Source organism: Melozone crissalis, unplaced genomic scaffold (assembly GCF_028551555.1).
Source record: "Melozone crissalis strain CALT ecotype California unplaced genomic scaffold, PUWL_Pcris_2 ptg000019l_1, whole genome shotgun sequence".
NCBI classification, from domain to species: Eukaryota; Metazoa; Chordata; class Aves; order Passeriformes; family Passerellidae; genus Melozone; species Melozone crissalis.
The window spans coordinates 20,547,330-20,667,663 of record NW_026535797.1 but is presented as its reverse complement, the minus strand read 5'-3'; the positions used below and the strand labels follow the sequence as shown (position 1 = coordinate 20,667,663).

The following is a 120,334-nucleotide window of genomic DNA, read 5'->3' as shown; positions in this document are numbered from 1 at the left end:
CTGCCAATGCTTCTGGCCACAGTGATGTTCTCTTTCTCACACAACCACAATGTGCCCTTCTGCCATGCAAAGTTCTCTCAGAGCATCCATGTGGCATAGTGCAGCCACCAGCAACACTGAGCGAGCTCTCAGCTCCTGGAACCAGTGCACATGCATTAGCCTTATCCAAAGCACTAATGCTGTGAAGGTGGAATGTCTCAGCCCTCCGTGTATGTCAGCACAGGGAAAGGTCTGCACAGACCTGCTCTCCCTGCCCAGAGCTCCCCAGACAGACCTACAGCAATTTCTGTGAGCTCAGAGGGACTGCTGCACCTACCTGAGACACATGAGGAGCCAACCTCAGTGGGTTTTCATCCCCTTGAAGCAAGGCTGCCACCAAGACCACACTAGCAAGTTTAAACTAGCTCCAGCATACAGACACAGCACTGAAATCACTTACAGAATTGCCTGCTATAAAAAACTGTACTCAAATAATCAGCAGGGGATACAGCCTCCCCTGGCAAACTGCATTCAGTTGTTTACCAAAGTTTAAAGATCCATCAGAAAGAGAAGACACACAGAGACAGTCAGCATATTATCAGACACCTAGACAGTTTGGATTGAAGAGAGAGAGAGAAGCCACAGTCTTAGGAAAGGAACTATCTCTAGAATAATGCATAACAGAGAATATAAAGCCAGGCCTCTTATTTCCTCTCATGGCTGAGAACACAAAGACAGATGGTACTTAATGAAAACAAAAGGCAATTAATTCAGGAACCATAAAAAGAAATTATGTGCTATGGAGAATTAAATTATAATGGCTCTCATTACCAGAAAATACTGGGATTGAAAGCTTAAATTAAAATAAAAAAAAATTAAACATTTATATGGAAGATGAAGGGTGGTTACATTAAATAGTTTTTAAAAGTTAGAGATATAAACTCTTACTTTAGGAAAAAAAAGAACGACAAAAGAATAGCGCACAGTGTTTGTACAGCACCGGGAGGATCAAGTATTCGTACTTCCATTTTTAATGATGATAATAGTAATGCAAGTAATTAATTTAAATGGGTCAAGAACAAAATTGCCCAGAAGGAAAGGTTGTTAAAACTTGTTCAGCACAACTCACACATACTATCCTTTGAAACATCTGCTGCTGTCCAACATTACAAAATACAGTCCTAGGGTGACTGAGTGCTGTTTATCCAACCAGGCAGTTCCAGTAAGCCTCAGTGGCAAAGCACATGAGTTTGGTTTGGACCACAGTCCCAGGTTAAAGGGTGAAGAGCAACAGCTGTATCCTGAAACAGGCCAGGTCAATGTAGGAGAGTACTGACAGGCTTGCCTACAGCACAAGTAAGGTATAAAAGCAGGCAAAGGAGATTGGATACTTCCTTCCCTCCTCCTGGTTCATGCAGGACTCAAAGGGTGTTAATTACAAGGATTCTCACAGCTTTCATAGTGACAAAATCTAGGAGAAACTTTAACTAGAACATGGGAATTTCAGAAGACAATGCCAGGCTCACATCTCACTTGTGTTACATGGTAATTTATGCTAACTCCTGAATGGCCACTTGCTAAGTAAGCTAAGGGAAATCACCTCACAGTGTCATCCTTTGGGTGTTTCTATGCCTGTTGGGGTTACTGAAAGATCAAACCAGGTTAAACTAGAGATGTGACAGCACCCAAGACACAGAAACTCCATCTGAGCTGCTGTATCATGCTGGCTCAGGGGAAGCTGAAGGTAAAAGTCAAATCCCTCCATGTTTCCCAGACAGGTACTGCTCCTGCCAGCATAGAACTTGGCATTTAATCCCCCACAAGATGAAAGGTCTGTGAACAATTGCCCTTGGTCCTCTTGGCATTTTAATGCCTGGGAGATAAGGAGCAGTCTGCAGCTTGCCTTTTAGAGACTCTGCCAGGAGCCATAGGATAACACAGCCCACGTGGAGCCAAGCACAGTGCTGCCAAGGAACCAAGTCTGGCATTTTAAACAGGGTTATCAGCACAAAGCTGTGCTGAAGACATTCAGCACCTCAAGAAGAGGCACAAACAGATCAGGTTTGTCTCAAAGGCCAGTTCGCAGGGGTCCTGACATTGCATGTTTTAAAGATTCTGACAATTCTTCATTAAAATAAAGTTTGCAAGCAGGATTTTAGAACAGTCCATTGCAACACTGCTAGTCCAACTATCCTATAATACCTGGAAAAGGTAAATGAAATGGTTTAGTTTAGCCTTCATACACAAAAATCAGCCACCTAGTCAGGTCAGCACCACTACATTAAGCTAATTTGTAGAAGAAAAATTAAAACTTTAGGCAAACAGTACTTCTCGAACCCAGGGCAATTTCTGGGATTCTGTCACCACATGCCCTGTAATATGACATTGCTAATACACAGACTGTGCTCTGCCTTCTGTTCTTGCATTGGTAATACCCAGATACTGAACACCTCAATGCCCTGAGTGCAGACCTTCCAGACAGAAGGTCAGTGCTTGACCCAGTTACTGCCTACCCAACACATGCACATCTGGCACAAGTTCCACATGTCCCATCCTATATTAATCCTCCACATTCAAGCCCTTGGTTATACATCAAAGCTTTTTGCTCCTCTTGCTGCACAGACCTGTCTCCTCTCTGCCTTATCTGTACACAGTGAGAAGATGCTGCACTGCACAGCTCTTAAGGCACTTAGCCCTTCTGTCTACTTATATTTTTTTATTACTCAAGAATAATATATTAAATTTAAAAAGTGCTTAAGGCATAAGAGGGAACTCTGTTCATTTGTTTGGATGAGACAGAAGGAAGAAATTGTAATATTCAATAACCCCTGCTTTCTCTCAGCATTGTATCTGTTCAGGCTGAGAACTACAGCTTGATGATAGTGCTTGCATACCCTCAAGTTAACCCAGTTTACTCCCACTGAGAGGAATGAAAGGACAAAGAGTGCAAAGAAGAGAAAAAAGGAAGCATGACCCAGAGGTTTCAAGAATAGGACACACTTCAAAGTGGGAAGCTGCTTTGCAGCACACTTACTGTTTTTCACAAGGAATGAGTAATTTGCTTGAGGTGTATCTATACCTCAGGAGTAATTCCATGTTTCATGGAAAACTGTGAACACAGAAATACTAGACTAGCAGCACAAACAAAGGGCAGCTAATAACTATGATGAATAGGGGACGATGTAGGAAGTTCCCACAGTGCTATTAAATCATGATTCAATGCCTGAATGTTTGAGATTAACATCACATTTGGATTTAAGAAAAATGATATGTCTATTCAGCCACTTCAGGTCAGTCTTTTAAGTTCTCCATAGTAATCATGAGGGCAAGAAAGCTCCTGCCTCTCACACCGACAACTGATTCTAGAAGATACTACTTAGGGGAAACAAAAAAAAGCCCAACCACACACACAAACTACTATAGCAAAAAAGCAGCAATAAAACCACAGCATCTGGCAGGTGGAAATGTGTGACAAAGGATTACAGCAGGAGGGACAAGCATCTCTTAGCCTAGGCAGACACTTGAAAGGGATCCTATGGGAGCAGACCTACTATTCAGAAGAGAAAAGGTTCCCCCTAGAGACATATCAGGGAAGCTAAAAAACCCAACTGTTGGCCTGTTCCTCAACTCGGGTCAAATCTTCTGATTCCTGGAACTGAAAAGAGCTGTTATGAAAAAAAAAAATCTGAAGATTTCCACTATGCCAACATGTGGTGCTGTCTTCCAAGCATCTCGCCTCTCCTTGCAGCGTGTTCCAACAGTCCAAACATACAACCATGAATAGATTTGCAGCAATAGGTATCTCTCTACTTCTACCATTTCTGTGTGCCAGGGCAAAGGAATAAGTGTGATTGCATTAAAGGATTCAGATATTTAAAGCAACGTATACTGATCATTGTGACCACTGTGCACCTGCTTTCTCTGCTTACAGATTACAGACTAAAGTGAAACCAAAGACTTTAAAGAATCAGTCATAACTGTTTTCCTTCCAGTTCTACATTAAAATCTTTTGCCAGTGTCCAATGTCAAAATAAATCTCCATCAGTCACAGACCAGAAGCCACAGCCTTCTGCTGCTGCAGAGCAAAAGGACCATGTGCTGAAATTCCAAGAGCTCAGTCATTTTCATTTTAGCTTGGTCACTTTCTTGATCCAGGGTACGAATTTGCTGACCTTTGTGTACACACCGGGCGAATCCTTCCGACCACAGCCATACCCCCAGGAAGTGATGCCCAAGATGATCCAGCGTCCATTTGATCTCTGACACATGAGTGGCCCTCCACTGTCACCCTGACAGCTGTCCACCCGTTTGTCTTCAGAGAGGTTCCCAGCACAAATCATGCGGTTGGTGAACTTCCGCCCGTAACGGGCCTCACAGTCTTCCCGTGGGAGAAGGGGCACCACCCCCTGCAGCAGGGTTCTGGAATAGGACTTCCCTGGAATAAAACAGACCAGCCAGACTGATTCACATACAGGCAACAGCAGTGACCTGGTGCAACAGCGCTCCCTACAAAACCAGACACTTCTACATTTCACGTCAAGTCTGGCGCACAGAAATAGGCTGAGCTCAGCATCTCTGAAACCACGAGAACTTCTGAAAACAGTGATGCCAAGCCAGACCACAAAAAAAGAACTGTAAGATCAAAGATGTGGGGAAGAGGATTGTAGAAAAAGGTTAGATCAAAGGATGAGTCTTACTCCTGATTCTGTCAACAAGTAACTTGAACCTTGTTGAATTTATCTCACCTCTCCAAGTCTCAATTTCCCCCTCAGTAAAGCAAGGACAGTGTTTTCTCAAGAAAATAAATGCAGTAGTATCTGTTAAGTGCTCAATCCTCAGAGAAGTTTTAGAAGATGTTTCAGAGGTATTCAAATATTATTCAAAGGGAATTCCCTTTGTCTTTGGCCAGACTTGAGTCTATTTGATCACATCTCTTTATTAGCCCAGGGTTGCTGATAATATAAGGCTAATGTGCTATATTAGAGTATGACCTTTCTGTGCCCAAGGTTTATGTAAGTTCACAAGGTAGTAGGTAACTGCTCCCCATTGAAAAAGCTGGGTTTGGTGCGTGGGAAGGATTCTAGCCACTAAGCTCCAGTAGAGCTTAAGGTAGTTACATGGCTAAGTTGCTCCTTGATCCACCCCAAATATCCTGAAGTGACACGTGCAACTGGCACAACTGGACTCCAAAGGCAAATATGTACTTGCAGTTAAAAAGCTGTGGCAATAGCTAGGGAAACAGCTGAGAAGGGCAAGTCCAAAATCAACAGATGAGCTCCTGGGGCTTTTGGCAGGAAATCTTTCTAAACATATGGCTTTTCTCCAGTCATAGCAGCCCCAGAAAGGCCTCCATGCTCCCTTTTACCTAGAAAGCTTCACAGCAATATGCTCAAAGAGGACAGGTCCAGGCTGTCTTGAACCCAGGGCAGAAACCAGACTCAGAGTCCATCTGTCCTTGCAGAAATACACAGGCAGATTAAGCAAGGTAGTCCAAGAAAGATTTCTCACTGAGGGCTCCTTCTACCTCTAAGTCCTCACTTCACTATGACAGTACCATGAAGAAGGCAGGTCATGGAAACATGGAGGCCTCTCACGGGCTTGGTATAGCAGCTCTGCACAGGCTGCTCCCTTAGGGGCCTACTGTGGGCAAATACATGTATAGAAATGGGAAGAAAGAGAGGACTGTGGCCAGATGGCAGCATTGGTCTCTCCCACAGCTTCAGAGGGATGCTGTGGAAACCAAAGCTTTCATCAATATTGAGCAGACTCAATAAGCCTCAAAATCAGATGAAAACACAATAGCACAAAACCCCACTCATCTTCCTATTCCTTAGCACCATGCACTGGCACAGACAATGGGAGCAGCGAGAACATAGCCTTGAATTGACATAAATTAATGGCCCATGTAGGCTTCTGAAGGCAGACTTCCTCACCTCTCTTGCCTCTCAAAGCCCCACCACTCACCTGTGTCTCCCCAGCCAGAGATGATGCAGGCTTGCCTGTTGATGTCAGACCTTTCTCTCCTGTCAGGCAGGCAGACGGGCAGAACGTGGTGATTGAAGGAGAGACAGTGCCCTTCTCTGCCCCGCATCCGGACCAGGGCTATGTCATTGTCATTGCTGCCAGCCCAGTAGTTCCTGTGCAGGACAATCCGCTCCACGGGCAGCTCCCTCTCAAACTCATCCTTCACACCTGTGTGGTAATCGCCCACACGCAGGAGGTAGCGCCGCACATCAACACCAAACCTGGTGAAATTCAGACTCAAGATCTCAATAGTCCTGCTAAGAGGAAAGCAGACTCACACAAGTCTCAGTTGCTATGAGACTGAACCACCTTCTCATACCACAGTGGTAAAACAGTTCCAGCTGCAGCAATGTTGGACCTCTTTAGCAGATATGATCATGCCAGCTGTTGCAGATTTGGTGTCCCAAATCACTATCTACCAGGCACAGGACTTTTGCTTCTATAAAAATGATTATTATAGTTGCAACAGACTTGCGAACTGACCTATTCACAGTTCCTTAAAGCACTTTAAATATCAAAATGCTGGTTCCCTTTACGCTGTAAAGCCTCAGAGTTAAGAGGCCAGCTGTAAGCAGTGAAGGAAAAAGCAAGTCTATATTGAGTTATCCCCATAAGCACTCCAAGATCACACACATCATAACTTGAAGACGTTACTTAAGAAACTATGCTCATGTAGTTCCACTGGGCTAGGAGGATAAACTTGCATGAGGTTATCTTGTCCATCACTGAGTATCCCTTGGGGCTCCCTGCTCCCAAACACACCTTTTGAAGCAGTGGGCTGCAGTCACCACCCAGCAGCTGCTGATCAGCGTTGCTCCACACAGCAGACGAGTATCTCGACGAAAACCCTTCAGCCGCAGTGAGGCCTGCCATGGCCAACTGCCTCTGAAGGAGAAACAGGAATAAGCAGTCTCACACACATGGGAGCCATTTTCCTCTTTTCCCATCCACTCTGTCTCATCTGGGCTCAGCTGGCTTGCATTCTGCCCTAGATACTGGTTCAAACCAAGTTCAAAAATCACCAGTGAAAATGCATTAATATAGTCAGCATCTCCCAGGCTATTTCCAGAGCCTGAAGGAAAGCTGGAACCAGTCTGACTCAGCATTTACAGGGTAGTACCTCAGAGACTTGTTTCCACCTATGATCCTCTTCTTGCGACGGTGAAGCAGGCGCATTCCACACACTCCAGACTCTGGACCTGCATGGCAAAGTCACAGCAGTTGGATAGGGACCTTCACCTTAGAGTGTCAGCATTGCTGTCACAGAGCCCAATACCATTCAGCTTCTCTGAGGGCATTAATCGCCAAGGTTGTGGATTAATGGACTGTGGACTGTGTTGTGCATATGGAATTAATAGAACATTTGATCCCATAGGTTTCCTTAATTTCACCAGAGGTGCTTACCTGAAGTCTCTATGGTCTCATGCCAAGAGTGGGACCTATACTTATACTTCCTCAGTACTCTAAACCCCTAAGATTGCTTATGATTGCTGTTCTAAGGAAGAGTATGGTGACTTGGCTGTGAGGAAATTGTGCAGGCTCAAAGGCCTGACATGGGTGGAGCTCCTCAAACTAATTTGGAACACTCTGTGCTGCTAAGAAGATACACTGAAAACAAGAAAAACGTAGGAGGTGCAGGACAGGACATGCTTATTTTGTAGGTGAAGTTTCAGCCAAAGACAAGAATGACAGGGAAAAACCACAAAAGCATGCAGAGATCCTACAATCAGAACTCCAGATTTCTGCATAGAAGAAATGGGAATATCACCTGTTCTCTTGAAATCTTGGACCTTTTCTTCCACATAGTCACAGATCACCCCAGCATCCTCACTGTGCCAGCAGCTTTGAATTCTGGTGTCAGGCGTGGCACATTGCCCCAGGCTGTCCTCCATGCCACTGCATTCTATGTTGTCCAGATGGATAGGCCCATGGCCTTCGCCAAAATAAGCCATTGCCCTGGCTTTTGCTGTCCCACTGCAATTAGAGAGAGGGTGGCTAATCTGCAGTGGGCAGGAGCCTAGTGAACCTGAGTCACCAGTGCATTTTAAGTGGAGTAATATTTATGTGTCACTCCACACACCAACAGCAGTAGAGGGAGAAGAGCAACCTACTCCCTTCAAGCATATCTGGGTGTGCCAAAACTAAAACTAAGCCCCCAGAAACAAGTCCAGAAGTGTTCCTGAGAACTGTTTCTGTCTGTAAGATGCCTGTACCACAGCTCTTACCTGAATCCCAGCTGCCTGCAAACCACTGCAGCATCTCTGTCTGTCCAGTCATCATCACAGACACTACCCCATTGCCCATTCAGCAGGACCTCAACCCGGCCCTCCTTGGTGCTTTCTCCATCCACCAGCCGCACAGGAGGCCCTGAAGCAGAAAACACATGAGCTGCTGCAAGCAAAATAACCAGAGGGGTCAGGTTTCCAAAACTTGGGTTCTACAGAAAAAGATGAATCCCAGACATCAGTAAGCTTAAAACTAAAAGGAAAAAAAAGGGAGGAAAAATAAAGAAAATAAAGAAGTGTGTCTATATGAAGACATTTTACCTCTGTGCTGAATCAGAACACTATATACATACTAATTTATTTAATACATACTGGAAATCATCAGTGGATCATACTCTGAAAGCTGGGTAAAGAGGAGAATAAGAACAGAAAGAAAGTTATTAATCCTAAGGCAAGAGTTAGACAAGCTTAAACATGCCTTGGAAAAAAAAAATCAATTGAATTGTAAAACTATTACATGATTCTAAGCAAGAGAAGAGTTCTACATCCAGGAAAAGCAAAAATGTTGGATGCCAAACAAATGTCTAACAAACTGGAAAGTCTCCTGAAGTAAGGAAAGGGGAGAGTATCAGGCATTATATAAATGAGGAAATTATGCTAACTTGAAATACTTTCACAATTTTAATTAGAAGCGTGCCATCCACACAAGGGAGTGCAAACAGTGTGGCTCTAATGTAACCACACCTAAGTTTCCTAAAAGGTCTAGTTAAAGGGTTCCCTTGAGCAATGGCCCACTAAGGCAGCCACTGTCCCTCAGCCCCTGAGGTTTGTTTCAGAGACTGCCAATACAACTCTCTCCAGTTTCCATTTACTGCTGGTCTGACAGGAGGTCTGGTGGAGCCACAGATTTGTGGCTCTGCCCCAATTCAGCCAGGGCTCATTCCTCCTCAAAAAGCAGACCCCTTATTGAAACAGCACAGGGGAAAACTCCCACATGTGCCAGAGCTTACAAGGGAACAGACCAGAAAGTGAAACTTTCCCACTGTTCAGGGCAAGAGCAAGGTGAGTTACCCAGGCTGCCATCCATGACCGTGTTGCTTTCTGGGGAACAGCGGACTCCCAGATCCTCAGCATGGGAGCAGTCATGCTGCCCCCAGTTGCTGTGGGGACAGTCCAGGAGAGTCAGCTCTGTCCCCACACATGCCACATCATCCAGTAAGATGAAGCCTTGGCCAGCACCATACTCTCCTTCAGAGGCCAGGGCAGCAGGACCACTAGAGGAAGGAAACAGAAAATTGTCATTGAAAAAAATTAACATTGAAACTCTAAATGCCACAGAAGGACCCAAGCTCAGATCCAAAGAGAACTCCCCTGCTTAACTATGGTACCAGTGGCCTTCTGACCTAAACCACTCAGTGGACACACAGGATGGCAACCAAGCACCCTCATGTCTTGCCAGCTTCAGTTTTCAGGGAGGCCTCCCCAGACCAGTCAATTTTCTAGTGTTTGGTCAAAGGCATGTTCAAAGGCACAGAGGGCCAGCAGAGGCTGCTTTGCAGTCATAGCAGATACATCAGTTTGAGGAGGGGCTGGCAGAGGAGGCATCAAAAATGTCAACATTTAAGTAATTCTATTTCTTTTTAGAGGAAACAGCTACCTGGAATTGAACTGCAGAAGACTGCAAACTTAGGCACTAAAAGAGATGACAAACATAGTATGTAGCTGAACTCAAATGGAAGAATTTAGTCTTTCTTTCATCTATGAAGTTGAAATTTTAGAAGGAGATCCTAATCATGTTTAAAAAAGCCACATAACCCCATTTTAGTAGCTCAAAGGCAAGAGTATCCTGATTTTAAATCTTTCCCAACTCCAACCTGAAGGGACAACATCTCAGCAATGGGCTGAAAATCCCTATTACTACTCTTTTTTGCCCTGATGGTCTTTGTTCAGCTACTGAAGGTGATACATTTGGAGCAGATAGGTGATATCCTTTTACTGACAAAGTAGAAGTGACACCTGCAAATTTAAGGAATGTTAAAGAAAATTCTCTGATTTTGCTGAGGGATTCATAAGGACAGTATTAAGCCTGTTATCTGCTTTCAAAACAAGCTGTGGCAAGAGATAATAGATTTGTTTTTGCCCCTTGGAAAGGATGCGGATACCTAGTAATCTTTCCTTAATAAGTTGTATAATGGTAATAAGCCTTCTAACAAAAACACCATTGAAGGATTAAGATCCAGCCTATCCCAGTCAATGGTGATGGAATCTAATCCTGGAAATTAGGAAGCACAGACACCACACAGTCTCAGTCCCACCTGAAGCCCAGCTGCCTGCAGACCACCTGGGCAGCGAGGTCTGTCCAGCCATCATCGCACACTGTGCCCCAGTCTCCATTGTAGTAAACTTCCACCCTGCCTTCGCTGGGGCTGCGGCCGCCGGCCAGCCGGAGCGTGCCCTCTGCAGGGGGTGCGAGAAGGAAAGGGCAGCACTCAGTAGGGGAGAAAAGAAACAGCCTGTGCACCATGCTAGGTCTCTGTACCACCCATGAGGGAAAGAAACAAAAGAGACAGATGTCTGTGGGTACTCAAAATACAAACATTCATTGCTTCCAAACATACTCATCTGCCAGGGGAGGATTCACTTCAGCCTTTCCACACTACCTGACCAAAACTGTGGGAATACCTCTGAGTCTGCCTCTGATCTACTCTCTGCCTCCACATCCAGCAGCCCTTTTGGGAGCCATATATGGAAGCTGTGCAGGCTCCTGAACCAGGGGTTACCTGCTGAGCAAGCCGAGTAATGTGGGGATGAGACCAACCGCATCTGACTGGCAGAGCTGTACATCTGTACCTGTGAAAGGGTCACAGGAGACCCCAGCGTCTTCAATGTGGTCACAGTTTTGCTGTCCCCAGTCACTCTTCTTGCACTGATCAAGGGAGAGTTCATTTCCTGAGCACTGCACTTCATCCAGCAGGATTGGGCCAGATCCCTGCCCATAGTGAGCCCATGACAAGGCTTTTGGGGTCCCACTGTAAACATTACAGATATGTATGCTCAATAAGGAATGCCACAGTCTTGTGTCCTCAGATTCTGCCTTGCACAGGGACTCTCGTATGCTAGGTCACTGTCATCCCATAGATCATCTGTATTTTTGACACAGTGGAATTGACAACTGTTAATTGAAATATGTTATTGGAAAGTTTGTAATGAGCCCTTCCAGCAAATAACAAAAATGTTACTACAACACGAACAGTCCAGACTTCTGCAGACAATAATGTACCACCAGTCTCAGTTACAATCTCATAACAGGCAAAACTCCTAAAGATTGAGGGACCTCAAATCAGAACAATCTATTTTAAATATGCCTGTACTGAAGTGATTTTCAAGAATGCTCCGTATACAACAGCTCCCATGTTAAGCATTGAATGGCATACAGAAGAATTAGGTGGTCTCTCTTGCTTTCCTGTCTGAAGAGGATAAGGGTAGCCAGTGAAACTAGAGGCGTTTAAACTTAACCAAGTAAGCAACCGCAGTTCACATAAGGAAATCACCACGACAAGTTGTCATTGGAGCCAACAAGATTTGTATTAGGATATATGCAAAAATGTTGAACAGGGGTAAACACAAAAATTCTGAGACAGGAATGTACTTTTTTTTTTTTTTTTACACAGCACAAACCCATAAAATTGACAAGAATGGGGTACAAAATCCCTTTATAGGATGATCAATCCAGAATTATGTTTCCTAAGGTTTCTGTGTATTTTCTATAGGAAGGGCTGGTAGTACAGTGAAGGGATATGCTCTCTGTTCTTCATTCTGCCTACTTCTATTACTACTCCATGACATACAGCAAGGAAATTACCTGAGTCCCAGCTGTCTACAGACTACTTCAGCATCCCGGTCGTCCCACTGATCATCACAGATGGTTCCCCACTTGCCATCATGGTAAACCTCCACTCGCCCTTCAAAGCTCTCCTTCCCCCCAACTATACGAAGTGGGGCACCTACACCTGTGCTTCAAGGAACGGAGAGAGAGCACAACAGAACAAGACAGAGACAAAGCACATCCAGCAGTTTAGGGTGTAGAACCATCCTCTAGCCAGAGGAGCTCTCCTGATGCTCTCTTACCACATCCTCCCCTCCAGACCCCCCCAAGTACCCGTGATTGCAGGCCCCAGGGTGGGATACTGCTGGTCCAGAGATGTCTCTTTAATTGGCTGCTGTGGAGACCAGGAGTTCTCTGCCTGCAGACAAAAACCTGGCTTGATAAAAAGGGGATGTGGTCATAAGCATCAGCCATCTTTGGGAGATTGAGATCTTTCCCTGGAGATTTACCTTCTGGAGGAACACAAGTTACCACGGCACTCCCCTGGTTACAAGCTCCCGACAGAGCTTCCTGATAGCCACACTGCAGCAGGGCTTCCTCATCTCCATGGCAGTTTGCTGACTGCAGGTGCAGGGGAACAGGCCACGGTCCAGAATGACTCTTCTTGCCAGCTGTGCCGATCTCACTGGTACAGAGGATGCAACAGAGCAATGAAATGCCACAACACAGCTTGAGTTACAAGTTCCTGCTGTTGTTGTGACTCTCCAGGCCAGTTGTGGCATTTCACATCCTGGTGTGCCCAGTTAATTGGAAGTGCATAAAGGGGTGACCTACAGTCTAATGGGAAAGCACAATCAAGCACACAGCACTTCCCAACCCCTTTATGTGCCCACCTACTGCAGAGGAGTTGGTGTAGTCAGAAATGGCACTCTCATTTGAGAGCAATGAACAAACCCATCAACAGACTCAAACACCAAACTAACTAAATCACCTTCCCTCTCTGGACCTTATCTCCTTGCTGTTTAGAACTTTGAATGTCCAAATCCCAGATACCCAAAGAGTGTTCGTACTCCTAAAATTTCTGTTAGATCACTATAGTAACTCCAGCTGATGATCATAAAAAGGGGAAGTGATCTCATAGCTCACTTTTCACAGCCTGGAGCATGAAGCAGAGACTATTGTTTCAAAAACTTCTTGCAAATGATGATTGGGTTGGGGGTAGCCACAGAAAGAAAACAGTAAAAAAGGACCCTGGTAAGTGGAAAATTAGACCACAAAACAAACTCCTTTCTGCCAGCCAGAGGGACTGTAACCACAGAGGCTGCTCTTTCACAAGCCACACGAGCATGTACCTCTCACAACCAGACTAAGGTTCCCACCTGAGACCTAGTTGCCTGCAGACAACACTGGCATCCCAGTCAGTCCAGTGGTCAGCACAGATGATACCCCAGAGTCCATTGAAGTACAGCTCCACACTACTGTCTTCAGCCAACCGCACAGCACCTTCCAAAGAGAAAAAAAACAACCAAAAATCAGCTGCTATCTGCTGATAGAAGTTTCAGACCAGCAAGTCTTGGACTTGCATGTAGCTGAGCTGAACTGCATTTGGCTTCTTTCATCCCTGTTTTACCTGTGCTGGCACTAAAGTGATGTGCATGAAAGAGTGTGGGGTGGGGCACCTTCCCAGTCCCAGCAATGGCTGATTGGGAGGATGGTTGGTGTTTTCAAATCCATGGTAATACCAGCAGGAAATTTGGCTTCTGCAAAAGCTCCTGGATTCTCCTTCTGTGAATGGGGATGATTTTACATGCTGTCTTGAAAGGGTGTGTGAAAATCTATCTAATTACTTCTGACACTCCACTATCTATTTCCATCAACCACTTCACCTGCATGACTGTTGCTACAGTGAGACGTTTAATAACAGCAGATGAATCCTCTTTAATTTCTCTAAGAAAAGGAAGTGCCAGTGTAAATACTCTTTCAATTCCCACCCCACCAAAAATTTTACCACTGTTTAGAAGGCACATTTCCTCACTCAGTTTTAGTACTTGCAAAGGACACACCTGTCTGCAGCACCTCAGTACAGGCACACAGCACCACTACACTTATATTCTTCTCTTTAATGAAGCCATCTTTGAAAGAACATCCACTGGCAAGGAAAATGACTGTCAATTCATTTATTAAACTGGTGTTTCAACTGTTTTGCAAAATGCAGGAAAAGCAAGGAAGGTCAGAAAACAGGACATTTTCAAGAATGCTGCACAGCAGCCAATGCATTGAGAGAGCTCAGCTCCTTGCTTGCCTCAAAGTAAACAGTAGTCCTTCTGCCAGCACTGAGGAAGTTTAACACAAGCCTAGGACCTGCCTTGTCACAGAAGATTTTATATTGAAGAAGTAGTTTATATTTGAACTGTTACACTTAGGTGAGGAATGCTCTGATATGGACCCTAAAGGAGAAGAAGTGGGTTGTTTTCTACATAACTGAAACTGTTTTCAAAGTGGCATAAGTTAGCAGTAGAAAAAAAAGAAGTCTCTTTGTATAAGAATAAAACATCTATACAAGGCATTACAGCTACAGCAGCTTAAATCCACCCCCTACGATATACACACGTTCTTCTCCCACACAGGCTAGCCTCTAGTATTAATTATCTCAACAATTCAAACTGCCTTTGTACTGTGCTTTTTCCACAGGGTGTTCCACCTGCCACTTGCAAGTCTGTGCAGCACACACTGCTGGCTTGAGCCCCGAGGCAGCAGAGCCCTTACCTTGGTTACAGTCACAGTTGGCCCAGCCGATGGCCCCCGACACAAGCCTGTAGAAGCACCAGGGCGTCGTTCCCCCGTCTGGGTTCCTGCAGAAGTTGTGGTCCCCCAGGCCACGGTCTGGGTACTGCTGGACATAGTCAGGGAATTCTGCCCAGTTGAGACACTCTGCCCCGGCCTCGGTGACCGCCAGTGAGCCGTTGTAGTAGCCAAGAGGTCCCACAGGACACACGCTGGGTGCTGGGCACAGGAAGGGAGGGGGTTACCATCACCATCACACGCTGAAGCTCAGACAACACGGGAGACACCAGCTGGTTATGAGAAATACCCCTGGTGTTTGCAGCCTCAGCTGCTGCTTGCTTGATTCAAACTCTATCACTCTCCAAGGTGCTGCTCAAAGAATATTCATAATACTCACTGTCTAAACTGCAAACTGATCTGAAGCAATGAACTGCCCAGACAGACCTTTGAATAGTGTTAACTTAGGGCCCAAACATAACAATTTGAACTGGTTCCCATTACTGTACATGCAATACATGTCCTCACTTTGGAGCAGAACTGCACAAAGCAGGAAGGTGGGAAATGTATTTCATAGCATGTAGTTTCCCTATACACATGAGCAGATCACCTTGCTTATCTGGACTTGGCTAATATATTCAAATTTATTTTGTGGGAAGTGCAGGTGCCAATGTTTCAGTGCCCATGTGAAATATCCTGTGTAAAAACACCCAATAATTAATTTATTGTGGTCCTTAAAAAAGGAGAAAACTCTCAATTCATGGCACTGAAATAACAAAGTGGGGAAAAAACCACCCAGGTTTTGTGGGCTTTATAGAGTCCATAACATGGGAAGAGTAGACTGAGAAAGGGACATTTGCAGCTCTACTCACTAAGCAAACAGAAAGAAGCCAACACTTTCAGAAAACCCTTCTGCACCTGGGGCAAAGAGCAAGGGTACAAAGTAATGTTGCATCATGTCATTTGCCCTCTAGCCCCTGCCAGGCCCAGAGGGGCTAAGCGACAGCTGAAGGTTAAATGCAAGGTACAAAAATGAGAAGCAGTTGGAAGTCAGTGTCTGGAAAGCAAATCATATGTGTGGCATCAACTGGGATGGTGTCTGAGAGGGTGTCTGAGAATTCAGTAGCTGTTAGAGCAGAAAAAAGGTAAGCATGCAAAAAAGACCAAGGCAAAGAAAGAGATTAAAGAAAAGAACGTGTAGGAGGAGCAGGGAGCTGCAAAAGCATTCGACATGAAGGAACAGAAGGAGTCTGGCCACGTTGGTGAAGGAGATAAACAGGCATTGGGACAAGAGAAAAGATTGAAGAAGTGATGAAAAGAAAGGAAGAAGGCCAGGTAGCAGTGGTTCATCGTGCCTATGGTCTCAGATCACCACTGCAGGAAAGAATCTGCCCAATGACTGAATTAATAACTTCTTGTTCTTACCTGCACTGTGCAAATGGTTTTGGTTGGGCTTGGATCCCAGGAAAGCCTGAGAAAAGAAACAGAGCAAAAGCAGAGAGATGATTATCCAATGAAATAAACATGGGCATGTCCTAAAAGCAGCTCAGCTTTAGGCAAACACACCCTAGTCACCAGCCTCTTCCCTGGTCTCCCCATTGCTCCTCTTCAAATACAACCATAGCTCTTGTCCACTAACAACAAAATGAATAATTACTGGCCTGCAGAGATTTACTCTTGATCTAAGCACTACATTACTGGGCTCTGCTTGTTTTTTTTCAACAGAGTTGGAAGTCTGAATGATATGCCTATGGAAAGGAAATCTAGAAGAAAATCATTATTATCAGTAAGAAAAATAATAACTACTAATCCTCTCACTGTTTATAGGGCAAGTCATCTACAGCTATAGTAGCAGATATTTATTTACTTGAGTGACAGGATGATGCCCCCAGAATACCTGTTAAAATGGTAATAAACATCCATGTATAAAGTAGGAAACATCCAAGGAAGAAAATCCAAGGCCTTTTGAGGATTTTGTTTTTAATACTTGAAAATATGATATGGACTATGCTGTTATTATCTAAATGGGGTTAAAGTTAAGACGAAAAAATACGAAACAAAGTCCTCAGAATTCTAGTGTCCTGTCTGGCCCCACAACTGCATTTCCTCTTATAGGCATTGTGGTTGCAATGTGACTATAGGCTGAGAGATAGAGATCTCCACTCAACATCACTACATAGTGTGCAAGCAAGTGCAAGACCTTCACAGACTCAGAGTGAAAAGAAGAAATGGTACATGCTTCTGCTAGCTTCTTGTAGTTTAATTAGTTTCTAAACATTGTAAGTGAACATTTCTAATACTTTTATAGAAAGAAAGAGTTATAATTCACAGAGCAGAGATGTGCAGCTAAAGGATAGCTAAAAGATACTAGCTATTGGTAATGGTTGTGGTTTTCTTCAAAATGCAGTAATTTTGCCTCTCTCAGCTTCACCTCTTCCTGGAAAATAGGAAAAGTTATATTTGGAATTAAACCAAATCCACTTCTGGAATAAGCAGAAGTAATTCCCACAGAAATCTGACAAGAACAACACCTATTCATGTCAGATATAATTTTCAAATCAAGCTTAGGAATATGATCCAGAAGGTGCTGACAACCATGGCCAAGCTCCAGCATCACTTCCCAGAAGTCAGAATGGGACACTGCATATGGAAGATGAATTCCTGACATGGTTCAGTAGTAGCAGATCAGATCTCAGGTTCATATGCACAAAGGGATGCACAGATAAACTCTTTTCCAGCAAAAAATTCATCTATTTGCATGTATCAGGCTGTTGCAAGACTACATATGGTTTCTGGACCAACAACACTGAAGGACTCACCTGACGATCTCAAAGCTCTTTGCAGAGAGTAGAAAGTGAGCTAAGCTGTACTTTTGTGACTGCACCACAATCCAGGTCCCTCAATCCCTAGCTATTAGTGCACACCTGCACACGCATGTAAGCCTGCCAGTGATATAAATATGAGAGACTGAACCTGCTCTTCTTGGACCATAAACAAAAGTATTTCAGTCCAAGTAATAAGCTTCCCTTCTAATGAAAAGTTAGTTGCTGCCAGTTTCTGTAGCAGCTTCTAAAACACTCCAACACTGACCATCGCCAATTAAATTCAGTGTAAACAGCCTATGCTGCAGGCATTGTCCCAGGTCTGTGCAGCTATAAATCATCTGTCCACAAGCAAGAGAGACAATCAGCAAAGAACAGAAATAAAGGATCTTTCCTGCCAGGGTCACTGCAGTGCATGAGAAACACTGGAAACCCAAGCCAAAGCATCTGCAAGCCCTTGTGTATTCTGCTTTCCCGGTTTATTTCTTTTTCTGGATTTATATGCACAATGAAACAAATCTCTCCCCAAGCCCCCAGTCCTTCCCAGAGACCACAACTGCCTAAATGCTCTAGAAAACATTTTCAAGTAATAACAAGATCCACTTACAGGGAGGATATTAAAAGAGCCATGTGACTTCTTACAAGCAGATAGAAAAATAACCTTTTCTTACCTCCACACATCTGAGACAGGATAGCAGACTTGAGAGCTCTACCAGGAGCCCCAGTATTTTGGAGATTTCCATCCCTCGTGTACAAAGTGAGCAGAAGGTTCTTCAAGCATCACATTCTGGTTCAGCGGCCAGGGTCTGCTTTCCCACGCTAGCCGCTCCGCACCGGAGGGAGCGGGGTGCCTTTTCCATTGCTACGCAGGGAAAGGGATGTGAGGAAAGGGATCAAAGTTCCCCGCAGCATCTTGGAATTTCACTTTCCCGTTCTTCTCCTCATCTCTTCTCATTGATTCTTCTCTTCAGAAAGGGGAAGAAGAGAGGAGAGAAATAAGGGAACAGACCATGTCCCCGAATTTCTCTGGCACATTCGGAGGCGAGCACAAGCGCTGGGGCACAGCCCTTAGCCTCTCCTCGCCCCGCTGTCCCCTCCTCTCCGCAGCCTCCCCCGTGCTCCAGGTACGCGCTGCTCGCAGGGCCAGCCTCCGCCTCCCCGCCCCTTGTGCCCAGCGGCGGGGCCGGCCGCCGCTCCTCTCCTCTCCTGCAACGTCCTTCCCCAGCCGCCTTTTCTCCTCTTCCCAAGGCACAGAGGCTGCAGCACGGCGAGGAGCTGGGGCTGCGTCCTATTGCAAAGCCCCCAGCAACAGCTGGGAAAGGCAACGGCGTGTGCGCGTACATTTGCCAGAGATTAGACTCCTTGGAAGGAATCTGGACTTTATCCCCCCCACCGCTGCCTCCTCGATTAGCAGCTTGCAGCTTCCCGAGGTCAGCTCTCCTCAGATTTGAACCCAGGTAAATGAGACCCAGAAAACTCTATGTCAAGCAGCTTCCAGATCTCCCCCAGAAAACCCACAGGTGGCACAGCCCTCTCCAGCGTGCTCCCAATTTTCAGCCCTCTATCTTGCCATCGTGGGTATTGCCACCAGAGAACTTTGCCATCGAGTGTCTCCTTGACCTTGAGCTATATTTTCCCTCAATTGCCTAGAATGCTTTCCAGAGGGTTAATCATTATGGTATTACTGTGAACAATCCTATCCCACGGGGGTTTTTAGTATTTTCAGCTTGCTGGTCCTTCATATGAATTAGGGTTCAAGGCTACAAGCTTTAAACACTATTAAATCTAAGAAAGCAGTTGGGTCTTTGAAGCTATTCAGTCTTGGAAATACTTTTTTTACGCATTCCTGGTGCTGCTTCTCTGCTCAGATCCAGCTGTAATGTAACGTAATGGGCATTTCTTATATTCTGATTTTGGAGCAATGAATTCGTGGTGTTCTACAGCATGAAACATGAAGGTCACCTTTAGGAATGAGCTCACTTCTGGCCAAGCCTGCTGAATAGCACTTCCAAAGACACCTTCAGCATAAAAACAAGGAACAGGCTGCTAAAAATCTACTGACTTGACAAAAAGCCTCCTTTTTTTCTTCCTTCACTTTTGCCCATTACTCACTTCATGTGACAGTTCTGTGTTGCCTCATCCTCAGTCACACATCAAAGGCAAGGAAATTTCCCTCCATGCTGGATCTTTTACAGGAGCCACTAATGAGAAAAAGAAGCTGTTTCTGGAGTGGATTTGGCCAAGAATTACACTCAGTTAATCAGGAGCAAATCTCCTATATCCTCATAGTCAGGGAGGCAGACGATCAGGGCAGCAGGGGATGGAAATAGCTTAGATGCTGCATCACACTATAACTCTCAGGCAGCAGTAACACAAAGGAGCTGCACAAAATAAAAAATATGGGACTGTGTTGGAATTTAGAAACACTTATTCCACTGAACACACAAGGAAAGGACATACTGGAAACAGGAACAGAAATTCTATTAGCATTCAGAGAAAACTAGCTCCTTACTAGAGGTTGTTGATGCTCATTCAGAACTCCATCCCATGAGACACTCCCTGTTCAGGCCTCTGACACACAGGGTTTCACACCTCAAGCAGAAGTCTGCACTGGATTTTTCTCATGGTACCTTCTAAGTTGCCTCCCTGTCAAGGCAAAGTTTTCCTAAATAAAGTGATTTAATAGATAAAGTAATTTTAAAGGAAATACAGAGCAGTACACCAAAAGCAATAGAAGTCCAAGTCTGTATTCAATTTCTGGAAGAATGATGACCTGGGAAGACACAGTGGGTTTTACAGTTGTCTCCTCTCTGGCAGGTACTGTTTTGGAACTATTTCCTTCTTACCAAGACTCCCCTTGTTTTTCTCGTAATGACATTCCTTGAGAGAGGTGGATCTCAAATTCTCAAAAGCTTCTCATGACTACTCTCCATGGTGGAGAGGAAGACCTAAAAGGGAATTATACCAATATAACTACTGCAGTTTAGATCAGTAATGTATCTACAGGTAAGGTAAAACATCCTGAACTTTCTTGTATGGGCAAATTTGAAGTAGTTGTAAATATCTAAATCTGCTAACAGTAGTCACCTTTTCACCATGACATATGCATAGTTCTATTACAGGAAGTCTGTGATTCCCTATAGAGTCTGTCTTGATTTTGCCAGATTTTCCTGTATTGACCCTTCTCAACAAGAAATGTCATCTTCTAAAATGTCCCTGGCTCTCTGAAATTACAACCTATTTCTCCTGAACTAGCAGGACAACTGTTCATCAGGACCAGCTGAAATATTAATGCTACATCCACAGTGAAAGCCTAAAAGGAGTAGTTAACAGCAATCACACCCAGAGCTGGTATAGTAGTCAAGCTATAAGGTACAGGAATAAGACCAAGGAATTCCAGCAGATCTGCTTAAGTCCTTGTAAATCCGACTTAGGAGGGTAGAACAGCTAGTCAGCTTTTGTTTAATTCTTTCCTCACCACGCAATCACATACAGGTCTCTGTAGCAATGTTCTTAACCAGTGTGCTCCACACCAGAACAGTTTTCCTCACCCCCCAGCAACAGCACCATGGGATGGTACAAACCCAACAACTCAGAACAGTGTTGGTCCCTGTGGGTACCACACACGAACCATTAATGGAGTGATCCTCAATACCAGCATGTTACAGAATGCATTCAAACACCTAATATAAGCCTAGTGGTGAGATACAGGAAAATGGCCAGCAGCTGAAATTGCAAAGGACAATCAGTAACTGGAGGGTTTTTGGTTACAACAAAAGAAGCAAAAGAATTGCTCAAGTACTTTTAAAGGAAGCAATGTAAAACCTGGGTGCACCTGAAAAGCACTGCTGCTTATAGTAGACACATAAAAGGTTAGACAAAACCCCAAACAACTGAATTTGTGAAGCTCACCATGAAGCAGTATAATACAAAAATAGCTGTTAAGATTAGTGGGAGCAGTGCAAAATTTCAAAAGTAAAAATAGAAAAAGGTATTAAGTGTCTCTGTTACAGCCTCTTATGTAAGACTGTTCCTCACAGACACTAGAATTTGGTACATTCAGCACAGGTGCTATCTTAAGAGATGCCTAACACTTTTATTCCAAGTTTTAATATGAAGAAAAATAATCAAGAGAGGTAAATCAGTTTCTCACTCCCAATCTAGTTTATATCCTTCAGAAATGAAGGAACAGCAAGTAGCATTCTTTTTCACAATGTCTTCTGGACAGAAAATGCAAAATGCCACAGAACCAGTGTTTTCCCAAACTCAGATGTGGATACTGTGTTCTTACTGACTCCAAGTCCTCTAAAAATACCCAATTATGTCATAATAGCAACAAAAGAATAAGCTACCCTGGATTATCCACTAATGAGCTGCTGTAATTAACCACTAAGCAAATGTTGCTTCAGTAACTTGAAAGCCTTCACCTGACCAAAATTTTTGTGATGCAAGTATCAGCCTGGGGCTCCAGAGGACTCAGCTCCAGAAACTCCACAGCCACCCATGGGTAATCACACAGTCTGTGTGTGCCTGACTCTCCTCTTATTCTGCTTCTTCTACATGCCCCAAAGAATTACTGATATAAATGGTTATACCATTAGTTCTCCACGACACTGCATCTCCCCCACCAATGAGGTACTGTTCCCAAGAACCTGCCTGGAGTTTTGTGGTACTGCAGTGGAAACTGCCCCTCCCCACTCCCCCCCAATCAAAACTAAAAATGAATTACATTATTTCAATTATCACTCCATGCTTTAACTTTCTCTACCCCTTTTAGTTTATTTTACCAAAAAACAATGAAACATTTTGTTGTAGATTATGAGCTGCCCAAGTCAAACACCAGTCTTGCTTTATTACAGTACAGACAAACTCATGTGGCACCATACCTGTCCCACCTGCAAATCAGAGGGTCTAAATCACAAACTTCCATGTTAAAGTTATATTTGATACTTACCATTGTTTTATGTATGAACAAGGTATTTTGCTGGAGATTTTTTCTAGATTTTACAGCAGGGGAAATTTTAAAAATTTCAAGAGGCACCAGATTGTTTATACACACATGTGAGAGTATGAGCCATCATACCATCAATTACTACCATCATTACTAATTCTAACTTGGCTCAGTGTTTGAGCCCACTTTTTGATAGCAGCTCCAGAGCTGGGCAAGAGGCTTGCACATGAAGAAGTCATGCCCTGTTAGGAAATGCATTTACATGACTGCCTAGAAGGTTTTATTTAACAGTGAGTACCTGAGTAGGCAAGCTGAACAACACACTGCAGAAATCCCAACACTGCAAGACCCAAGAGTCTCATGAACAAAATCAGCTGATACTCAAGATGGGTGGTTTTTGCTCTGGAATCAAAACCAGGGTCAAGACCCACGCATCACCTGACATCAAAAAATCACTCGATTTGACTTTCCTTTTTTTTTTACCAAGACCCCAACTTTAATTGCTTGTCCACAGTCTCTTTCATAAAGTACATTATACATAACGTGTGATCTGAGGAAACCTCTTCAGGAGCTTGTTCACTTTGCTTGAAGGCAAATTTCCCCTGGATGACAGGGTGTCCTCACTTTGATTCCTGCGCTCTTTCTGAAAGAGAAGAAAACTCCTCAAAATATTTACAGCAGTTTATTTGCAGAGTTGATGCTCATTCCCAGAGACTACTACTAATTGTACAGGGGTGTTTCTTTCAGGAAAATGCTGTTTCTTTAAGGAACACTTACCATAGCACTTGGTTAAATAATTACAAGCTGATGACCTTTAAATAATGCAATTAATGACTGACATCTTGTGAAGATTATATCCTTCCATATTCTTAGTTAACGATGATATAAACTTCTGGTAACAGCCCAGATTTTTTCTTTTTAGTTTCTGTTATTTTTTCATCTTTGATTCTTTGCCATCTAGCAAATAAATTGTGGATAATTTTTCACTTATGCGGTCAAACAGCAACAATAAATAACTATTTAAATGGTGACACTGTTATTGAAGGAAAATGGAAACCTGAAACCAGTTTAAGGACAAGTTTAGTACATATACTTACCTTTAGTCTCTTTTGAAAATTATTTTATTTCAAGCTTGTCATAAAGTATTATTATAATATGTCAATATATATTATATAATCAGAAACCCCTAATTTTCAAGCAGTATGAAACTTATTTTTCAAAAATGTCTGGCCTTTAAAGTCAGAAACAGGTTGGAAAAGACCTCCAAGATCATTCAGTCCAACCTCTAACCAATGGCCACCCTGCCAACTATACCATGGCACTGACTGATACATCCAGTCATTTCCTGAATGCCAGCAGGGACGGTGACTCCACCACCACCCAGGCCAGCCTTTTCCAATGCTTCAGCACCCTTTTACTGAAAAAGTTCTTCCTGATGTCCCTGGCACAGCTCAGGGCTATGTCCTCTTGTCACATCATCAGTTGCCTGGGAAAAGAGGCTGACCCCTGTCTGGTAATTGTAAAGAGCAGTAACATCTCCCTTGAGCCTCTTCTCCAGACTAAACAACCCCAGCTACCTCAGCCCATCCTTGTAGAAGCCTCTCGATCCTTCACCAGTTTCATTGCACTTAGTTGCTCAAATGGGTCACAATCAAATCCTCCAGAGAACATTATTCTTACTGGCACACAAAAAATGACTGGAGGCTTCCTCCTTTCCTACCACTAGCCTTTAAGAACATAAAAGAGGCCTTAATTACTTCTGCCTTGGCCACGCAGTCATAGAACGTCCTGATCTCCTCGGCACAAGGCGCGTCGTTGAAGTCATTCTGTTTCCAGCACGCCATCATTACTGACATCTCCGTAATGCACGTTGCCTCTGAAGGGAAAGACACAACCAGAAACCTCAGATGTTTGGGATTTCATGCTAACAACCTCCACAGTGCATACATCTCCAAAGAAGTTTAAGACGGGGTAGAGGCAGGTGAGAAAATGCATAACTCAAGATCCCAGCTTTGCTTTGGGCAGACAAGTTGTTGCTCCCAGAAAGCAAAGCGCTGCAGCCATCCAGCATCTGACTGCATTTTTAACGTGTCTGACTCACGTACGACACAAACTCGAGATTGCAGTGTGAGGAAGCGATCCTTCCCAAAGAACCCACGCGGAATTCCATGGCCCACACCGGCTCCTCCCCTCTTGCCCTGAGGAGCGCAAGGCGCCGCCGAGCTCTGCCAGCAGCGCGGCCCCTCCCGGGGCACAGCTCACCGGCAGCTCACCTGTCGACTGCTCCCGGCGGTTCGCCACCTTGTCGGCCAGCGCCAGTGCCCGGGGCGGGCGGAGCGTCGGGGGCCGCTTCTTGTTCCGCCACTGCCCCGACGCCCAGCGCGTCACCCAGGCGGGGTAGGCGGGCGCCGCCATGTCCGCGCGCGGGCGCCCTGAGGGCGGTGCCGGGCGCGGGAAGCCCGGCCCGCCCCATCCTGCCCGTCAGGCCGAGGATAGGCCATGGCAATGGAGTAACTCCCCTCAGCTTCCGCACTGGGCGGGGGCAGTGCGACACTGCCCCCACAACCTCCTACCAACAGCTAACTCCTTCTGCGGCAAAAATAACAAAGGAAGGAGCAAACACTCTCAGCCAGAGTAGCAGAAATCATGATTGTCTCAAGTAATTCAGACGGAATTAAAGGAATCACAGAATGGGCGAGGCTGGAAAGGATCACAGTGGGTCATCTGTGCTCAAGCAGGGTCCCAGAGCACATTGCACGGGATTGCATCCAGACACTCACAGAGTATCTCCAACGAGGGAGACTCCCCAGCCTCTCTGGGCTGTTCCAGTGCTCGGTCACCTGCAGAGTGAAGTTGTTATTCATGTTCAGATGGAACGTCCTGTGCATCACTTCCTGCCCGTCACCTCTTGTCCTGGTGCACAGCGCCATAGAGAACAGCCTGGATCCCTCCATCCCTTTGGCACGCTCCCCTCAGATACTGTGGACATGGCTGAGGTCCCTCTCACCTGTCTCTTCTCAAGTTCTTCTGCAACTGTATAGAAACTCTTCTTGGTGCTCCAAACTCTCACCATTCAGCTCCCAGCCCCTCATTTCTCTCCGTTACATTACAGCTGGATCTCCCCTGCACGGTTCCTACTGTTCCTTCGAAGAAGACACTGAAACTGCTGCTTCCAAAATTGTAGCATCGTTCCCACAGCTTCATACTCTGATGGAAAAAACTGTTCCCAGAAGTTTCTTCCCAGATCCTGGAAGTCCCCAACTGATCTGACAGGTTCTGGAGTGCTCATGTCCCCAGCCAAGAAAGGCAGGCAATACAGAAGGCACAGGAGCATCCCAAGGGCTGGGATACAAACAAGTCTCTGCACAGCAGGAGGGACAAGGTAGATGCACAAAACTGAGGAGGTAGATGCTTAGATGCTGAACACTGGGGACACAAAGCACTCAGATCCTTGTCTTGTGCAGTTCCTGAATATGCCATTTTACCACTGTATCTGGAACTGCTGGAGTCCTCTGACCATATACAGAAGACTACATCAAAAATGCTTTTCTTTGCATTTTTGTTTTCCCACAGGACACTGATTTGGATTAAAATATACTCAACCTCCTAGACAAAGCCCAAAGCACACCCCTTTGCCTAGTCAAGGAAGTTAGAGACTTTGGAAATTCCATTAACTTGAGCTAAACATCACTAGACCTATACCACATTATTCTCAAGATGGTCACTAGAATTTAGTGCATCTGCTGACAATAAATCCTGGTATATCCAATTCTATAATTATTTTTGTGTTACTTGTAAAATAGTACATACTTAGAGTCCAAATTAAAGAGTATGAGAAGGCATGTTCAAGTAAGCAAATTATTTTTTTTAGCTCTCTTCTGGTATTGCATTTTCATCTCTTAAGGTCAAACACTTTCTGGAAATTCTGAAACATTTTGGTAAGCAGGATGTTTCTGTATTCCCATTTTTTTTCTGAAAAAAAAGGAAACAAGCTATCCTTTGAGCTTGACTACCAGTAGAGAAGAAACAGGCTGACACCTTCAAATTAGGCCAGAGAGCTTGCACTGTACAACTCTGAAGAACAGAGACTTTGAAAATCCCAGACAGGAACATGAAATACATTTCAGTAATCCCATTCATGTAAGGTTCAGCTATTCTTGGTTTTGCCTCTTCTAGCTACCCTTCCTGCCTTACTGCTAGCTACCCACCTTCCCCTGCTGCATTTGCCTCCTGCAATGTCTAACTAGATGGGCAAGAAACAGTAACAAGGAAAGACAAAAGTACTGTGATTGAAGAGAAGCTGAACTGCACTCCCTGTAAATCAGCCTCCCTTTTCCCAAATTACATTAGCTAATGGTGGCAGCACCTTCAAGTCCTTTCACCTTCAAAAGCTGATCTCTCATTTAAGTAATTCCAAGAAAAATGAGGTGAGGTAGGAGAGGAGGGGAGGCTGAGAAAGAGAAAGGCAAACTACACAAGGAGAATTGTAATAGCTTCCTGTAAGTTACTGCTGTCTGCATTAGAACTAATTTTTTGGCATCAGTCCCATACTGGAGCCTCAGCAGAAGAGATTCCCAAGCAGACAGAATAAGGTACATGATGGTGTCTGCACACACCATGCAGAGATGTCTGAAGCAGGACACCATTTTATTATTAAAGATTAATTTTTAATATTACACATGAATTTTAAGGAAGAATGCAGAACTACAAAAAGGCTGTGTTATTGAATAGCCAAATGCCTCTACAGCCTGTATTTTGTATAGCTGATAACGCCAAGTCACTAATGGATGGGACAGAAGTGATGACTTTATAGGGACAGTCAGAAACTGAATTCCCTCAACAGTGAACCCCAGAGATGTTTTACTGTGAATCTTGAATGTACAACTATAAAAACCATGTAAAACTTTTGCTAATTAGCATTTACAACTTTTTTTTTTCTTGTATTGACACATTTAAAGCTGAATCCTAGCTTGCGTTTCAGCTGGTCAAAACCAAAATAAAACACAGACCTTAAAATATTAATACTAGATTTGAAAAGAATATATATCACAACTGAATAAGGGCCACATATGATGCTACAGTAAATGCTATGCCACAGTTAAAAACAATGCTAGCAATGCTGTGATAAAATACACCCTTTAAAATGAGACTGCTATCTTAAATATCTCTTTAAGAGATGAGAAATTACACCATGTATTCTTCACTTTCTGGTGTAGTTATGTGAAATGTCCAGATACAACCTAAAAATCAGTTAGGGGACGAGGCTAAGAAATCCACTGTATTGGCAAAAAAGAATAGAGTTGATATCCATGTCTTTTTGACTGCCTGGATCCAGCTTTCAGGTAAATTCCACTATATTCACACAAATGTACCCTGAATGTACCATACCAGTCCATAATGCCCTCACCAACCACACTTTATTCTCATCTGTCTCACCCTGACCTCCTTAAACCAATTTAATTAGAGATGCCTTAAAATTTAAAGCACTTCCACTTGAACTTTAGCAGTGAAAGTAACCAGTTTGCTGAGATTCCAGGTGGTTCAGACTTCACTCCTGCCTGCTGAGCTATTGTGTTTGGAAAGTATTAGCACAATATATTCATGCACTCACAACTAGACATGTCACACCCCATCCCAACTCCCACAACAACCCTTATCCTGTGCTATCTCAAATAGATCAGCTGCCCTGCATTTTCCTGTCAACCTGAGTAGTTCTGAGCTGCCATCCCTAATTCCCAGGATCTAGGAAACTCAGCCCATTTCCACTGCAAATTACCTGTGCCTCCTTATTTGCTCAAAGATGCCACAAAGTATTATCATCTGCTCTGATCCCCAGTACCATCTCTAGCTGAGACACTTGCACATTAAATGGGTCTTTTCTGCAGTAAAAATGTATTTAACAGCACACAAATGAAGATGCTAGTGGTGTCAGAGTTCTGGAACAAATCCAGTAGCTCCACTCCTCTCTATCCTTCCTAATCCCTCTGCAGGGCCATATATCTCTCCCTGCCAGCTCTGAGACAATGGACCATAAAGAGAAGTACAGTTTGTTAGAGCCTGACGCGGGCTTTGGCTCAGTTGGTCGTATCACTAAAAGGATTTTATCTCTGATTAATGTCAACCTGTCAGGTCTCTGGTCTCTAGGCAGAATGAAGGAACCTGGCACCCTGTATGTTTCCAATTAATACAACTTCCCAGAAGGTGCCTGGAGATCCATCAATAACTTTAATTAAATACAGCCAAATAGATGACAACTAATGATTAAGGGAGTGGCTCACTTGGGACTATGGCTGAAGAGTGTGTACGGCAGGACAGTAAGCAAGGCAGATGGCTGCTTGTCTAACACAGCAATGCCTGCTAAAACTCTGATGTCCCTGATGGCTGAGTTTCAACTCAATTTATCCTGTTCCCAGTCCTTTAGAAGTTTTTCTTCCCCACAACTTAAAGCTTCCCTCAGTCAAAATGCAAGAGGGGCATTTCTGCTGTTTCTCCAGCTGCTGCTGCACTTTGCAGACCATTTCCAGAGAAAGCAGCTCATTCTCTTTTCCCTCTAAACATACACATTCACTGCTGCTTGGATCTCATTCTACTTACCATTAGAGAGGACCCAGAGATCTTTCCGTTTGAAAACTACTACAGTGACTGAAATAAGAAAAGCCAACTCTTTCTGAACTCCTTTTGAGTTCTAGAAATCATAATGTTAGCTATCAAATCAATATTCTTCAGTGAGGTTATATGCTTCCTACAAATTGCAGTCCTTGCTAAAGGACAGAAAACGCAGACTACTAGTTCAGTAAATTAAATAATCAACTTCTAACTGAAAAAATAGGCAACATGTGGTACCAGAGTTTTGGCAGAAGAATGAGAACTGTGGCTTGCCCAATCAATTCAATGCCTTGGACTGCTAGATTTTTAACCTTCAGTCAGTTATTTGTTTCTTGTCTCTCACCTCTCAGAGGGCATACATTTATTCTAGCTTGTCAAGTCAATTCTGAGACACAGCATCAATAGAATTTACTGGTGTTTCATGTGAGCAGTAATGAGGAGATATTTTTAGAACAGTAATGCTAGTGAATAAAGCTATCCTGACAGCCTTGAAAGCCTCCCTCTAGTTACACAGTAAACAGGCACAATGCATGATAAGCAATGAAGACACTCACCCTAGTCTGCAGGATCCTGCCAAAGTGTTTACATGGGTAAATATCTTCAATATTTGCTATCTTTGATAAATTCCTTATTAGGATCAGTTTTTATGAATATGGGTACCTGCACTGTAAGAACTGTTGAATTGTTGAACCTGCACTGTTGAATCTATCATGTTCAGTCTGAGTATCACGTAGCCTTCCAGGAGACACAATATGAGTGATGACATTCAGCCACCATCTTGCTGGTCTGGATTTAAAGCAGTGAGAAATCCAGTTAGCCAAGAACAGAAATCAGAAAACTTTTCTCAAAATAATAATGCTGTAGTGACCTTCCTCCTTGTCTGCATTCACACACTTGCATTAGCAGAAAGACAACTAGGAGGGTAAATTGAATTCACTCTGGCCACGACTGGCAGTACACATTGGCACTAGACAGCAATCCTTTCAAATGCATTATTAAGTAAATTAACGGCAAACTCTTCAAGGGTATGACACCCAGCTTCTCCTCCTGTCTCCTCCAAATAACAGGAGAGAATGAAAGCAAAGCCATGGCAAAATGTTTACTCAACATTTTGTAGTCCTTGCTGTGCAGAGCAGTAGATGCTGTGAAGGTCAGTCAGCAGCACTGAACACAACTGCAACCACAACTCTTTATCCAGCTGGGCAGGATTCCCACCTCTCCTGTCCCTGCAGTTTGCCTGGCAGCTACACAAACTATTCAAACCATGCACTGAATAAATATTCCTTAATTCTTACACACCATACATAAAAAGTGAAATAAATTTACTATATTAATAGAGGCCACAGACACATGGTTTATAAATCATGGAAGTACTGTGACATAGAGGAGATGATCTATGCTAGTATGATCTATGACTACAGAAAAAAACACTGCAGATACAAAAGAAACAAGGCTTGGGTGAGCTTCACAGCTAAGAGTGGTAGCTAATACTCATTACCTTTTGAGAAGTTCACCACCTCTAAGACTGTAAAAAACAGTTAAACCTAGGAAGACACTAAAAACTCAGAAAAGAAAGCTATCAAGTGACTTGTGACTCAACTACAAACTGGAAGTTGTACTTTGAAAACCAGACAAAACCCATAGAATATCTGTAATCAATTTACTTTCAGATCTGTACTCTTTCCATACACACTTTAAGAAGATAGATGGCAATCAGAAATACTCATGCTTGGCAACAGTCATCAAGCTCAAAGCAACAGCCTTCTGTAGTACAGACACAGAGCAAAGCAATAAAGAAAGCCTGCAGGACCAACAAAATAACCTTGTTGGCTGTTGATTGTAATATACTGAGTACATGAAGTATATAGTCGTGAAGGAATACTATTGTGAAATAGCTAATGAACAAATCAGGGCCCCAAGGAAGTTTTTACCTACTTTGCTAGCTACTATTCAGCTTGCATCACCATATCTTCAATGCTACTGTTAGTTGAGAAACATGGTCATGTTTCTGAGCAGGAAGACAAAATGGGGCTTTGGACGTCACTCAGCAAGGACTAAGCAGGTGCTGATGCACATACTTATACTGGTACTTCCTCCTGTTACTCCTGTAAGGACAGTGCATTCAATGTAGCATGTCTAATTTTGGCAACAGTAGATACATTATATTATAGACCTGGAAATTACTATAAATGCTGCACTTCTGAAAAATCTACTTCAATTACAGGATAAAAGAGTAAAAGTAGCATGTGCTAGTACCTGGTTCTTATTTTTTATGTTTAGTACAAAAAGCAAGATCACAATTTCTCCTGGCTAGTCCACCAAACATTTGAACAAGAAACTGTTTTGAGATATTAAGAGAACGCAGTTAAAGAAGACTGAATTATTTTCTATACAGAAACATGAAGTGATGCAACTGAAGGCATTACTTCAAACAATTTACCTAAATATCATTAACTTGATTAGCAGAAGTCAATATTCAGAACTAAAGCAGCCTTAATTTGTTTTATCTTAATTTACTTCTCCAGCAAGTGGCCTCTTCAATCCTGAATACACATCTGTAATTTTTAATCTGATTTGAGCAATCCCGTTTAACGATTATTCTCCTAGGTATTCATGTCTCCCGAATAACTGAAAAAAAGGAACTTAAACCGATAAATACATTCTAGCTGAAGAATCGCTTGTTACTGTTATTAGAGAAGAGAGATAAAAAACCATTCTTCTCCTAAAAACAATTAGGTGAGAACAATGTACACTGTATGCATTTTCTACATTTATAAAAATCCAGTGATAGTCATGGGTCTGAAGTCTTTGCTGTCAAGGTGCCCTGATTTTAACATGGCAATATTTTTCTGTCACCTGAGAGGCAAACATGGAGATGATCATTACTTATACTGGTATTATACCTGTAATCCCATATCTATGACATTATAAAGGAGAATTTGAGTGGAAAGAAAAAGATATTAAGTGAAGCACACAGCACTAAGCAATAGACAGTGATGTAATTAGGAAGAGAATGTAGAGTCACTGCTGTTCCTAACTTTTACTGACAGACATCAAACTTCCCATAGCAATTGCAAAAACTGTCTTACAAAATCAATTTACACAACAGACTGTAGACTTTCATTACCAACAAACTGTCTTAAGCTCAGATAAACTCCGGCTCTTTAGTCAGTAGTTAACTTCTGAAGGAGGGGAAACGAAAAAAAGAAAATAGCATTATACCATCACAGACATCACTAGAGTGTGGCCATATTTGCCTGTGCATTTAAACCTTTGACCCTGAATTAATTAGTTTCCCTCCACTGCAAGATCAATTATTTCAGAAAGATACCCACTCTGGCAGGGAACAGTGGAGTTTATTTATATCTGTAAGCAATACAGGCTATGCAGCAAGGAAGATCAGTCCACAAGTTGTCACTCAGGAACTCTGGTCACAGACCAGGATCACAATGTGTTAGGGTCGGCAGAGATACAAAACCACCTCAGTGCACCTGGCTCTGATCACCCATTTCAGCATACAAAGACTTCACGACTTGTATCCAAACTGCAGAGACCACTGCAAAGGCACCATTGTGAAAATGTATTTGTCTTGGCAGAAAGCTGCACATACTCAAAAGGAAATAATCCAAGGCCACTGAATTGCTAGCATTAAGGAGATAACAGTAAATGGAGATTACAGATTTCAGATTTGATGGAAACTTAAAAGAACCAAAGTACAGAATTTTATTTTGTTCTACACAATACCAGGTAATACACTTTCTGGTGTGAAATACTTGGTTGAAAGTTGCAGCTTAAATAATTTGTTCTCCCATCCCATTGCACATATGACCTGCTAAGTCATCAAAAGAGGAAAATTAGGCAGAGAGTTAAGTGACCTCCCCACAGTTATTCAGTTAGCTTGAGAAGGAGCACTATCTGAGGCTTGGGGAGAAGAGACTTTATTGCAGCAATTTCATAAGGCACGATTGCTCTTCACAGATGTGTCTTTTTTAATTCCTTCACTGGAAAAGCCATTTGTTAATAGCAACTAAAAGTACATCTTAATGAAGAGAATATGTGATTGATAAAATACTTAAAAAAACAACTAATATTCTGAAGACTTTAAAAAATCCCTGAAATATCTTAGGGCACTTGAGTAAGAGCCTGAAATCATGTAAGACACAATATATGTACAGCAAATGCAAAAGAAGAGTAAATTCCTCTTTTGCCCCACATGTTGACACCTGCAAACCAGGAGTGGCTTCACACCACAGAGCTGAAACTCAAACCAAAGCAGTAACTAACATTTCCACTGCTGAAATCCAATCATAACAGAAACTCACTTTGTGCAAATTGTCTCTGTGAGAGTTTTTTTGGTTTTGGTTTTTCAAGGCAAACATTTGAAGAGAATAAGAATTCAGAGTCTCAACTTTCAATGCAATTTTCAAATCAAGCTCTTACAAAGATGGGTCAGTGTTGCCTTGTCCTCTTCAGAAAAATCTCATGCATGTAGTCCCAAAATCTTCCCTGATGAGACTCATTGCGATGAATCATAGCAGTGAGGGCCTCACCCTGATCAAGGCTTTGCCAATAATCCTGCAGCCACATTTCTTTCCAACTGAAACAAAAGGAGAGACATCATCACAAATAATTAAAAGCCCCAAATCAGTCTGCAGCTGTAATAGCACTGAAACCATGTTTTTCTTTCCCTTAAGATGAAAACAGGCCCAGAGATGGTCACAACAAAGTATGTTGTTAGTGTGCCACTGTGCTTTAAGTCATTTAAAGAGACTTGCTTTGAAAATTCTCTGTAGCAAATATAAGTTCACTGTTAGCTTTACAATATTCTAGAAGTATCAGTATATACTATCACTACCATGTTAACCACAGAGACTAAATTACTAATTGCAGAGAATAAAAACTTCTATTAAAATAAAATCTATCACAGAGTACTTATATTATTTTGAGAGTAGATTGTAGTGACTGACCACAACCTGACACATACAACTGCCTGTTCTACAGCTTTCTTCCTTAAGCTTACTTGGGAGTGAAACCCAGCAGTCCAAATACAAGTGAAGCTGCAAGCATAAGGATTGAGAAACGACATCCCCACACATACAGCTGAAGGTGTAATAGTGCTCCAGCTACATACACCTACACAGAGAGAGATTCTGATTGTAGCAGCATTCTGACAATTCAGCATATTTATCAACCCTAAAACCAAATTACGTCTGGGAATAAAGATTACAGAGCATGTAAATGCGTAGAGTAACCTTACTGTAACTGGGTATATGCTCTAACATAAACTCCTTTGTTGTCCTCTGAGTTCAGAAGGCTCCAGAACCAAAGTCACAATGTGTTTATAGTCAGACCTTGCACGGTGCATACAGTCTAGCACTTGTATCCCCACTACATCTGTGTCATTTTTTCACAATAATGTTTTTCTAAACTAACAAAACACTCCACAGACTGGCTCAGTAGGCATTCATCTAAATTGATCACACTGTTAAATAACATTACTGTCAAACTCAGACAAAAATATGGGTATGCTTAACTAATGTTTTGATGGCAATTTTATGCTATTATTACACCAGTTAGAATTATAAGTAGTCATGTTCCATTTTGCAAATAAAAATGGGTAAAGCTTAGATGCTTATCAGATAGCAACTACTGTATTTAACAGGAGATGCCCACGATCATGCCTTGGGAACTATGGACACATATCTTTATAAAGTAAATAGCAGTGAATGTAAAAGCTTCCCCTGAACAATTTTTCCAGACACATCTCATGCCTACAGATGAGGAGAGTAACAGTGAGACACGGAATCTTCCCTGGGATGAAACTGTAGCTTGAATTATGGACCAGCTGTTCAAAACTCCCTGCTGATGAGCTCTGTGAAGAATGATGGAAGCACCTGGGCCTGCACGTGGGACCGGCAGCAACTCCGTGTGTGCCTCCACAGGTACTTCTCTACTGCCACCTGATGCTCAAACAGAAAACCTATGGAGCCGGACCTCCTATGAACTCTCCAGAGAAGGGCGATGCACAGCACACTACAAAGAAAAAAGCCATTTCGCCGCCGAGACTGAGAAAAGGCTTTACCATAAAAAAGCTCCTGTAAATCAGTCAACCAACAGAAAACAAGGGACAAGAAGCTAGCTGCTCTATCTGTTTTCTGTCCTGCACAATCCCTCTTCTAAATAAGTGGCATCCTCGAACACAGCCAGTGTTTTGTTGCACAGAACAGCATTAAGTATTGTGGGTGAGCCTAATTTCTGCTCTGAAGTCTACAGGAGTCAACCGGGCCTGCAGTGAACATTGGCAACCCCACTGTAACGCAGTACTTTGTAGAGTTACAGAGCTGCTTTTGTCTGAGGGCTGCCAAGTGCTTTACCATCACTGTACTGAAAAACATCCCTCCCTCAAGCAAAGAGGCCAAGATAGACAAAGGATAACCCCACTGCCTGAGGTAACAGCACATTTTAACAGAATATCCTGAGTGTCACACTCCACTTTAACTGCTAGCACCACTGTCCAAGCCTCTCGTTCAGCCTCAGCATGACACAGTATTAGCAGTACGCCCTACACCACCCACAAGACTTAATACAAAATGTAACTGGAGAAGTAACAAGAGCTCCTTTAAGTACAAAGAGTTATTAAAGTTACAGCTCCTGTTGAAGCTTTTTCTCTCTTCAAAAAGCATAATATTGGCACGTTACCTGTCTCCACCAGAGAGGTCTTCAACACTTCCAAACCCAGGGGTTGGCATAGGACATCCCATGTGCTTGAACTGAGCTATATGAGGTCTGGGAGCTGGAATTTTTCCATGAGACTTCTTGTGTTCCTGCTCCTCTTTGACCCGGGTGTTCTCCTTGTCACAGATGAAACACTCGAAGCCATTCAAGTAATTGGGCAGAGTCATGTCATTCACACCCCACTCCCGCTTCTCCAAGCTCTCTAGCAAGAACTGGTTTTTGATTCCACCAGCATTTTTATACTCTAAATACTTCAAATATTCCTCTCCATTCTTGTCCAGGAAATCCAGATACTTTGCCAGCTCTTGGGGGCTGTCAAAATCATCTATAAGAATGATGGAGAGGTTGTTTGGCATCCAGTCCCGCACAGCTGGGGAGCCTCGATACACTGGGACAGCACCCAAGTGCATGGGACGCCACAGCTTCTCTGTCATGTAGTCATCACATATGGCATTCTCCAAGGCCAGATGGAACTTGTACCTGGCAATAAAAGTCATAAATTCAGAATCTTCTGTAGTGGCTGTAGAAGTGTCTCTCAGTCGCTCACTGGGGAGCTCACGGTTGTGCAGGCATTTACCATAGGAGTCAACCTAAAATAACAAACAGCATCTTTACAAAGTGATTTGTTCCCCTGGAACTTGTTTTCAGACCTTGTGGTTCTTGTAAAATTCCTAACTTGGATCAGTTCGTATGTTAATTTAGCTTCATTTTCACTCCAAGGTCTTCCTCTTGAGACTATTCCTAGAGTCCAAGTTCTACAAGCTTTAGAGAAAACCAAGTGCTGAGTTCCAAAAGCAACATTAGCCACACTACAGACTGAGGGGCAAGGGGGGCACGCAGATGCCACCCAAAAATGTATTTCTGGACAAAACAGAAACCAGCAAGTAAAGAATAGCATTTGACTCTATGTCAATTTAAAGACTCTCTTTCTACTTAAGAGACATAGTGCTCTTCCAAACAGTTATTACACAGAGTTCCAGCCAGTCTCAGCAAGCTGACAGAATTTTTCAATTGTTAGACTGAGAAAAACTGATACAAAGAGCTAAAAGAATACTGTCTAAAAATACAAGAGAGCATGCTTGAGCTGGAACCTGCACCATACTTTGAGAAGACAGTAATTTTAAAAAAATTATTTTGCTTTTGCTTCACTACTCAGTACATGATGACCTGACCTTACACAGTAACTGAATCATGACCAATAGAAACAACAGAAACCACTAGAAAAAAAGTCTCTGGCAAAGTCTAAAAACCAATTTTTTTTTTAATCAATCTAATATCCTTCACACTTTTTAAGAGAAAAAATGCAGTTTTTCCTGCTTGGAAGAACCATTACTTTACTTTATGAAGCTACTCACCATCAGCTATACCATAGCAGTACAAGCCATCATAGAAACAATTTGGTCCTACCACAACACAGGTATGGAGCAGATTCTCACAACAGAGCAACCTGCCTTTTAATTTCACTCCTGTACTTTCAAACGGGAGCGAGATTGTAAAGGGACAGCCTTCCTGTATGCTAACTTCAAAACCCAGAGATTTCAGCAACTTCTGGCACTTGATCCACAAGACCGAACTTATTCAGGCTTTGCCCAGCTTGTGACTGATCCCGAGTGCGGCCAACTCCACATCTAACATCTGCATCAGGCCTACCTACTGGCATGCGGTGTAGTCTAGATCACGCTTTGGGAAGGAATACAACTAGTTTTTCTGTCCAGCTTGTAGTCAGCATGCATCCCGTTATGATTCGCGTCATGGCTAAAAACAAGGACAAACAAACCCCATTAAAACGAGGCGGTAGAGGGGAGCAGCCAGGTGTTCCCAGCTCCGAGAGCAGCCCCACGCCACAGCTTCCCCGTGCACTCAGCCCACCTACCTGGATGTACTTCATGAGCTCCCGCACGTAGCGGTCCCGGTCCGAGGGCACATCGCAGTGCGACTGCATGTACAGCACGGGGCCGTAGCCCTTCCGCCGCCACGCGTCCTTCTCGGCCAGGGGCACGGCCAGGGCCCGCAGGTACGCGGTGCCGGGCAGCCACTGCAGCGTGAGCGGGTAGTCGGACTCCCGGCGGAAGGTGGCCGTGTAGTTGAAGAGCCGGATGCCGGGCGAGTGCGAGAGCACGTAGTTGTTCATGGGCGACTCCTCGTGGAAGAGCGCCCAGGTCTGGTGGGGCAGGCGGGGCAGCGGCGCCTCGTACGCCCTGAAGTCGGTGCCGTAGAAGATGAGCGCCTTGGTGCGGCGGTGCCGGGCCACCCGCCGGCTCCGGGTGACGAGGCAGGAGCCGCGGGGGCAGTCGATACGTTCCGTGTCGCCGGGGAAGTGCGGGAACAGGCTCCCGCTCCACCACAGCAGGATGGGCAGCGCCTTGTTGCTCCGCGTGTCGTTGTTGCCGGGCCCGCGGTACGACGCGGCGGCGACGAAGGCCGCGCCCGGCGGGACGGCGTCCTGCGCCCACCCGTCCGCCCCGCACGGCTCGGCCGGCTCCTCCGCGGCCAGAGCCACTGCCGCGCTCCAGGCCAGCCCCAGCGTCACCCACAGCCCCGCGGGCCCCCACCCCGGCCCGGCGCCCCCCATGGCCGGCCCGCCAGCCCCGGGCCCGCCCCAGGAAGCGGCGCTGGGCCCGCCCCCGGTGGTGCCGTCACGGGGCGGGGAAAGGCCGGAGGGGGGCCGGACGGGAGCGGCACCGCCTTCCCCGCCCCTCTCAGCTCCGACTGTCAGCGCGCCTTTCAAGTGGCTCGGAGGGGCAGCGCCAGCCCTGCTGCAGCGGCCCGACGCGGTGACCTATTGGCAGCTCCCTCCCAACCCCACTGTACAATGGCTGAAGCTGCCGTGAGCCTCTCTGCATCCATCTGCGCTAACACCGGCCCCGCAGTACCTGCAGCTGACAGGGATAAAGCCGAGCTGTTCCCCGAAGGCACAGCATGCCGCGACTGAACACACCTGCAGAGAGGGCTCCTGGACCAAGCAAGGGGGCAGCTGTTACAAGAAAGAGCCCCTCAGCTCCTGTTGGAGACCATAAAGGGAAGGAACAGGAAACAACTTTTACTAACAGAAATCTTATGTTAAGGTTTTTGGGGTTTGTGGTTGTTGGTTTTTTGTTTGTTTGTTTTTTAATATCTACAGGTAATTTTAAAGCTCCCTTGACAGCTCCTTTTCTATACAAACCTTGAATAATTCCTACAGTATTAAAATATTCTGTAAATGGGAAAGTGGTTTGTGCTACTATGTAAATCCAACAGACATATTCTAGAATTACAACTCAGTTGCTTATTTACATAATTGCTAAAAGCTTCACATTAACTTCTTAAGATACAATATAATATTCATGAATTATCAGTTATAATACAGGACATTAGTTAGTATGAACACAAGGCAAAGAAATATTTTCAGCTATGTTACAAACAAGTTAAAGAGGGAATAGTTTTTCTTTCCTTTGAAAAGTTAGGTGTAGACACTGCTTAGGCCTGCTCCAACAGCACCACAGTGTCCTCCACCTGGGCCTGGAGAGAAGGTAACAGACATGGGCTCTCCACAGCAATTTCCACAAGCATCAGAATGTGCTGCACAATTTACTCCACACAATTAATGTACAAGATCCACAAGGGCCGTCATTATCACACCAGTTCTGTGGCAGATTCTGGACATAATGTACATTCTATAGGAGAGGAATGTCAAAAATATTCGACAGCAAATTTAGTATTATTGGATATTTAGCAAAGATTCAAAGATTGTCTTGTGCTTTCATACAGATTTGTTATAAGGCTATCCGCAAACTGTACAACAGCAATATTCATGGGTACAGTCAAGATAACACTGCCAGTTCACGCTGAACTTTTATTTTTGCAATTAGCAACACTCCCAGCAAAAAAAACCACAACCCAACCCAAAAAAAAAAACCAAAAAAAACCCCCAAACCCAAACCAAAAAAAACCCCCCAAAAAAAAAAAAAAAATCCTAACCAATTCACCCAGGTACCTTTAATTCTGAAATATGAGCTCTTTTAAGACTGCTGAAGTCATTAATTTGACATTGTCACAAGGTAAGGGCAATATTTCCTTAAGTAGACCAAAAAACCCTCCACCCAGTCAATGACTCAAGCTGTGTCAGCAAAAAAAGGGAATTTCTTTGTGAAATGGAAGTTCAGACAGGGCAGAAAGTCAAAAACTAATCAGCTAAATAAAGGAATACTGAGATTAAACAGTACCTTTTGTCTGTTGACTCTTGTTGAATTTCTTATCATTCAGTGCGAATAATAACAATGACAAAAAAAGAAAGACTGAACTTGGTTAGCAAAGATTGGATTGTAAAGGATCAATGAGCTAGACTTCAGCCCTTCCCATTTCCCCCCTCCCCGCAAAATACAGGGTTTGGAAAAATAAGCAGTGTTTATTTACTAACAATGACATAAAATACATCTTAATATATTTTTATTTCTTTACAAATTAAAAGATGCATTGGAAAAACAAGTGAAGAAAATGAAAGGTTCATTCATGATTTCATTTCCACCCCCACACCCCCCAATATTAATACTAGAAATTAGTATTTGTGGAAGTCTGTGGTTGCTGTGCATTATATTCCTGGGAAGTTCTTTTTTCCCCCTCTGATTAAAAATCCTCTAGATTTTTTGGTTGGAGGCAGTATGTGGAGTAAAAAGTCAGCCACATTCATACAAAACCGCTGAAAGTTCTGTCAACTACATCTTGAAAGAGTTTCTACATTACAATTTTCATGTTCCCCTTTCTGTGTAGTGATGGGAGGGAAGACAAACTAGCAGCATTAGAAGAGAAATGGATTTATATACATGCTACAGGATATGGAACTAAAACCACAGCCAGATATTTTTCTGATCTTAACAAGGACTTTCCTATGAAATATCAAGCCCAGATAACATGTTCTCTAATCCATCCACATTCTTCCTTTCACTTTTAGTGCTATTGGTAGCTTAAACTCCTGGGTACTGGAAGAACACCTGTTAAGTGTTCAAGTTAAAATATACAAGCCCCCTTTCAAAAGTAAATAAACAAAGCCCTTAGAATTCTGAATTTGATTACACTAGCTCCCTCTTCACAGGAGTCTTCTCATCCACCCCTGCAAAATGGAGCAGCAGAGCAGCCAAAGCAGATGGATTAATCTGAGGTATTTTAGTTTAACAAACAGGCTTATAAAAGGTTTTGTGCAAGCTGATCAGTAGACAGAATGTGGAGGGTATAAACATCCAGTAATGAAACACTTTGCTATGGCCCAGGTGCTGTCAATAGCCGAAATCAGGTACTTGCAATACCTATTACAGTAGTCTAAATCTTAAGGTTTTGTATCCCCTTCCTTGTGTTCCAGGGTACAAAGCACTCTCAAATTCATGTCAGTATAAATCAAATTCCTGCTTGTTGGCTATGATTCACAAAAATATGGTTGAAAATGGCCACTTCCTTATCATTCAGTTCCTACACAGTCCCTCGTCACCTTGTTAAAGGTATTTTCTGCTTAAGGTTAAGAAGCTTTTGTTCCCACCACCATCTGACAGACAGGTAAACTCTGCAGGAGAGGTCATGGAACATGGATTGAGTAGGACAATACGGAGCCGTGCAATGAGAAGGAAAGGAGTCACCACACATGTCAACAGGAAGTACCATCTCTACCCCTACACTGCTCAGAAGCTGTTGATTTTTGCCCACTTAACTACTGATTACTCCATTACAGTTCTGCACAGCAACTTATAGTACGGGGAAGATTGTGGAGAGAAGTTTGCCCTGCTGCCTCCTGGCTTACCACTCATTTCATGTTTCATGGCTTTCTGGTTTGGACAGCCACATGATACATCTGTGCTCTGACAGATCATGTTTCCCTCTTTAAAGGAGACACAAAATGTTTGGCTGCTCCAGCTCCCATCACCTGACCTGCCTCTTGCCCTCCCCACCTGTGCATCCTCTTCACACTTGGAGCATGCACACACACCCACACAAATGCACAGCAGCTACCAGAAGTTTTGAAGAGTTATCGCTTTTCACCCAATGTTGAATCATGTACAGTGAACTGAAAAAAACCCTACATTCATTACAACAGGATTAGCGAGCATGGGGTGGGGTGGGGGGTGAACTCCTGCCAAGCACAGGAAACAATTTAGATGCAAATAAAAGACCTGGTATCAAAGGCCTTTTTCTTTTTTTAGCCCTCACCAGGAAAATATTTCATCTCTCATATGGGATTGGGAAAGGTTGAAAGGATTTCTGCTAATGCAATGTGTATTAAAAATTATGGAATTGTACAGATTTCTATGTTGTCCTTTTTGAGGGCGCTGGGCCTTCTGATCAGGTCATTAGTGGAGACTGAAATGTCACTGCTGAGTTCTAGCACCACTCACTCCTCTAGCTCAGTAGCTGCCGAATCTCCTTGTGCATGTGACACAGGAAGTCCACATATGAAGCCCCCCCACTCAGACTCTTGTCCTCCACTAGAAAGTGTTTGAACAGCATTTCCAGCTTATCTTCTTGCTTCACAATTATCAACTACAAGAAACCAAACAAAACAAGAACAAAACCAATAGTGAGTAGCTATTAGAATACATCTTCATGGGGAAAATGGAGCAAAAAGCTAAATGCTGAAAACTCCAAACACAGCCAGCCAGAATCACAGCATATATGGCTTATGTGCTTTGACTTCTGTAACTTAGCTGGGTTAAGCCTCAATGCTTTCTAAACAGAAGGAAAATACCATCTATGTAGTTCATATAGTAGTGTATTGTAATAGGTCTGAAAAAAGGAAGTTTTAGAACTATGGTAAGCACAAAACACCAAAACTAGTGAAATTTGTTTTCAGATTCTTGAAAACTTCAAATAACATTTATGAGATTGGGAAGAGTAAGTTCAGGACTGCAGCATCACCAGGCATCACCTGACTCTACTAAGAGAGAAGGGGATTTAAAGCTGTAAATGGGGGACATTTTTACCTTCATGTAGCGGGATCTCTGCCCTTGAAGCATATCAACAACAGACCGCACTTTCTTTGAAAAGGGGTTTTCCAAGACTGGCAGGGTACTCTGGAATGAAAGATATCCAATCCCCATTAGTCTTGGGAAATAGAGCAATGTTAAACAGAAGTCAGCAGTTTTGGCATACTGCAAAAGGGTAGAGAAATATCTACCCCATTAGCATACAATCTCTTGAACTTCGACTACTTAGAAAAGAATACGACATGAAATCAGAATTAGACATCAATTATTTATTCCATTTAGATATCAACTGTTCTCTTCACTGTTAATGATATGACTTGTCAAATAAACCTAGGCAAAAGCATGCCTGACATGCCCATACTATCAATATTTCACACATCTGTGCTTCTCTCATTTCTATTAATGAAAATGAAATGCTATTTTTTTCTGCTGGCTTTCTCATAGTTTTAAGTATTGGGTGACTATCACAGACTCTAGCTCCCACACTGCCATCCAGCTCACCAAGGCATTGCTAATTTGACTGAAGGATGACACTCCAAAGAGGTTCTGGATCAGGCTTTGCTGCACGTTGACTCCCACCCACACAAAGATGTTCAGCCCATTCTCCAGCAGGTAGATGTCGCCCTTGGAGAGACGTTCCTCGGAGTTCCGAATGGCTGCTGGCAAGGAATCACTGTCAACATCTGCTTTGGTCTGTTTTACAGGGAAATAAAAATTAAAGTAAAATAAAAGTTATAAAAAAAGAACATTTTAGGAAGTCTTGAAAATTGCTGCCACAAAGACACCAATGATTTTCTCATTTCTAGGACTCTCAAGAAGTAGTCAATCTTGTGACTGAAGTAGAATTTTCCTTAGTTTTCTTACTCAAAGTGACTTAGAAGCAATTCAGAGACTTGGTCAGCAAAAGAGAACACAAGGCTTTTGTGGAAAGACTCAAGTTCAAATATCACCCCCTGGAGTAGGAATGGAATCAGTTTTTAGTGTTATTCCAGCAACTATGGTAATGAAAAGTCAGAACAGTATGTGGAGTTACCTTGCAATAATGAAAATTACTACACAAAGTTGTAAGCCTTAGGACTTTTAAAAAAGACTATGAAAGGGTCAAAAGTGTCTTATCTGTCACGAGTCATATGCTTACAGCTCAGGAAAAAAGCATCCCCCAAGAAATTCACAAGGTGCAGTAATGCTGAGCAAAATGAAGTGAAATATCCCAGACAGCAGATCCCCAAATACTTCTCAAATCACTTTCCCTTGCTAAAATATAAATGCCATTCCTTAAGATGAGTCAGTGAGACAACAGCAAGCCTCAAGTGCTAAGCAGATCTTGAATTACTCACCAGGGGCAAAAGCCTGGGATAAAAGAAAACATTAGTTTCAGCCACGTCCATGGATGTCACTAACTGACGGATGTAGGCACGGTCATCCGTTGTGACCTCTGGGCCGGGCTGCAGAACGTCACTCTTCAACACACAGTTCAAGTACACAGGAAGCAGCTTCATGCATTCGGGGAGGATGAGCTAAAAGTCACAAGCAGACAGAAGCTGGTCAGCTGTCTTGCCGAATAAGCTTATGTTTGACAAAAAGAGACTTGCATGAAGCAACAAAGTGTGGTACAGCCATGAGGAGTGAAAGTTGATAGTCTACTTATATCATGGACTGCAAAAGAAACATAAAACCTTTCCCCGAGGCAGGCAGTGCTCCCTGCGCTCCAGACAGATGTCCAAGAAGCCATTCTCAACTATAGCTTTACTTGTAGTAGTGTATCTAGTTTCCTGAGTCTCCTCTTTGCAAATTCCTGCTGAGGAAAGGAATTGACTTTTTTTGAGCAGGCTAAGTAAGAAGAAGCTGGACATCACTTTTTAATTTCCAAGCCTGAGATTCAAGTGAAAGCACTGGAGTTTACCTGGCCAGCAGAAGAGGGACTAGCACAGTTCTTTCGATAGCAGGCTAGGATCTGGGCACACTGGTTGATCAGTGCATCTCGTACAGTCTTCACTGGACTACTCAGGACTCCACGATATGCTGCCCAGAGAGAGGAGAGACAGACTGCTGTCAAGTGATTGTTTAAGAACACCAAAACCCCAACACTACTTCCACAAAGGAAATCTGAACAACTATTGTTTATGGAAGCCTTTATTCTTCCCGCTTCAAACTTGTAGGAAAATGATGATATATTCGTATTGAGAACCTGAAGAAGCTCATTTACTCCCTTTTACTACATAATCTTGAACTCTCTGTCTCCTAATACTTAAAATATACTACAATAATTGAAAGTATGGGGTTCTATAAAAACTCCTTTTATAGACTGACCATCTTCCATTAATGGTCTGAAAACTGACCGTTTCCTTCATTTTAATGTTAATAAACATACACAACTCTCAATCTCTGTTGGATTTCTAGGCTTTTACTGCAAGCTAGAAAGGGTAAATAGGGTACAGTGCATAAGTGTATGACATTTAACTCATATCTATGAACAAGGGCCATCATTTCTTGTGAAAGCAAAATTCTGCAACAATTAAGGAATGAACCAGAACAGCCCAAAAACAAATGTAAGGACAAATTCAGACAGCTGGCAATACAAACTGTTATTAAAAACATTTGGAAAATAATTTGTATGAAGAATAAGCCTACACTCTCAAGAATAAGCCTACACTCTCTATCTGTACCTCTCGTCCTAAGCAGCAATACAATCATCACAGCTTTATGCTCTTTCCCATAACTGACTGAAGTATCAGAACTGGCACCTGACATGTGAAGCAGGAGGAATACACAGGTGTCACTGGGTGACAAAACAGGCATTTTAGCAGTAGTTAAAGGCTACAATTCCTGTTTCCATATTTACCCTTACCATACTTAGCCAAGTAGTTGATGAGGGTGTCAGTCTCACAGTTCCGATAGAGGTCAGCAAGCTGCGTGCAGCAGTTTAGGGAGAGATTGTGAATGCGGAGCCGTCGCTGTCCTGCACAACTTGTATACAGCAGAGCACACTGCAGGAGACAAAAATGCCAGGAGACACAGAAATGAGGTCCTGCTACAATAAGAAGGGCAGGGTTAGAATATACTTTATTAAAAGCTAGGATGCAGATGCAAAAACAAATAAGGTAACTACATAAAAGACTTGGACAATAAGCTAGAGGTACATGCTAAGAATCAGGGTAAATGAAAGGTAACAAGCAGCAATTTTAGCAGCTGTATTAAGGGACCTGGTCTTAGAAGACAGGACTGTGGTTTGAAGCAGTCTAGGTCATCCTCAGAACAAGTATGCTGGAAACATATGGTAAGATGCACAAAGCAAGAACAAGAAATTCCTTGAAGAAGTGTCTAATAATTCAGTTCAATTACCAACTCCCTTCTTTTACAAAGCCTCCCCCCTCACCTGAAGCAGTGCACCACTATCTTCACTCAATTTATCATCATGCTTGAATTCCACTGTTATTGTTTTATCACAGTCCAGACCTGCCATCTCTACATCAGTTGTGTTGCTCATATAGAAAGCTCCAAAAAAGTCCGTTGCTCTAATACCTAAAAGAGGGAAAAACCCAACATGAACCACCATTTTCAACAGAATACCAACACAGTCAGCCTTTTGACTCTGACACCAAGTTATCCTATTTCAGCAGGGATCTTTGCAGTCTCAAAAAAAGTCTTAGAATTCCAAAGCTTTAGCAGAGCTTTTGGATAGCCTAGTCACTATGTGTTTTAAACTCCAGGAAGATTTCTTTCTTCCCATGAGACATGCTTGAAGTGGCCAATTCATTAAGATTCCTCCCTGCTAACACCCACCTGTGCTTGTGCGCACTCTCATTACGGCATCAAATCCCACTTCTTTCTGCACATCCCTTCTCAAGTCATTCAGGAATCTGTACTGGTCTGTCTCCAGCTAGAAGGCAAGCAATAACTGAAGTTTCACACTTTCAAAAATCACACCAGCTTCATAAACCATAAAGTAATTTAAAACCAGATACTACCTCCTGTGGTCTTACTTTAAAAGTCACTGATACCAGGCTCAGTGACCTGCTAATAAAATATTGTGCTAAGAGGTAACAGCCTAGCTCTTCCTGTTGGGTTTTGTTATTAACAGAGATGTTTGTATAAAGACACAAAGCAACCAAATAATTTTGCTGATTATTTTGAAATTTAAGCAGCCATTTACTTCCAAAGAAGTACTTCTTCACTATGGTTTCCACTATAAAGAAAATAACTCTCAGCTAAACAATAATTCTTACTTTTTTTTAGTAAGAATTTCTTACTAATTCTTACTGGATCAGACAGCAGTCTGAGTCAATGTCACTCCTACCTGGAAATAGGCATACTTATAAATGGAGCCTCCTGTCTGGTAAGGTACCACACCCAGCGTGGCCACATCCAAATACTGGTTTGGAAACAGGAATAGATCCACACAGCAGCCCTGGGCCACACAGTCCTTGGCCAAGTTGTTGTAAAAGCTTGTCTGTGGTTGAAACAAAGTCTAAGAAAGGAAATCAGAGATGACATCAGAAGTTTGTCCAGGAAAAGGAAAGTGAGACCCAGTTTATAATCCCAGTTCAATACTCTAATACTTTAAATCTTTCTTCAGGGAAAGTAGAATCATCTAAGTTCTCCCTGACTCTGCCTTTGAAGAACTGTTAATTATTATGAAAATGACTACACATTTTGCTTTAATTGTAAATTCAGCACATTTACTTTAACGCAGATTTTGGTATTTTACCCTGTGTAATAATCTAGAGCTAACTCTTCTTGCTCTCAGACTAGAGCTGTCCTTATGATGTCAAGTCTCCATAGCCCTGCTTGGGAACAGAAGATAAAAGTGGAATGTTAAATGATATTAGCTGGGACAGTTACAGACTGTGCTATCCTTGTAATTTTTTTAATACTGTTTCAGTTATTTTAGTCCATAAAAAGCATAACACACACCCTTATGTAAAGATTATGCAAACCATTATTACCTTCTCCTTATCTGTGTTGATCAGTTTCCTATCATCCCTGTTCTTTAACTTCCCTGGAGCCTCTGCAATGGGCAGAGAGGTGTGGAAAATGAAGAGCTTGCCAGCACACTCAGCTGCCTGCAGGAAAGTGAGTGCAACAACAGAGGTCAGAAACATTAACAAAAATTATAAGGGAAGCTGTGATTCAAGAACAAACATTCAAGCAAACCTCATCACTCTTTTAATGTCAGGGTGATTCTACCAGACACACAGGCACACTGTCACTTGGTTATGTGACTGGTGTCCAACAGCGGGAGCACAAATTACTGGTCAGTTACAGAAGAGCAAGTTTGAGTTCTATTGGATTTGTGCTAATTCCACAGTAGGGAGAAAGGAACTTTCTCTGAGGATACAGAGTAAAACAGGACCCAGATACAAAAGGTTTTGTGCAAACATGTTGCATTGTCTAATTCCCCGATTTGCAGTTACTGGATTTGTGGAAAAAAGTCACAGCAACGGCAAAGAATTTTGTAATCTGAGCTTCAACAGATCAGTAATTTTAAATCAACACCCTATGCCAACACTAGCTAATGTCTAATAAGTTATTTTCTCTGACACATGCGGTATGTAAAAAGTCAATTAGCAATTTTTACTATTTCTTGATTGAACAATTGAAACAAAAACTGAGTTTAAGAGAGACTTTAAAGGATCATTCACCCTGTACTCAGCACAGGTGAGGCTACACCTTGACATTTTGAGCCCTTCATTACAAGGACACTGAGATGGTGTAGCATGTTCAGAGAAGGGTGGTGGAGCTGGTTAAGGGTCTGGAACACAGTTTTTGCTTGAGGAGTGAGTAAGAGAAGTCAGGCTGTCCAGCCTGGACAAAAGGGAGGCTCAGGGGAGATCATCTTCCTCTCTACAACTACCTGAAAGAAGATTGTAGTCAGGTGGGACTCAGCCTCTTCTCCCATGTAATATGAGACAGGACAAGAGGAAATGGCTTTAAGTTGCAGCAGGGGAGTTTTAGATTAGACATTGGGAAAAACTTCTTAATGGAAATGGTTGTCAAGCCCTGGAACAGGCTGCCCAGGGAAGTGGTGGAGTTAGCATCCCTGGAGGTATCTGAAAGATGTGTAGAAGTGTCACTCAGGAACATGGTTTAGTGGAGGACTTAGCAGTACTGGGTTAAAGGTTGGGCTTATCATAAATGTCTCTTCCAACTAAAATGATTCGCTGACGGATGTGACAGATAAATAGAGCTGTGTCACCAGTTTGGGGTGAGGTCATACAGGAATCAATTTGATCACTAGATACAAATCAGAGTTAAACCATGCATGTAATTCTGTCTGGATGAAGTACTAGAATGGAGGAACTTTAGGAAAAGTTTGCTTGTTTAGCACATTGCTGCAGGCAACTTCGACAGATGATATTCTCTCCTTTTATTTAAGATTCTACCAGAGTACAGGATTAAAAAGACACCAAACTATGGAACACCTCCATGAGGCTTAACAGACTTCAGCAGCTGGTTTTTAATGCTAGAGGGCTTTTTTTTCTGTAGGTTCTATGAACTGCTTAAAGCAAAACCCAGACAGACAACTGACAATAAGCCATGTTCTTGCACTTTGAAACAAATTAGTTAAAAAAGAATTGGGTAAAGAACATATAGATAGCTGCACAAATCAGAAGGTTCATGCACTTCAAGAATGAGCCAAGTACTCCCTACACGTAGTGCATCTACTACAAGGACCTTACAAAATCTCTAGAATTGTCTTATTATTGTGTGCTAGCAGAATATGAACTTCAGAGTACTTGGCTGTCATAAAAATAATTTGTCATAAAAATGCATTTACTAACCTTCAGTGCCTCCAGCCCTGCTTGAATCACAGGTGCAAACACAGTTTCTGTTTCTCTCGTGTCTGCAAACATTTCTGGAATCTGATCCAGCAAACTAGAAAAGAACAAGAAAAAAAAAAAGAGCAATTCAAGATCCTATTTAATAAGAAAAGTCACACAGCTGTAGTTGATCATTTTTACAATTGAGGTGGTTTAAACAGAAGTCCCTAACACGTTTGTAAATTTGTGTAACTTTTACAGTATTTGGCATCTCATCTGTGGGAAAAATGCTGCATTGTTCTCCATTGGCTTCTCTCATCTATATCCTCAGTGTCTTCTGTATAGCCTCAACTGATGCCAATTCCACAGCTCTTCTATGTTTTTTATCTTTTAATATATTCCTGTATGTATATGTATACTTACTATACATAGGTAAGTAAATTCTTAGGAAATACTAGTGACATTTGGCCTCTGTTTGCAAAGCATCTTGTGTACTACTCAAAGATTAATAGGTGTAATCCATAGTTTTGTATTTAGGCTTGTTTAATGCATTAAAAAGGCTAGAAATTTTCTCTAAAAACATGCAATTCCAGGTCTATTTCCCAAAATGTTAGCTACACACCATAGATTAAATACAGTTCAAGTACCGTAGTAAACAGTTTGTGAAAACTCTGCTAACTTCTTTCTTTCCTTTCAGATTTTACCTTCTCTATTCCACTTTTTTTCCCTCTACAGAACCAAAACTGGACACCCCTGTTGTCTCAGTTTGCAGTTATTTAAGCAGTTGAATTAAAGACAGTGATTCAGTATTCTTACAGTTTTAGTCTGCATCATCCTGGCTGTGTTGTGTTGTGGTTTTATTTTAGGTGGGGTTTTTCTTGGCCTGGATTTTGTTCGGTTTTCCTTTTTTTTCTCCCCAGAAATGCCCTTCTGCACTAAATCTCCTAATATACACTTTCTGCCAAGCTGGACTATGAGCCAAATAATCCCTTAGCCCTTCAATTTCCCCATCCTACTGCATCAGCTTAATGTCAAAGAGTAAGTTAAAGTACATGGAGTGACTTGACATGACAATTCAGCACATAACATTTGAATTTACCAAACAAGTATTTTACTACACACATTGTAAATCAATTGATACTACCTGGAAATAACTGTCCTGGACTCATTCACATTCACCAGAAAACCATCAAGGAGTGGCACAAACATATCTGCCACATCTGAGACCACCATCATTTGTGGCTGTGCCAGTGAGCTCTTCACGTTGTAGAAGTGTAAAACTTTGTTGTAGGTGACAAAGCCGACTCGAATGGCCGATTCCTCCATGTTCCCTTCCCTGTAAGAGATATACTTGCCTTCACATCCAAGAAGATAGACAAACCATTACATATAACCAACACATTAAGGGAAAAATAAAAGGAAGTAGAATGTATTTTCACCAAGAAGGGTTTCAAAAAAGATGTTGTGCTTGGCCTTTTTCTGAAGAAAAGCTTGACAGGATTATCAAGTAATTTTTAAACTTCTAGCATTTTTTAAAGAGAAAAAATAACAGCATCCCCCATTTGCATTGACTACAGTAGTTTACAATACACCTACCTGGGCAGATAATCTAGGAGTGACTTTAATTCTTCACATATTAGCCTCACTAAGCCACTCTTCACAGCATTGTAAGACACATCAATCATAAAAATGAAAGCAGGTGGACTAGGAAACTTGTTATTCTGTGGAAGAGAGGGAAGAAATCACACTATTGCCATGTAATGCAACTCATGTAACAGCTCCATAATACAGACAAATCAATGCTGGTCAAAACTTAGTTGCTTTCATGTACCTCTGTAACCACGAGCAGCAGTTGTTTCTTAAACTCTCTCACCTATCCTTTTCCAACTAACAGACATATTATCATACTATGTTTGAAATGGACTGGTATTAAATGCCCTGGACTGACTTTACCATTGACCAGAGAAAAACAGTTACAACTAAGTAATCCATTTATATGACTAAGCTAGATTGGAAAAGTAGACAGGGAAGATTTCTGCCAGTTCTCAAAACTTTGGACTCTGACCAGACATGTCATAGGTGATTCCATGAATATAAAGTAAAATATTTTCTTCTCCAAGGATTACAATCTTTTCCTTCTTAAAAATCAGGCTTTCTTTGGGAATGAAAAACTTCTTTTAGTCAGTAGTTTTCTGAAGTCTATAGGTCACACTGAAACATGTACTCAAAACAAAAGCAAAACATAAGAACTTTGAAAAAAGCTGTGAAGATCACATCTTGATTGATTTGAAGTTCTTCTTATGCTGTTAGAAAATAACTGGACTTTCGCTTAACTCAAAGTAAAGCAGAGGCATTAGAAGGCAACCAGTATCAACTCACAACATTTAGGCATCTATTTTCTCAGCGTAATATTTCAGGAGAGATATAAGTTGCTTTAATAAATATCTTGCACATAGTTTCCCTAGTCCTTAGGAGGCAATTATTTCAGTCTTTATTTAAAAGCAACTCAGCTATGAAATATACATTTCCACACTTTTCTTCTGCTTCTAATCACTACAGCTGGATTTGAAATTGAAGATCAATAGGTAAGGTCTGCCTTGTGGAACAGGTGGCACATTGTATAGTTACTAATGTACTTGCATTGAACCTCTCCTACAATTCCCTTTTCTGCCAAGGTCTACTGCACAAGAATCCCTTCTGCAGAATTCCTAAGGTAAGTGCAGCTATGGCTGCTTATATAGCTCCAGAAAAAAAAAATACAGAGAGAGCTATTAAATTATATTATGCCATGTGTGATTGGGACCTCCACTGGTTTTGTAAATAAGCAAACAAGCATATAATTTTTCACAATAAAGTGGGCTGGATTAATGCTGTTAATTATCTCTGCCAGCTAGAAATCATCCCGAGATAATTAATATCTTTCTTATTTCAAGAAAATAGTCTTTTTACTTTAAAAGGAAAATAAAAAGAGCAATGAAAACATACTACTGTACCTTGCAATAGTCAACTGTTGCTAGAAACTCGTATGAGCCCAGTGATAACTCAGGTCGGTCATAGAAATCTACTCGCTTTCCAGTATGATCCAAATGTTGGAAGTAGTGAGGTGGAACTGGGAAAGGAAAAATCCTTAAACTCAGTGATATGCCCATAATAAACATTGTAACTAGAGAGCCAACATGACAACAACTGTTTCAAACAAAACTCCAGGAAAGTGAACTAGCACTCTGGGCTAGCACACAAGTACTAAAAATATTAATACAATTTAAGAATATCATTAAAGCAAAACAATACAAACTTATTCCAGTTTGTCTCATGCATCAGACAGCACACAGTATAGTCACTGTTATACTTTTCTTGAATCTCCTTTCCATTTCATATCAGAAACATCACTACAATACAGTTTAAGGATTATTCTGAAGGATCTAGTCCAAAGGAAAAATATAACCACCCCATATAAGTAGTAACAAATTACTTAAAAGAGAGTTTGAGGCAAACTACAGGCTACAGCATTACTGACTCAAGTCAGGCTTACTAAAACACTGAGCTCCTTATTTTGCTATATAAGTTAGTTTTTCCTTCCCTTCCTGTGCTGCACAAGAGTGAAGCCTCCAGCCACTTTTGCGTGCAGAGACTCCCATAATCTTTTTATCAGAATAGACAAAGTCCTTCTTATAGTGGATTAAGGAGGAGCAGAAGTGCAACCACATGCCCAGAACCCAATACTTTTGTGCTGGTACAAAGCATAAGAAAATAAAATGGGAGTTAAGCTAAAATTTTGCCTACAAAACTCAGCTGTAGAAACAAAGCATTTTCCTTGTGCCCCAAGAACTACCATGACAGACACTCCCTCCTGCAGAACTGCTCGGGTGACAAAATTTATTCCAACTATAGCTGAGCTGTCTATATAATCCTATATAGCTGTCTATACAGCCCCAGGGGAGATTAAAATGAGATTACCTGGAATTGACCACATTTAAACTATTCTAAACATTTCAAGTTTCAAAAGTTCAAAAGAAAACAAAGTGATATCATTAAGATTACATATGAGCTTTTATCACTCTTGTCTCCAAGTAAACATCTCATACAAGTTAATTTGGTACTTGCAAAGAAGAAATTCCTCATGGTATTTGCAGAGAAAACAAAAATTGTTATTAAGTTTTAGGTACAACTACATTGTGTTTTCACAATATTGCTTTCATCAGCAGTGTCTCAGCATCCCTCCCTTTTCTGCCTCTGCTCAATTGTTACAGGTACAGCCCTTCATACAGCTGCTGAGTGAGCAGGACAGGGAGTGTATGCAGGCAGAAAATCACCAGACAAAATTGGTTTTTAAAGCTGACCATTTCTAATCCCCATTTTGGTTAGTACAAACAGTTGTACAGCATAACTGAGGTGGTAAGAATAGTCCATTAAAAGCCATCAGTGCTACCAAATGGAACATTGAAAACATCATCATAAGATTTCTTGTACCTTACTTTCCTCTGTGCCTTCAAAACAAATGTACAAATGTCATGCTATGAGCAGCTCATTGTGACTTATGCTTAAAAGGAAGCATGTTTTGTACTAATTTAGAAAAGCAACTAATATTATCTGGCCTGTACTGAACATTCTTATTCAGCTGTAGCAGATTTAACTGCAATCTCATCTCAAAGGAGTGTTAGTGAGACAAAAAAAGGCTTTGTGAGAAAAAAAATAATCCTAACACATGCTAGACCTATATCTCAGCCTGTTAAAAAACACTGTACTTTTGAAATACCCTAAGAAAATACAATAGACTTTTAAACCACCACACATCATGCTACAAATACCTCATATTAAAAATTTGCTACAATACTACAACACATAAACACCTTTTCAAGCACAATTTCAGAACTGAACACTGAACATGCCTTCCAAAAATTTTTTACAAGACTAGACACATACTAAATCACAGTATTCATTATAAATGATCATAACATGATCAAGACTTATTTGCTTGCATCTTGTTCAAAGACCTTTCCAGTAGAGCCCAGAGAGGCATTTCCAGAAGAAACCTTACCCTCAGTGACACAGCTGCAGAAACAACACTGGAACCTCCTTCCACCTTCGATGAATTGCATAAAAGGGCACATGTAAGCTTTGCACCTATTGCATCGGACAGGACCGGATTCTCCGTGGTCTACCAAATAAGGAAGGGTCTGTGGAAGCAAGGGAAAAAAACATGAAAAGAAAGGTCTCATGCTGATGAGAAAGTTTTAAGCTTTGCATTGTGTGGTCATTGCTATACAGTGCATAGGATTTAGCATTTGGCAGCTGTGGGAGAGAGTGTAGGGGATGTGGGAAGCCTGAACAAGTATTTAAGTGCTTTTCAATTCAAGCCCTAGCACAGCAGTATTCTGAGGGCTAGAGTCATTAATGGGCTATCCCACCTAGCTATGTAAAGCTTCAGCTCTGTTTACAGTGTTGTAGCTCTGAACAGCTGAGTCTTCATCTGTTGGAAGGGCCCCTCCACAGTGAGTTTGCCTTTGCCATTAAGAACTTCTAAATACTAGAAGCTGATTGGTCTCCAGGGCAATTTTCCAATTGTAGCCTTTTTTTTTTCCTGGACACTACAAGTGTTTGTTCAAAGTTTGTTCAAACAACTATTATTTGTAAAGTGTCTCTAAAAATGTGTAACTCTACAAGCTTCCAAGTTATCAACTAAGATCTTCTTCCCCTATTGTGGTCCTTTTAAACTCCAGCCACAGGTCAGTTTTATCATAAAGCAGTTTTTTAAATTCAAACCATAGTTTAGTGACACAAATGAAATGCAACAGGAGAAAAGCACCCTTAAAAGACCAGAGGAAATTGCTTTCCTCAGCAGATGCTACACTTAGGTTTAACAGGGCACAGAACACTGCAGACCTATGTATTCAAATTTAACAACCCTCTTTGTCTTCATGTCACTGCTCCAAGCAGGCTAACACTACACAATAGCCAGAGTATTCAGCCTACTTTAAAAAATGCCAAACTCTGTAAAAGTCTCCGAGCTTTCACATTTTCAGCAACCAAACACGAGTGGATAAAAGGCTCAACAGCCACACATTACACCTAGAAGGAAATAAATGCTGAGAGATAAAGGGCATGCTGAGAAATGCAAGTGCAGCTCAGCAGTGCTCAGTACTTAGTGTTGTTCTGTCACCCCACACAGTGTTGTGCATATACATGCATATAAGACAGCCAAACCAGTGCTGTTCCATACATTCCCATCCAATTTCACAACCTGGCATTCTAGAAAAGACTTAATACCTATGATTAGCAACTATTTAAAGACTTTAGACTAAGAAAGAAATGGAGATCAGCTGGAAGTGTACGCCTCTGCAGGCACCCTAGTATTTTGGTCACTTAGTCACAGTGCTTGACAGCTTCTGCAAAAAAGCTGAAATTACCATGGCAGTCAAAATACTAAATGTTTGGAACATAAGATTCTTCTGCTTTACAGAAGGAGAAGCTTCTGCTATCACACACCTGTTGGAGAATCAATGTTTACCTGGACTTTTCACCTCAATATGCTTCTAAACAAATGTGTTGAATGCTGACAGCTGAGCGTGCCCATGGCACACGTGACCCCAGCACGGCTCTCACCTCCTCCGGCGGCAGAGTAGCCAGCGGCTTTATGACGGCAGCCAGGGGAACTTGGGATTGTTTGGCCATGTCAGATGTGCAGGGAATATTGTAAGATGTGCATCTGATGTAGCGGGGGCTGGCATTACCTGGGGAACAAATAAAAAAGCCCCACAAATTTCAGTACAAATTCAGTTCATATTCAAGAACAGAAACAAAGATACCTTAAGTTGTGTTGTTAAGCCACACACACTATGAGCTTAGCTAAATATTGTTTTAATCTATGGAAAGCTTGAATTTCCAATAAAATACCTCTTCATTATTAACTATATATAATAAAAGATCTTAAAACAAATGAACCTATGAATGAACAAATGAACCCTGTCAACCTAAAGCTATAAAAAAGCATTTCTGTTTCATATATTCACAGACTAAAACATAATGTAGACAGAAAACTCTACTCAAACATTTCTACTGTTTTGTTTTGTAATTTAGACTGAAGAGTAAAATACTTGATTATAGAATCAGATTCTGAAGTTTTTTCTGAAACTTCAAAGCTCAAAAGAAGTTTCAGCAATTAAAAGATTAAATATCTTTTCTCTACAGAGCCCTCAGACCTATTTACATCCCTCTCCAGTTTAAAAAATACAGTTGCCAGTCCAATTCTAATGATGTTGCTAGTAGATTTCAGTTCTAAAATGTTTTTTATAAAGCTCTACAGTAGAGGCCTCATTTGCTGCTTTCTGGTATCTCTGCTAATGCTGGTCCTACGTATCTGCCTTGGAAAACATTTTTTACCTGCAAATTGGTTACTAGCTACCAAACAATCAGGAGAATCTAAACTGAGACCAAATCAACACAGGACTTGAAACTAAGCTTCTGTTGGTAAAACACACATTTCCTTTAAAGACACCGTTTTGTCATTGACTCTGTGTTTCATTTGTTTGTTCAGGAAAATAAAAATAGTTTACCTTGATCCTTGACCAAGAAATTTGTAGTAACAAGAGGTGGGACCTGCCCTCTCACTCCAGTGACAAATGGTTCTGACCCACGGTTATTTCTGTCATCTTCAATCACTTGAATCTGTGATGGAAAATATCATGTTATTTTGTGGAAGCTTGGTTTTAAAGTAAAATAAGTAGAATAAAAAATCTCTAAGGCAGTAAAAAGGGGACCTGAGGCAAACACTACTATCTCTAAAAATAGAAGAGCAAGTAAATTTTGTCAAGCAGTCACCTCTCAGTTTGATTTCAAATAGTACTTATTGACTAACGATAAATTACAAGCTGCAAATAGTATTTTTCCCCAAGTATTATTCTTAGTAGCAGCATATCTTGTGTTTTAAAGTCTGACCTGAACTCATAAAAGCCAAACTCAGACCAAGAAAGGAATTTTTTTTAGGTATTCCCCTGTACAGTTCTAGTAAAGTAAGAATTAGAAGCTTCTGTAATCCTCAAGCTGAAGTCTATAGGTAACCTGGCCTTTTCTTTCCATTATGGTCCCACTGTTTCCATAGTATGCCTTTATTTCTAACCACTGTAACTCTGGCCTAAAGACAGATGGCTTGCAAGGTGGAAGTCTTCATTACTTTGTGGTGCTCAAGGGTTTGTGATTTGAATTCTGCAAATGTGGAAAGTGAAATTTCAATAGACTTGTCAATGAATCAAACTTCAAAGCCTGTAAAAATCTTAAATTTCTTGGTATTTCAAATTCCACACAAGTTCAAATTTGCTTAAGATAACAGAAATGTATTAAATAGTTTGCCGTAACAAAAATATTCACTGACCTTTGTAGCTGTACACAGCTCAAACTACATTTCCTTGGCGGTGACTGAATGAAAGAATTAAAGCTAGCAATCATTCTTCTGCTCTTATTTTGCCATCAAATACACCTGCCTTTGCCTAGAGCAAATTCTCAGATTCAGAAGTTTGTATGGCAGAACTTCCATCCTCTCACTACAGATTGCAAGCAGAGAGCCTCCCATAGCTTCAGTGACTACTCTAGAATAAATGCAGTCCCATTACAAAAGTCTACAGGCTGACTGATGGTGATCTCACCACTGGTACCTGTTAAATTATCAACTTTGACTACATGAGGAAGCAGTGACACAGGGTAACAAAAACCAAAAGTTTTTTTTTTTTGTCTTCCAATCCAAAAGGTAGCTGCTTTTTTCTTTCTTTAGATAAGATTGTCCAACATAAACATTAAATTTTCAAATTCAAAATTCAATGGTTATGCATGAGCACAGATAATGAGAGAATGTTTATAGCTCCCCACGCCTCATACTAGAAGATTTGTATCAGAAATTAACATTAAAAAAACTCCAGTTTATCTGCAATTTTAGAACTCCAGAGCACTGGCCCAGTACTGGTATATCAGCAAGAAGAGTAATCAAATTCTGATCAAAACACAGTAGAAAACATGGCTACAACAGCTCATGCTGTGTGCATACTGACATGAGACACATGTCGTATGGGCAACTACACAACTGGCTTACACTGAAAATGCCAGCTGGAATCTGGTGGAGGCAATAGCCTAAAGCTCAAAGTGAAGGGGAGACATTCTTCATGATCTGTTTCTGAAACACTGCTTTCTATTGCCTCACCATTCATCACAGTAGATTTTAAAAGCCTCATGTGGTGTAATGTTACTCATTTTGATAAGGCAAGCAGAAGACAGCAAGGAAAGGGTAAAAGATTAATGATGGAGGGTTAGCAAGGTGAAGTTCAGGTTTCAGGCATGCACAGATGGTCACCAACACACAGTCTACAATTGACATATATACAGCACTTACTGGACTAGGAATTGCATCTGGGTCTATTCTGTGCCTGGGTTTCTGCTGGGGTGGCAGCTCATTAAGTTGCTTTTTTTTAATAAGAAATAAAGAGTATAAAAAAAAGAGAGAATAATAAACCAAAAAGTAACAGCGTTACTTCTCTCTACCCAAACTTGCAGCACTGGAATTAGCTAGATTTAGATACTGGTTCATGCAACAGGACATCAGCTTCTGCAGCATACACTGATCCCAAAACCAGTCTTGCCAGGATATTGGGCTTGGCTCTGAACACCTTGCTAATGAAGGCAGTGGCTCACCTGCTAATTTTGGTTAGAAACTGAGGATTTATGCTTTAAGAACATGCTAACATGAAGGCAACTGACACAAGCCATTTGAGATTTCATTTAGTGGAAGAGAGGCACACAAGCAATTAAAGACTTATATTCTATGAAAAAAATCCAGTAGTAAGCTTTACATAAACCTGGAATCTAAATAGGTAATCTTTTTTTATATAGAAGTATCTTCTGAATAACATCAGTTCTGATCTAAATCAAGAATACATTATTTCACAGTTTTGAAACAGCATCAAGAGCAGTGGAAGGAACAGCACTGTAGACTAGTGGCAACAATACCACCAGTCTTAATACTACTCAACGTTGGTAACCATTACATATAACTGCTTATCCTGTCTCAGAACCTCCACTCTGAAAGACAATCCCAGTTTGAGAAGCTGTCCATATTTGACTGATGTAGCATCATGACTTCATGACCCAAAAAAAACACAAACCAGCTTTTTGACAGATTATAGGAAAAGCACTACAATCACCTCCTACTAACCATACTTTAAACATGGATCACACAGTTCACAGACTGTCACCTCAAAACCCAAAATTAGTTCACCTTGGAAAGTCATTATGTAAGAATCCAGAAATGGAGAAACATGTTTAATCAAAGCCCTCAAAAGATATCACAGTACAAAAAAGACCTGAGGAATCAGAGCAGTGATTTCCATATGCAGTGCCATTCTTTAGTCACCAAGAAAAATACTGCCTCTGGGCTTATTCATCACAGAAGACTGAAGGTGGGTAGGAGAGAGAAACACAAGCAGGAAAACAAACTGATGTTCCTTGGAATGAGAAACCTGCTTTCAGCTTTGCTCTTTGTCAGTTGTCCTATGCAAAGACACTACAGAAGATGACACAGGTAAGAACAAGTAAGCTTACAGGGCTAGGAATGGAATCTGGATCCAAGCGTTTTGGTGGAGGTGGTGGTCCAGGGGGACTTCCATAATTTGGTGCCCCTGGATAGGCTCCTCCATAGTTTGGCTGGGGACCCCTCATCTGTCCAAAGGAACCTTAGCAAGAAAAGAACGTAAAAATCAAACAGTGCCTTAATACTAGGCATTTCTTCATTTGGCACTTCCATTTCCTGCCACTATTAAATAAAAAAATCCTCAAGAAAATTAAAGTCAGGTGCTTTTCAGTTAACTATGATTAAACATATTTATCACAGTGTTTCAGCTTAGACTGGTACATCTCTATCAACAATCCAACAAACTGATAGATACAGTCCACAAAACCAGACTCAAAGAAACAGAGGCTTTTAGTCTGAACTCTATCAGCTCCACCTCAGCCCAAACCAGCACACTACTGTAAGTAGTTTTAGAGTTTGTAATTGTTGATTATAACGCACATTAAGATCATGTACTATGAATATTTACCTGCAGAACTGTCTAATGGAAAGTGCACACAGAACAGCCAAATAAGTGAGTGGATGACCCCTAATTCTTCAAATTAACGATATGCAAGGAGTTCCCTTGGGCGGTTTTGGCTTGTTTGAAACTACAGTAATAGGCTACAGTGTGATTTTCTCTTTTGTTTTGTAACTACCTGAAGCTATTTCCTATTACTTTACACCATTCCAATCACTTACAGAGTAAGAGCATGATTTAACCCATTAGTATTTTTACAGTTCATAGGAATTTTAACAGATATTTTTAAGTAATTTACCCGTCCAGCTGCGCAAAGCTGCATGGGGGATGGAATTCTCAGTGCTAACATTTGCACATGATTACTTTATCCCAGCTATCTCTAAGTGTTATTGATTAAAAAGCAGCCAAAACTGGTTTTAATTTAGAAAGCTTAACTGGTCTTTTAAAATGTGCAAGCTTCTACAAGGGAGAAAAATACGATTATGCAAATTAAAGGAGAAAACATAGCAACTCCTTTTTCAACGTTTAACAACTCCTTTCACACACACTGCATATGCACAGTGGCCACAAATTTTAAAAATATAAAATAAGGATTTTCTGTATTTCCAATGTCTATTTTTGAACAGGTGAAGTTGCATACAACAAATTGGAGTCCATAATAAAATTCTGATCACAAATTCTGATAGTATTATGGCACTAATTGCTAAACACCTTTTTGGCCAAGTAAGCTAGAATTTTTTTAGTTATATTAATCTGGTTAAAACCTGTATTATAAAACCTGATTAAAACCTGTATTATAAAATTTTATTCTATAAAATTATATACAATGACACACAATATTATCTCAGACATTAGCACAGGGAAACAAGAGGAGAGTTTTAATGTGAAGCCAGGAGCCCATAAGTGACAATGTGGAATCTAGTTCTCAGTTTGCACCATACAGAGAATACTTAACTTAAAATTCCTATACTAGGAATACTCACCATTCTGCTGCATTTGGTATCCTGGCTGAGGAGGATGAGTGGGAGGAGGTGGTCCATGAAGACCACTCATGGGAGGCCCAGGGTGCAGCCCCGCCATAGCTGATGGAGGTGGTGGTGAGGAAACATGATTAGGCTGGGAGGATGGTGGTCCAGCAAGTGTCTGCCCAGGCAGTGGTGGGCCTGGCATGGCAGGTGGCCTTGGAGCACCTGTGGTAGGAGGGTAAGAGGAAGGTCCAACCCCTGTAGAAGGAGGAGGTGGGGTAAAACCAGGAACTTGAGCAGGCAGGCGCTGAGTTGGTATTGTCTGACCAGGAAACGGAGGCTGGGCCACAGGAAGAGCCTGGGACACACTGGGAGGAGGGGGTCCTTGGCTCGCACTGTAGGGTGTGTAGAGACCAGATCCCGTCGCACCAACGCTTCCTGAGACTGGAGGAACCGATGCTGGGGGACCGGGTAAGAAAAAAAAAAAGATACAATATAATTTTCTTCTATACACAAGACAATTAAGATGCAAGAAAAACCCATTTGCTCCAGATCACCTGAGTAAATCTACCACTTTCTCATCTTCAGATGAACTTAGTACTGGCAGAGATCAATCCTAAATGACCATTCTCCTAGATTGATTAGAAAGCTGAAAGTCTTTCAGTGGATCTGAAACTCAATAGTTCTTTCATTGCTTTCTCTCTCAAAGTCTGAGCTACTTATTTTACATAATCAGAATATATTTCAGGATTCAGGGCCAGAAAAAAAAGGACAAAGCCAGGAATATGCAAAACATGAACCACCACAAGTCTATCCATAGATTTTCTGAACTAAGTTTCTGTCTTAAACCCCACACTCAGTGGGAGCCTGTAGATCAAGAATGGTTTTGAGCTTTGTGGTTTTAATAGCATGAAACTAGGACCATTTGTATGCAGCACTGTACTATTTTTGAGAATAATTTTTGACAAATGTGCTACCAAAAGGCCAAGGAAATATGTATCCCCTACCTACTCCTAGTTTTCCTATAAAATCTGTCTTACAAGATGCTTGTTATAAAGTACTTTAGCAAAACAATTTTTAAATAGTCAAACCAGTTTACACATAATAAAACCAAAACTCTAGTCATCAATTTAAAAAGTCCCCTAATCTACAGCAATGAGACTGTAGAACTAATACTATAAAACAAAAAATATCTAAATTCAGTTTCTACTGTTTAAGTGAGTGCCTTCTTGACTTCTAGCAGAGCCCTATACACAATCATTCAGAGTATTTTCAGCCCTTTGTGATTTGCATTTACAGGGCCCTTTTTCCCTTTTTTTTTTGACTGGTCTGTCATACAACAGTGGCAAGACATGTAGAATTTCCAACAGGTGATTCAGGGGTAGACTCTTCAGTGTTTCACAAGATTCACCCAGTTGAGAACCAATGCTATTACTCTCCTTTGTTATCCAAGTCCAGCAGTGTCAGCACTGTTCCCTGAAATAGTCTCAGTCCTGTTTTCCCCATTATGACCTTATTAGTTAAGAAAACTACTGCTTACTATGGCAGACATCAACACCCAGAGAATTCCCACAACCATATGGTAATGAATCACTGACAAGAAATATCTTTTATGAAATTACTAGCAAAAATGAAAATCAATGGCACACTTCAGTAGCCAGGAAACCTTACCATAGCCCAGTCCAGCTGGGGGAGGAGCAGAGGCTGCAGTAGAGCCAATTGTCATCCCTGCCATGTGATTCCTGAGCTGCTGCACGCTGCCTGGGGGGGGCCCATATTGCTGGAACGTGGATATCTGGCTGACAGGCGTGGGTGCTGAGCCTGGCAGGAACGGCTGAGAAGCAGGTGGCCTGAGAGGAAAGATGACAAACTGAGTGATTCCTCATTATAGAAGAAGTTACAATTCCCTGTGCCTTTTAAAATTGTTCTAGCACATAAACACTATCTGGGGCTCAGATATTTACATGAAACACTGTAGCTCAGTTCTGCCAAAAAAATTACATGTTCTGCCTGCATCTGAATCCCTTTCTCGAAACAAATAAATCTATTCGCTCTTAAAGTACAAATTCTGTATTTTTATTAATTCCATTTCAGTTTACACAACAAATCAGAAACACTGCATAGAGTCTATATGGTGAGCAACAGTAAGGCCTGCACAGCTATGTAAAAACGTTGTGCCACTCAAAACATTTGAACTCTCCAAGACTACTGCCACTTTCACCACAGAGGTAATGGCAGTATCTTTCTGGAAAAGATGTTGAAGAGCCTTAGATGATAGTAACTCAGGAATCCATAAGGGACAGAAGAGGGCCTAGAATCAATACCAAGAAATTATTCAATAAAGACTGACAGAAGCTCCAGAGATCATTTCACACTGCCGAGGAACAAATACTACAGTTGGGTGGATGCAACTGATTTTTTTTAGGGGAAAACCAAAACCACAAAGAACGTCTTAGGAGGAGAAGAGGTTTTCATCATTGACATCTGCTCACATCCTTTCACAAATTTTTCATCTCCAGATATACTCACTGTCTGATGAATATCCTTGTGGCAAAACATTGCTTCAAAACAATAACAAGGAAAAAAGTCAATGTCCTACAAAACTCCGAAGTACTTAGTTTGATTTAGATCTATAAAGTCTAGACCTAGCATGAGTATGCCAAGGTGGGATTTTGTTATAATTCACTCTTCTCATATGCACCTCTGCATTGGGGCTGCTGAGGCTGGAATTCCATTCTGCACATCTCCATGTTCAAACTGACTGTATGCCACGTGGCCAGAAGGATGAGATGCTCCAGAGGCTGGAGGAGGAGCTCCAGATGTTGGTGGGGCTCTTAACGAACCTACAAACATAAAGAAAAAATATTAAAATATCACAAATTATAGAAACAAGGGCTTGAACCAACTACCATGAAAAATTCAAGTGCAGAATTGCTATAACAATAGTCCATGAGCAACAAATAATTTATGCACAAATACTTTTAGCCAGTGTCACTAGTTACCATCTCCACACAGATCAAGCAGAAAATATGTGCTGTGGATGGTTTTCAAAAGACAACTTCATCTTTTATGAAGAAAAAAACATTATCTCATCAGTAAGGTACTGAATCCTTTCCCCTCCAAGTCCAATTATTTTTATCTAAATCAAGAGTATTCAGTGGAATCTAATATCCATTACAAGTCAGTTTTCTCTGCCTCAAAGGTAAGCAGGCTATGCAAGCAGATTCCATTTTCAAAATCTACAAGGCTTACTGCATTTATATATAGCATAATGGGGGCCACCACAGACCATTCTTTCCAGCCTCTCAAGCTTGGAGGCTAACACAAATACTTTCCCATCTTTCAGACTGAGCTGGTTCAGTCACAGCCCAAATATATTTGCCTCAGAAACCAGTCTTTGCACAGACCACAAAATGTTGGATACAGTACCAGCAGACCAACTGCAGTTTTTACTTCCAAAAAAGAGCATATAAACATCCCTTTTAATAAAACTATATTAACAATGCTGGCAATTAGAACAATTGACCATGCCTGTTAACCACCAGGGAACCTATTTCACATATAGGGTATCATTAAGCACAGATGACTAAAAGTGCCCTGTGAGACCAGGCCCACACATACACATTCTTGTGTCACTCTGACAGTGACTGGCATGGCAAGTTTCAAAGGGATTCTGAAACCTTCTTGTGAGGAATCATTACAAAATAGGAAATAAGGGGAGCCATTTCTCAATTCTACAGTACCATATATACCCTAAAGCATAAGGCTTTAACTCATATATTCTATCTTATCTACTACATCCAATTCTTAGCAAACCTGGGAATGAAGGAGTTAACTAGACCTTGTATGAATAACTGATAATTTTTCTTGGGTTTCTTTATTTATTACTAAACATCCTACTGTTCTTCATTTTGAGACAGGATTTAATTACTCCTAGAGACATTTATTATTTTTAAATACTTTTATCTCATTAATCTCTTATTTTCTAAACTACTGTTACAGTACTTTCATCTCACAGCTCCTCTGGCTAAGCAGTTCCTGATCTCCAACTATTTGTATGTTATTTCTTTTGAATTTCTTTTGTGACACCTCTCATCTATTTTCCAATGCATTCCTTTGATAGTACATGTGAACTGTTTGGTCTTCTTATCTTTTGTCTTTGAAGGCATATTTAATCCAATTTCCGGAGGGACCCTACACACTTTTCTAATATACATTAACTTAAATTCCCCCACCCTCAAATTTAACAAGCATACCATTTGACAAATATGTGCTTCAGAAAAAGCTTTGTAAGTATTTTTTTCTAGTTCTCATCATAAATATACTTCTATCACACCTACTACAGACTGCTCAAACAGTCACTGAAAAAGAAATCACCAGAACAGGTATAGGTATCTAGTGGTTTATTAGTCTAAGATTCATTGTTCTTGACAAATCCTCAACATCTTTGTGATGTTCTTACTTGTTACAGCAAAATGGGAAATGCCTGTGATTTTCCTCAAAGCCCTGAGCCTATAGGGTTGTCTTTTGACACCCTTCTAAACAAATCAACACCTCCAGAAATAGCTCTTCCAAAATACCACTAGTTTGATAAAAGGAGAAGTACAATATGGTCTCTTGCAGCATTTCTTACATTTTGATTGCTAGTTGCAAAAAGATATTTCCTTCTTCAAATCACAGCTTTTGGAAAAATAACTATTCCTAACATATACCTTGGATTCAAAGTACAGCCAAGGAAGTTAAAGACTTGTTTTTTTCCCCTAAATGAGAGCACAAGTTACACAAATCTCCTGGTAGTTTGCAGAGATTTTTCCCTTCTTTGCAATGCCATCATTTCAAACCTCACCTTCCTTCTCAAGGGTGAGACTGAATTCTTTTAAACTAAGAATTGCACCTGACAAAACCTGAATGGGTCAATTCAGGTTTTAAAATTAGACTTCAGAAAACATTAGTCACAAGTTTTATCTATGAATCTGCATGCATAAGGGATTTCTACTAGGGTTATTTCTTCATTCCTATTTATGCTTCTGGAATGCTGCCTACAAATAGATTGGGAAATGGCCCATCTACCTCTGCCTAAACAATCAGGTACCCAGCCTTTGAGATAAATATCCATATTAAATGGGAACTTGGCACAGAAAAAGCAACACAGACAAACACTCCCACAGAAAGGACACCATTTACCTATAAAATTAGGTGCAAGAGAAGTGTCAGAGTTGAGAGATACAGGAGAGCCCTTTGAAGGAAACCCCAAGGAAGGAAAGTAACCTGGAAAGACAGAATAGACCAGTAAATGAAGCCTGAGAGAAAGCACTGAGAGACGGCCTTTCCAATGCTAAGAACAGTCTGCAGTCCAGAAAATATCTCATACACAAAATTAATGTCATCTACCACCTTGTTCTTTAAGCTATACTCCCTCTCTTCTACCATGCATAACATATTACAAATGCAGTCTTTACATATTACAAGTGTTAATATTTTCATAAAGCAAGCCTATATATAACAATCTACAGCCTAATGATTACTGGTATTCAGATATTTGTGTTTGCACTTTCAACTGCATGACCTCATCTGAAGGAAACCAATAGACTGACTAAAGGACTGGGGCAAAATTGTCCTGCTTCTTTCAATATTCTCATAGCAAGAAGCAGCTACTTTCAGCTAGCATCACAGCACTCCACTTCTGGTCCTCAAAAAGACTATCATCACTGCCATAGCATTCCCATGATTCCACTTAGTTAGTCAGGGTTTGTCACATAAATCAGTAGCAAAACTCCCTGACTAAGGATGGTACCAACTCCTAACATTTCTCCACTCAGTCCCCCAGGCAATTTTACTGTTATTTTAAAAATAAATCCCTAAGACAACTACTTTGAAATTATAGAATAACACTGACAGTTTTCCCTTTACCCCTCAGTATTTCCTAAATTTTTGCCTCTGAAATTAATTCTCTCTCCTCTCTATTGTACAGCAACAATAGGTCTTGCCACAAAGACTTGCAGTAAACATAATGCGTTGGAGGTGGTGGTGGAAAGGATAACTGTCACTATTTTCACTGTAACCTGTCTGCTGTCTCTGATAATGACAGACATTCGTTTGACTCCTTCTTCCACAAGGATTTCATACTCAGCAGCCACTGACAGGTCAACCTCTGGCTGTTGTGTAAGGCTCTGAATTTTACATTTCTTTTTTCTAAAGATAGGAATCCTAAACAGCAGGTCCAAAATGCACAGTCTGACAACTGAGATTTCCTTAATACAGCCTGCTAAGTCCAGGAATGATGGTTGCAGAAAAAAAGATGGAAAAAAAATCCACATAAACTGTGGATGGCCTTTGCCTAATAATAACAATAAAGTACATGAGATACTACTGGAGTAGTGCAATACAGTTTTGTTGTTCAAATGAGACCACCTTGTTGCCCTCAGTGTCATACCACCTTTCAATCAATACTGGCACAAAATCTGCATTTTTAATCTGCACAGGTTTATATGAATGTTATCAAGGTATCTAGGTATGTCCTTACTGAGCTGTCCCAAAATGAAAAAAGGCAAACCATAAATAATCTAGAAGAAAAAAGTTAATTCCCTTAAAAAGCAATGCTTTTCAGGCTTGTGAAATCTGAAAATTCTTAAAGTATCTGATAGAAGATGCTCATCAGTTTCTTTTCACAAACACTAATCATTCTTCACATTGGTTAAAGCTAAAGCCTCTTTTTATAAATAGCTGCGCTGATGCAACTTTTCCAAATCTACGGCAGTTTTTGTTCTTCTTGAATCTCCTTCTCTCCCTCACTAAAGCAGGTCCAATCACTGGACAGAAAACAGGATTTAGTTGCTGGCTACAGCGAGCAGACAGAGCTCTCAGTGGCTGAGCCCTGCCTCTGCTCTCCCAGGAAGCAAAGTTCCCTTCCTCCACTCAGAGATGATTTTCATTACTTTCACAGGAATTCAAACCCCTTGTGAAACTAGTTCAAAACTCTTTGATTAAAAGTGCTGTTAGAAGAGATTTATTGAGAGCATGGAGGAAGAGGATTAAGGAAAGAAAAGGAAGATGGAGCACCTGAATAACCTATTCTTTACCACACCACACTTAACTCTTTTACTATGCTACTCTACTAACTCTAGACAAAAATCCAACAGTGCAATTATTCAGCACCCAAATTTCAGTCCCTCACTTCTGTTAGTTTCAAGACAATTAGAGGCACTTCAATTGTTCTATCCTTCTCACTGAGTCTGAGTCAAAATTTGAGAAGTTGCAAAAGATTGAAGATGTACTTGCAGGGGGGAAAAGAGACAATTAACATGACCAGCACAGTCCTAATCACCTTAGAACACCCATGTGAAACCGAAACAAATATTTTAATGTTGTGCTTATTTTAGCAAAACTGAATTAATTCTTGTGATCTGAAAAGGCAGACACACTTGTATTCAAAGCAATAGTATTTTCTCCTCTACATTCCAAATGTTAAAGTCACTATTGATCTCCCAAAGCAATCAACATAATTGAAAACCAAGACTCACAAAGTTCTTTATTACAGTCAGACTTTCTTTTGATAAAAGGAAAACAAAAGTTGAATTACTTTTTTTTTAAAGAAAAATAACAAGGGATAGGATCCTGCAGAATCAGTGAAATTCTAGAATACATTAACTTACCCCATGCCCACAAACTTTATATCGAATTTAAAGGCATTAGAGAAAATAGCTTGAAATACTCTTTTTACGTAGAGTTGTATGTCAGTCTTTCAGGATAGAGTGCAGATATTTCTATATAATAATGTAAGGCAGCCTCAATTATAAATCTGTTACAGTCCCTGACTGCTGCCTCCCAACATAACCTCACCAGGAAGACTCCTTTAGTCAGGTGTTTCAATAACATAGGGACATGGACATAAAGAAAAAAAGCAGGCTGTTTCTCAACCTGTTAATTTTATGACCTACCAAAAGAGTAAACCCCACTAAACTGGACAAGAAACAGCACAATAACCTCAGAATATGGGATGATGTGATTTTTAGCATCATGCAAATTACATAGAGAAAAAAAGATAATCACTACCACAAAAAACCCCCAAAGTCTTACAACAGGATATTGTATACAGCAACAGGACATCGTGTAAGCACACAGCAAAACCTGCAAGCACCCGTAATTGACAGGTTATCAATGAGCAAGTGTTGCCCGAGCAGTACCTTGTGGAGGGACTGGCTGCTGGTATCCTGGCACCGGCCCATTATAGGCTCCGTACTGCGACTGAGGAGCCCCTGGCAGTGACTGTCCCCCGTAGGCAGGCTGCTGGAATCCCTGATAGCCAGGCTGAGGTTGCCCGTAAGGAGGCCCCGTGTGAGCTTGCTGGTTTACACTCATTGTATTCACATCCCCAACCTAACCTCACCTGCAAAAAGGGGGGGAAAAACGACTTTAAGCAGATATAAAACCAAACTGGTCAGCTTCCCTACTGTTTTCAAATAAGTGAGAGATGTTAAGATACTTGGGAAGCTAAAACATTAATAACTTACTCTTGCACAGCAAGTCAATAAATGCTTTACAAGAGCTATTTAAAACAGTACTTTCAGAAACTATGTTTTCTAGTCAGCATTTCATACTAGTTAGACCTGTGATCATCACCTTAGATAGAAATACCATCATTTGCCATTCCATTGCAGATTATTATCAAGCTTCCGAGAAACCTTTCAAACTACTTCCACCTCACAGAGTCAGACCAACAGAAAACACATTTCATTATATAGATGATCCCTTAACATAACACTTCAATAACACTGAACAAGTTCAGCTGTCACCTCTGTGTTAGTTTCCTCGATCATGTTTCCTCATTACAAGCAGCAAGCTTCACCATCCACAAAGGCAGCTGCCTGAAGTGTTTGATGGACTTTAGAACAGGACCAGCATAGGGGGCTATGGCCTTTTTTTAGCAATAGATGATTTAAAGTCCTTGCTATATACATATGTTTCAGAAAACAAAGATATTCCAAAAGCAAAATTTTCACCTAGGAAAGGTGTTAAAAATGGAAAATAATTACAGGCAAAGATAGCACTAAAGGAGTTTTACCAAAGTGTAACACCTGAAACAGAATGTCAGAGACAGGAGAAACATTTCTTAGCAAACTTTTGCAAGAAATCTTGCTTAACAGATTCCCAACTCCCCTAATTAACTCTATAAAGATACTGACTAACTTTATAACAAGAAAAGCAAAACTGTTATTGTAAGACCCCAAACCAAAGAGGCAATTCTTACAACAGGAAGCGGGCACATGACCCACAGTGCCTTTGACTTGTGGAGAATCAAGAAGATTACTTCAGGGGCAGGAGATTCCCTCATGGTGTGTTTCTCATAAGAATACTTTGCATCACCTGTACTTCTTGGACACTTCATGTCACTGTTAGCCTCTTCAGCTGAGACTACCTACACTAACACTAAAGAAACATGTTTAGGGCAATTAAATTCTTCACTAAAAACCATCAGTTTATATAAAAATGCAAAGCAAAAATAACATAAATAACTAATGTTGCCCTTACATTTTTCTCCAAACTCTATGATGAACTTGTGCATTAAAGATACAAAGTAAATCTTAACACAGAGGAGACAGAGGTGCAGCAGCCACCAGAAGCAAAGCCTGACCAGGAATCTGTAGCTTAACTCAATCAGGTGTAAAAGCCCCAAGCTGGTTTGCCTACACTCTGATTAGCATATGCCAAACAATGCTAAAATTACTTCTTCACATTACCAAAAATATGATGCTGAAGAATTATTTCAGCAACTGACACCACAGTTGTACAGCAAAGCCATTGGAAGAACTACAGCTCTGTAAGAATCATCCACATGAAGAAATTCTTTCATACATACCATAAAGGGAAAATACATATATCATAATAGAGAGATTTAATTACTTACAAAAGAAAGCTAGCACAAAACATAAACACTACATTTAACCTCCTACAGCTAGTAAACATGACAAATGTCAATGCTAAGATTACTAACATTTACTCTGAAATTAGATTTTAAACTTTTATGAAAGGAAATAAATGAAGTTTTACATTGTTATTCTCCAAAGTGTATAAAGGCAAAGATAGGGCTTTTGTTTAGAAAAAGATCTCCTCAATATTTACAGGTAATTTGCTCTTGAAAGTTAACATGCAATTTGCAACATCTTACAAGAGCATGACAATTTTTCATCAGCCTGCAGTGGTTTAAAACATGATTACTCTCTTACTGTCATGTTTATAACGTGTAATCTCTAAAAACTCTGGCTTCCCACACTACCTTTGACTTAGTTCTGCAGAACAGTCTAACCTGAGCAGCCATGTGGGCAGGAAGTCTGGACTTTGGGACCTGCTCCCTTCCCGAGCTCCCTGAAAGGTTAACCTCTTACTGCCCAGGCAGGCATCAGTGTGACCACACTGCAATGACAGCCCTACCCTCAGCCACCTCCTGTTCTGTACAAACAGCACAGCAAGAGAGTCCCTCCTGCAAAGGGGGCAGTACCGGCAAGGAAGAACACAAGGAGAGGACTCCTCTACCTGCACATCTTGGAACACCTGGGCAGGGCTTTCTGACAAGGAAGGAGGGCTGTGATCTCCTCTTCCTGTCCCTGCTTATTGGATTGGATGAGAAACCTGGCTTCCAGTCACTGCTCCTGCAAACAGGTCTCTCCTCCAGAAGAGCTGCTGAGTAGCAGTATTCCACAGGATAGCTCCTGAGCTACAACCACTAAGACACTTTTCACAAGTAAGAGCTACAGAAATCCCTGAACAGATCTAATGTTTGAACTAGGAATTACTACAGAGCAGAAGATGAATCTTTCATGCTTTTTCTCCTGTTTTTCTAAAGCACAATAGGATAAGAACTCAAACTTGTCCCTTGTAAACCACTTGTGACTTACTGCTGTGAGTGCATACTCAGCAATCTCACTTGATGATCTTTTACTATTCCCTTTTCAGCCTTCCCTCCCTCATGTGAATATCAGTACCTCCTGCCTGAGCAGGTGCTATCTGTAGCTTGTTGCTCTCTCCTCAATACCAAATCTGAGAGGTAAGCTGATTTAATGCACATCTTAGAGAAAAAAAAGAGTTTTGAGATAATCTCCTACACTTTTGTAGCTACACAAACAAGATGGTTCTAATTCAGTGTCTCAACTGAAAAACAGATAGAGCTTTAGCTAGCCCATGTGCCAGCCAGCACAGGCTCACCTCCACCACAGCATGAGCTATTGCTTTCTCTGCACTGGCAGAGGGTCAAGGAGGCGGACTTAGGAACCAGTCCAGTGCTGAAGCTGTGGACAAGGCTGCTTCTTTGTTTTGGTGCCCAACTTGCTCTGAACATAAGGTTTGTGGCACACTTGCTCATCACTGATGTGAAGTACCATAAGGCAGGAGCAAGAGTATTTGCCTCTAAGAAGGTGGAAGACAGTTGCCACTGAGTCTGTTTTCCCTCTTCCCCAGTACAAGTTATTTGTACCAAACATTCATTTTGTTTTCACTCAAAAAACATCTCTGTGTAAATTAGAACCTGGTCACTCGAAGAGATATGGAGAAAGGGATAATTTTATGCTGTCTTACGACATGAAGGGTGGCTGGGGTAGGGAGAATGACAGAAATAACACATATACCAGATAGAGAGAAATGGAGATAAGAGGCCATTTTACTGGATAAGAATGCTGAGGATATTCCTTTGCACGTAGCAACACATTACCAAAACTAAGCCAAACATAACACTGACACATGGTGTTGGACACCATTTACTACTCAGCAGTTACAATACAAAGCTCAAATAAGCAGGACTGATGCTAGTGAAAAAAAACCTATGACAAGTGGTCATTACCATAAACAACAATTTTCCTGCAAAGCAGGAAGCAGTCACTCTATACCATTTTCTATTCCTCTGTATAAAGGCAGCTGAGCACGACGTTTTGGTCAACACAGTTGCAAAGCCACAATTACATGAAAAGGCTGCTGTACAAGACAGACAAGCAGTGAGGATCAGTAATGAACTGATGGGAGGAAAATTACCAGGAATAATGTAGGAGGTGCTGAATATCTAAATTTTTACAATAGCTTCAAGATTACTTAGTATCCAAACAAATCAGACCACAGTGACTTTTTATAACATGCTTTTAAAAAAACTAGTGATTCATATGAACTTGTTTCAATGAGCAAATCTCCCAAATCACTGAAAACTTCATATTCATCATTTTTATAGTCTGCATTCATTGTTAACTCCCTTTTGAAAGTGAAAAGCTTGATCTCATCAGTTCTTGTTCACTTTCTAAAGGAAAGGCATACAGCAAAATTACTTTCTTTGAAAAAGAAATTTTTTTTTTACTGGTCCCAGAGAAAGAAAAAGCCTGTTTATTTCAACTTCTGAGGGGACTGATACCTTAAAAAAAAAAAAAACAAACACCCAAACCTACAACAACAACAACAAAAAAAATACATAACCCAAGTCAACCACATGGCCATGAAGGAAATATTTAACTTAACACAAAAATCAAAACTATTTCCAAAAGATGGGATAGGAGAGCACCAGTAATTCAGAGGACTGCCTACACTACTTTTAATGTTTCTGCTCTGTAACTTTCTGGCAGCAGCAAGGTTTTGCTATTCTTACAAAGACCCAGACTCTGGAGCTAACAGCACTCTTCAGAATGGGAAATGTCCTTGTTTTTGTTTCATTGACAGCTTGACTACATCTTCTACAAGCACTCATGGAACACTTGGTTCTTTTCAGATATAAAAAATTACTGGGTGGGGTTTTTTTTCTGTAGAAAATCTCGGAAAAGAAACTCATGTCCTAGAAGTCAGAAAGTGCCAACCAATCTGTAAGCTGGCAGGCCATTGTAACAAATGCCTCCCACACATTTGTCCAAGTCAACCCAAAAGGCAATACTGGAATCCACTCCAATCTGGCTGTACTGTGTGGCACTCTCTCTTCCTTCTTTTGCAGATTCTCAACTTGTTACACCACAGGTAACATCTTCTTCATCTATGCATTTTGAATTACTGCCAGAAACATTTGTTTTAACAGTTCACAAAAAGTATAAGACACAGTTTTCAAAGTGAATCTAAGGTATGATCACTTTCATACTACTCTAAAGAAGGCCACATTAAACCCAGTTTTGTAAGGCTGATTCATTATCCTGGGCAAGGTACAATACAGCACACAAGTTACAAGAGTGGAAGTGATTAAAAACTGAATACAAAAAACCCAGCTTAGTCTTGACCTAACCTTAAAACTACCAATACTTCCAACCCCTGCCATCACCACCGGATTTCTACCTCAAGAACACTTTATACTTCGCTGACTCAAGTCTCCTGGTGGGACTGATTCACATCTCTATCACTGTAATAAAGCCCTAGGAAAAGAATTGAAAAACGCTCTGCTATGAGCATGGCTTCCAAAGAGCAACCCCAGGGAGGCAAAAGTCACTGACAATACAGCATCAACAAAACCACAGCAAAGGATCTCTCTGCTTCCTAGCTACCCTCACATACACGTGTACAGATGTTACAAGGAGTGAAGTAATCTGAATCATTTCTGTGAATCTTGCACAAGCATAATGGATCAGAAAAAGCTACATGAGCAGTTTCAAATTTAGGGAAGAGGCCAGAAGGAAGAAAGGGAATACACAGTTTTCTTCACATACACTGGCCACCTCCGTGCTTTGACTTGCTCTACACAAATACACATTACACAATTTCCATCACTTGTAAGAAACAAAAAAGGTGACAATTAGCTTTTCCTAATACCTACTTCCAGTTTATACTGTCTTTTAGTGCTTTCTATGTTAACAATGAATCCTGCTAGACATATAAAACAAGCTCTATCTTCACAATTTATCCCTAGCACACCTTTTCAAACCTAAAGAACAAGAAACATCCACCTCTCTTCTGCAGAGACCTTGCTGTTGATTACTGTTGGTGACTCTGTACCTTGCCCTTCTTTAGCCAACCATCAATTCTTCCTTTGGTTTTTGACCCTCCTTCTGATAATAAGTGTTACAGGAAGATAACACAGTCCTACCACAGCAGGAAAAAACATCCAAAGAACTACAAGCACCAAACCACCAATCAAAAAAATAATCTTTTAAATAGCTGTTCATTGCTATAAGTCAGCTTTCAACCATGAAATTAAAACCTGGAGTGAACGTCACAGCATATTAAGAAGCAATTATATATTCTTTATATTGATGTCCTCTTCATACTCTGTCTACAACAGTAAAAGAATCCTGAATTGCACAGCTTCAAGCCAAAAAGGGTAGGTCCATTAGCATAAACCTGTTCCACATGAAAATGGATAGAAATATTTATGTTTTCACAGAGTGTATATATGTGATTGAAAGTAAGTCTCCCCTAAAGAGGAAAGCCTGGAAGTTTTTGGCTACATATATTTCTATCTGTCCCTTAACTGGAACACCTACTCTAGGAGAACATTGTGGGAAAGAGAAAAACAATGTTAAAGCCAAAGTTCCCTAAACTGACTCACGAAAACTTCACATTAATAAAAAACAAAGACTTTAATACAAAATCAATAGTCATCTCCCATTTTTACACTGTTTGTAAAAAACAACAAAAAAGAATTTGCATGTTATGCCTCAGATAGTGATTTCTGTCCAACATTCCTCACAACATTTGGTAAAGTCGACTACATAATAATCCTGTAACAGAAATGGATCCAGAAATATTTTTAAGGAATTATCACATTAATAGCTAACAATCAACTGAGTACCAAACTGGAAAAAAGAAATCTGTATTTTCAATGACAATATAAACATTACTTCCTGTGGATAACTTCTGACATAGGTGTAAGCAATTCTTTTACGTCTCAACAACTACTTTCTACTAGCCAGTAAGTTTAAAAAGAACTTCAACTACAGCCCAGTTTGGATGCTTTTGCAGCCCTTCTCAGAGATCACTACATCCCAAAAAAACCTCACCAAACAAACTTAAGGAAACTAAGCTTCACCATACTCCATCAAAAGCATTTCTCAGAAAGACTGAAAGCAAATTCCAACAACAGAAAACACATTTAAAGCCCCATCTACATGGAAAGCAAGAGTCCCATCTTGCATAACCACCTTTTCAAGACTACACTTGTATTTCGATCATGCCATCTCCACAACCACACGACCATTAAATTTTACTACCAAATCCACCCAATCTCAGTCGCCAGATCTGCGCCAGGAATGACCATCCTTTGCAAAGCTCGAATGAATGAAAGCTTGAACAGCCCAGCACAAACGCCAGGGGAAGGATCCGCGGATTACAGGAGATTAGAGAGGTTGCAGAAGGGGGTATCTGACTCGCGGCGCACCCCGACCAAAAAGCAGCACTCGGTTCTCCGTGCCGGACCGACGGCCCGACTCGCAGCCGCGGGGTGTCGCCGCACCGCACCGGGACACCGACGGGTCTCCCGGGCAGCCCAGGCACTGGAAGTGCAGGCCCCGCCGGCAGCCGGCCCGGCTCCGCAGGCCGCCGGCACCGGCCGGGCCGCGGGCGATGCGGACACTCCCGGCGGGCGCATTCCGGCGAGCCCTGGGGCTCTGCAGAGCCTCCCGTGGCGCGCAGCACGGCGGGCCCGACGCGTCACCCGACCGGGAGCCACCGGGCCTCGGCGGAGGAGGAAGCGGCAGCGGCGGCAGCGCCTCGGCTCCGGGCCGCGGCCGGGCCGCCGGGCGCGGTGCCGGGCTCAATGCCGCCCACCCGCTCGCTCGCCCGCAGCGGGCACCGCACGGCCCCGCCGGTGGGCCCGGCCACCCGGAGCCCCCTCGGGCCTCACTCACCACCGCTGCCGCCACTGCCGGGCCCACTTCCGGCTCCCGCCCCGCCGCTCCCCGCCTGCCGCTCCCCGCCTGCCGCTGCCACGTCCGCGCTCCGCCCGCCGGGGCCCGGATGCGGCGCAGGCGCTGGGAGGCCCCGGCCCCTGACGTCCTGGCTGGGCGGGCGGTGACTGCAGCTGCGGGGAGGGCCGCGGGGCGCTTGTCGCGCGGCCCGAAGCAGAGCTGCCCGCACGGGCGCTGAGGCGTGAGCGGGGCTCGGCCGAACGCTGCTGAGCCGCGGGCACCACTGACCACGGTGCCCTTGGCCGCCTGTCCCGCCAGCGGCCTGTGAAAGACCGCGACAGGGGAGCAACCAGGGCCAGTTCTGCACCACCAAGGTGCAGGGAGTTGTTCGCTCCATGCCAACAGCAGCAGTGATCGTCCCTCCGTACTCGGCACTGCTGAGGCCACACCTCAAGTACTGCCTTCAGCAGGCCCTACTGGCCCCCTCACTTCAGAAGGGGCACTGAGGTGCTGGAACGTGTCCAGAGCAGGGTAACAAGGCTCGTGAAAGGTTTGAAAACTTGTCTTACAGGAATGGATGAGGGACCATGGATTGTTTATTCTCGAGAAGAGGATGCTCATAGGGGATCTGATCACCCTCTACAACTGTCTGAAAGAGATTGCTGTGAAGTGGGGACTGGTCTCTTCTGTGGCTACAGAGAGGACAAAAGGAAATGGTCTGAAGCTAAGACAGAGGAGAGTCAGATTAGATATTAAAAATATTTTCGCTGTTAAGGTGGTCAGGCATTGGAATAGGTTGCCCAGGAATTTGGTGAAGTCACCAACCCGGAGGTTGGTGTTTAAGAGGAGGTGTTTAAGTAAGAGGTGTTTAAGAGGCATCAGGATCTGGTACTGGGTGATATGATTTAGTGGTTTAGGGGTTACAGTGGTAGTGCTGGGTGGATGGTTGGACTTGATGATCTCAAAGGTCTCTTCCAACCTTGATGATTCTGTGATCATGTTGGTTTGTGCCCACCAGCAATATGCAATGGCACTGGATGAGTGGTGCTATAGTAGTAGCAATGAAGTAGTCAACCAAGCAGTGGATGAGTGGTGCTATAGTAGTAGCAATGAAGTAGTCAACCAAGCAGTGGCATCACAGCAAAAGTACATCCTCTGGATGTTATGGTATAAGGATATTAGTCACTGAGAGCTAAGCACATGCAGAATAAGGAAGAGGTAAGGGTAAGCTTGTCCTCAGAACCTTAACAGAAAATGATGGTTTATGCCTTGTAGGAAAGGGGGAGGATTGACTTTAACTCTTGTATAACTCCCTGCCTTGGGATGGCTAGGAGGTCATGTCTGTCATGTTCCTAAAGAAAAAACACTGAAAGACTCTTCTCCACTCTAGTGAGACCCCATGCAGAGACCTGTGTCCGGCTCTGAGGTCCTCAGCATAGGAAAGACATAAACCCATTGGAGCAGGTCCAGAGGGAGGCTAAGAAAATGATCAGAGGGATGAAGGTGTCTCTTACTAAGAAAGGCTGAGAGAGTTGAGGTTGTTCAGCCTGAAAGAACATTTTGAGGAGACTTTATTTTGGTCTTTCAATACTTAAAGGAGGCTTTTAAAAAACCGGGAGACAGACTTTTTAGTAGGGCTTATAGTTACAAGACAAGGAATAATGGTTTTAAATGAAAAGAGGGTAGATTTAGACTAGATACAAGGAAAAAACCCCTCTGAGTTAGCTAGAGATTTTGATATCTCTGCGACGTAACAGGCGGATCCTTGACTGGACTGGACTGAAGGACTTTGTCTCTAGATTTGGTAGCTATAGCCCCCTCTTTCTCTCTCTCTCTCTCTCTCTCTCTCTTTTCTCTTTCTCTATCTTTTTCTCTCCCTTAGTCCCTCTATTGCATTTTGCTGTGATCATTCAATAAAGGTGCATTTGTTTTGGTTATTACTGCAAATCCCCTGTGCCGTGTCGGTTTTTTGCACCCTGAGATCAAATCCAAGAACCATCTCGAAACCCGTTTGTAAAGACTGATCGTGACAGCTACCAGGCTGGTGAAGCACTGTAACAGGCTGCCCAGAGTGGTGGCAGTTGCCCCATCCCTGGAAACACTCAAGGTCACATTGGGCAGGGCTCTGAGCAATCTGCTAGAGTTGAAAATGTCCCTGCTCATTGCAGGTAGATTGGGCTAGATGATCCTTAAAAGTTCCTTCCAACCCAAACTATTCTCTGATTCTATGACCTGGTTGGGCTCTCTCGGCCATTGAGTCTATAAGCAGTGTCCTGCAGAGAACTGTGTGAATCCAGTGTGTGGAGCTAATCCCAGCTATTCTGGTCCCAGAGTCTAGTATTACAAGTGGATGTAGGGGATGTCAGGGAGCTACACGCTGCAGAGGGAGCACAGCACGTCTACAGTCTGCCTGTGGCTTTCAGGGCAGGCATAGTGCTGCTGTGTAAAGACACTAGCTGCATGCAGAAAATAGAAGTGGAGAGCACATTAATTGCAAGCTGGTTTTGTTCAATTCATGGGGTCAGGTGCTGTCACCTGATTTGTACAGGTTTGTGCCTGTGACATGTCATTGCCTGAAACTCAAACTAATGGATCCTGAGTACTGAGTGACTCTAAGTTTTGCATTTGGAATGCAAAGTGGAAATAAAAATTTTACTGTAATGCTTCCAGCTTTCAGAGTGTCAGACAAAGCTCTGGAGAGACAGGAGGTGTGCTATTTTCAGCCACGTTCCGGTGAGAGATCCATCATGTACGCGGGGGGGCACAGAGGGTGAGATTGACATGACACGTGTGTGGGACAACTCTGGCCCCTTCCCAAGGGCAGAATCAAATGTCTAATCATAGGCAGAGCAGCAGCTGAGAGTCCAGAAGAGCAGTGAAGGCTGGGCTTGACAGTCTCAACTCTTGTGTGTGTGTGAACTTCAAGGAGAAAGTAAGCAGAGGGCCTTGTGGGGACTAGAGAGTGGTGGTGTGAATTGTGGATATGGGAATAGAAGATTCTGCCTGTTGAGAACTGGAATCTGTACTGAAGTTGTGAAGACAAAATATCTAAAGCACAGAAATCATGGGAGCTGAAGAAGAAATGCTCATCACTCTGTCTGGAGGTGCCCCCTGGGGCTTCCGCCTGCAAGGGGGTTCAGAGCAGAAAAGACCCCTTCAAGTGTCAAAGGTAGGACCTTGAGGTGTGAACTGTGAGAGCAAAGTTGTTCTGCTGAACTAAGATATCCCTCCTGAGTTGGGCATCTTTCACTACTGTTAAGGAATACAGGAACTCCCTACAGTGGCAGCAGATCTTAAAAGGAAAAATTGTGTGGTGTGCTCAAGCAGGGTGTGAGGTGGGCTGTGGGTCCTGGAATAGATGCTATTGAGGTAGAGACAAGTGCCAGGTGAAGATCTGCTTCAGAGCAGGTCTGTACAGCTCAGACACTTGGTAGGCTGTACAACTCTCCTGACTTGTCAGCAGAGCTATAACCATAGTGACAGTGAAGGGAAAAGGGTTCAAATGTGGAAACTTCAGTACTCATGAAAGACATCCAACTAAAGAAAAAATAAATTGAAGCAGTTAAAGCCGTATTTTTAATACAATTGTCCCTAACACTTCATTCCTATATTCCAGCTTTCAAAATAGATGTACATTTCTTAGTGCCTCTTCTGTTGGTGAAAGTTTTCCCACACTGTCTGAAGTGAATATTTGTGATGCTCTAGGCAGCAAATACAGGTTTAATTTCAAGGATTAAAGAAAAACAATTGTTTGAATGGGAGATTTAAAAAATTGAATAAACATGAACCTTGTGTTGCACTACTTTTGATAAACAGCTGTTACTGTTGTCTTTTCAGAAAGACTACTGAATAGATTGAAAACTAGAGGGAAAAAAGGTCCTCTTTATTAAGCTCAAGACAGCTGCATTAGCCTTGACACAATGATATCTTGGGATATCTCACTGGAAGGCACCCAGCAACAGAAACGAAAAAATGCTCTGCCCAGCTCCTTCTGTTTCCTTAAGCAGACCATGTCTCTGACAGAATTTTGAAATTAGATGTTCTGTGTCACTTGGCTCACCCCAGATCACGTAGTGTTTGTTTGTAACTTCTGCCAAATTGTTTGGAGTCCCATAGCTTGGCCTTGAAGTGAATGTTTGTTATGTAGAGAAAAATTATTTTCTCCAGAAAAACAACTTCTGCACAAACTCATAGAGTTTCAGCTTAAAAAGAAAGGCTCAATATCCTTTAAACAGGTGTCTGGCATCAGTCCTTCTTAGGAAAATGGAATTTTCAGGGGCTACATTAATTCTGCATGGTCTAAGATTATTTTTACTCTTGTTTTCCCCTAAGTAGATAAGAAACTGGTACTGAAGAGGGAGGAGATTGTGAGTGTCTATAAAGATTACTCAGGATTGAACAGCAGCAAGAACTAGTCATTACCCAGGCTAAGTTGCACCTTGAGGTGAATGGAATATTGCCCAAGGATTAGTAGCACTTGCAGGAAGGTATTAACTAGAAGCAGCCTTTACCCAGAATTGGGTGCTGTTCTTTAAGTCTTGCAATACAAATATATATAATTTTACAATACTTGGATATTACATTAAAAATAATTATGAAAAATATATAATTTATACAAATCCATTTGAGGCTCAAAGTAGACATCATTCTTTAGGCAAGATTTTCATTTTATAATTCTCTTTTTTGTCACTTATCACCTGGAATTTAATAGCATCTAATGACCCTACCTAGTATCTTAAAGGCAACACCACTTAAACAGTCTCCAAAGAATGGATGGTCCTTACCAGGTACTCAGGAAGATCATATCTGAATGTAACCTGCTTAGAAGAGAGCAAACTGCCAGGTGTCATGTGATGGAAAGTACAGCCATGAATAGCTGATAGGTGCCAGGAGATAACTGAGTGGACACTGCTTGTGTCTCAGAGATTCCAGTGCTGTCATTTTAGAGAATTTCAACTTCTAGGCTAGAAAGTCATAGTAGTAATACTAAGGAAAGATCCTAACCTTTGGATGCTGAGTCAAATGATAATAAGTGATAAAAAGTTAATTTGGGAAATTAATCAAGTATAACATTATATATAAATTATACATGTTTTACTTTGGTAGAGATGCTGGATTTGCCAAGCCAGACTAGGTTAAGAGTCACCTCTTGTCCTGCTTCCTGCTTCCTTTGTGTTTCCTGCAAGTATTTCAGAGGAAGTTGTAAGTTTCACAATGCATCTAATTTTTGTGTAATGCAATGTGGAGGGAAATCCTTTCCCCTCAGGTAGTTATCAGCATGCCCTGGGAAGTATCTAAGAATTGGCAGTCCTAGTGGTTTACCCTACAGATAAACAGAAAATTATTTCTGAACAACTAGTACCTTACCTGTCTAAATCTTATGTGATTTCCTAATGCAGATTTGATAACAACAAGCAACCAGGCATTCCAAAGACTAAAGGTTGCACTGAGTGGGATTTCCTGCTTGAGTCGCTCTTGCTGTATCACACAGCCCTTCACAATTCCTCATCTTACATGACCAGTGTACACAGTTCATAGTCTTCTTGCCTTTATGCTTTCTAAAGTCTACATCACCATCACCTTTTTATTGTTTCTCTTTATGGATTTTAGGATAAAATTAACCACTGGTTGCTGTACTTGTTATCTTTTTTTTTTGTTTTCCTGAAAATTCTTTGGGTGTGCTGCATGGTTCCTTTTTCCTTCCCTTCCCTTCCCATGGGGCCTCTAATTGATTGTTCTCTCATAAGATGCTCACAAGGATGGCTTAAATTATTGCCTTTTTTCAAATTGCAATTAACTCAAAATGTACAGTGAATACATGCATTTGAAACTCTTTTCTAGTTTAAAGTATTCAACTGGCAGTAACAAAATAAAGTACATGAACATGGTGGAAGTGGGGTGTGAACCCATTTTTCTACAGACTAAAAGGATTCATAGCTGTAGTTTCAACTGTTTCTCCAAGCAAGGGATCAATTCTAAACCTCAGTCCAGCTGCCAGAAAGGGGTAGGAAAGCAGCTCTATCTTCACATGCTGGATGCAGCTGCCACAGAGCTTCTGTGCCATTCAACAACTCCCTGTGGCTTATGGGTTCAGGAACACACCTGGAGAAAGAAGCTGGAATTACATCCTTGTGGGCAGTCTCTTGGGCTGGATATAACTGGGCAGGAGCCTGCAGTGTGCCCTGACAGCCCAAAGGCCAGCAGCATTCTGGGCTGCATCCACAGAGTGACCAGCAGGTGCAGGGAGGAGATTCTGCCCCTCTGCCCACTTGGAGCACTGCATAAACCTATGGGGTACTCAGTGCAGGAAAGATCTTTGACCAGAAACAGTCTTTAAGAAAGAAAGAGAACAAACATAAACACAACAAGCAAAAAGGATCCATAGAAAGCAAGATTTTTATTTTAGAAAGGCTGAGGGAAAGTACATAGTCCTCACATGTAGCTGTAACTGATGAAAAAGTTAACCCATTCTGGAAAGAGAGTAAGAGAGAACAAAACTATCAGGTTCCTGGAGGATTTCTTTGCAGTAAGGATTTGTGCATCAAATGCTTTCAAAACAAAACAAAATGTAAAATAGCTAGTCTGAGAACAGTTGTGAGCACTAATGCTATTAATCAACCAAAGTAGAAACCTAACATGAAATTATATTATGGAAATAATTTTTATGAAGATGAACAGGACAGTTTTAGGATAGTGCAAGGACATGCAAACCTGCCTTTAGGGATCCTGCTACAAAACAAGACTTATTCAATGAGAGGCAAACAGTTACTTTCTATAAAAAGCAAGGAAGGCACTTCTACCTCCAGCACAAGAACTAGTAATACTGACAAACTAGAGGAAACTGAGTCTTTACAGCTGGTACTGATAGCAGAGGCAAAGGACCTGGGCATATTAGTGCATCACCAATAATAAGCCAGCAAAATTATGAATCTCTGAAAAAAAAATGCAAACATAAACAAATGAGCCTCAGGCAGACATGTCTAACAGAGATAGGAAGGTGTTGATATTACTGTCTAATGCACAAGGGGGACTTCACTGGAAATATCATACTTACAGAACCAGCCCCTCTCAAGGAAAATAAATGTAAGGTAGAGCAGCCATAGAAAAGGAGGGGAGAAGAGAAGGCTTCTTTCACCTAGCAAAATATTGAAAGAGGTGACTGCAATCTACAAGTAGATGTTGAGCAAACACCAGCAACACTATTCAAATATAGGTGACAGGATTGACAGCATAGAACAACTAACCAGGAAGGTTCAGCAATGAATTTCCAATCAAAAAAAAGAATTGAAAATCTTTTGAATCAGTTTATGAAGTGGAGTAAACAATATGGCCTCTGAAAACTACAGAGGATTGGCCCTGGTAGCTCAAGAGACTCCTTTCATTTGGCTGTTCTGTACAAATACTCTGCAGCAATGTTAGGGCAATTGTTAGGGGAAGCAGTAACACAGCATTGTATTGGTTCTAAAGCCAAAAGTTTTTTGGTTTTTTTTTAACAGCAGTTCACAACCTCCTTTTTATCTCTCAAATTCCCTCTTTTTCCTTTATGGTTCTCTGCTGATAATTCACTGTTTCTACTGTTTCCTCTGCAAGATATCCTTGCTGCCTGTTTGCCATGTCCCTGCTCCCTGTGACACACAGCCTGGCTGCTGTGTGCCACTCTCCTGTGCTCATGTGACATGATTCCTGCTGGAGGTGCCAGCTCTAACCCAAACAGGCCTGATGGCGTCCAGATTTGCGAGCACCTTCTCTTCCTCTCCCCTTTTCAGTGGGCAGCCTGTTCTTCATCTGTTTTCGCAAATGTTTACTGTCACACCTAAAAAAGCACTGCTAGTCTGTAGCAGTCAGTAATGCTGGTTTTGGAGTGCCTCAAACTGCTTTGGGAGTGCTCCTGGACATATTTTATGGCCTGTTGGCACTTAGGCAGGTGCTATGTTTGGCTGCTAGTGAGGGAGGGCACGCTGTGGCACCAGTGGAACTTTCTGAGGTTCTGGAAGAATCTCTTGATGAGAAGTTGCAGTGAAACCACACATGCTCCATCTATACCTGGTGCATGAAATGTACCTGGGACCATTCCCTGGCACTTGTGCCAGCTGCTACAGACTGTAATGAAGCCCAGCAATTAACGTTTTCTGTTCTTCCAAACAAAATGGCCACATGCCCGTAGGCAGTGGCTCTGGGAATGGTCTGTTCTAGCTCCCAAACTGTGCCTGGGAATTGTTTTGGACAGCAACAGCCAATCTCAGCCAAAGACGTGCCAAGGATCATTTCAACATTTTACCACAGTAGTTGCAGTCCAGAGGTCAGGTTCATTCACTGATATTATTCAGCCTGCTACTGGCTAGAACTACAGAATACATCTGTGGAGGGTGAGCCTGGTTTCTGATGTACATTCATACCTACAAGATGACTACAAAGATGTCGCAAGGCACAGGAAGCTCTCTGTACCTAAGTGCCCTAGATCCTTCAGGTGAATTGGATGCTTCTTTAATCCATAGTTGTGGCTGATCCTGTCCTTGCTGCTGCAGAACAGTGGTGCTTATCCTCCTCAGACTATTGCTGAGAGGCTGCTTTTGGGTTAGTGAGTGCTGTCTTTTGGTGCAGTAACCCACTCTTACAATATTATGAATGCTGTGCTCGATATTTTTTTGCAAACCAAAGTGACCCTCATTCTATCAAAATAATAGCAGGTATGTCTTCTTCTAATTGGCCCTCTCTCAGCATAAATATTGTGGAGGCATAATATACTTAAGACTGTTGCTGTTCAACAATTAGTAGTAGCTGAAAAGAGCCTTCTCTTTTGAGAAGGGTTTTTATTCAGGGCTTGCAAATGCTCATGGCCCCTTAGAACACAGTATCAGCATGCAATGCTAAGGCTGGGAACCTTGTTCTGGAATGTTGGCATCTAACTGTAAATCTTCTATACTTTCTCAGGGATTTCTTGGGGGGCAGCTCCTTGCAGCACTGACTTCTACTTCTTCACAGCACAGCCAACAAAGTCCAGAGCTCTCCTTGGCTACCTAACCCACTCTTTTGTAGCACTCATCCTTACTGGACACAGCTGTGGCCTATTAAGGGCAGGCCTGTTCCTAATCTTTGGTAATTAGTACAGCTGCAACTCCTCAAGGGTGAGACTGCCTTCTGTTCTATCTCTATTCTTTTACATTCTATCCCCCCACACTGCAGAACTGAAGCATGTCTCTGGATAATTCTGCCCTGTGTTCAAGCATCTTTCCCTCCTTCTGTCCCAGTTCAGTGCCTGGACCTGTAAAAAGCCATTTTGGTTGCTAGATTTGCTTATGAGCTTCAATTCCATTCGGTTTAGATTCTAAAATCTTTCATGGCACATGAGCCACGCTAAGCATCTAGAAAAAGGACTTACATGTATAAGCATGTTTTTTCTGAACATTTAGTTGCTTTTCTCACAGCTCCTAAATGTGGGACCTGGTACAAATATTTGACAAATATATCAGTTCCTTCTGAATCCTTGCTTCACATAAAAACCACTTGATATCCTGCTGCTTACTCTGTTGAGGGTAAAATGCTTATCAAATACTTTTATATATATTCTAGTACATGTGGCATTATTCTTTGTCATTGATATTACATTTCAATCACTTTTCAGCTGATTTACCATCAAGTAACAAATAGCTATGGAGATTATGCCTCTTTTTATCTACCTGGGGCCACCTCTGGCTAGAAACTTGCTCCCCACAATGACACAAGCTAATTTTTTTTGCTTAGGAAAAGAAAGTGGATTGTTTGAGGTTGTTTTTCTCTTTCCTCTCTTGTATAACCACAACAAAAAACTCATTTTAAGGCACTTCATTTCAGTAAGGGAAAACCAACAGAGAGAGAAAACCAACAATCCCTGATTGATTGTGTTTGTTTTATCAGTTTGTATCCCCTGGTACAAGTCAGAATTAAATCTAGTGCATATAAGAACTTGTTCTTTTGTTCCTGCACCAGTACACTCTGGGCAGTAACCTATTTTACAGTAGTCTGACATGTACTTAACCAACTGAGCAGCATTAGCATCCTCTTCCACTACCAGCTCTCATTGTTAAACCCTTGTCCCGAAGCCACTCAAGTCTGTTCTACCACTTAAGACACATCTTTTCACCACTCTCCCTTGCTGTGTCCATCCCACAAAGTATGTGTTCTCTTCCCTCTTTCTTTATATAAAGACTCCCTAATTAAGCTTCACCATGGATGACCTGTGAAGTAGCTCTGGGACACTGGACCTGCTTCACCAAGAGGCAAATCTTCCAGTGTCATCTCTTAAGAAGGAACATGATGTTTCATCAGGAAATTACTGGAACAAACTTCCTGTGTAGTTGTAATGCTTAGTGTAATTATTATGGATATTCTCCTGTAAAATAGCTTCCAATAAAAACATGACATTGGCATGAGGATGTGATGTTATGAGCTACTTAATAGATTAGGCATAGTGAAAGTATCTCACTGGATCTCTGTGTTCAGGTAGGCAACTGAGATAAAGAAAGACTGTTGGAAAATGTCCTATTTCCAGGCTACAGTCCTTTTATGGCTACAGTCTGAGTGTCTTCTCTGAGGTCACACAAAAAATCACCCAGGTCATCTGAATCCCACTCTAGCCATCTACCCACTCTAGCCATCTCCTCTCTCTAGCGATAGGATTATCCTTCCTTACACAAAAAGAGTAAACCCTGGCCTTAAATGAAAACCAAACTGGCCCAATAAGCAAAATGATATGAATACCCATCTTCAGAAAGAAGAAGAGATGGAGGGTGTTTGTTTTTGCTTTTGCATCTAGCAACTGCTCTGTTTGTGGTTTGAGCAGGAAGTTCTAGGAGGAGCAGGCCCACATGCTGGTTGGCTCTTGCTTGAGTCATTCCATTTTGGTAAGGCTTTATACCACAAAAAGTAATTTGTTATCTCTCCATGAGAACCCTGTGACAGGATTGCATAGCACAGAAGGCTGCCAGGCTGTATGGAGTATTGAACCCCATGTCATTGTAGCTTCTAGGGGAAGGGGATGGCTCATTGAGAGATGCATAATCAGTGAGTGGAAGGGCATTGGGTGGGAAGGTGAACTGTATTCAGTATTAAACTCTGACTCAGACTGAGGCTAAAATGTTTCTGCTGGAAAGATTGTAGGAAATTAAGTGAAGACTGATAATAAAATTTATCTTCCTACCTTATAGGCTGAGCTCTCCCAGTGAGAGGAAGTGGGAGGGGGTTTGGGCAGGCAAGGGGAGAGATGGATGACATGAGCCTACACTGCAAACCACTTCTATTTACCCACAGCCTACTTCATTACAGAGAAGCTGTGCTGGCCAGCAGGGAGAGTGGTTGCAAAGTTTCAAGACAGGTTCCCTGGGCAGTACTGAGGCAAGATGTGAAGCCACTGAGTTCTATCAGGATTACTCTATTCTTAGCATCCCAGCATGTGTTCAGCCCCCACATATCACTACCTAAATATAGTCCCTACTGAAGGACAGATGTTGCCAAGTTGCATCTGACCCTCTCCTCTCTTGCATTCTGTTCCTGAAAGCGGGGCTGAATTCCCCAAGATACGTCAACAATCAGCATGTCCTTTTGTCTGCCTAGGGCTGTACAAGGAAACCTGTACTGTACTCTTACAGCCTGATCTCAGCCCTGGCCTTCCTGGCCTCTCCTAGCATTGACCTTCCTTTTAACACCTCTTCTTATTCCTTTCCTCCTCAATTATTGCCTTACCATTTTCTTTTTTTTTTTTTCTGTCTCAGCTGCCTCTGTCCTTTGTCTGATTGAACGAGATCAATGGGAGGAAGCAGGCAAAGTAATGAAAAAAAACATGTTTGTATGTGCATGTACATAGTACTGCAGACACCCAAACCTCTCTGACAAGAGCTCTTTTGTCACTACATGTCTCCTGCTGAGAGGGCAGGGAGATGGACAATTTTCTGAGTAAATCTGTTCCAGTTTTTCATACTGATTTATATTTCCAGTAGCATAAATCCATAAGACTCTGAAACTGGGATTTCCTAAACCCATCTGAAATCTAACCAGGACATACCTTGACATGAATATGCCATGGGAGAGTGTGTCTGCTGAGGCATGGAGTGGAAAGTCTAACAGTCAGTTACAAGAGGCTCACAGAGTTTGTGGGGCTTCTCACACAAAAGGAGAGGTCAATCCTCACCAGTATGTGCTAGAAGGTTGGACAGTGCAATCCCCCAGGGCCAGGTCTGGGGCCAACCCTTACCACTTGTCAGAGTCTGTCAGTGCTGCTTCTCATTTGCACAAGAAAGCTCTTCAGGTATGTGTTACAGAAAGCAGAGAGGTTTTCTCTTTGAAATACCACTTTTTCCAACTTTTCCCACCTCTTCAGATCAGCTGTTTCAAGCTTTCTGCAGCCTAAGCAGAAGCTCCCTGTTAGTGACACTTCATGTGGCTCACTGGGTGCCCAGGAGAGGGCATCTTTTGGACATGGGAAGCAAGTGGCTGATCCTGAGGGCAGCCTGACCTTCAGGATGGGCAGGGAGCCTGGCTTTTGGACTGGGCAGTCACCCTGGCCTGGGGCCTCAAAGGCTCAGTGCTGCTCTCGCTGTACTCGAGATGGGCAGGTTATGGGTTTGCCATTAAAGTTTCTGCAGCACAGAACTGGTAGTCATGGAAAAACTGGCAGGCTTGTGTTGGTCTCTGTCCAGAGGCTCTGCAGCCTCCAGTACACTGCACCCTGCTGTCATGACTGTGGATTAAGTCCTGTCCTGTCCTTCTTTCTCTGCACAATCCTCTTCTGTGTTTAACCCCTTTGCCTTCCTCCCTGGCAAATGCAGTGGGGTATGGGTTTGGTGTAAAAATGAAGCTGTGGATAGTTCATTTCCCTCTAATAACAGGAGCAAATTCATAAGCTTCCAAGGAGGGTTTATAAATCTGTGGAAGACTGAGCCAGACACATGCTACTTTCAGACTCCGTAGGTCTCTTGCTGCACTAGAAGAGACCTGGTCCTGTTTTCCCAGAAAGGAATGGAGACATGGAAAAGTCCCTCCTGGACTGCAGAGCACTGAAATACCAATAGTTGCTTTAGTGCATATACTTTCTGTCAATCCAGTAAGATTTCAGCACAGACCAAGCCAGACCCAGCATCCTCACTAACCATGAGAGAAATGCATTGCTTGCTCATGATTGTCAGCCCACGTGGCCTGCTTGAGTCCCACCAAGGGTACCTGAAACAGCATCAGGCAGTGTTGGGAGCACAGCCTGGTCCTGCCTGCCTGGGAACCCCAAACAGTTGCCTGCAAAGACTTGCAGTACTGAGGGACTAGAGAATTGCAGGAAATTTACTGTTGCTGTTCTGGCTGGTCACCAGCCTCCATCCTTGGTTGCAGTGAGCAGGGAGGAATACCATGGCATGTGAGGAATGCTCTGAGCACCTGCTGACAGCCTTTAACCCCCAATCCCCTTGCTTTACAACTGGGAGAGATACTCAGTAAGTATGTTTCCATCCAGTGCTAAGCACCAAGTACTTGGCTATGGAGCAGCAGTTGGCCTTTTGGGGAATACTGGGAAAGGCTCCTTTTAACCTCTTTTCAACTTCCTAACTCTTTTCATTAGCTGCTATGTCAGTAGGCAGCACTGGAAAATGTGTCTTCTTTACCTTCTCAGTTAACAGCTGCATCTGGATGAAGTATCAGGAAGCAGCATTTATACTGTAACAATGGTTCTTCTGCAGTGGTTCATTACAGACCTACACATGCTCATTCCAGGCTTATATTAACAAGGAGGAAGATAAAGGACTAAAATGACAGAGGCTGATGGATGTGGCAGCTGGGATGAGCCAGTCCCTATTTTAAGCATGCAGGCAGGATTTGGGGTCAAGTTGGAAAGGCTACAGAGTGATAAAGTACCAGTGAACACAAAAACAACTTGAAGCAGAGCCCTCCTCTTTCCATCTTCTCCCCCAACACCTCTCAGTCCTGCTGACAGGCTGACCTGGGAGGAGTGTTGCTCTTGTCTGCTCAACACAGGCCAGCAGGGTCAAGCCCAAGGCACTCACACACCCCATAGGTGCAGGGAGCCTGAGCCACTAAAACCAGCCAGTCAGGCCATGGGACTTCCTTAGGGCTCCAGCTCTCTCCTCTCCTGCTCCCCTGCTGCTCCTGCAAGGACAATGACAGGGCAGCAATCCTCCCATACTCTCTTTCCTGAAGCTGCCATAAGAGCGTGGGCAAAGTAGCTGTATGATGTTATAGATGAGTCTGGTGGCTCAAGCAGCAAGGCTGTGAGACATGGACAAAGGTGCCCTGTAGAGTGTTACTGACACAGCCCATTCACTGCACCCTTTGTTAAACAGCTCTGCACTGATTTGTCTTTCACTTAACTGCAAGATCTGAAGAAATATTGTAGAAGAATCTACAAATAGAGTGTAATAGTACCTTGTTCCTTACTTGCTCTGACCTCGTGATTTTAGATAGCTGTTATTCTATGTGAAAAATGAGTACATTATGGGTGCCAAGCTGTCCTACAAGACTATCCCCATTGCTTGCCTATATAGGAGAGGTCAGTGATTTTTGGCTGAGTGGGCATTTGGTTTGCTTTCTTGCTTGCCCTAGCAGAAAGGCTAGGCTGAGTTGGTAAGAAGTTTAACTGATGGATGACGGAATGAAAGGGAGAATAAACATTTGGTGCAAGATGGCCACGAGAGGACAGATCTAGGAGCTTGCCTGGAGACAGTGACTCTGACTCCCTTCTCAGATAAAGCAATGCATATCTTGCACAACTCCTGTTAAGGCTAAAGATTTATTCCAAGTTTACACTTGTGTAACAGGACACCATATAGCCTGATGCAGATGTCCAGAAATACACTGACCAAAGCCATTGGAGCAGGAATGCTTCCCACCAGAATATGCCTCAGAACTGCCACCTCTCCCCAGTGTCAGCTTCCCTGAGGACGGTACTTGCAGAGGCTCTGCATGAGTCAGGGATCATACCAAGGAAGTACAGTAGAGGCATGCAGAAGGACACATGGACATGTGCAGGCATAGTCTGTTCCTTCTCTGAAACACAGACTCCCTAACCAACTTAGGAGACAGGGAACAAGAGGAGAAGAGCATGTAGATATTTTTGAATCTTTCATCTGCACTAAAGAACTTGAACGGGGCTGGTGAGCAGGTTAGGCCTATGCTCAGCAGATTGATTCTTGGAATTAACAGGGATACAGAGACCAAAAGGCATAGCCAGGGCTCATCCAACTCCAACCTGTCAGCACAGTAAGTCTTAGGGCTTATTTTATTCTCTGAGAAATGGAGCAATAGAAGGGCCAGCAACTGCACTAAATAGCTGCTGTTCTTCCCTTCATCCTTATCCTCTCTCCTGCTTTTTCAGATTCGAAAGAGAAGCAAAGCGTGCCGTGGAGGCCTGTGGGAAAATGATGTTCTAGTATCTATCAATGGGAAGTCATGTGCTGGCCTGTCCCATGCCAATGCCATGCAGATCATCGATTCCTCCAATGGCATGCTCAACATCCGTGTGAAAAGGTAACCTGCTCCCAAGTGCCAGTGCTGTGACAGTGCAGGCAGTAGGGCGCTTTCATTCAGTACACCAGCTGTCCACACCCAGCAGAAACACGGCAGGGAGGAAGCCTTTGGTTTCACCATAGTGCAAGGTGTACCAGGAGGACTTACCCATGCCCTAACCTGGCTAACATGTTGACATCTCAATGTTTTGCCCTGTCTTACAGTGGGCTGTTGTAGTCCAACAGTCTGTATACTGACTCCTACAAAGATGAGAGGTGTGTGGCTAGGTCCCTTTTTCATGGGAAGAAATATCTAGTTCAGGGGAATACTGGAGATGAAGCTCAAATTTATGGACAAAAAATAGTCCCAGTAATGTTCCTTGTCCTCCCTGTGCTAAGTTAACCCAGTGCGTCAGTGCATGCTGGATGCAGCCCAAGCTATAAATGAGTAATCCCATAAAGGTGAAGGCAGCAAAGCTGGGTGAGGTCCTAGCTAGTCCACACTACTGCCTAAACAGAAGTCACCCTCAGAAAATCAGGCCCTGGTGAAGGGGGCTGGGAGATGTGATCTCCTGAAAAGACAGAGAGAGCACTGTGAGCAGTGGGAAGGGACAGCCACGCTGGTTGCTGTCATCTGTAAAGCAGGAGCAGAGGTGGGCAGTGCTCAGAGAAGGAAAGCCTGAGCATGGAGGATCTTCCCCTTGGTTTCAGAAAAAATGCTGGTGCCTTCTGATGTGCTCACTCTATACCCTAACTGTGAGTAAGTGGGATGGGTAAGTTCTCTACAAGGTGTCCAGAATAGCTCCTGGTCCCCTGCCAAGGCCTTATCTCACACCATTGGAGCCTATCTGCAGCAAACAGGTGCCTGGGCAAATTTTAATCAGTCAAGATCAGCACACTTTGAATTAACAAAGTGACAAAGGCAGGCTTCTTGCATCCTCTGGATGGAGCCAACACTGAATGGTTTGGAAATAATGAAATCAGTTGGTTTCATTTGGAGTAGTGGAGAAATCATCAAATGTTGTTTTCTTGATCACATGTCTATTCCTACTTCATCTTTACATTCCCAGAGAAAACACCAATCATTCCTGTACAGAAAGGAGAGGTAGCTGGATGACTCTGGAGCGTGTGTATTTCAGAAAAAGAGGGAGAGACATTGACCTGATAGTACAGAACAAGAGAAACTGGCCTACAAGCAGTTGTGCTTCTCAGTTACCTGATCAAGTGTTTAAAAAAGAGGAGGGACTGTTCTGTTTCACTTGTGGAATGTTGAGGTTGCTCCCCAGTGAGATGAGATTTCATAATGGCAAATAGTATTAAAAAATAAACTGCCAGAGAAATTCTCCCACCCTTAGCTTCCAAAAAGTTTGCATTTGACATAAATTAAATTTTTTCACAGTTTAGAATTGGGATCCAAGTCATGAGTTGCACAGCTTTACAGAGGCAATGCTGTCTGCCTGGCTTCATGGTATGCATGTTCAGAAGGCAAATACTTAGGACTCCTTTATAGCTCTTATAGGCCCTGGTGAGTCTGACAAGAGAAATAACAAGTTCCCAGCTCCATCTGTGTAGGCTGGAGTCAAACTGCTGTGGAAATCCAGACTCACTCTTGAGGACAGGGAAGATAGACTGGGCTCTTTTTCCATCAGCTCAGCCAATTCTCTTTCCCTCTGGAAGCCAGTAGCAGGGTTAACTGCCTCAGTCTGTCTGGCACCTACTCCAGTCATCCCTCCAGATGTCTTAGAGGCTTGAAATTGCTATGTCTAAACCAAAGGCAAATGCCACCATGGATTGGGCTGGCCAGCATGACTGCATATGGTTGTCAAAACCCGGGTACTGACAGCTTGTGAAGCAGCCCCACAGTGAGCAGGCTAAATATTAGAGTGGTCTCCCACCACCAGATACCATAGTCCTATCCCCAAGGCTTGGGCCTTTATATCCTAAGTATTTGCTATTTACTCCCACATAGAGATCAGAGCAAACAAATAGCACTGACTTCTTGGGATCCCAGTCTGAGCTAAAGCAGTTTGGAGGTGCCAGATCTGCAGATCTGACACAGTCTCAGCTGCAGGAGCAGCTGGAGTTCAGTGTGATAGCTGAGCACCAGCCGTTCTCTGCTGACAAGCTGCAGGCTGAAGGGTTGGTCTCACTGTCCTGGGGAATGCTTGCTATGCAGGAATTCAGCTCTCCAGGAGAAATGCCTGGGGAGCTGATTAAGCTTGGTAGATTTTTTTATGGTTTTAGGGCATTCTGATTTTTTAATGTTTAACACCTGGTGTAGAGCTGTGAAGCAGAAAATGAGAATGAGAGCACATAGCTGATGTCGGGGATAAGTCTGTCCTTGGCATCTATACCTCAGGTGTCTGTACCACCTGAAAAACACCTGTAACACTGTCCTATAACACCTGTATGTCCCAGGCCATAGCCCTCTCTCACTCCAGGGTTTCCTTCCAGTTTAGCTGCACAAACCAAACTTCACTCACCACTTTTCCTTCTCCCCACAGGATAGTTGGTGGGGACCAGACTGGCCCGTGGCTCCAGCGCTCCCCTTCTCCAGGGCAGCGAGTGCTCTCTCCACCATCCGCGCCCAGCCCCTCAGCACAGTTACTCAGCTCTGAAGCAGCCGGAGCCCCAGCCACCACTCAGCCCTCGCAGCCATGGAGGTCACAGAGGCACCTGGAGAGCCTCACGTCCCCACCGGACAGCGAGGCCTACTATGGTGAGACCGACAGCGACGCTGACAACGTGGCGCAGGAGAAGCAGCGCCGCGCTCGCAGGAAGAGCCCGCGCTCCCCGCCGGACAGCACCAGCGGCCGGGCGGACGCGCCTCAGGACGAGGTGTCCCTGTCCGAGCAGAGCGGCTACGAGAGCATGCCCGAGGCTGCGGCACAGGGGGGAGCCGAGCCCGCCGGCTCCAGCGGGGTGGCCAAGAGGGAGATTGTGTGCCTGCCTGGCAGCCGCACGGACACTCCGTTCTCGGACAGCGAGGGACAGCTGCGGCCGCCGTCAGCAGAGGGGCGGGAGCCTTCTCCAGAGGCCATGCTCCTGCCCCACGCCACCAAGGCCATCCGAGCGGAGCGCCACCTCATCCCCATGGTGGGGCCGGTGGAACACCCGATTGATGAAGACCTGACCACCACTTATACTGAGAAAGCCAAGCAGGCCAGTAAGTCCCCTAAACTGCCATTCACCCATGCCTTTTCCTTGTGCTGGATGCTCCTTCCAAAAGCCTGATTCCTGCAAACGCCAGGTGGATTAGCTCCTCTGGCTTACAAAGGAGTCAAATCAGCCCTGCAGAGACCAGGGCTTCCTGCTGCAGCTTTGGCCCTGGGGTATTCCTCACCCAAGGCATCCTAAGAAATAGATAAGGTAAAGAGTCTGGAGTCAGGGGTCTGGGAGTCACTCACAGAGGCTGCAGCCATTCAACCAGATGTGCTCTAGTACCTCTGTGTGCTGGAAAAAGGATGGATGTCACTGGTTTCTTCAACACTTTGGGCTAAGAAGACTCGGGTGACATGATGGTGTCAGGAAATATCTTGGAGGTTACATTTCCCTGGCTTTCCAGAGATCTTATGGCAGCTGAGTTTGCCCCTTAGCTACCTGTGTGTTAAGCACAGAACACTTATTTCAAGAGGCCCCCAAGGAGCCTTCTGTTCACTTCAGCTCTCCATGGACACACAGGCATGCAGTATTACACAATTAAGGATGATGAGAGATCATTTGTAGACAGCATAGCTGCAAAAGAGTCTTGTCAGAAACAGATTTATTTCTCTCACTCTGTCCAGGGCGCAGGGAGGGACTCCTGTACATCAACTTTCCCTGCAGGCACTCACTCCATCAAGGATGCTCATGTCTGTCTGGCAGCAGCTGGTGAGTTCAGGTAGAATTTATCATTTTTCAGGTGTTGGCAGTGGAGGGTTGCCAGCAAGGACAGGCAGGAGTCGGTAAATTAGCTTGAAACAGTTCCTTGTAGTGCCATCCCTGATAGTCAGGACCTTTCCACGTGGAATGAAGTACTGAAAAATGTAGTGTAGCATATGGGTGATGGACATGAAGTGACCTTGATTGTGAATATCTTTCCTGATTTCTGATACACATAGAGTATTTCAAGCACAAATATGAGGGCAGAACAAAGTGTTATCTGATTTCACAGTTGTGATCTATCCAGTTGTATTAAAAACAAGGTAAGCATAAATTTATCTTCATATATGTACCTCAGTGTACTATAACTCATTACATTTCTGTGAGCCTGGAAATAAAGTTTTAAAAAAGTGACTTTAAAAAAGTGACAGAATGGAAAAGAGACACAGAAAACTTACTAGACTGAATCAGAAAGAAGACATGTGGATTCTAACTTCTGATCCTCTGCTTCAAATGCTAGACATTTTACCCAAGACAGATAATACTGCAAGGCAATTACTAAACCTCTGTTTTATCCTTGGGCTAAATATTCTTTTATCTGTTCTGCCTAAGGACTCCTGTAGAGGTAACTTTCAAACCTAGGTGCTTCCTTCAGACAGGGCACTGTCCTGCTGCTCTTTCCAGTGTTACAAGGGGAGGCTCAGCTGGGTCCCTTATGTCTTGCTCTTCTGGGCACTGCACCTGACCTGGTGCCTTGTTCTACTCCTTCCTAGTCTTTAGCTCTCATTTTCCTTAGAACAGGAAAGAAATCAGCAATCTCAGCCTACCTAAAGATGAAGCTAATTTTCCCCCTTTGAATGATGTCCAAGCATGAGGTGAATGTTGAGAAAGGCATGTTCAGCTGCTCCCTGCCACCCGATAGTCCTAGCAGTGCAAGAGCAATCGCTTTACATCAAGACTTATTTCCATGGACTGCATCAGTACAGAGGGATCCCAGAAAAACTATGTGTTTAATTCAGAGCATTTCTGATGGCAAGATAATATCCCATGGCAGGAGATGATGCAATAATATTGCCAGCTGGAGTTAGGGTTCCCAGAAGCACTGCAGACTGAGGTAATATTTTAATTATCCTAACACTCCTTCACTGCTCACCCTCCTTTTGGTTTATGTTTGGCCAAGGGTGTCCTTCTGTAGGAGTTACACTGCCAGGGATGGTAACTCACAGGATGTTTTCTTGTGTTAGGGACCTTTTCAGTAAATGAGAAAGCAAAATTCTGCATCCTGATCATGTTGGAGCACAGCAGCCATTAAACCAGAAGTCCAGTTCAGCAGCCAGTGACTGTGAGGGAAGCAAGCAAGTAAGGAAGAGGGATGGAAGGTGTTCATTATGTGGTGAGCAGAGCTAAAGAACACCCATACCTGGAATAAGCACAGGTATAAACACAGCTGGAGGACAGGGGACTGCTGAGCTGCCCTGGCTCCATGGGACACTGCTTGGACTGGCATGGGGGGACATGGTAGAGCATCTCTTGCCAGAAAGGTGCAGCCTTGGTGAGGATGTCTGGGCTAGCATTGCTCCAGCTCCTACAGCTGCTCTAGGCTCCCATGGAGACAGCAGCATTTAAAGTTCTGTTCCTCTGCCTTTCCTCAGCAATATCCACACCACAGTGCCCTACTCTGGGGCACAGACACTCCTGGGTTTTGCTAAACAGGAATGTGAAATAATGGTTTAAAAGGCAGGCAGGGTTTTAAAACCTGAGTTAGCTCCAGGAAGTGACTTGGACTATCAGTTGGGAGAGCCTTAAGTATCGATGTATAGGCAGGAAACATTTGAGAGCCACGGTGAATACCTATGCAGATGGCTGCCTTTTGAAGCACTAGTTAAATGTATTCCCAGTGCATCTGCTAATACAGCCTCCTTGCCTTGCCACAGCCTTCTTCACCTCCCACTACTGCACCATAAGAATGTGAAAAATTGTTTTGTTGGGACTGACCCCCAGCTGGTTCCTTATCCTTTCTTCTTAGAATGTACTACTTTCTCATATCTGCTCTGATGTTTACTTCAATTTTGGGGGTATTTCTCTTGTCCTTTGATCTAATTCTTTCTAACTTTTCACTGTCATTTTTAAGCTCCAGAAACTCTCCCTTTCCCATTTCTCCTTGCACCTGAAGCAAACAGAATTGAAGGTACATTATCTCTAGATGAGTATTTAGAAACATCAAACCTCTATATAAATAACTGAAATCCCTGGAAAAGAACAGAGATACATAATAATTCTTTTGCATATCACCAAGAGTAGCAACTGACATTCTTCACTGCTCTGTTGCCCTGCAAGGAACTCAGTAACACTGCTACTGCTGTCAGCTCTTGGGTTTTCTGTAGCTTTGTTCTTTACTTCCTATCTCTAGACAGAAAATACAAATTTAAAAATCTACATCAGTTTCAGGGGGAAAGTGGGAGCTTGTGGCAGGGAGAATCAGACTAAAGTTGTCACAAATAATTGCAGGTGTGGTTCTTTGGTTTCTCATAGGTTCTGCAATGTCCTCCTCTTCTCACCCCACCTTTGGAGGCTTGGGATCCATCTGTAGCCAGGCTTGCTTCTTCTCAGCCACTTGTGCTCTCTGGGGTGCACTGTATTTTCAGCCCCATTGTAAATCATCTCACAGGACAAAAGGCTCAGCCTTTTCCACAACTGGAAATAGGACAGACATACCAGGAACAGCAGTCTATTCCTAACTTGCTATCACACTGTGTCAGTGAAAGTGCTTCAAAATATCTTAATTTAAACTTATCTGCTGAACTATTTTTAGTTCCTAGGATTCAAGAGCCTCTCCATGTATGGTAGAGGAAGGAGGGAAAACTGGGTGGGGAAATTTCCTCCTCTGCTTTATATGGGCCTAGCTGCCTGTGCAGAGTCATCAAAGTTACTCATTCCATATCAGAAAAGGAAATCCTTCTTGTTTAAAGCGGATGTACAGCAGCATCACTTGAAAAGATAGGTTGCTTATAAATAAGTGGCCTATTCATCAGCAGGTCATAGAGATTACCTCTTCTGAGAGTGACTGCAGTCACATTTCTCTGCAGAGAGGGTGAGTGCAGCAAGTCATCTCTCAGCCTGTTACAACTGGTATAGGCCACAGGGGCTGTGAACAAGATGAAGTATCTGAATGGCAGTTTGAAGTTATTGCACCACATTTTCTATTTGCCTTTCAGCTCTGACAGTTGTAACTCTAATGATCACAGTTATGTGACTGTTAGACTAACTCACTGGTTTTGACATTCACTGCAGTCTAGGAGACCAATAGGTTTAGGATAATAGCCTACTACTACTACATCCTACATGCCTTAAAGTAGAATAGAAAAGCATTCTGCTTAGACCAGGAGATTAAAATTAATTCCTGAACTATTGATCTTACAGAAGTCTGTTCCTAGCATTATGAAGCCATGCTGAATCACCCTTGGCCCTTGCCACTCTATGAGCAGCCAGCCTTTCAGGAAACAAGGACAACAGCTTCCATGGTTGAACCACAGATGGAGGGACTGATCTCATTTCAGCATGCATGAAACTGGAAATTGCTTCTGCTTGGGAAATCAATTTCCATACACTGCAGTAGCAGTCTAGTTGTATGTGTTTGTTTAAGAAACCCCACTTAGTAACTGTCATTCATGTGTGAATTCTCTGCCACTTGGAAGGCATTTATTAAAGACTACAGAGAGATAAACACCAGGAATCTAGAGCCTTCTTTCTCCATTTCTCCACCTTTAGGCTTGAGTATGACATTTAATCTTATTCCTTCAGTTGATATCCTTCTACAGAAAGCAGAGGTAGTATTTTCAGGCTGATATATTAATGGGGCAGAACCCAGATTATAAACTACTGTTGTCTGTCTTAGCTAGGGTGGATGAATTTTTCATTCTTTCTTGAGTCATCTCATAATTGTCACAAGTAATTTGCCATCTTCCTCAGGTATTCTTACTGGAGACCTCCAGGACCTCAGGCATCACTCTTGTCCAGCATTTCAATGAAGATGTTGTGGGTTGCAGCACTGGAAGTAAAGCTGATAGAGCTCTGCTCTGCTCAACCTTTGCACCTCACTGCAATCCTGCTGCCCTAGAGCCTGACAGAGACACAAATTTAGCTGAACATGTGTTAGCTCAAGATAAATCTAGCTGCAGATAATACTCTCTGGGAGGGGAAAGATCTTTAGCATTTGAAGATGTATGGAGGAAAACGATGTGATTCCTGAAATGAAAAGGTGTATACTCTCATTTGTCCTAGTACTTCTACTGTATGAGATACCATTTGAAGCACCTTTTTTTAAACAATCAGTTACTCAGACATTACTTCTATGTTATTATTGTCAGCACAGGGACTCTGACTCTGGGTCACAGTTCCTCAGACACAATCAGAGGTCATTCATCATCCTGCTGCTTGTGAAGCAGTGTCAGAGTTAGCTACATTTCCATGGTCCTTGCAGAGCCCCAGTTAGTGATTTTTTCAGACTCTGTTGTCTCATATGTTAACATAGCCTGGCCTTGCACATGCACTTCTACTCTGACTTAGGATGTGTAAAGCTGATGGGGAACAATGGCATTAAATCAAAATTTTGCCAATAGCTCAGATCACAAAGATGATTAGAGCAATAATCACACTGAAACAGCTATACATATAACCCCACAGACTGTCTTAATCAAGCTGGTAGTTTTAGATTCCAGGGTTTTGGCATATTAGTTGAAAGAATTTGTAATGCAAAAAGACAACAGGAATCCTTTCCCCATCCAGTTGTTTCCATCAGTTCTGAAAATAATATGGGACAAGCTTTCTGACAAGATACGGACAAGTCTGCTCAGGGACAATACTGAAATATTTTTGAGACAAAGTGATATTGATGGATGAGGGAGAGGCATAAAAGGGTGAGGCATAAAAGGACTTTGACAAAGAGTGATTAAACAACAGGCATTACTCAAGAGAAGTGAGAGAAAATTATAGTTAGGAAGGAGAAAACTGTCAACCTGGCCAATACCTGGCTAATTGTTCTTCAGTTTCACTTAAACCCATCATAGGAAGGGACATCAGTTTGCTGGGAAATGTGTAAAGCTTTATTGTCATCAGTATCTACCACTTACATTAACTAAGAATCTCACTCTTTGCAGAAAGACACAGGAGCAGAAATGGGGGTGAGTAGATTCAGCATATCTTGATACACTGACTATACTGAAAGGGCAAGGCTCAGTCAGCTTCTCTGTAGAGGTCAAATGTAAGGAATTAATGAAACTTGTATCAGAATGGTCCTCAGTCCTTGCCAAGTATCTTGGAATAATGAGCAGAATATACCCTTCTAGCAGACGTAGACTGTGACAATAAGAAAAAAACAATTATTTAGCTTCAATTAGGTGCATGAAGTGATTTTTTGGTGCATTTTTGCAGAAAACAAAATGAAAAGTAAAATCAACATGGACTAACAAAAAGTAGAAAGAGTCTTTGACCTGCTCAGTAAGATAAGACTTCAGGCTGAAGGAATAACATGAACACAGTATATGCTGGCTTCTATAAGATACTTGATACAGTTCCACATGACTCTTCCAACGAGAGAAATATGGATGAGATAGGACTACCGTAAGGTGACCACACAATTGGCTAAGAATAGAACAGAAAACATCACTATTAATGGCTCATGATGTCAGATGAGCTAACTGGCTAAGTTGGTAGTAGTGTTTCACTGGCCTTCTGAATCCAACAGGACTACCTCTATATTTTCACCCACAGAGCTTTAAACACTAACGTCAATCAAAGGTCCTCTCCACCTCAATGTTATATGACTGGCAAGGAGACAGATGATAAAAAATCCCAACCCTCTTCTCTTCTGTCAGTGGATCTTATCCTCTGGCTGCACCTAGACGGAACGAGCAGCATGTACTGTGGGGCACACCACAGCCCCCAAACTGCTGTTATTCACATCTGGAACGGAGCTGAGACACCTTGCAGCTTCTCTCTGGTTTTTCTTCCCAGAGAAACCCAGGTGTGTGGGTGTTACCTGGACTGAGGAGCTCAAAAGTGTTCCCAGGTACAGCACTATTGTCTTCCTATCTGCTTTTTTCAGATGCTAATCCCTGCTAGTGAAGCTTTGTAAATGTGGCTTGTTTCTCTTGGGTGTTGTACCTAGTGTGCAGTAACAAGAAATAGCAATAATACCATTTTCAGTGGTGTCATGGGGATTCAGTGGAGATTGCTGTAGATGACGTAACACATGGAAGATATACAGTGTCTCATGAAAGGCTAGAATTTTTAATGTGGCAGGAGCTTGAACAGTTGCAGAAAATGACTAAAATCAACTGGTCAATGAGACTATCTGGCAAGTGGATTAATCAAGTCCACATAGTGAGATGGTGAGCATATACTTGTCAGTATTACTGGAGTAGATGTTGGATAGACAAAAGGAGTGATCAATCAGTGGTATCCTGCTGTCAGACATCAATTTTGTCAGCAGCAGACTTAGCAGATCCTGGCATCCTTTTAATTTATGTTTTGTATTTGATATCTCATTCTCTCATGTCTAGTAAATGCAAATCTGTCTGATGTCTGTCTCTCACATTCAAAATGAGAAAGCTTTTGTGTGTGTTGGGGTCTCTCCTTTGCTGAGCCTCCTATTTCCATGTAAACTTGTAGGAGCATTGTATCTCTGTGACTTCAGACTCTTAAAATTAGCAAATGGACTCAAACACTATTAGCATGAAATGGGTAAGATCAAAAGACGTGCAGCATTGACTGAATAAACCTTTCAGAGGAAATTGGGCTAAAACTGCAAAAGACAGATTCACTAGTGCATTAAACAGGTGCTGTCCTGGCAGAAGAAAGTTCTCCTTTGGGAGAGGGCTATGTAGGGAATATCCAGGGCCCAGGTGTGAGCTGTCAGCACAGAAAAACTGGCCATGTCTGCTACCCTTTGCACTTTTGCACTTATATTTCCATCCAGCTCAGAAAGAAGGGCAAACTGTCACCCAGCTGAGAGATTTTTTGAATGAAAAAGCTACTCAAGTGTCCGGCAGGATACCATGAGACTAAGATATTGCAGCCGTGCACAGTGATGTCTCTACACCCTCTCTGCCTAACAGAGCTCTCCAACAGCAGTATGGCTAAAAATGCTCAAAGATCTACAAAATGAATGGGCATGTTTTTTTCCCTGGGCTTTTAACTTACCTTCAGAACAGCCTGTTTCTTTCTGTTTTTCCAAAACCAGTACTTTGCAGTGGGGCAGTGTCTCAGTGGCACATTTAAAATCACTAGCCATTTAAGAAGAAACACTGGTTTGACAAGTATTCTAACTACATAACCTCAGATACATGCTAAAGTGTTGCAGACTGGAGTAGGACTGTAGCATTTGTCTGTAGCATCCCAAATTGGAGCTGAAGCCATATCTGTGTTTTATATTATGCACAGGTTATGTGATGGAAGTGTGAAAATATCCAAGAATGACAAATATTTCCTATCCCAAGAGTTTTAGCTTTACTTTGAGGGAAAAGAATATATACTCCTCTGCTTAACTGCTTGCAATTTAAATACTGATCAAAGCTTTAAAGGTTGAAACTTTCAAGGGAAATACTTAGAAGGTCAATATAACCCATCCAAATCTTATTTTGAAAGGACTTCAGGTATGTAAAGTATGAGATGTCTGTAGCCTCTAATGACTTACTGAGATATTTGCAACATTAGCCATGGAAAAATGACCTTGTCTAACATAAATAGCTGGAAGAACAAAATTCGAGGTGACCTCATATGAAAAAAGCAGTTGACAAGTAGTATTTCATCACAGAGGAACAGGCTCTTTATCTCTAGAACTAGCAGAGTACCTTATTTTCTATAGTAATGGCTTTTCTAGAATTCGGTCTTGGTGATAAAATTTACTGGTTTTTGTTTCCTAGAGAACATGAACAGTATCTGACCTCATGTAAGCCTGCTTGTTCAGAAGTTTGCCTGGGCATTAAAATGCTTTCTTTTAATAAGGTCTGGTCTTGGAAAGATTTGTACTTTTTATACTTCTCTTTACTGTAATTAGGTAACAAAAATAATTTCACTTCAGTGAAACTTAGTTAAGAGGAAAACTTCCATAGGCTTTGCTTAATTGAAATTTTTCCTTTTTGTGGATTTTTTCCAACGGAATTCGGTGTGTACATGAAATAAGTGCTTTAGAAGTTAACAAAAAGTTTTCTATAGAAATTATTCACTACACCAACAGAATTTATCAGAGTTTTATAACCCTTCCTTTTACTCTTTTATCTATTCCATTTGAATACTCTTATAAGAGACTGAGCTGTATTTTCATTCCAGTGGTATGTATCAATATTAAAAGGTTTCCCCAAAGACACATATATGTACATATATCCCTATATGTGTAAATATTCATCAAAGAAGAGGCTTGAAGAAGAACCACTTTCATTGCTCTTGCACTAAGAGCCTCTGTATGACACATGACAGGTCTTGTCACTACAGCAGTGTTGCCTCGTGAGAGTTGTCTTCTTGGTGTGCAGTGATGGCTGCTGGATTCCAGCATGCATGGTCAGACCTTCATTTTTCCAGTCTAACACTGGAGATTGTCTGCCAAGGCTACAGAATTGCTAAGGCTGGGGCTGCTAGAGGGAGAGTCATGGGAGGGTGTCCCTTGGCCACGGCTCTGGGGTTGTCTCACAGGAGCTATTGCTGGAGTACAGAAAGGAGTGGTAAGACAGGACCTAGACAAAGTGTGGAGAGATGCTGAGCAGGCCACAACTGCAGAGATCTACAGACTTCCCAGCACCATCTATTCCCTTCCTTCCCATCCACCACAGTCCTCACTATCAGCATCTCATCTTTCAACACCTCTCAGTCTCCTGTGCTGGAGCTCTGAATGGTGCTGCCAAAACACCACTCCCTGGTTTCCAAACACACTGTCACCCTCCCTGGGCACAACCATGCTTTCAGTGTAGGTAACAGCCTCTGCTGTTTTAATTCAGCTAAACAACTTCACTGCAGACATCCAGAATCCCAATGCTCCTCTGTTAAATGTTCCTCAGTTGTGTACACAACAGAAATCTGAACCGTGGACTGGTTCTCCTCAGACATGGAAGAAAATGGATATACACAGGAAAGCCCCTGCTCTCTCTTGTCTTCCTCTTAACCTGGAGCTGGGTGCTCTCTGAGAGTTTCAGGCAAGGGAACTTATTTTCCTCCTGTGCAGGTTTCTTCTGCCCCTCCATGTTGGACAAGCACACTGTGTTAGTTTTATCTCTCGGAGGGGCTCTTTGGCACAGAAATGCTGGACATTGAGGCATTGGTAACACTAACTTGAAGCCTGCACCTTTCTAACCTGAAGCTTACACCATAGAAGCTGTGATAATATAGAGTATATTTTCTTATTTTAAAATAAAAAATAGGAGTTTCTCCTTACAGGGAGTACAGGGAGGCGGAAAGAGTAAGTTTAAGTGCCAGGTGACAATGTCCATCACACTGCTCAGTGATGAAGCTATGAAGACAAAAATAGACAAAGTGACCTCATGGCTTTCAGCAGCAAAGCCTACGAGACAAAAGAGAGGCTTTAAAAGGCCTGTGGACTGATAGCAAAGAGCTTGGACATCTCAGAGTTTTGGTTCTGCTCCAGAAGAGCTTTGCTTTGCTTGTCTCTCATTGCCTCTCTTTCTGTTTATGGGGAGTTGTGAATTAAACGGGCTTTGTGACATGCCCAGCTCTCCAGGTCTGGACTCTCCTTTCTCAAGCTTGGATCAGCCTTATGCAGGTACAAATCCTTTTCTCTTTTCTTTTCTTTTCTTTTCTTTTCTTTTCTTTTCTTTTCTTTTCTTTTTTCTTTTCTTTTCTTTTCTTTTCTTTTCTTTTCTTTTCTTTTCTTTTCTTTTCTTTTCTCTTCTCTTCTCTTCTCTTCTCTTCTCTTTTCTCTCTTCTCTTCTTCCTTTCTTCTTTCCTTTCCTCTACTTTTTTTTAGTCTACTCTCCTTACCCCATTCTTTTACCTATTCTGATTTCATTCTTGCTCTTTACCTTCTACAAGTCATCTTAGGAAGATTTCTCTTCCTGTTTTTTCTTAAACTGTTGTGGAAGATTGTAGCTTGGATAGCATGACCATTTTTCTGTTGGGAGGACTGGTGTAATTAGTTGTGTGCTTTAGCCTTTGATGAGGAGAAAGGTGGGAAGAAGAAAAGAGGGAGGTGAGAAGCAGGTCCCAGAGGGCCCTATTTGCCAGCTCTTTCAGAGCACAGGACAGTTCAGAGCAACTTTCTAGGGAAGTTGTACATGAATCCTAATGCTGAGCTAGGACTACAGGCTGGTGGAGTTAAAGACCATCTTCTGTTACATTTTCTCTGACAGTATTTGCTAGCCCAGAGTTTAGAGTTGGCACTTCCATGGTAGGCTGCTGGCAGAAAGGGCTGTGCAGACATCACTTTGAATGGTGTTGCTCCCTGTCTGGTAGCTCCTGATGCTAGAAATCCTCCTGTGAGTCACTCAGGCCAGAGCTTACATATTCTGCACTTGACAAAGGCTCTGTGGTACTGCTCTTTCTCCTTGTAACTTTAGAAGCAAAATACCACCAGGTGAGGTAGAGCTTTTAGTAAGGTTGTTTGTAGCAACTTCCCTTATTTTCTCCATTGTCAACAACCCCTAGAGACACAGGCATGCAGATTTGTAAATGAAGTGGGCAGACCTTCAGGGACTGTAGCTTGTTTCTACCATGGAGAGCAGGTCTTTGAGGGCAAGTCTGTGACTGCCCTGGAGAACACTAAATCTACACACAAACTTGGCCACTACTTCAGTCTTGGTTCAGCAAGGTGGAGTTATTCTGTAAGGAAAGTTTTGCAAAGAGCCTTCACTTTGCAAATGCAAGTACAAATAATGAGCCATTTCAGCATTGCTTTTCCTGTTTCTAGTTCTGGGTGCAAAGGAGAGGAATGGACTGTGCATCCACATGAAGTGATCTCAAACCACAGAATTGCCCTTGCTGAAGTCCCAAAGCCAGCAGCATGTGCTATGGAATGGCTGCAGACTTTGAGAGCTTCCTGGAAGGATAGAGCTTTGCAAATCAACACTTTATTTTCAGCATGGGGTGGGAAAGGGAAGCTCTTTCTGCTGTGGTTACACTGATGCAGTATGGAATGATGGTGCCACAATTGTGTAGACTAGAAAGGTTTTGGGAGACTGTAGCCCTCAGGAAAACTAGTAAACTTCTTAACTAAGCTCCCTGTCCCTCACTGCAGGTTACTCTGACATTAACAAGTTCACATTGAATGAATGCTTTGTGATAAATTGATCAGAAGTGAGATCCTGAGAGGACTGAGCAGCTTCCATCATCTTTTGAGCTAACACCATCCCTCAGTACTGCCTTGCACCCCTCTCCTCTCCTCTCCTCTCCTCTCCTCTCCTCTCCTCTCCTCTCCTCTCCTCTCCTCTCCTCTCCTCTCCCTTCAGCACAGCAGAATTTATTATGTCTCTCTTGGGAATGTCGGGGCTGGACAAGGTGGTTTTTTTGACAAATTATTAGATATGTACAGTGGATGGTTGTTTCATCTGTACTATCATGCTGGGGAAAAGGCAATGAAAAAGGGTGAAATGAAAGACATCACAAATTAGTCTGTGGTTTAGGTATGTGGGGCTTTTCTTCTGTGCAAGGCTAATGCTGACTTCTGTCACTTCAGCAGTGATTCAAGGCATGTCCATACTTTCACTGGCAGACAAGCCTGGTTTTACTATTGAATCCTGTTCACCACCTGCTTTCCCTGCACACAAAGACAGAGGATACAGTGTTCCTCCCTGGGGCTTTACTGACCACAGAGCAGGTGGAAAATGATTATCCCACACTTTTATGCCAGTGTCCCAACAGGTGGTGTCTTTTCCAAGCAAGCCTGTCTAAGTGGATTTCCTTCTGGTCTGGCTGATCAGTTGTGGGGATCTGGGATTCTTGCTCAGGAGCAAGTACTCTTCTTCCTTGCCAGGCATGGGGCACAGGGAAGAGACTGCAGCAAGGATGAAATCATTCTTCCTTTGCCTCCTGCAGTGGCAGGGCTGCTGCAGAGCAGCAAACAGCCCTACACACAATGCTGCTGCACCACACTGACTGGAGCTGACATTGCAGGGCTTAGATCAGGAGCAGCCCTGCTGTGCCTGCAGAGCACCCCTCCTTTTGCACACGTGCAATCCTCTAAATGGTAGAAGGAACATTTACAGAAAGCAGGGCTCCACCTTCAGGGTGAAAAATAAATGGTAAAAATTTCCACAAGCAAGGGAAGCACTGTAAAAACGTCAGGGACTCTTGTTCACATGCTTTGGAAATAGGAAATCCCAGGTCTGATGAGTAAACTTAGACTGGCCATCGGAGTGGGAGGAGTTCCCTCCCCACACCTGCATTGACTTCTACTGTGTTTGCAGGAAAGAGAAAACTGCTACTGATTTTCTACCAACAGTTATAAAGACACAGTTTATAAAGACAGTTTATATAACCAGTAAAAGTGGAATGAAAAAAAAGGGCAAGGGCTGTGTTTCCTCTTATGTTCACTAGAGCACCTATAGCCATTTCCCTGTCTACTTTTGCCCACCCAACCTTTTCTGACCTCTCAGAGTGCCTCTTTCTATCTCTTCCAGAGCTCCACCGCCACGAAAGCATCCAGGAGAAGAATGTGAAAGAAGCCAAAACCAAGTGCAGAACCATTGCATCCCTGCTGACAGATGCACCCAACCCCCACTCCAAGGGGGTGCTGATGTTTAAGAAACGCAGGCAGAGGGCTAAGAAGTATACATTGGTGAGCTTTGGCAGTGTGGATGAAGACCGCTCCTACGAGGAGGAAGACGGAGTTTTTCCAACCAGTGAATCTGAATTTGATGAGGAAGGTTTCTCTGATGCCCGAAGCCTAACTAATCACTCAGACTGGGACAACACTTACCTAGACATTGAAAAGTCCAAATCTGACTCTGAACAGAAGGAAGAGAAGCAAAAAGGTTTGAGTGAAGCCTCAGGTAAAGGAGCACGATTATTTGAGCAGCAGAGGGAACGGGCTGGGAAGTACACAGTTGAGAAAACTCCAGTGCAGAAGAGCCCAGAGCTTGCCCCAGCTGCCCAGCCAAAGCAGGGCACAGTGAACGGAGATATGCCTGTGCCACAGAAGGCAGACAATGTGCCCCTCAGCATCCACCTGGAGGCTGTGCAAGTGCCCAGCAAGCAGCCAGCCACTGTCCCCACTCAGCTCCTGACTGCCCCCAGCCCCACTTTCTTCCCTCCTCCCCCAAGCACCCCCGACCCCTTCTCTGCAAGTTCAACAAGCATGTTCAACAGGTCTGCACGGCCCTTTACTCCTGGCTTTTCTGGCCAGCGTCCAGCAACGTCCTCTGTCATCTTTAGGCCGCCTGCACCCAAAAAACCCACTGAAAGTCTGGGTGGGCAAAGCACAGTGGTTCCTCCTTTCTCACCTCTGGTTCCAGGAACACCTGCCAATGCCCCAGTGCCAACACAGCGTGGTCCAGTCAGCTCCTCCACATCTCTTTATATTCCTGCACCAGGAAGACCAACATCACCATTGGAGTCACAGCCGAAAGGGGGAGGAAGCGCTTCAGAGGTCAAGCCTTCTGCCAACACTGCCCGGACATCCACCACCTCTATCTTTCTGTCAACTCCCTCAAAGCCAGGAGGGGATGTGGCCTCCACAGCATCCCAGCCACGAGTCCCTGGAACAGCCTCTTCTTCATTGTATATTAGTCCAGCACCATCACAGCACATGAGAAGCAGCTCCCCTGTGCCAAAACAGCCTTCTCCTGCCATAACTCCAGCAACACCACGACCTCCTTCAGAGCCCTTAACCTCCAGGGAGCAGAGGATTGCTGTGCCAGCTCCCCGCACAGGCATCCTGCAGGAGGCTCGCCGACGGGGCAACAAGAAACCCATGTTCAGTAAGATTGAGGAGAAGAAGAAGAATTCACCCAACCCTGAGCTCCTGTCTCTGGTGCAGAACCTGGATGAGAAGCCAAAGGGTGACCACCCTGCAGCGGGCTTTGAGTCTGGGCCTGAGGAGGACTTCCTCAGCCTGGGTGCTGAGGCCTGCAACTTCATGCAGTCCTCAGGCCGCAAGTTCAAGACCCCACCTCCGGTGGCCCCCAAGCCTCAGCAAGATGCTGGATTGGTCAATGGGGCCCAGGACATGCCTCAGCTTAAAGGCAAGGGGGCAGAGCTCTTTGCCAAACGCCAGAGCCGCATGGACAAATATGTGGTGGAAACAACACCGAAGCCAGAGTCCAAGCCCAGGACCCCCTCTCCATCCCCTTCTCTACCCTCATGCTGGAAATATTCACCCAACATCCGGGCTCCCCCTCCAATAGCTTACAACCCAATGCATTCCCCTTTCTATCCTCTGGCAGCCAGCAAATCTCAGGCTAGCAAAGCAGAGAGCAAAGTGAAAAAGGCACCTGGCCAGAAATCAGGGATCAAGGTCATTGATTTAATGCGCCACCAGCCCTATCAATTGAAGTCAGCCATGTTCTGTTTTGGGGATCCTCCAAACCCCAGCACTCAGACTACTCCTGGTCAGCCAACCCCACAGGCTAGCTCATCCTTCATGGCAGCCAAGCAGGTCCCTGTGAAAATAGCCAAGACCCAGGAGATTCGTCGCTTCTCCACTCCGGCTCCCATGCCAGCCTCCAGCAGCCTGGCACCCACTGTGCTTATGCCCCGCTCAGCCACCACGCTGGATGAGCCATTGTGGAGAACAGAAATGGTCTCTTCTGCCCCTGCTACACCAGCACCCTTCCAGGTGGAGCTCAGCCCCTCCCCTAAGCCATATCAGAGCTCCCCAGAGCCTGGACAGCTGGGACAGGGACCTCCTCCAAACTCAGCCTCTGCCTCTCGGTTTCAGGTGGCCAGGCCCAAATTCTCTGCAGCAAGAACAGGCATGCAGGCCAATGTGTGGAGGCCAAGTTTTGGCCATCACTGAGGCAGGCACCCCTCCCATCCTGTCTGTGGCCCCACAGAGATAGCGCTTGTTTTGTCTTTCATGTCAGCTCAGTACATTGGGATGAGTGACACAAAATGAAGAAAAAAAACCTCAAAAAATTACTGCCCTTCTGCACCACCCCCTTCCCCAGCCTCCCCTTGGTCTCAGAAGGGATGCTTCATGGAAAGGCTTACTGGCTGTGGCTACAGTAGGAGGAAGAATGTGGAGAGAGGGCACGTGTGATACACTAAGACTGGGAACTTGTACACAGCAGCAAAACCCACCACCAGAAGGGGTGAATGGCAGAGATTATCTCACATGGAGACATACATGAAGCAGTAGTTTTCCTTTCCCAAGGGCTTTGAAGTCACCCCTGCATGGAAGGAAACCAGGAGGCAAGAGCTTTCCAGGAAGAAAGGGTGAGAGGTGGGATTACAGAGCAGAAGCCGCAGCTTTCCCATGAGACCGTTCTTCTCTGATCCTCCCAGTCTGTCATGTTCACTTGTGTGTGCAGACACACATGTATACAGCAACACTCAGCAGGGAGTGAAAGGACAAGTGGGGCCTCACCTGGGACATTTCTCCCAGAATTCCCTCGGTGGGGGCATGGGAAAGAAGGCAAGAGAGCAGAGGGAGCAGTGGTGTTTGCCCATGCACATGTGGGCAGTGTGGCTGCACCCAAGAGTGCCCATGTGTGCCTGTTCCTCCAGTCACCAGGGCTGGGGCTAAAAAGGAGAGTCATCCTAGCTGGTACTAATTACCACTATCAGGTCTGGAAATAGTTTGTCAAAGAGGAACTTTGAGGGGACTTGATGGGGCTATCACCACCTGTGGGAACTGCAGTAGGAAGTATCCATTTTTAAGGATACCCAAAATCAAAGCCAAGCTCAGGAGTGTCTGGTTGGCACAAAGAAAGGCCCTGCAGCATCAGTCCCACTGAACAGGATATGGATGCTGTAAGTAGAAAGGTGGATTGCATGGGAAGAGGTACAGTTGGCTTTAAAATGAGACAGGACTGAATATGCATTTGTTCATGATCTTTTGGTTTAGTTCAGGACAGAAGTGGGACTAAATTAGAAATGGGTCATGACATAAAACTTGCTGAAAGCTTTGTGATGAGGGGAAAACAGAGGGCCTTTACAGACATTCTCAGCATGGAAGTGAAGGTCAGGAAAACAGAAAGTCACAAGTAAAACTTCATACGAAACGACTTAGGTATTATTGTGGGGCCTGTTTGGTAAAAACAGCAGTGCTCTGAGAATCCCAGAGGATCTGCACTCACACACATATACTGAGTTCAGTTTGCTGGTGATGCTGGGGAAACAGTACTGGTTATTCCTTGAATGTCCCAGGCTAGCCTCCAACTTCATCTCCACACTACAGGCATTCAGAAGAAAGCACTGCCTTCCCAAGGAAGAATTCAGCATTTTAGTAGGGACTGTGCATGTGTGTGTGCATGTCATCTATTCTCTGCTTTACACACCCCCCCAGCCATTTACTTTCTGCTTGTGATGCTCCTTTGCCAGCAGCCACTTTTCCAGTGTGATCCCACAAGTACACCAAGAAAGATTGCTCCTGGAAATCTGGCTCCAAACACAGCAGATGCCCCAGCTGCAGGGAAGGGGTTTGCCACCTCTTTCTGGGTCAGGGTTGCCCAGCCTTTTGCAAAACCCAGAGGAATGTGTACAGGAGGCAGAATGAGGGTCTCAAAGCCCTCTCTCCTTGAGACAAGTCTCCCTCTCATTAGACTTGCTCCTCTGCTTCAAGCAGTAGCCATTCCCTGACTGGACTGAGCACAAATTTTGGATATACAAAAGTGTAGGTTCTGGGGGAAAAAAAAGGAATGCTAATGAGTCTGAAGCAGTCTGTACAGTCTGTATGCAGTGCAGCTAGTGTTGTTTCATACTAAATCTAAGCCAACCTTCCTCTGCACAGCAAGAGCTTATGATGTGTAGCTTTTTCATGACAGCTGGGGGCTCCACTTTTTCTTGGAGGCTTGAAAGTCTTTCTCTGTGAGCACCTGGAGATTTTTCACATGTGCTATCCTGTGAAGAAAAAGAAGGCTGGAAAACCTAGCCCGCACCTCTGACTCTGGACAAGCCTCGGAGGGAGAGAATGAGAGTAAAAGAGAAGTAATTCACAATTCTGCCTTTGAATCCTTCCCACTCTGGCTGGACTTTTTTTGCATGCCTGTGTTTGCAGTGCACATTCCTGGTGGCCCTGAAACATATCATGAGCATGCTGGGAAGAGAGGAGGACAGAACTTATACCTTACTTGGCACACTATCAACCGTGGGAGAGGATTGTAAGAAAAGCCATGGGAATACCTTGAGTTAATGGCCAAAGGTGAGGCTGAGGCAGAAGAGATGCTGCATCTGGTTGTATGACATAGGAGCAGCCAACCTGAATTGATGAGGAGACTGTGTCCCTGAAAAGCCCCAGAGAGGATGTCTTAGGAGAAATCATCCCCCAGAGTTAATTCAGATCACCAGAATCCATTTAGCTCCAGTGAAGGGGAGCAGCCATGCTATAAAACCTATCTCAGATGATTGCTTTCTCACTCATCCTATACTGCATTGCATTGCCAGCATTTCTGGGGAAAAAAAAAAAAAAAAAAAAAAAAAGATAAAAAAGTAAACAAAAAAGAAGAAAAAAAAAAAAAGAAAAAAAAGACCTGTGTGCAAACTGAACCTCTGTGACTCTTCCCAAACATGGAGGGAGGAATCTTCTGTTTCATCTAGGAAAGCTCTGCGAAGGAAGTCAAGAAGTAGCAGTGCTCCAAAAGCTTTGTCTCTCATCTTGTGGAGTGTTGTCTGTCCCTGGCTAGAGATTTAAGCCATTAGCCTTAGACAGACAAGCTAGCCCAGGCTGAAAGCATTACCAAACTCAGGTGTAGAGAGGGGTTGTGTGGACCAGAGGAAGGGTGCTCAACATAATTCTGCAGTCAAGAAATAACCTCAGAAAGTTTGAATCTTACTCCAGTATCCCTTTCCCTCAGGCCCCTAAAATTAAGTGCTCTCAGGGCCTGAAAGTCTCAGGAAATTCATTTTGCCACTGGAAAAATAGAGAAGTCTGGCCTCAGTACGTGAGGGAAATTGCATGGGTTTAGTATTTTAGTGATCCCACTCCAGATTTCTGGGAGATAATGATTTCTGCTGAGGAGTGATTGCCAAACACCATTCAGTGTTAGACATCATGATCCAAGTGAGTAGAATAAATGCATTTGCCCCATCATTTCTGATAATGTAATGGGCAGGGAATGAAAAGTTTATGTTTGACTGGAGAACAAATATAAAATATAAGAGCAAGGAAAAGAACCAGGAGGCTGGGAATCCTGCATTTTACTTACATCCTTGCTTCAAAGCTATGTTTAGAAGCAAAACTGAAGTAGTTTAATAGAGTTCAGCCCCTCACAAACTTTTCTGGATCCTTTGCTGACACAGGACTGATCTGCAGAAGCAGAGGCTGTTGCAGATGAGGCCTACAGTGCTCGTGGTGTATCCCAAATAAGGCCTGTAGCTGCAAGTAGCATGAGATGAGAAATAATACTGAGATGCATCTGTTAAGTTTTAAAGAAGAAACCTGAACTATTGCTGGCTTTAAGCAGCTCTGCTAATGTCTGCTCATGAAAATACTGTGGCTGACCTGTTAAAAAGGTCACAGGTAAAGTTACAAGGAATACTTTAGAAACATGTAAGCTTGTCTTGAGCCTCTCCAAATGTCTAATTCCTCAGCTGTTGAACAAGCACAGACATAAACAGTTGTTTGACAAGTTTTAGCTCCCACCTGCTAAGTTATAAGCTGCAGTGGTAGGCCAAACCCCAGTGTTCCCTTGTTAAGTATTTGAAGATGTCTTCATGGGCTCTGATTTAAAACTGCCTATCATCCCTCCTCTCTAGCATGCTGCAGGCTACACATTGCAGCTCTGGCAATTCAGGGGTTTTATCTTTGCTTCAAAAGTAACAGTCCCTTCCCTCTCCATATATGGGAACACTTACCAGAGATAACCTCAAGATCCTGCAGCATCTGGGAGGAAGCATCTCAGAAGAGACTGGTGTGATGAGGGGTCACTGATGCCAGGCATGAGCACAGTGTGAGGCAAGATTGTTCCTCATGAAGAATATGCTCCCTTTCTGCTATAATATCCAGCACCCCTACTAAACCCTTTTCCTAGAAGAGACCCATCAGTGCTCTGAAAATGGGAGCCCAGCAGCAGTGCTCTGTCTGGTGAAAGATGTGACCCCAGATGAACAGAGTTGGCATCTTTGTTTATGGAAATACCTTTCTTCCTTTTCTGTTTTGTCTTTTTTTTTTTTCCAATTTACAATCACTTTCTATTTGTTTGTGCAGAGAAATAAACTTGTGATATGCACTTTACATGTGGCATTTTGTCATTTTCTTTGCTTGGCACCCAGGAGGAATTGCTATCTGTACAGCACATGTATTTAGCACTACCTACTAGAAACTGCTAAGGACAAGAGAATATAAGGAGTTCAAAAAAAGACGGGATCTCTCAGCAATAAAAACACTTATGTTGGACTTAAAGTCTCAATACATTAAAAAAGCCCCATGGAAGCAAAAACTTAAGTGAGATCCAAAACTTTGATACTACAGATTATAAAACACTCACTCACTGACAGGTTGAAGACATTTGTGGACCAGCCTGAGCTGGCCTGCCCCATGACTGCCCTTCAGCCTGTTCCAACATAAACCCTACCCTCTGCTTGTAAATCCAGTACCAGTGGAAGTTGGTCAGCTCTGATAAATCCAAATAGAAACTTGCACTGAACAATTCAACTTAATATTAGCCAAGATATCAGAAAAACAAGTCAGTCAGAAAATCAAATATATCCCATTGTTTTCCCAGGCTCCAAATATAATTCTCATTCTAAACTTAACCCAATTCATGTTAAAGTCTACTCAGTTTCTGGATCCTGAGAGGTTCATTGTGTTCAGTTTAGGACAAGTTGCCTTGCAGGTTGCCTTTCCCAGACATACTTCACTCACAGATAGCACATCCTAAGCACTGCAAAAGACTCTGGGATCAGCTGTAGGATTAGACTGCGGACTCTGGACATTTGTCCAAGTATAATTTTGTGGATGTTTGTCAGATTAATTGCAAGGAGGGCTACCTTTTGAGGTCTGCAGGTAGGTTGTAGGACTATCCAGCGTATTTCTGATTGACTTGCCATGAGAAAATGCTGAAAGGGTCAGCAATGTTTGCTGATGCCAAACCTAAGCTGCTGTCCAACCAGAAGCACAGCTCCCAGAAAAGTGAGTATACAGATGCACAGGCTGCAGATTAGGACTGTATCTTGTTTTGTTTAATAAATCTGACATAGTAGGATTATGAGCTACTCCAGATGGTTTGACACATTGCAGGACAGTTGCTGTATCTAGGGCTCTTAATTAAATTCCCTGTTAACCTCTACAACCTTCTCAAGTGAGAGTCATTTCCTCTCAGAGCAGATCATGTCAGAAGGAGCCAGACAAACAGACTTTGAAAGGTGGAACAGGAGCCTGCCAAGGGAACAGGAGCCTGCCAAGCCAAAGGATTACGAAAGAGCTGTGGAGCAGCCTAGGGATTAACCTGGCCTTCAGTACCCATCTTGGAGAGAAGTTTAAAAGCAGAAAATAGTGAGGTGCCTAGTGGAGATATCTACCCCCGAACAAAGCTACCCGGTGGAAGGAGGATGTGCAGCGAAGAGCACAGCAGGGATGTCCCTGGCACACAGGGAGGACAAGGCTGTTCCCCGGCAGCTCAGACCTATAGCTTCCATGGCCACTAGATGTAGCCACTGCTCTGCTCTGAGTCACCTGCGGGCTTGGCATTCGCCTGATGCGGTGTTAAGTCTAGAGGGTTTAGAATCTTAGGAAGTCCTTTCTTCCTAAGCTATCCTCTTTTGACGTTCACATATGGTGTTGCTCAGGCCCACATACCAGAGGAGAAGGTCAGGCTCATAGCAGAGAGTTTTGGCAGCCAGGGGCTTGCTGCAGCTCGGAGGGGGTTCCTGGGTCACACAGACAAACAGGCTGCCCAGCAAGTGACACACCACGGGAACGCAGCTATTCCACACACGCTCCAGCTCTGTGCTCAAATCCCACATATTTCTGTCCCAGTCCTATGTCTTATTGTGCACTAAGCCCACTTAGTGGCACAAAAGAGCCTGGCATTTATTACTTCTCCTATTTTGGTGCTACAAGTCTCCCTGATGTCCGTGTAAACTGGAACAGGTTAAGAACACATGAAATATTTTACATGTGTAAAACTTATATTTATTTCATCATCATCACCATAACAATAACCAGGAAAAAAAGCGCCAAATCAAGAGTCTTGCAACTTTTTTTCAGAACAGATTGAATCATGTTGGAATCTGCTGTTTATGAATACTTTCAACAAAGATCAGTCCTGGACATCAGGGAAAAAGAAGAGCAAGAGCAAGGTTTAATTCTCTATCTTGGAAAAATTAAAGTGGAGAATACTGATGCTGTTTTCCTGACTTCTACATGATCAAAATGTGCTCTGGATATAGCTCTGTTGCTGATGTTTCACTTAAGTACTGCTTGTGTCCATCTAGCAGCTAATAAGGCAGATTTCATATGCTGCTCTCTAAATAAGTTTGTAGGCATTGACAACTTGAAGTTAGATCATTTGAAATTAGGTGTACAAGAATGCAGAGCGAAAATAAATTAATTTTGAAGATACATGTCAGAGAAAGCAAAGCTTGGTTTAGGCTGTTCCTCAGGTCACAAACAAAAGGTATATTTGGAAAGAGGGAGGTGGTCACAGTGAAATAAAGACATTTTCTTGTATGATTATAAACTCTCTGAAGCGGTGAAAAGTCCTACAGGCAGCATATATACTACCCCACTGGCATTAATGGAAATTCCATGTACTTATGCAAGGATTGAATTTAGCCACCAAACCACCCCATGGTCCAGGTAAATCCTTCCGTCCTAAAGAAAACGGAACCACCTCAAGTACAGCTTGTAGTGATTAAAACCCCTTAGCATTGACTAGTATGAGTGGGTAAGATAACAGTAAGATAACAGATATCTTCTTCTGAGTTCATTGCATTATTTATGGCAGGGATAGAAGATTGGTACAATATTCCAGTGCAAAAACGCCATTGAACTTGGCACTGTGACAGGACACAAGTGAAGTCTCTGCTAGACCCACAATTGACATTTATAAACTTGGGAACTAGACATCCCTGTGTCTCAGGAGAAACTGTGTATAGAAGGAAAAATGAGCAGGATTTAGTTCTCAGTGTGGAAACTGAAAATAAAGACATATATACTTTTATTTGAAGGTAGAGTAGGAGGTAATGAATCTCAGTTTAAGGTGTGTCTTGGTGCTTAAGTGTCAGACACAAGAGTGCCTTATACAAATCACCCTATAAATCCTGGTGCCATACTAATGGGTTCAGGGCTCAGGCTCCATTCAGTTCCTTCCAGATGCACTCTTAGGTTCCATTTCTCACCTGGTATATGTATACTTCTCACATGAGACCTTAACTAGACAAACATATGCTTTGTTCCCATCAGACCACAGTTCCCATCACTCTAAATCTGGACTTCAACATCCTTGGCCTTGACCCTGATCCTGCCTGCCTCTCTCCCTTTGGGCTGGGGATCCACAGCAGGCTCTTGTCTCCTGGAGCTGGCTCATCCTGAACTGTCAGTGCCTTGTTCCTGGTCCTAATTTCAGGACATGCCTGCTCACATCTGATTGAGATCCTCACACACCACGCTAGACATACCTTCTTCTTGCTATTGCTTTTTCCTAGTCTCACTTCAGTTTTATGGGAGGAACTGGTAAAGAAACATATCTGTTTCCTGCTCACTTCCAATTCCCATGGGGCACTCTGCACCCTTCCAGCATGCTCAGCTTCTCTCTCTCTCTGCGGCTGCCTGGGGTGGGAGCAAGCAGAGCTGCACCAGGTCATGTGACAGTGAAGAGCAATCACATTCTTCCCTGCTACATCATCTTTTGGAGATTCACCATGCCTCAAAACCCATCAGGTTCCAGCTGGCACAAACTGTTCTCCTAAGGTGTAATTTGTGCTCAGGAAGGTCCAGGAGATGATTGGAGAAATAAAACAACAGCTACAGAATGGTCTGAAAACAGCTGCTGGAAGAAGCAGAGAGGAGGCAGAGTTTAGCATCAGCCTACTTACCACAAAAAGGTGCCATATAATGGTAGCTGCATTTCTCAGCTTATCACCTGGTGATATAAATCACATTCATTTCTCAGATGATAATCAAAATGGAGCTAGAAATTTCTTAAATTTAGATGTAACTCTACCTCATGCCTTTGGGAAAGAAGAGGCAAAGGGCTCTGATTTTAAGCAATAAAGCAGCACATTGTGTTTGTTCTCACTCTGTCCCTCCATATGCCACCACCCTCCTTTGATGAATGATGAATGAGTATTTAGAGCACAGGAATTTGAATAGGAGAGCAGCATCTCCAGGAGCACAACTGGATGTCACAGCAGACACTGGGCACTCTGGCCAAATGTCGAGCACGGTGCTAAACCAATCCAGAAGAATTACCATGGT

At 42.8% G+C, this 120,334-nt stretch overlaps 5 protein-coding genes across 7 annotated transcripts; 1 reads left to right on the top strand and 4 right to left on the bottom strand.

Annotated features, from left to right (window-relative positions):
• Window positions 1–256: 256 nt before the first annotated feature.
• LOC128937284 (neurotrypsin-like) lies at window positions 257–21,249 on the bottom strand. Of its 3 annotated transcripts, none has more exons than XM_054276826.1 (17): window positions 20,170–21,249; window positions 19,770–20,038; window positions 18,329–18,622; window positions 16,261–16,306; window positions 14,821–15,057; window positions 13,434–13,557; window positions 12,564–12,739; window positions 12,091–12,238; window positions 11,079–11,257; window positions 10,544–10,685; window positions 9,300–9,502; window positions 8,229–8,370; window positions 7,772–7,977; window positions 7,124–7,202; window positions 6,766–6,888; window positions 5,944–6,224; window positions 257–4,414 (listed from the first exon to the last, which is right to left on the bottom strand). In XM_054276826.1, exons 3-17 carry the CDS (start codon window positions 18,398–18,400, stop codon window positions 4,104–4,106), a joined length of 2,469 nt encoding a protein of 822 aa, XP_054132801.1. In that variant the 5' UTR covers window positions 18,401–18,622; window positions 19,770–20,038; window positions 20,170–21,249; the 3' UTR covers window positions 257–4,103. The 3 variants fall into 3 exon arrangements, with proteins under 3 accessions (XP_054132801.1, XP_054132802.1, XP_054132803.1); XM_054276827.1 differs by having other exon boundaries at window positions 18,329–18,519; XM_054276828.1 differs by lacking the exon at window positions 20,170–21,249 and having other exon boundaries at window positions 18,329–18,617; window positions 19,770–19,788.
• Window positions 21,250–22,741: 1,492 nt separating this feature from the next.
• Window positions 22,742–25,054, bottom strand: CHCHD1 (coiled-coil-helix-coiled-coil-helix domain containing 1). The gene is made up of 3 exons (XM_054277029.1): window positions 24,882–25,054; window positions 24,366–24,484; window positions 22,742–23,251 (listed from the first exon to the last, which is right to left on the bottom strand). The coding sequence occupies exons 1-3, from the start codon at window positions 25,021–25,023 to the stop codon at window positions 23,141–23,143; spliced, it is 372 nt and encodes a 123-aa protein (XP_054133004.1). The 5' UTR covers window positions 25,024–25,054; the 3' UTR covers window positions 22,742–23,140.
• An 8,514-nt stretch (window positions 25,055–33,568) lies between these two features.
• On the bottom strand, window positions 33,569–38,521 carry FUT11 (fucosyltransferase 11). Its single transcript, XM_054277120.1, has 3 exons — window positions 37,823–38,521; window positions 35,914–36,539; window positions 33,569–33,811 (listed from the first exon to the last, which is right to left on the bottom strand). The coding sequence occupies exons 1-3, from the start codon at window positions 38,519–38,521 to the stop codon at window positions 33,664–33,666; spliced, it is 1,473 nt and encodes a 490-aa protein (XP_054133095.1). The 3' UTR covers window positions 33,569–33,663.
• A 1,377-nt stretch (window positions 38,522–39,898) lies between these two features.
• SEC24C (SEC24 homolog C, COPII coat complex component) lies at window positions 39,899–77,520 on the bottom strand. The gene is made up of 25 exons (XM_054276849.1): window positions 77,477–77,520; window positions 69,872–70,074; window positions 66,873–66,956; window positions 64,390–64,531; window positions 63,360–63,538; window positions 61,707–62,147; window positions 60,236–60,366; window positions 59,031–59,099; window positions 57,208–57,319; window positions 56,258–56,385; window positions 54,693–54,831; window positions 52,648–52,763; window positions 51,251–51,375; window positions 50,799–50,990; window positions 49,676–49,769; window positions 47,840–47,956; window positions 47,191–47,361; window positions 46,677–46,773; window positions 46,270–46,415; window positions 45,742–45,880; window positions 44,797–44,915; window positions 44,231–44,410; window positions 43,395–43,586; window positions 42,891–42,980; window positions 39,899–42,450 (listed from the first exon to the last, which is right to left on the bottom strand). Exons 2-25 carry the CDS (start codon window positions 70,044–70,046, stop codon window positions 42,310–42,312), a joined length of 3,519 nt encoding a protein of 1,172 aa, XP_054132824.1. The 5' UTR covers window positions 70,047–70,074; window positions 77,477–77,520; the 3' UTR covers window positions 39,899–42,309.
• Window positions 77,521–80,540: 3,020 nt separating this feature from the next.
• On the top strand, window positions 80,541–111,772 carry SYNPO2L (synaptopodin 2 like). Its single transcript, XM_054277325.1, has 4 exons — window positions 80,541–80,645; window positions 92,826–92,977; window positions 95,460–96,121; window positions 109,437–111,772. Exons 1-4 carry the CDS (start codon window positions 80,541–80,543, stop codon window positions 111,770–111,772), a joined length of 3,255 nt encoding a protein of 1,084 aa, XP_054133300.1.
• The last annotated feature ends 8,562 nt before the right edge of the window (window positions 111,773–120,334 follow it).

Coding starts and splice junctions, on each gene's coding strand:
- LOC128937284 (XM_054276826.1), bottom strand. CDS start 18,400: ATGGAAATCTCCAAAATACTGGGGCTCCTGGTAGAGCTCTCAAGTCTG. Junction 15,058..16,260: donor AAACCATTTGCACAGTGCAG/GTAAGAACAAGA, acceptor TCCTGTGCCCAG/CACCCAGCGTGTGTCCTGTG. Junction 13,558..14,820: donor CAACTGTGACTGTAACCAAG/GTAAGGGCTCTG, acceptor TCTCTTTGGAAG/GTGCTGTGCGGTTGGCTGAA.
- CHCHD1 (XM_054277029.1), bottom strand. CDS start 25,023: ATGGCGGCGCCCGCCTACCCCGCCTGGGTGACGCGCTGGGCGTCGGGG. Junction 24,485..24,881: donor CCGCCGGGAGCAGTCGACAG/GTGAGCTGCCGG, acceptor CTTTCCCTTCAG/AGGCAACGTGCATTACGGAG. Junction 23,252..24,365: donor ACTGCGTGGCCAAGGCAGAA/GTAATTAAGGCC, acceptor CTTCTCTTTCAG/AAAGAGCGCAGGAATCAAAG.
- FUT11 (XM_054277120.1), bottom strand. CDS start 38,521: ATGGGGGGCGCCGGGCCGGGGTGGGGGCCCGCGGGGCTGTGGGTGACG. Junction 36,540..37,822: donor AGCTCATGAAGTACATCCAG/GTAGGTGGGCTG, acceptor TTGTTATTTTAG/GTTGACTCCTATGGTAAATG. Junction 33,812..35,913: donor GACCTCTCTGGTGGAGACAG/GTAACGTGCCAA, acceptor CTTTTGTTTCAG/TTGGAAAGAAATGTGGCTGC.
- SEC24C (XM_054276849.1), bottom strand. CDS start 70,046: ATGAGTGTAAACCAGCAAGCTCACACGGGGCCTCCTTACGGGCAACCT. Junction 64,532..66,872: donor TCTTGCACCTAATTTTATAG/GTAAATGGTGTC, acceptor TTATGTTTGTAG/GTTCGTTAAGAGCCCCACCA. Junction 60,367..61,706: donor ATACCAAATGCAGCAGAATG/GTGAGTATTCCT, acceptor TTTCTTGCTAAG/GTTCCTTTGGACAGATGAGG.
- SYNPO2L (XM_054277325.1), top strand. CDS start 80,541: ATGGGAGCTGAAGAAGAAATGCTCATCACTCTGTCTGGAGGTGCCCCC. Junction 80,646..92,825: donor GACCCCTTCAAGTGTCAAAG/GTAGGACCTTGA, acceptor CTGCTTTTTCAG/ATTCGAAAGAGAAGCAAAGC. Junction 96,122..109,436: donor TGAGAAAGCCAAGCAGGCCA/GTAAGTCCCCTA, acceptor TATCTCTTCCAG/AGCTCCACCGCCACGAAAGC.